This window comes from Felis catus, chromosome A2 (assembly GCF_018350175.1).
Source record: "Felis catus isolate Fca126 chromosome A2, F.catus_Fca126_mat1.0, whole genome shotgun sequence".
Lineage (NCBI taxonomy): Eukaryota > Metazoa > Chordata > Mammalia > Carnivora > Felidae > Felis > Felis catus.
This window is the reverse complement of record NC_058369.1, coordinates 164,541,804-164,685,982: the sequence shown is the minus strand read 5'-3', so window position 1 is coordinate 164,685,982 and position 144,179 is coordinate 164,541,804. Positions and strand designations below refer to the sequence as shown.

Genomic DNA, 144,179 nt, shown 5'->3' with positions numbered 1-144,179 from the left:
GCCGCCTGGGGTTCGGTCACGGGCACTGTAAAAGCCGGGAGCGGACGGAAGCCGGAGAGGAAGGATGGGTGCGCGACTGCTGGTCCAAGAGACCAGAATTCCAATACCAGAGACCGGGTGGCTGGGTGACGCCATTTTTACCGCTCCCACGCATGCGCATATGCACCTACCAGCGCCACAATACTCTACCGCAGTAGGCGAGCAGCGCCATCTAGTGGAAAACGGAGCCATTCCACTAAGCCCCGCCCAGCTTGGGCCAACCTCCCTCTTCATAACACAAGTCTCTGCGCTGGCTTAGATTACAAACTGTAAAGCTCTTCACCGTTTGACTTCTAGGGGAAAACGAGGTAATTTCTATCATATTTCAGATTGTTCGCTAATCCATCTATTCAATTTTCTTTTTTTTCTTTTCTTTTTTTCTCTTTTTCGTTTCTTTTTCTTGAATACAGAAAGAGAAAAAAATTGTTTTTATTTTCAATTTTTATTAAAAATATTTTTAATTTTTTTCTATTATATTTTTTACATTTGTGTCAACTTTTCAAATTCTATTTTACTTCCATTATTTCATTTTATTCTATTTCAGTGTATTCATTTTTTTCAAATTTTCAAATGATTTTTTTCCTTTCCCCTTTTTTCTCTAATCCATCAAGCCCCTTTCAACACCCAGACCAAAACACACCGAGATCTAGCATCATTTATTTTATTTTCTTGTGTATGTTTGTTTTTCATTTTTTAATTTTAATTTTTTTTACCTCATTAATTCCTTTTCTCCCTTCAAAATGATGAAACAAAGGAATTCACCCCAAAAGAAAGAGCAGGAAGAAACAACAGCCAGGGACTTAACTAACACAGATACAAACAAGATGTCTGAACCAGAATTTAGAATCACAATAATAAGAATACTAGCTGGAGCTGAAAATAGATTAGAATCCCTTCCTGTGGAGATAAAAGAAGTAAAAGCTAGTCAGGATGAAATTAAAAATGCTGTAACTGAGCTGCAATCTTCAATGGATGCCACAGTGGCAAGGATGGGTGAGGCACAGCGGAGAATCAGTGATATAGAGGACAAACCTATGGAGAATAATGAAGCAGAAAAAAAAGAGAGAGACCAAGGCAAAAGAGCACAATTTAGGAATTAGAGAAATCAGTGGCTCATTAAAAAGGGAAAAAAAAAATCAGAATCACAGGGGTCCCAGAACATAGAGAGAGAGAAAAAGGGGTAGAAGGGTTATGTGAGCAAATCATAGCAGAAAACTTTCCTAACCTGGGGAAAGACACCGACATCAAAATCCAGGAAGCACAGAGGACTCCCATTCAATTCAACAAAAACCAACCATCAACAAGACATACCATAGTCAAACTCACAAAATACCCAGGCAAGGAAAGAATTGTGAAAGCAGCAAGGGGAAAAAAGTCCTTAACCTACAAGGGAAGACAGATCAGGTTTGCAGCCGATCTATCCACAGAAACTTGGCAGGCCAGAAAGGAGTGGCAGGATATATTCAATGGGTGGAATCAGAAAAATATGCAGCCAAGAATTCTTTATCCAGCAAGGCTATCATTCGTAATAGAAGGAGAGGTTAAAAGTTTCCCAGACAAACAAAAATTAAAGGAGTTTGTGACCACCAAACCAGCCCTGCAAAAAATTTTAAGGGGGACTCTCTGAGGGGAGAAAAGATTAAATAAATAAATAATTAATTAATTAAATAAATAAATAAAACCAAAAGCAACAAAGACTACAAAGGAACAGAGAACACCACCAGAAGCTCCAACTCTAGAAGCAACATAATGGCAATAAATTCATATCTTTCAGTACTCTAAACATCAATGGACTAAATGCTCCAATCAAAAGACATAGGGTAACAGAATGGATACAAAAAACAAGATCCAACCATATGCTGTTTACAAGAGACCCACTTTAGACCTAAAGGCACCTTCAGATTGAAAGTAAGGGGATGGAGAACCATCTATCATGCTAACGGTCAACAAAAGCCTAAGTAGCCATACTTATATCAGACAATCTAGACTTTAAAATAAAGACTATATCAAGAGATGCAGAAGGGTATTATATCATAGGGGTCTATCCACCAAGAAGACCTAACAATTGTAAACATTTATGTGCCAAATGTGAGAGCACCCAAATATATAAATCAATTAATCACAAACATAAACTCATCGATAGTAGGAAACTTCAACATCCCACTCACAATAATGGACAGATCATCTAATCAAAAAATCAACAAGGAAACAATGGCTTTGAATGACACACTGGACCAGATGGACTTAACAGATATATTCAGAACATTTCATCCTAAAGCAGCAGAATATACATTCTTCTCCAGTGCACATGGAACGTTCTCCAGAATAGACCATATACTGGGACACAAATCAGCCCTAAGTACAAAAAAGTCGAGATCATACCATGCATATATTCAGACCACAACACTATGAAACTCGAAATCAACCACGAGAAAATATTTGGAAAGGTAACAAATACTTGGAGACTGAAGAACATCCTACTAAAGAATGAATGGGCTAACCAAGAAGTTAAAGAGGAAATTAAAAAGTATGTGAAAGCCAATGAAAATGATAACACCACAACCCAAAACCTCTGGGATGCAGCAAAGGTGGTCATAAGAGGAGAGTATATAGCAATCCAGGCCTTCCTAAAGAAGGAAGAAAGATCTCACATACACAACCTAACCTAACACCTTAAGGAGCTGGAAAAAGAACAGCAAATAAAACCCCAAAACAGCAGAAGACAGGAAATAATAAAGATTAGAGCAGAAATTAATGCTATCAAAACCAAAAAAACAAAAACAAAACAGAACAGTAGAACAGATCAATGAAACCAGAAGCTGGTTCTTTGAAAGAATTAACAAAATTGATAAACCACTAGCCAGTTTGATCAAGAAGAAAAAGGAAAGGACCCAAATAAATAAAATCAAGAATGAAAGAGGAGAGATCACAACCAACACAGCAGAAATTAAAACAATAACAAGAGACTATTATGAGCAATTATACACCAATAAAATGGGCAATCTGGAAGAAATGGACAAATTCCTAGAGACATATACACTACCAAAACTGAAACGGGAAGAAATAGAAAATTTGAACAGACCCATAACCACTAAAGAAATCGAATTAGTAATCAAAAATCTCCCCAAAAACAAGAGTCCAGGGCCAGATGGCTTTTAACACCTATTCTCTTGAAGCTGTTCCAAAAAACATAAATGAAAGGAAAACTTCCAAATTCTATGAAGCCAGCATTACCTTGATTCCAAAACCAGACAAAGACCCCACTAAAAAGGAGAACTACAGACCAATTTCCCTGATGAATATGGATGCAAAAGTCCTCAACAAGATATTAGCCAACCGGATCCAACAATACATTTAAAAAAATTCACCATGACCAAGTGGGATTTATACCTGGGATAAAGGGCTGGTTCAATATCTGCAAAACAATCAATGTGATTCATCACATCAATAAAAGAAAGGACAAGAACCATATCGTCTTCTCAATAGCTGCAGAGAAAGCATTTGACAAAATACAGCATCCTTTCTTGATAAAAACCCTCAAGAAAGTAGGGATAGAAGATCATACTTCAAGATCATAAAAGCCATATATGAAAGTCCCAACGCTAATATCATCCTCAATGGAGAAAAACTGAGAGCTTTCCCCCTAAGGTCAGGAACAAGACAGGGATGGCCACTCTCACCACTGTTATTCAACATAGTATTGGAAGTCTTAGCCTCAGCAATCAGACAACACAAAGAAATAAAAGGCATCCAAATCCGCTAGGAGGAGGTCAAACATTCATTCTTTGCAGATGACATGATACTTTATATGGAAAACCCAAAAGATTCCACCAAAAAAAACCTGCTAGAACTGATATATGAAGTCAGCAAAGTTGCAGGATATAAGATCAATGCACAGAAATCAGTTGCATTCCTATACACCAACAATGAAGCAACAGAAAGAGAAATCAAGGAATTGATCCCATGTACAATTGCACCAAAAACCATAAAATACCTAGGAATAAATCTAACCAAAGAGATGAAAAATCTACACACTGAAAACTATAGAAAGCTTATGAAAGAAACTGAAAAAGACACACAAAAAAATGGGAAAAGATTCTATGCTCCTGGATAGGAAGAACAAATATTGTTAAAATGTTAATATTACCCAAAGCAATCTACATATTCAGTGCAATCCCTATCAAAACAACACCAGCATTCTTCATAGAGCTAGAACAAACAATCCTAAAATTTCTATGGAACCAGAAAGGACCCCAAATAAAAAAAGCAATCTTGAAAAAGAAAACCAAAGCAGGAAGCATCACAATCCCGGACTTCAAGCTGTATTACAAAGCTGTAATCACCAATACAGTATGGTACTGGCACAAAAACAGACACTCAGCTCAATGGAACAGAACAGAGAACCCAGAAATGGACCCACAAACATATGGCCAACTCATCTTTGACAAAGCAGGAAAGAATATCCAGTGGAATAAAGACAGTCTCTTCAGCAAGTAGTGCTGGGAAAACTAGACAGTGACATGCAGAAGAATGAACCTGGACCACTTTCTTACACCACACACTAAAATAAACTCAAAATGGATGAAAGACCCAAATGTAAGACAGGAAGCCATCAGAATCCTCAAGGAGAAAGCAGGCAAAAACCTCTCTGATGTTGGCCACAGCAACTTCTTACTCAACACATCTCTGGAGGCAAGGGAAACTAAAGCAAAAATGAGCTATTGGGACCTCATCAAAATAAAAAGCTTCTGCACAGCGAAGGAAACAATCAGCAAAACTAAAAAGCAACCAACAGAATGGGAGAAGATATTTGCAAATGGCATATCAGATAAGGGGTTAGTATCCAAAATCTATAAAGAACTTACCAAACTCAACACCCAAAAACCAAATAATCCAATGAGGAAATGGGCGAAAGACATGAATAGACACTTCTCCAAGGAAGACATCCAGGCGGCCAACCGACACATGAAAAAATGCTCCACATCACTCACCATCATGGAAATACAAATTAAGACCACAATGAGATACCACCTCACACCTCAGAATGGCTAACATTAATAGCTCAGGAAACAACAGATGGCGGTGAGGATGCGGAGAGGGAGGATCTCTTTTGTGCTGCTGGTGGGAATGCAAACTGGTGCAGCCACTCTGGAAAACAGTATGGAGGCTCCTCAAAAAAGTAAAAATAGAACGACCCTACAACCCAGCAATTGCACTACTAGGCATTTATCCACAGGATACAGGTGTGATGTTTCGAAGGGACACAGGCACCCCCTTGTTTCTAGCAGCACTATCGACAAGAGCCAAAGTATGGAAAGAGCCCAAATGTCCATCGATGGATGAATGGATAAAGAAGATGTGAGATATATATACAATGGAGTATCACTCGGCAATCAAAAAGAATGAAATCTTGCCATTTGCAACCAGGTGGATGGAACTAGAGGGTATTATGCTAAATGAAATTAGAGAAAGACAAACATCATATGACTTCACTCATATAAGGACTTTTAAAACACAGGACATATGAACACAAGGAAAGAAAAGCAAAAATAATATAACAACAGGGAGGGAACAAAACATAAGAGACTTTTAATTTTTTTTTTCCAACGTTTATTTATTTTTGGGACAGAGAGAGACAGAGCATGAACAGGGGAGGGGCAGAGAGAGAGGGAGACACAGAATCGGAAGCAGGCTCCAGGCTCCGAGCCATCAGCCCAGAGCCCGACGCGGGGCTCGAACTCACGGACCGCGAGATCGTGACCTGGCTGAAGTCGGATGTTTAACCGACTGCGCCACCCAGGCGCCCCATAAGAGACTTTTAAATACGGAGAACAAACAGAGGGTTAGTGGAGGGGTTGTGGGAGGGGGGATGGGCTAAAGGGGTAAGGGGCATTAAGGAATCTCCTCCCCAAATCATTGTCGCACTATGTGCTAACTAACTTGGATGTAAATTTAAAAAATAAATAAAAATTTTAAAAAAAAAGTCAAAGTCTGATCTGGTCCAGAGAGCAGAGACAGCCCCGGGGGACTTACAAACCTGCCCGCAAGTACCGAGCGGAGTTGTGGGACACACCACGGGGGCTGGTGGCATTAAGGGAGAGAAGTCCCCTCAAAGGAGATGGGATCCCGGTTGTATCACAAAGGGGAGGCATTTGACTCGACAGAGGGGAAGACGTGGGACGCCCAGCTGGTGGATAGCTTGTCTCCCATGCCCCCCGTTCATGCACTGTGCTCACGATAATGGTCTTTCTTACAGAAGAATATGCTCGTGGCCTCCGCTGGCTACAGGGTAAAATCTCAACACCTCCACATGCCGGGCCCGGTCTCCTCACTCCCTCCCTCCCTCGTGCCGAGTCACTGCCAGTCTCTGGCTACAGGGCTCACTTCCCTTTGCACAATCTCTGTGACCTTGCCTGTTCATACGAGTCCGTCTGGGAAACTCCTACGTCCTTAAAAGTCCCTAAAGCTTCAAGTCTATGTGACCCCCTCCCAGTGATCCTTCCAAGGCCGAGGAGGTTCCTCCCTCCACCCTGCTCTCTGGAGTGCACACCTGTCTCTTTGTGACGTCATAAGCTGCCTTGTCAGGAGAGCTCCGGGGAAGCCGACTCAGATGGTGATTAGCACACAGGGGTTTCTGGGGGTGCACGGGTGGGGAAGGGCAGGGAGGGAGGGCAGGCATGGAGCCAAAGGAGACGTTGGGCTGGGGTGCAGTCTGAACAGAGGCCTCGGCTGACCCTGGGTGAGGGTCTGAGGCAGGGACAAGGCATTGGAGGAGGAGCAAGGGTGAGACAGGAGGTCCAGGAAGCAGGGGTGGCCTTTGGGGGGGGGGGGCTCTCTGCAGCACAGGCATCCCTGTGGGGGCTTCAGCCTAGGGTTGACTGTCACTGGGGGCGATGCAGGCGGCACAACCCTGGGGGCATGTCCCGACACTCACCCATCACTCGTCAAAATAGCAATAAAAAATGGCATCTAACAAACAAATTTTCATCGCCTTGAATGAAATAGCCTACTATTAAAGGATCTCCTCATCTCCCATTATCTTTAGGAAAACAGAACGTTCCTCTGCCACGCTGGGTGTCCCCCGGGGCTGGCGATGAGTTCTGCAGACCTCTAATCTCCAAACGCCGAGCTGCCCACAGGCCCCCCCCCCCCCCCCGCTTTGGAGCCTGCGGGCAGCGAACAGTCAAATCTATTCGGACCTCCAAGGGTAAGACTGCGCCACCCAGGGGCACAAATCAGGCATCACTGCATCTATTTCAAAAGCCACAGCTCCGAGCCTAAGATGCACGCATGACGTACGAGTCCCAAGAACACCTCCCAGCAAGTTTGCTGGGTTTCGTATTTCGAACCTGGTGCAGGTTGCATGTTCCTGCAAACAGCTGCAGTTCGAGCTGCTGGTCAATCTCAGCCTCGCGTGAAGGCAGAGCGACAGAGACGGGGTGGGACCCGGGAGCAATACCTCGTCGTGGGCACCCTGCAGAGCGTAAGCGTGCAGACACGGAGGCTGCAAAGCAATGAATGCCTCTGTGAGGTGAGGGGCTGGGCCCGGCAGCTGGGGGAGTCCCGCCGTCGTCAGCATTCGATGGTCTGTCTGCTGTTCCACCTGCCACGCTTGGCTTCCGGCACGCTGTGCCTGTCACGTGGCCCGGAGGCAGTCCCCTTGGAGTCCCCAGATGCTGGCTCTCCCACCTCTGTTCTTGTGTGACACAGAGGTGCGGCTATGCGCGGGGGAGCCCAGGGCTGTGGGGAGAAATCAGAAATGCGGCCGAGAGGGAGCGCGTCCGGGAAGAGCCACGGTTCGCCCCTCGCCAGGCCATCCTACACCGGTCGGACTCTTCCTCCGGGGTTTGGAAAAACCGAGCAGCCACAAGAGGCTCCCAGGTGTCCCATCTGCCGCCTTTCCTCCCGGGGGGAATCTCAGGAAGGTCTGGTGGCCGCAGCCGTGACCTCCATCACCACGCGCCCACGAGTGTGAACGGTCACAGCTGTGGCCCCCGCACACACCAGGCTTCACCGCAGCATCCCCTCCCCGTCCCCATCCCAACACTTACCAACAACCAGGAGGCGTTGGGGGAGTGTTTAAAAACCATGATCACCCGTTAAAGCCTGTAAGGCACAGAAGACCTTCACGCGACCCTTGTCATCACAAACCAACACGTTCTCAGGGTCCCGGGCGTCATCAGTGAATAAGATGCTGCTTAAGTGACATTTCTAGATGACCCGGTCAGGCCGGCCTGTTCATCGACCGACGCCTTATGGTAGCCACGTTAACCTCAAAAGCTTTCCCAAATTTACGCCGTGTCTTCACGCCTTCTTCGGCCGGGAGCCGCGAGCGCGCTCCTGCCCATCCCTGGGAACCATCCCTGTGCCTACGGACCGCGGTGCTGAGCTGGCTTCCTCCTCTGTATTGGCAAGGTCATGGCCACAGCTGGAAGGCAGCCCTCTCGTCCCTTCCGATGTGTGGCCTCCCGTGTGCTAAGAGGCCAGGGCCGGGCAGTTTGTGCCTGAGACACGCCGGCCCTCCTGGGTTCAGGGCCCACTTCCCAGGCGCGCGCCACACGGCTGGGGCTTCGGGTACGGGAGCAGCAGGGAGGAGCAGGGGCCGCGGACGCAGCCTCTGCACTTGCCTCTGGGTTCTTGTTTCCAAGGAGCTAGAGGGTCTTACAGGCACACGCGCTCTGAAGGCAGACAGTTTGCCCTGCCACCTAAATCCTGCTCGGTTCTTTACCGCCCCAAGCGGTGACGAGACTTGCAAGCACACGGAACTCCTGATTTCAACTCAGAACCGACCTCAACTGGGCGTGGGTGCCGCGCGGTCCGGCGGTAACTGCTCCGCACACGCAGCCAAGCAGGCGGGCGACGGTGCGGGGCGCCCTCTGGTGTCCTCCTCTGGGATAGCCGGCCCGCAAATCCCTTCAAGGGCCAGCCCCACCGTGAGCCCTGATGGGGCCAGGAACCGCGCACTGTGACAGGTGCGGCTCCCCTCCCTGGAATCTAAGGAGTCGGAGAACCAAGGGAGGAGGGAGAGCAAAGCGCTCATTCCCAGCATGGGCCCATCCCGGTCCTTTTGCGTCCCTGCATCCCTGCCACCTTTCCCCTCCCAGCATCCCGGAGAGCCCCATTTACATCCTCTGATTTGGAGACCAGGAAACTGAGGGTCAAAGAGGTGAAGAAATACACAGAGGCTCACACAATTAATAAATAGGACCCAGGATTAAAACCCTGGCCTCCAGATTCTCGGGCCAGGGCTTATAAACATCATTATGTACTAATGAGTGGAGGAGACAGGATGGAAGTCGTTAGGGGTTGACCCAAAAGTAAGATCCCAGTGGTTTGGAGACGCAGAATGTGCCGGAGCAGGCACTGGACCTCGCAGGGTGCTCACTAACCAAAGGAAAGGAACACACCACCTCATAAGCACTGCCAAAGTATTAGATGATGTCGTGCACGAGGAAGGCATTCCATACAGTGGAATTACTGGTCATATTTCTGTTTTCACTAGTGAAATAGATGGTTTTAAGATTGTTTTTAATATTTTATTTATTTTTGAGAGAGACGGAGACAGAGTGTGAGCAGGGGAGGGGCAGAGAGAGAGGGAGACACAGAATCCGAAGCAGCTCCAGGCTCCGAGCTGTCAGCACAGAGCCCGACGCGGGGCTCGAACCCTTGAACTGTGAGATCATAACCTGAGCCAAAGTCAGATACTCAGCCAACTGAGCCACCCGAGTGCCCCGTGATGGTTTTAATGTTAAATTATAAACCGAAGATTAATCTACCCAATCAACTGATAGTTCAGACAATTCCACAACCCCCCCCACACACACACACACACACACATACACCGCACACGTGTCTTCTAAGAAACGACCCCAAACCACTAGCGAGTATGGTTGCCAGAGTTAGCAAATAAAAATACAGGACATCCAGGCAAGTTTGAATTTCACATAAAAATGAATAATGTTTAGCATAAGTATGTCCCAGGTAATGTTTGCAATGTGTCATAAATACTGCACGGGACATACTTACGCTTAAAAATTATTTGCTATTTAACAGAAATTTCTGCTTAACTTGACATCCTGTATTTTATCTGGCAGCCCTATTTGAGAGCTGGCTGGGGCGGGGGATGTGAGGCAGAGAGATGGGTGGGGGTCCCAGAACGCAGGAGGTATGCAGAAAAAGAGGCAAGAGGAAACATCAACACACACATACCTCGGGGCCAGCCTGGTTCGTGAGTGAAACAGCTATACGGACAAATGAAGTTATGCCGGGGAAATTACTCCTATGGGCTCCCTTCTGAGCAATAGTCTTTCATATGTGACTACCATATTTTCAGTGGAGGTGGGAAGAAATGACTTTTCTATTCATAAATATTTTATACCTCTTTATATTCAAAATAAGGCATTCATTAAAGGCCCTGAATGGCATATCCTATTTTGCCCCATTTGGAATTGGTGGTGATGAAATTGTTATGGATCTACTTTTGCATCAATGGGGCTAAAAACGTACACCTCGTTCGTCATGTCGGACATGGAGAAAACTGGTACCGTGTTTCTGGGTTATTCAAATGTTGTCTAAATACGTATGACCGATCAGTGCCTCAGGCAGCTTCCTGGCAAACCCAGCCCTGAACCCAGATGTGAACGGCACCTCGTTCGGGCAGCATGGCTCCCATCTTTGCTGGGCAAGGTGTTGAAGAATATAAACATGGCACCCGGCTGGAGCTGGCTTTCCAGTTTCTCTGCCGCCGTGTCTCCACCCACTTTCCTCTCTGTCACCTTCCCTAATTTAAAAACAAGTGGGAGGGGCACCTGGGTGGCAGTCAGTTAAGCATCCAACTTCGCCTCAGGTCATGATCTCGCGGTCTGTGGGTTCGAGCCCCGCGTCGGGCTCTGTGCTAACAGCTTGGAGCCTGGAGCTGCTTTGGATTCTGTGTCCCCCTCTCTCTCTGCCCCCACCCCCACACTTGCTCGCTCGCTCTCTCTCTCTCTCTCAAAAATAAATAAATAAATATAAAATAAAATAAAATAAAATAATAGGTGGGAGTTCCCAACTTTCATGCAGGGAAGAATATGAGATCTCCCCCTCGCCACAAAATCATCAAAATCTCAACAAGATGCCAGGCCCCCCACCAGTATTGGAGAGGAGGGCTGGAATTATTTTATTTGAATAGTCGGGGGGGGAGGGGAACCAACAAAAACAAACAAAATGCTAATCCTCAGGGCTTTGGGGGGACAGAAAATAAAATCGACACTGTTGATGAAGTATCCGCCGGTCAGCAAGTACCATTCCGCGCCTCCGTTTCCAAGTGGAGAGCAGGGCAGGGCGATAGCGATCGACGGAGTTTGGGGGAATCGGAGGCACTGATTCACGGAAGCATTAGAACCTGGCCTGGCGTTGTCTGCACTTCAGCCGGCCAGCGTCATTACCGTCATGTCACGTGTGCTGGAGGACACCCCGGGCAAGATGCTTGCTCGAAGGCCCCCCTCTTCCAAGCTGGCTGGCCAAAGACCGAGCGGAGGTCAATTCAGGGAGAAAGGTCACGGCCGATGCGCGTCACGGGCCGCTGTGACAGAGATGTGGTTTGGCGGGCGCTGGCCCTTCCGAGGACTTCGAACACGAACACTGTACTAGTTTGCTAGGTCTGTCGACAAAGTACTCAGGCCGGCAGCTGAAGGAGGAAACGTCCCACGTCACGGATCCGGGTGTGGACGGGGCCGGCTCCCTCCGCGGGCGGCCAACCCGCAGCGCCCCTCGTCCCCAGGTGCGCGGAAGGGCCACCCGCCCTCGTCTTCGCGAGGCGCTCCCCTCCCCGCCGTGTGCGTGTCCTGAGCGGGCCCCCCCTGCTCATCGGGACACGGTCGCATCGGAGCGCGGCCCATCTCGCTCTGGGCCTGACTAAGCACATCTGCCAGTGACACGCGAACCCGATTTCCAAATAAAGTCACATTCCGAAGGACGGGTGTTCGGGCCCCCCTACACGTGAATTGGGGGGACACAATGTAGCCCCTAACGGATGCTTTTACAGGCCACCGCACCCCTCCTCCCAGACGCCCACCGCTCACACCCTTCGACCCCCCAGGCGCTGCCATTTGCAGCCCCACCACGCACGTGGGGTGGGGTGGGGTGGGGGTGCCTGTGGCCCTGCACACAGGGGCCTGCTGCGTTCACACCCTCCTCCCTCGCCCGCTTGATGATGCGCCAGTCAGCCCCTCGGTTCCCCCGTCTACACGAGAAGGAGAGCGAGAGCGCGAGGCCCTGGGTGGATCCGAGAACGAGGCGCTCACCCGCCCCCGGCCCGCGAATCGGCGGGCGCGGTGCCTGGTGCGCCTCACACCCGCTTGGCGCAGGCCTGTCCCCCACTTGTCAAGAGGACAAATGGACGTGTGTGGACCTGGTTCACTGCGAATGCTGGGTTAAGTGTCACCCACGACTATCGCTGCCGCTGTTGTTGGCTCTCACAAAGGAGAGTTCAACACCATTGCAAGTCTCGGCGTGTAATGCAGCAAGGAGGGGTGGGGGGGGGGGGCTGCAAGAAAGGTCAGGCAGGCGGAATCCTCAGACAGCAGAAGGCTGAGCTCAGAGAGGTGCCATAACCAGCCCTGGGCGTCCAGCAGCCCAGGCAGGATCACGCTGAAGACAAAGGCGTCTGAGGACGTCAGGATGCTAGAAGCCATGGTCAGTTGCCACTGTTTAAACGGCATGCCCGAGGGGCGCCTAGGTGGCTCAGTCGGTTAAGCGGCCGACTTCGGCTCAGGTCATGATCTCGCAGTTCATGGGTTCAAGCCCCGCATCAGGCTCTGTGCTGATGGCTCAGAGCCTGGAGCCTGTTTCAGATTCTGTGTCTCCCTCTCTCTGACCCTCCCCCGTTCATGCTCTGTCTCTCTCTGTCTCAAAAATAAATGAACGTAAAAAAAAATTTTTTTTAAATAAAATAAATAAACGGCATGCCTGAGCAAATTAAGATTAAGACGGACATCTTCAGGAGTCTGTGCTTTAGGTACAAAAGACCACAGATGCTGACAGCCCACAATCCAGAATGGTCCTGATCTGTGAGGGATGACGCATCCAAGACCACCTGCCCCTTTTTCCAGGGCCAGGAACTGCCCCGCGTCCAGGCTCCTGAGCCTTTACGGCCTGCACAAGCTGGCAGTGTCCCCGCTCACGTCTCCAGCGGTCGCCGGCCGCCGTCCAGGAGGCCAGCACGTCCACGCAGAGCCAGCTGGCCACCACGGCCCCCAGGTGCCCCGTCAGCGGCAGCCAGAGGGTGACACGGGTGAGGGCGGTGGGGGACGGGGATCCAGCCTGCTCACGGCCATTGTCTTTCTCCACACGCTCTCTAAGCTCTCTAGTCAAAGATGACCAGTTGGGCTCAAAGGGCGAGCCCACCAAGTCCCCTAGTGCCCGAGATGCGGGGACCCGAGCCTGCTGGTTTACGCTGGCCTCAGACGTCCCACGAATTCCCGCATCTGCCTGGGGCAACAAGCTATTCTCACAAGGGCTTCCTTACTTCCTCATCGTTGGGATTTATTTGCTTCATTTTTCTTGTTAGGAAACATTTAAAAAACTAATCTCCAATCTGGGGCTGCTGTTAAATTAAAAGCTCCTCCTCATTTATTAATGGCATCGTCCGTCACTTCGATCATATGCCACAACCACCATCGCCCCCACACGGCAGCACATGTGAGCACACGTCCTGGTGACTCCAAGTCCTTCCTTCGCTGTCTCCCCTTCCCGGTGAAACACTCGATTTTCCAGGGCACCTGGGTGGCTCAGTCAGTCGAGCATCTGATTCTTGATTGTGGTTCAGGTCATGATCCCAGGGTCATGGGATTGAGCCCCACATTGGGGAGAGATTCATATTCTCTCTCTCTCTCTCTCTCTCTCTCTCTCTCTCTCTCTCTCTCTCTCAAATAAAAAATTTACAAACTCGATTTTCGGGGCACCTGGGGAGCTCCAGAGGTTAAGTTTCTGACTTTGACTCAGGTGATGATCTCACGGTTCATGGGTTCGAGTCCCATGTTGGGCTCTGTGTTGACAGCTAAGAGCCTGGAGCCTGCTTGGGATTCTGTGTCTCTCTGTCTCTCTCTCTCTCTCTCTGCCCCTCCCCCTCCCAAAATAAATAAACATTAAAAAAATTTTTTTAATAAAATAAAAACTTGATTTTCCATCCGCCCGGCAAACCATTGTCTCCGTTATATCTGGGGGGCTTGAAGGGGCCGCTTGATAAATGCTAGCATTAAAAACTGGTGGAGTGGGCAGTGCTCTTACATGGTGACCCAGGCTGCCCGGGCTCCAAGCTCACGGGGGCCTGTGTGGCCCCCTCCCACTGGCCCATCGGCGATGCCATCCAGCCCCCATCAGCGCAGCTTACCAAATGCAGCGAGTGGTGGAGGCCACGGGCACCAGTGAAGCCATCCCCTCCTCGGCCCCTTCCTTGGCTCTGCCGGCAGTGAGCTCCCGGCCAGACGTGTGCCAAGAAATGCTTGGTACTTTGGCATCAGACACCCACAAATGTTAGCTGAAAAATTAATTAGATGGTACTTAATATGAGAACAATCAATGGTTTTATCAGCCAACAGCCACCAAGAGTATCCCCTAAAATTAGAACAGCAAACAGATTTTCTCTCTGGTGCCAGCCCCGAACAACTGTGTTCATGGACTCTTCCAGAAGATTCTGAGACTGCATTTAGGAATGGAGGAAAGACCACTGCAGCAGTTGCCCGGGACACCCGGGCTGGAGAGAGAGGGTGGGTAGTTCAGGCGTGTCCAGGAGAGAACAGACTGAACAGGACATACACACGTGTTGGGGGGGGGGGGGGGACAGGGGCCAGACTTATTTTAGGAACTGGCAGGTGTGGAGCCCGTGGGGCTGGCCGGCAGTCTCAAAACCCAGAGAAACTTGGTGCTGCAGTGTTGAATCTGAAATACATATGGCGGCAGGATGCAGGCTGGAAACGCGGGCAGGAGTTCTTAAGGCAGGATTTCTTCTTTAGGAACCTCTCAGTCTTTTCTTTTTTTTTTTTTTAATTTTTTTTTTCAACGTTTATTATTTATTTTTGGGACAGAGAGAGACAGAGCATGAACGGGCGAGGGGCAGAGAGAGAGGGAGACACAGAATCGGAAACAGGCTCCAGGCTCTGAGCCATCAGCCCAGAGCCTGATGCGGGGCTCGAACTCACGGACCGTGACATCGTGACCTGGCTGAAGTCGGAAGCTTAACCGACTGCGCCACCCAGGCGCCCCCCTCTCAGTCTTTTCTTAAAGCCACCGGCTGATCCGATGAGGCCCACCCTCATTATGGAGGGTAATCTCCTCCACTTAAATTGTACAGACCTATACATACAGAGAAAAACTGGTGGCTGCCAGACGGGAGATGTGGGGGGATGGGCAAGATGGGGGAGGGGACGGGGAGGCACGGGCTCCCAGCTGTGGAATGAATGGGTCACGGGCACAGCAGTCACAACACAGAGAATACAGTCGATGGCGTCGTATCGACCGTGTGGAATCACCGTGTCGTACGTCTGAGACGAACGTAACTGTGTGCCAGCTATAGTCACATTTAAACATTTTTTTAAATAAACAAATAAATGGAAAACCCAAAGTCACTGATGTTGTAAACGCTAATCGCATCTACCAAACAGCTTCCAGATAGCATCTAGACGCGTGCCTGGCCAACGGCTGGGCACCACAGCCCAGACGGGCCAATCCAACACCACCCGGACCTCCAATACCTCCGCGGAACCCTTGAAACAAGGCACGGAGGCCACGCACCGAACAGGTTCTCAACAGCACCACTTCCTAGCAGAACACGGGTTTTAAAGTTGATGCGCGGTCACAGAACGTAGAAGCCCCGAGGAACTTCCTAATTCCATCGTAAGTTTCCCTGAGGGCCCAGGAGGCGCCCGGCTCGCTCCCCTGCCTCCTGGAAGGTCCCGCTCACCATTTCTGAAGTCCTAGAATCTCCTCCCCGACGCCTGGGAAAGGGGAAGGGGGAGGGGGGGGCCTCGAGAAAAAGCGGAGTTAATATCCAATAGGCACTAATAGTTTAATAAGCTGAAATAAATTGATTCTCCATTATAAGCCAAGAGGCAACAGTCAGGCTAAATAGGCCTTCCCTTGCTTACGGCCGGCGCTCGCGGTAACATACAGATGCAGCAAGACTTAATTGCTTTCGTCGAGACTGCGCGGAAGAAAGAAATCACCCAACCCAACTGCTAACGCTAATGAGACTTTCGGAAAGCTCCATTGTGAAAACAGATTACCCTCTTCCCCGGTCACTTCCCAATCTTCTGGATCCAATTTATGCACCCAGGCTCCCCGCGGCCTCCCCGCGGCCTCCCCAGCACACCCCTCCGCCAGGGAAGTAACCACAGATTCTCGGCTCCGACTGACTGGCAGTGAGGACCCGGCCCGGGCGCAGCTCCGTTTGCGTGGCTCTGTGGCTCCAAGTGACAGAGGCTGCTTGAAGTCTCTCCCCCTTCTTCAGCCACGGAGCCCACGCAACCGCACGCCGTGGTGACCCCCGGGGCCCCCGGCCCGTGGCATCATTCGGCGCTTCCGGGTCTCCCGTCCTCACGGCCAACACACGCTCCAGGAGTGAGCCTCCCTTCCCTTACGCAGACGTCTGCCAAACGGAAGCACCACTGGGACGATGCGACTTTGCGGATGGCCGACAAAGGCCTCTCACACGTCATCCTGGCTGATTCTCCAACCTCCCTGCGAGGGAAGCTGCCAGAGTCTCGTGCCGTCGACCGGGGGACGGAGATCAGGCCATCAGTCACACAGATTGCGAACGCCCGCGTGGGGCTTCAACCTGCAGAATCCGAGCTCCGCTCTTGCACAGGAAGCCGCGGGAACGTGGTTCCCTTCCAGCTCCTGAGTGGGTGGGGAGGGGCGAGCACAAAACCCCCATGCGGCACAAGTGACCAGAAGCTGGCCAAGATGCGCCCCCGGCTTCCTCGGCCCCTCTCGCCACAGGCACCTCACTGTCCCCGTCCGCCTGGAGGGAGGGCGTTCGTCATTTGTCACCTGAGTCCATAACCTCAAGCTGACTGCTTCACCAAAACGTTTGCACTTTACGTCAGTTGTTTCTAATCGTAAAATCTAAAACTTTGGTCTATTAGACATTCATCCAGAATGTGGGTAGCGTGTACCCCTTAAGCTTACGCAGAGCGTTATGTCAATTATGCTCAGTAACCCCGGGGGAGAAACAACAAATAAGGAGTCGATTTGCGGGGTGCCAGTCTGTGGGGGTACGGAAGGGTGGGGCACCTCCCGGGCCCCTCCTGGACCCTCAGCCCCCACACCTGTCCCTCGCTCTTCCCCAGGCTGGAGGGCCCTGAAAGCGCCACCAGCGATCACGACCGCTCTGCTCCTCTTTGGCTGACACCCTCGGGTCAGGAGGAAGGAAGGACCCTGCCCTGTCCCTCACCGCGCTGCCCCGATGCAGCCTTCTTCCCGTCAGTCACCATGAGAACTTCTCAACCAGTGAACCAACAGCCTTTCCGGGTTTAACCAGGGACCGGACTTTGCTAGAATTATCACAGCATCTTAGATTCAGGCTCTCCCTTCCTGCCTCCTCCGCTCTACCCCTGCAGGCCTGTCTCCCACGCTTGACTGTGCGCACAAATCACGCGGGAGCCTGTTCAATGCAGGCTCAGACTCAGTGGGTCTGGGGCAGGACCTGCGACCCCGCATCTCCGGGACACGTCGACGCTCCGGGCCACGGAGCACCCTGCCAGTAGCAAGGACCCAGTCTTCTCTGGACAATCACGCTGAGGGCTGACTCTTTTCTTCCAGGCCTCACAACCTATCCCTTTCTTCTCCTTCCCATTTTTCAAGATCCCTGAGCTACTGGAACCAGCGGAGAATTTAAAAGCTCGGGGGCCTACGGGAATGATATTGACGTAGCTAGCGCAGCAACTGGGCCAGTCGGAACAGAAGCTGTCCACCAGCCACCGTGCGGACTAGCGAGGGCACTGAACCCCTGCCTCCAGCGTGGACTTGGCCGTTACTGGCTGAACTGTGTTCCCCAAGAAGCTGTGCTGGAAGCCTTACCTCCCAGAACCTAAGAACAGGACCTCATTTGGAAACGGGGTCTTTGCCGACGACGTTAAGATGTAAGTTAGGATGAGGTCACACTGCAGTGGGGTGAGCCCCTAACCCAATATGACAGGTGTCCTCACGAGAGGAGACACAGACAGGAGAACGTGCAGACACACAGAGGGAAAATGGCGGGACTGGAGGGACACAGCCGCACCCCAGGGCGCCCCAAGGAGCGCCAGCCCCCCCAGACGCTGGCACAGGGAGCGTGGCCCTGCAGACCCTTGATTTCAGACTTCCAGCCTCCACTCCTGCTGTTTAGACCCTCCCCGCCACGTCCCCTCCCCGACGTGCCAGGTTGTGCCAGCAGCCCGGGAAATGCTACAGGTGCATTATTTTGTTTGGTTTGCCTTAAACAGCAGTCAGAGGGAGAGGGGGGCTAAGGAAGGAGACTGAAACTATGAGGTTGAAATGAAGGATTCTTCCCCTTCTTTCTTTCTATGGCCTCGTGCCTACCCTCGGTGCGCCGAGGAAGACAGAATTGGCTGTGTTCTCAGGGAACGGAAAGCCAGCCGTGAGCACCATCTAAGTGTTCTATTTCCTTAAGGTCAAAGGAAAGCGCCATGGAAACGCATCCGTGCACCTCGAGGCTGCCTGGACCGACTCCTGGGTAATGGGCTCCAATGTCAGCACCTGTGAGACCGCAGGGCGGGCGGCCTGAAGTGCAAGGCCCAGGAAGGAGGCTCAGCCCACCCTTTTTAGAAGGAAACCTATAAACATTGATCCTTCAGCTGAGCTGTGGCCAGAGACCACTCATTACTGCCCGACGTCCACTCTCGTATTCCTTAATAATAAAACACGGGTTCTTAGCTGGGCCCAGGGCCACCGGGCTAAATGACTACATTTACCGCCATCCCACGTGACCAAGTTCCAGAAGGTGCTAGAGGGTGTGTCTGTGAGGTAACCTGAAAAGGGAGAAGCATGCTCTGTTTGCCACTTCCTTCGCCAGCTGGCCGGAATGCAGGTGTGACAGCTGGAGCTCCAGCCACTACTTTGGGCCATGAGAACGGGGGCCACAGTCTCGGGCTGGAAGACCAGAACTTTGGAGGAAACATGGGCCCCTGATGTCTTCACAGAAACTGTGAGCGCAGCCACGGACAGCCGCATGAAAAAAGAAAAAAGACCAAAACCCCTATGTATTAAAACTACTGTCGATGGTTTTCTGTCATGTGCAAAGAAGCTTCTTTTATTCACAAATAAAAACTCCACTCTTACATCAGCCCAATAAATACATGGAGGGGAAGAATTTAGGCCAATTAACTATCCTCTATCCATGGAAAGCTTCTTTGAAAATAATTAGCTTCATTAAAAGGGAATATTTTCCTACTTGCCTGACAGGAAACATTACTCACCCTCAACGAGACGGTACAGAGTTTCCATAACAAGAACTGTTTAAATTATTTCTTTTTTGTCTTTTTACTGCTCTGATGCTCGGATTCGACTTATGCTTCAATCTGACAGGGAACTTGGGACTCTGTCTTCCGCTGACCTAGGTAGTCTCCCCTCCAAACTCGTAGTCACTGGATAACATTTTGATGTCCAAAATTATTCGAAGAATTTGATCCTACAAAAAATACAGTTTAACTAACGTCGGAACTAGCGTTCATCCGTGTGTCGCTCCTGACGAAGGGGACAGGTGGGCCGGCTACTCCCTGTCTCTTGTCCTTCCAGTTCTCTCGTCCCTGCCTTTAGGCCCTGCCCTCATGTGCTCTTTCCTGGAGGAACTCGATTTGCTTTTCACTGCTTCAGAGTTCAGATGCACTCACACAGGAAAGTAAGCAACATGTCTGGAATTAGACCGGTGACAAATGAAGGTTAACAAAAAAATAGCAAGGGTCTGAGAAAGCCTGAAGCACAGTGGGCATTTCAGATGCCTTCTTCAAAGGGGGAAGTAGCAACCTACCCAGGAGATATCACCACGCAGGGACATCACCACCCAGGGGACACCACCCACCCAAGAGACACCACCCACCCAAGAGACACCACTCACCCAAGAGACACGACTTACCCAGGACACATCACCATGTGGGGGACATCACCACCCGGGGGAAATCACCACCCAGGAGACATCACCACCCAGGAGACACCACCCACCCGGAGACGCTACCTACCCAGAAGACATCACCACGTGGGGGACATCACCACCCAGGGGACATCACCACCCAGGGGACATCACCTACCCAGGAGACATCACCACCCAGGAGACACCACCCACCCGGAGACACTACCTACCCAGGAGACATCACCACGTGGGGGACATCACCACGTGGGGGACATCACCACCCAGGGGACATCACCTACCCAGGAGACATCACCACCCAGGAGACACCACCCACCCGGAGACACTACCTACCCAGGAGACATCACCACGTGGGGGACATCACCACCCAGGGGATATCACCTACCCAGGAGACATCACCACCCAGGAGACACCACCCACCCGGAGACGCTACCTACCCAGAAGACATCACCACGTGGGGGACATCACCACGTGGGGGACATCACCACCCAGGGGACATCACCTACCCAGGAGACATCACCACCCAGGAGACACCACCCACCCGGAGACACTACCTACCCAGGAGACATCACCACGTGGGGGACATCACCACCCAGGGGATATTACCTACCCAGGAGACATCACCACCCAGGAGACACCACCCACCCGGAGACACTACCTACCCAGGAGACATCACCACGCGGGGGACATCACCACCCAGGGGACATCACCCACCCAAGAGACACTACCTACCCAGGAGACATCACCACCCAGGAGATACCACCGACCCAAGAGACATCACCACCCAGGGGACATCACCACGCGGGGGACATCACCACCCAGGGGACATCACCACCCAGAAGACATCACCACCCAGGGGACATCACCTACCCAGGAGACATCACCACCCGGGAGACATCACCACCCAGGGGACATCACCACCCAGGGGACATCACCACCCAGGAGACATCACCTACCCAGGGGACATCACCACCCAGGGGACATCACCACCCAGGGGACATCACCGCCCAGGAGACACCACCCACCCAAGAGACACTACCCACCCAGGAGACACTACCACGTGGGAGACATCACCACTCAGGGGACATCACCACCCAGGGGATATCACCCACCCAGGAGACATCACCACCCAGGGGACATCACCACCCAGGAGACAACACCCACCCAGGAGACATCACCACCCAGGAGACACCACCCACCCAGAGACACTACCTACCCAGGAGACATCACCACCCAGGGGACATCACCACCCAGGAGACATCACCACCCAGGAGACACCACCCACCCGGAGACACTACCTACCCAGGAGACATCACCACGTGGGGGACATCACCACCCAGGGGACACCACCCACCCAAGAGACACCACCCACCCAAGAGACACGACCTACCCAGGAGACATCACCACCCAGGAGACATCACCCACCTGGAGACACTACCTACCCAGGAGACATCACCACATGGGGGACATCACCACCCAAGGGACATCACCCACCCAAGAGACACTACCTACCCAGGAGACACCACACCCGGAGACACTACCCACCCAGGAGACACCACCACGTGGGGGACATCACCACTCAGGGGACATCATCACCCAGGGGACATCACCACCCAGGGGACACCACCCACCCGGAGACACTACCTACCCAGAAGACATCACCACGTGGGGGACATCACCACCCAGGGGACATCACCTACCCAGGAGACATCACCACCCAGGAGACATCACCCACCCAAGAGACACCACCCACCCAAGAGACACTACCCACCCAGGAGACATCACCCACCCAGGAGACATCACCACACAAGGGACATCACCACCCAGGAGATACTACCTACCCAGGGGACACCACCTACCCAGGAGGGCAGGTAGAGGAAGCTTCTTCCTGACACACTTCATCACCCAGGCTGACACTGAAGTCTCAAGTCCAGGACACAACCAAATATTTTTGGCAACAATAGAGATACGTAGAGACGGAAAGTTTTATTCCCCAGAATGGCAGGGACCACTCCCCATAACTGAAAGATGGTGTGGGCACTGGGGCTGCACCTCCAGGAGGTAAGCAACAGCACGTAGGACCACTGTTGAACACATACATGTGGTAGTGGGTGGGGGGGGAGGCAGACTGGGGGGGCGTGTGACAGAGAGGAGAGACTTCAGAGGTGTGCTTGTGGAAATCACCTCAGGGAACACACTCGACTCCGTGCCAAGCACATCTCTGTGTGTGTCCCGCACAATCGGGACGGGAAAGCTAAAGCCCATTTCCCAGCTCGCCTTGCGGTGGGGACCAGGGTCCATCCGGGCAGGAGTCAGCGGTGGGCAAGGCTCACACCAGGAAATCTGGCCCCGGGCAGCTCTCGAATGGCAGCTGTGGGTTTTGGCCCGAGCGCCACGTGGGGGAGGGGGCCGGGGCGTTTCCAGCTGGATCCCTGACCCTGCTCCCGGCAAGCACGTCCCCGGCTGTCCTGGGATTGTGAAGCCACCTAACACTTGCTCCTTTAAAAAGCTGACTTGGAACCCCCGATACGCGGGAAAGCGGCGCTCGGAATGCTGGGTCTTGTATGCAAATCTCTGCCCAGCTCCTTCAGGAACTCCATGCTAAACCTTTCTGCAGTTGGATCTTACTTAAACCTGAAAGTATCGACAGCAGAAGAAAGCCTCGGGGCAGGTATTTCTTAAAATCCCCTTCCAGCCTCACTCTGTTGAACGGACTTTGTGTTTTCAGTGTATTCTATCTGTGGCCAACCAAAAGTTGGAAATGATCGGCTCTGGAGGACGACCTCAGCGTGTACCAATGCACTGTGGCACAACTCCAACATGAATTAATTAACAGAAGGCTCTCTGGGGATAAAAAGACAACCTTGTGGAAGTAAAAGGTCCGTAAATGTTGTCTGAATTGATCGATGTTTGCACAAACTCTTGCCTGAAATCTGTGGACACAGTTGTTGAAATCCTGTCCTTGCTTCGTTTTATGGAGACAAGTCTCCCCTTGTAAATGAGAGCCACGTTCCATGACCACGGGGTGCACCGCCAATGCCATTTTTATACACTCATTTTCACGGAGTTTTTCAAATTCTGCACTTTCTGACTCGTCTGATACAACTGCAGGTTTCCGCCGGGTAACCGACTTGTACTTGACCAAAAGGAAAATGAACTTGAGTGAAGAACCGGTTGGGTCCATCCATCGCCGGGAGTGGCTCCATGCCCGATGCGGCCTCTGCCCCTCAGTTCGACGCCATCGACTGGTCCATAAGCTGCATGGTCTGCCCTCCCCTTTAATCTCCACCCTGGCTGAGAATGATTCTAGCGGACTCTTAACCACAGAAAACACAGTGATGGTTACCAGAGGGGGGAGGTGGGGAGGGGGGGTAGAAACAGGAGGCGGGGATTGGGTGATGCGCACAGGGTGCTATAGAGAGGTGTTGAATCACCCTAATATACACCCAGAACTAATATTACACTGTATGTTAACTAACTGGAATTTAGATAAAAACTTGAAAAAAAAGATGATGATTCCAGAGAACAGGGACTACGTACCATCCACCTCTCCAGAGGCCACGGGAATTTGCCCATCATGAACAAACACTAAATATGTTGTCCTAAATGAATGATTCCAGAGTCACCCGCAGGCGGTGATAATTTGCATTTGACAAAAAAGAAAGCCGTGACATGCCTCCTGGCCCCCTGCATCAAAAGCAAATCCTGACAGGGGCGCCTGGGTGGCTCAGTCGGTTAAGCATCTGACTTCGGCTCAGGTCATGATCTCGTGGTGTGCGAGTTTGAGCCCCGCATCAGGCTCTGTGCTGACGGCTCAGAGCCTGGAGCCTGTTTCAGATTCTGTGTCTCCCTCTCTCTCTGACCCTCCCCTGCTCATGCTGTCTCTCCCTGTCTCAAAAATAAAATAAACATTAAAAAAAAAATTTAAAAAAAAAAAAAAAAAAAGCAAATCCTGAGAGAAGTGAAGTCATTGCTGAGGGCTGACATCGCCCCTGATGTGTGCGTACCAAGGTCTAAGTCCAGCTAGGGGCAAAAGGAAACCCAGGATGTGTGTGGGAAGTGAAGAGACAACTGTTTACCAGTTATATTTGCACGTAGGGGCCGCTCACAGACGCAGTGGCTTTATTTAGCTTAAAAATCAGGGGCGCCTGGAGCCTGTTTCCGATTCTGTGTCTCCCTCTCTCAGCCCCTCCCCCACTCACACCCTGTCTCTCTCTCAAAAAGTAAACATTTTTTAAATGTCTTAAAAACTTTTTAACATAAATATAAAAAGTAAATAAAAATCATGGGACACCTGGGTGGCTCAGTCGGTTAAGCGTCCGACTTCGGCTCAGGTCATGATCTCGCGGTTCGTGAGTTCGAGCCCCACATCGGGCTCTGTGCTGGCAGCTCAGAGCCTGGAACCTGCTTCCGATTCTGTGTCTCCCTCAGTGTCTGTGCCTCCCCCTCTCGCACTCTGTCTCTCTCTCAAAAATAAATAAAACATTAAAAAAAAAAAAAAAAGAATATTCCCCAAAGCACAGAACTTATAGAACACTGGGCGTTCTCACTTGAAAACAAAGGATGAATTGACATAGCATCACATCATTTTTATTTTTATCCTACTCATCAAAAGGGGTTGTTTTCACTAAAAACTAGAAATTAGACATCACAGCGATGACCACACCATCAACTGCCACGCGGATAACACTGTAGGAATCACCGGGCCCCCCCTAAATCCCTTCCCCTTGGGGCATTTTGTTTGTATTTGAAATTCCAGTAAATGAAAATTGTGCCCTTAAGGAACAAATGTCTGCCTAAATGCGGTCTGAGGAGAGTAACAGACTGAACATCTGCGTTACCTCGGATGAGTATGAGCCTAAGAAATGAGCGACCACAAAAAGAAACACGAGACAGCCATCTGTCCGTCTTTCTGCAAAGCACCAAAATAGCCGCTGGAACTTAATGTCCCTCACTTACCACCAGTGACCACCAGAAGCACCATTAGGAGTTCTCTTCAGCTCACGATACAAGTAATATTCCGAAGAAAAAAGTTTTCAATTTTTTTAACTTTATTTATTTATTTTGAGAGTGAGACAGAGCGGGGGAGGGGAAGAGAGAGACTTTTTTTTTTTTTTTTCCCTAAACAAAGTCCTTTTTAGAAACCTCATCTTCTCTCTCACAGAACAGTCTACCAGGAGCGGAAACACAGGCGTCCCTCCACCGACACCCCCCCGTGAAGGCAGCTCTTCCGGGGGGACCCCAAGTTCCCCGGTGGTCTAGTGGTTAGGATTTGGTGCTCCCTCTTTCCCGGGGGGATCCCACATAGACGGGTGTCCCCAGCTCTGGCCTCCGGAGCCTGGGGCCGAGAGCCATCACCCCTGTAGGCTTCCCAAAGTGATTAAGAGCTCTCGGCCCTTGAGTAAAGAGACACCCTGCACTTTCGCACGAGCTTCCCGAACATGTCTGGCCCTGGAACTTGCTCCTTCCTCTGCTGCACCGAACACGCTCAGAAGCAACCGTTTCCTAGCATGCCATGCACGGTTCACTGCGAGCAGGACTGCGTAAGTCGCTGGTCTCCTCCAGGGGTCGCGGGTGGGATTCCCGTGTAGCCCAGCACGCCTGCCACTGTCCCACGCACAGACAGGCAGCGCAGGTCCTCAAGGGGACGAGGTCACCGGCGTCCCACAAACCATCTCTGGCACCGGGGTGCGAACACCAAGCCCCTTTCCTGCTCTGTTCAAACCGGCCATGAGCATTCACTTCTGGGCAGGAACTGAATAGACAGAATTCCAGGATTCACAGCTGGAGGCTTTCCAGAACCATCTATGGTGAACAGAGGAGTTTAAGATTTCAAGAGAAAACTATACGCTTAAAAACGGATAGCCTTTTGTGTGAATGTATCAGTGACTTTCTTTTTTTTTTTTTTTTTTTAAGGAAAAGCAAAAAACAAAAACCCTGAAAAACTGTTGTGGGTTGTGGTTATTAAGCCCTATCAATATTGTTACCCCACGTCATGAAGCGAATTTCCTAAGGTGTCACCGCAAGATCAGGCACCCACGCTTAACCGCGTTGTGAATGTAACTTTTCAGGATGCTGGCACCCAAATTCATTACACAGGTCACCACGCGGGGTTGGGTGACCACGCTATGTTCCAGGGCACGCTCCCACCTGGAAACAAGGCTGTCCGTTGAGTCTGCACGCAAGAGCTTGTCGGCCCTTTTAGAAGTTAATGATCTGGGGGCGCCTGGGTGGCTCGGTCGGTTAGGCGTCCAACTTTAGCTCAGGTCTTGATCTCCCGGTTTGTGAGTTCGAGCCCCGCGTCGGGCCCTGTGCTGACGGCTCAGAGCCTGGAGCCTGTTTCAGATTCTGTGTCTCCCTCTCTCTGACCCTCCCCCGTTCATGCTCTGTCTCTCTCTGTCTCAAAAATAAATAAACAAAAAATAAATAAATAAAAAATAAAGAATCTTAAAAAAAGACTTAATTAAAAAAAGTTACTCAACAGTCAACCAGGACCACGAGCCGCGTATTTCTAGAAGGTTTATAATGCTGTTAATCTTTGCCATTAGGGGACATTTAAGTTGTACGTCCTACTGCAATAACATTCTTAAACTCTAATTCTGAGAGCTGTAATTATATCACGCAATGATGTTTCGATTACCTATAAAGTTTAATTTACTGCGGACATAAGACCTAATGAATACATGTGAAAACCTACTAATTTCGTTCAAGAAAATGGCTACATAATCAGAAATGCAAGCACATAGACTAGCCCAGCTGAGATGGGAAACATCAGTGGAAAATATCACTTAGTCGTTTGTACTTTTACAGCTCACTACTTATTTCCCTACATGGCTTATTTCTAATTATTATGAGGAGTACTGTACACCATGCTGTTATCCTAAATTCTTTGACAGTTCTCAAGTATCACTGGTAACGGGCAAATCACAGTCGCTCTTTTTCTGCAAAAGAAATAAAGCACCGTGCTAAGAATGCAAAAGACCGACTATTTCTAAATACAGCGAGAGAAATTATCTTTCAGTTTTTACGCTGAAAACTGCATCCTAAATTTCAAAAAGTCTATTCCCTACCTTCATCCAGAGATCAGTTTCCCATTGTTCTGATTTCTGATTCCCCTCTGACACACCTCATCGACTTTGCCCGCCGTTTTACAGAGTAAGACATCAGACTCTGACCTCCATGCATACGTTAGCCAGCTCCAGACCAGCGTTCACGTCCAGCCGACTTCACCTCTCCTGTTCCAGGTTCGCTCAGTGACTCCAGAAAAGCTACAGCTCTGGGCACAACCTCCCAGGCGTGTCTGTGCGAATCTCATCATCCCTCTTCACTTGCTTAAGGGCTTTATTCTTAAGAGAAAGACCTGTGCTCGCTTCGGCAGCACATATACTGAAATATGTTAAGAGAAAGACCAAAACTCTCACCCCAGCCCCATCCTGGACACCCTTACGTCCCTCCTGCCTTCCACACCAGGCGTTAGTGCTGCACTGAAAACTGCCCTTGTGACTTGTTCCCGGACCCCTTCACACCGTGGCTCACAGGCCCTTAGACAATGTGCAGTCACAAAATGGGGACCTTAGCGGAGCACCCGGAACCCAGCAACCATCAACAGATGATGGCTTTTCCTGGTTTAAAAACACCTTGAGGGGGTGTCTAGGTGGCTCAGTCGGTTAAGTGTCCGACTTCAGCTCTGGTCATGGTCTCGTGGTTCATGAGTTCAAGCCCCTTGTCAGACTCCTCACTTACAGTGCAGAGCCTGCTTGGGATTCTCTCTCTCCCTGTCTGCCCCTCCCCTGCTTGCTCTCTCTCTCTTTTGAAATAAATATATAAACTTAAAAAACATAAAAACTTGAGGCACAAAGGATGGGCCGCACAAACAGAGGGTGCTGCGGTTTCTATAGCCGGCAGCCTGAAGGGTCCCCCTGGAGTTGTGAGAGAGCAGCCCCACACTCTCGTGTCACTTCCTTCACACGACAGTGTCCCCCACGGCCGTCTCTCACTTCTCCTCTTTCCAGCAAGCATCTCTTCTGGGATGTTCCGCACCGCAGGGCGCCCCAACGGGCTCCTGGCCGCGTTGCCATTGGCTCACAGCTCATGGAGGCAGAGAGGGAGGTGAGCACGTCCCAAGTGGCCCAGCCGCCAGCCAGGCGCCGTGCCAGGGCGTGAACTGGGGATCTCAGACGACCTGCTCTCCGCCTTATTCTCAGCCCCGCCGCACTACGATGAGCAAATGACACAAAGGGCACCTCGCCGAAACACCCCATCATCTGGTGTCACTGCCGAGCGCACACCAGAAGCGCAAAGAAAGATCACTCAAGGCCAAAGGGTATCTGGTGGGAAACTACTCAACACATCTGCAGTAAGTGTTAACGTGGCCAAGAGGGAATTAAATGGAGCTCTGATCAACTGTGACAGCTGATCTGACCCCTTAATACTGAAAGTACAGCCAGGACATGTCATTTCTATTTTGACACCATAAACCCCTTAGGTTTTTAATTATTAATTTTTTCATAATTTAAAGTTATATTCATTTTTACCAATTAAAAAGTTCTGAAGTTTTCAGTAGGAAATACCATTAAACTAATATATATTTGTGCATACACACGTAATTAGAAATCATCCATGGCACCCCCCGCCAAGCTAAAAAAAGGGTAAAAGTCAACCAGGGAATAAATAGCCGCTTACTTTTGAGACGTAACACAGGGCAGAAGGAACTAACATCTTAACATTAGAAAAATCTTCCATGATACCAATATCAAGCTATAGTTTCTTTTCTCCTTTTTAAAAAGATTTATTTCCATCTGACCGTGTGAAACTGATGTAATCGCCAATTAGAGCCCCACACAATTATTTTGCCAATCAATTTACATTTCTCCTTAACAAGCCTGACAGCTACTTTTAAACGAAACGTTATGAAATATTCTCCAATTAAGTAAAGAATTATTTAACAGATAAATATTCTTAATGGGGCTCTCTCGTGGTTGTAAATGAGCTGTGCACCTGATTAAACCTCACAAGCTTGTCTGCACTAGTGTAATTTTTACAAATGAGATAGAATGGAGGGATCGTAAAGAATGAATTAATCACGAAACGATCAGGAGTTCGGTCACACCAGAGCTCGTTATTCACATTGGTTAAGTTGGAGAAGGAACTATTACTACCGTACAATATAAGGAGGTCTTCAAGATCTGTGCGGGGCAATTTCCTCCACTGGACCCTTGTCGATTCCAGTGCAGGCGGTAACCACCGTTCAGGGAAGCCCACCTTCCGAGACATGTGACAACATGACATACCCACCTTCCGGCACACGGCACATCTACCAGAGTCTCCGTCCGGAACGAGATTTTCTATCGTTACGAGTCCTAAGGTCAAGGGGGTCCTGGATGGCTCAGTAGGTCAAGCGTCCGACTCCTGGTTTTGACTCAGGTCATGATTTCACGGTTCATGACTTCCGGCCCCGTGTCGGGCTCTGTACGGACAGTGCAGAGCCTGCTTGGGATTCTCTCTCTCCCTCTCTCTCTCTCTCTCTCTCTGCCCTTCCCCTGCTGTCTCTCCCAAAATAAATGAATTAAATGAAATCAAAGGGGAAAAAAAAAGAAGTCTTAAGGTAATGATAGTGAATGTCCCAGACGCTCAAAAACCAGCTTTCATATAAGATCACCCAAACACAGAACACTTGTCAGTGCAGAGCACGCACAGCCTGGAAAAACCAGGGAGGGAGTCTCCGTGTGAACGGGAATTTATCTGAAAAGGTACTGGGCACATACCGTGTGCCAGGCGTTGGAAGGTCCCCGGGGGTACAAAGATCAGTCCCCTATTTTCAAGGACCTCAGTCCAGGGAGGGCCACAGGGCATCACTGGAGCATGGAGAGGCTGGCCCGACGGGGGAAGAGGCTTCGTCCAGAGGGGATGCCGGAGCCCTCCGAAGGAAGGGAGCCCTTCTGGGGGTCGCTCACTCCAGGGCGCCCACACCTGCCGCCGCGACCACCCAGTGACAGCCGGTCTCGGTGCATTCACCTGAGGCGTGCCTGTGGAACAAGCATAACCCAAACCAAAGATGTCCTCGCGCTGGTTATGAAAGAGCGGCTCAGAGCACAGAGCTGGGCAGGGGGACAGCAGCAGTGCAGGCAGCGGTGGCTTTTGTATGGAGGTTAAAGTGATTCGATTGTATCAGCAGTGCGATGCTAAGAAGAGGCCAGGTGACGTTTAGATCCTACAACTCTACACGGAGATCTTTTCTTAAAAGTATCTTCTTGGGGCGCCTGGGTGGCTCAGTCGGTTAAGCGTCCGACTTCGGCTCAGGTCATGATCTCATGGTCCGTGGGTTCAAGCCCCACATCGGGCTCTGTGCTGACAGCTCAGAGCCTGGAGCCTGTTTCAGATTCTGTGTCTCCCTCTCTCTGTGACCCTCCCCCGTTCATGCTCTGTCTCTCTCTGTCTCAAAAATAAATAAACGTTAAAAAAAAAAAATATCTTCTTACTGAAAGTTCTGGCCATTGAATGCATGAACCGAAAATTCCCTTCCCCCACCAAAACTATTTTGTAATGCAATTGTGACGAGTAGGGCTCTCAGGACACAATAACTGCTTTAAATTTTTTTAATGTTTTTTTAAAATTTATGATTGAGAGACAGAGCATGAGCATGGAAGGGGCAGACAGAGGGGGAGACACAGAATCCGAAGCAGGCTCCAAGCTCTGACCTGTCAGCACAGAGCCCAACGTGGGGCCCGAGCTCACAAACTGCAAGATCATGACCTGAGCTGAATTCGGACGCTTAACCGACGGAGCCACCCAGGCGCCCCTACGATAATTGCTTTATGAACAGAATAACAATGGCTAAAACTTATTGAACACTTACTGTGGGCCCATTATGGCTCTAAGTGCTCAAACTCTTTTACTTGCCTTGTGAAATACAACAAAGTCCACGCACATGATGAAACAGTATTAGCGGGGCGCCTGGGTGGCTCCGTCGATTGGGCGTCCGACTTCAGCTCAGGTCATGATCTCGCGGTCCGTGAGTTTGAGCCCCACGTCGGGCTCTGTGCTCACAGCTCGGAGCCTGGAGCCTGCTTCGGATTCTGTGTGTGTCTCTCTCTCTGCCCCTCCCCCATCCGTGCTCTGTCTCTGTCTCAAAAATAAATAAACATTAAAAAAAAAAAAAGAAACATGAGCAAAACGTTACGAACAAAAATGAAAATAATGCAACATCAAAACATGTATAAATCCTGTGTCAGCAGCTTCCTAGAACACATTCCATACCAAGGGATGTGGATGACAGGGGGAATGTTTTCTAGCTCCTGCGGCTGTTTCCAAACTCTTTTTATTCCAGCATCTCATGAAATCACTGCCCAGGCTCACGCCATCGGGTTGGACCCCCGCTCCCCCGGCTGGTCGCAGTTCTCCCCCTCCTTTTACAAGAATCAGGAAAGCACACTTTACATCAGTAACGCCTTCTCTGCTTCCTACCTGCTGGTAAGCACGCACTGAATCCTTTCCAGCCACGGTTTCCTATCTGGAAAATGGGGATAACAGTGATGCCAATTTCCAAGAGCTGTTGTTAAGATTAAGGAAGGTCACGCACGGTCCCCGCTTAGCAAAGTTCCACGTGGAAGGAGGACACGTGGCGCTCCTGCTGCCACGTGTCGGACGCATGGGCGTGCGTGAAGGCAGACAGAGCGGCCCGGGACTCAGTGCAATAGAGTGGCTGGAGAAACCACAAGAAACCAGAACAGACCAGTGGTCCTGAGAAGCAGCAGGCCCCAGAGGGAAAGCAGAGAAGCTGTTTGTTTGGACAAAGTAAGAACTGAGTGGTCTGAAAGTCCCCAGTGAGGAGACGAGGGTCTGGGGTCGCTGACAATTAATCAGGAACCAGGCAGGGACGGTCTACGGCCATACCACCCTGAACGCGCCCGATCTCGTCCGATCTCGGAAGCTAAGCAGGGTCGGGCCTGGTTAGTACTTGGATGGGAGGAACCAGGCAGGGACGGCCTCGGGCAGAGGAAACTCAGATTTCACCACGCTGGGAACTTACTGCTGTTCTCAACCTCGTTTCTAAACTTAAATAATAAAACTAAATGTTTCTTTATGAAGGCTAAGTTTCAGAGAATAAAACCTACTTCGTGACTTAGAAGAAGTACCGTAAGGGTGTCACACGGAACATATTACATGAAGAACGGGACAACGCTAAATCTCTTACTTTTGCCAAGTACCTTTTAAGCCAGCAACCTACTCAGCAAACGTCAGAGCAACCACTCAAAGCTCAGCGGTGAGTCCTGGGTTCCAAGGAAGGGATGCTGGAAATCCGCAGAAGCACCCTCCCCGCCCCGCATCCAGAGGCCCTCACGTGAGCATCCGGAGCGCCGCTGGTGACCGAGTGGCCACTGATGGCAGACGGTCCCCGTCATTTTGGGAAACGTCCTTCCGCGGACTTGGTACCGATCACCAAATCCTCCGGTGACGGGAGACAAACCGCAACACCCTTTGGGACAAGCATGAGCCCAAAGGGGAAACGGAAAGACCAGCACAGCACGACAGGAAATCTGTATAAAGAGTCTAACCGCTTTTATTACAACGGTGCACGGTAGCATTTCATCCAACACTCCAACGGCAAACCAGCGTCTTCTATAAAACAGTTCCAGAAAGGTCAAACAGGAAAATGAAGAGATACATTATCTGCAATGATTCTCGTACAACAGCGTTTAGTATGGAAACTTCATGTGACGCCAATAAAGCGTGATCGTTTTCTAGCAAACATGTGGCAAAAAAAGTTTGCTGCTTTGTTTTGTTTGCCTACAGACACATCAGAACATGCCTCACAAGTAGAAACATTTTTACAGCAACTCCAAGACACCAAAATCTATTCGTGCTTAGGCTCGGCCAGTTGTACCAAATACCAGGAAATACAAAATAATAGGAAATATAAACATCAATTTGTATTTCAAGTTTATAATGTTTTATTTACAAAAATGGGCCGGGAGGAAAAGGGGGTGCAGCCCCATATTCTTTCCCGCGGGGACCAGTTTGCGCCATCTTCTGGGGGGATTTCCTCACCATTTTTAAAGTCGCAGGTGAATTCCTTCAGAATTCCCCGCGGACTAGAAGCTCGGAGGCGGGGAGGCGGGGAGGCGGGGGGGGGGCGAGGGGAGGGAGGGCGGCCGTCGGATGGCGGGCACACGGGGGGCGTGCACGGAACCGCCTCATGCATTCGGCGACGCAAGCACGCTTCTCGACATCGACACCGGACGCCACTATGTACAGGAGCTGCGGTCTCAGCCCGGCGCCGCGTGACCGGGAGACGCCGTCGACGCGAACACTAGGACATGACTCCGAAGACAGGGTTGTGGCGGCAGATGCTGGGGCCATACTCCTCGTAGTCCTTCTTGGTGTGGCACACCTGAAAGAACTCGGGCTAGGGGAGGCAGCGGTTAGGAGCGTACAGACACCTTCCAGAAAGGAACAGGACTAGTAAACCGTCACGCAAAGGAGACCCCGGTGGTGAGGTTCTCGCCCTCTGAGGCCCGACTACGGACGGAGGTCACTTCGGTTCTTGAACGTGTTCGCCCTCCGCTCGAACCAACCGCGGGCCACCCTACGCTGGCGACTCACTAGCTCGTCACAGAGTGAGGAGGAGAGTAAAAACTACTTGGGGCAGTCATGGGAATCGAGGTTATTTTGGGATCCCGCTTACCCACACTGTCTGCAAGCCCTAATTAGGAAGGATTAGCCGTGCGATGGACGTTACCATTAAGACGGTTCTTACACGTCACAGAATTAAAAGTGCAACTGTTGAGAGCCACGCACTATTTAACCTTCACAGGGCAACGTGCATCCCAACTCGACAGAGGACGCAGAAATGAAAACAGACAACAATCTAGAAAAGGACTTACAGTTGAGGCCAGCATCGAGCCTCCAAACCACACCGCATAGCGCTGCATATGATGCGTTATCACCTGAACCTCCACGGGCTTAGGCTGCGAAAGAGAGTAAGGGACGTTGAGTCGCCAGGGCGGTCGACTGGTCACCCAGCAACCGCTCAGCAGGCAAGAGGAAAGCTCCGCCCTGAGTGCTGACCGTCGAGGGGCCTCCTCCCAGCTGACAGCTCGAGGCCCATCCCCGATGTTCTAGTGCCTCGGTGGTGGCATCGGCCACGCACAGCCTCTGACAGGAAGGGTCTCGGCCAAACGCACCCAGCCCCCAGCCCCCAGCCCCCAGCGGAGATGGTGCAGGGAACAAAGCGCCCACATCAAGGAAGGGTTATCTTTCACGAAACTAAAGGCGTTTGAAACAGTAAGAAATCCAAGCAACTAACCCAGTTGATTTTTTTTTTACTAAACAAATTAGATGTTTCAGCGTCACAGAACTAATGTCACGCGTCCCGGAAACACCGTGAGAGATCTGCCACCAGTCACTCCACCAAGCCAGAGGGTGTGCATTTGGTCCCGTCTACACCGAGGCCCAGCCCTGCCCGGAAGCCCAGGGAAACTCAGCAGCTCCTCGACGATTACCTTCGGGTAACACACCGAGACTCCCCGCGCTAAGGGTGCTTACTTTAGTTTCGTGAGAACACCTCCAAAAAAACATAAAAGACCCTCGCTGTCAACTGGTCCCAACCCCGTAGATCCTGGTCATCACAGAGAAAGCGCCGGCAGGGGTGGGTCACGAAGTGGTTGGTGCCACCCCAGTAGGGACACCAGCCTTAACGACACTCTTGGGATGAGTTCGGCAGCAGCGACACTCGAGCGTGATCTCACGGTGCGGCTGGGGAAGGGACTTGAACCCTGGTGCGGGCTCCCCAGCCGGCCGGCCGGCTCCTCGGGCTCTGTGGGAGGGGGCACAGCCAGGCGCGCTCGGGGCCCGGAGACGCCTCCTACCTTGATCCGGCCACCGCTGAGCTCTTCGCTGAGTCTCAGCCTGGCATCGACCACTCGTTTTAAATCTCTCTGCAGTCGACGTCCGAAGTCCCTGAACATTGTGGAGCCTCCTGAGAGAACGACGTTCTAGAGGACACAAAGCACAGGGTTTCCTTTGATGAAATCACCGACCCACACTGTTCTGTAACCCGCCTCGCCGCTTCTGTAACACCCTTCGACCTATCTAAGAAGGTAAGAACCGAAGCAAAGCCCGTGCTACCCCACGGCGTACATTCATGGCGTTTGGCTCCCGTGTCATAAACTCCTTCTCTCCGCACTTTTCCTTAATCATCACCAAGCAAAGCCGTAAAGCAATTCTGCTCCACAAGCTCCCTCGACAACGAGAGAGCTTCACAAGGACCAAGAGGCTCAAACAATCTATAAACCCCCACACTGACTTGCTAGAATAATCTAAAGCCAAATTAACACTGGATCTTTAGCTATCTTGCCGTAATAATTACTGGGGTGGGGGAGTCTTTCGATTAATACCTGAAGCTTCCTGGAAGGGTGAGGTTGGGGACAAAGAGTTCCCTAGGGGATCATGCGGAGAAATGACACTCTGCTGCCCACTCTCCCCATCACTCTCAGATGCCCCTAAGTGGCCAGGCAGAAGCCTGTGTGGGAGGGGGAGGGAGGGGGAGGGAGAGGGAGGGAGGGGGAGGGAGGGGAGCTGTATTAAATCTCTTATCGGATGTTGATGAAAGACAAATACTGTGTTCTTTCGGGACACAGGATAGTATTTACGACAATAAAGCAAGAATCAGGATATCCTGACAACTTTTTTACAGAAAGTATCACTTGAGAAAACTGTGTACAAGAAAATAAAGTAATCCTTCCCAGAGCCAGAAGCCCCGCTTCAAGACCATCTGGCAACACTAAACATTAGACCTAACCCTGCTGTCCCCGAACGCCCTGAGTAACTGCAGGAACCCCCCACCCCCACCCAAGTCCTGTCTGAACAGAAATCCCTCACCACGCAGAACAGAACGGGGAAGCAGACCTTCCTGTCGCCGGTGACCCGGGTTACAGGTCAGCTGACATGACGGTAGAACATGCCCTTCCTGACACCTGCCGTCCTCGTGCTGAACAGAGAGACCGCCCCTTCTCGCCAACGCCCACAACAGCCACCAGCACCCGCTTAGCCTCAGGGAGAGACACATAGGTGAGCTCAGAGACTGGAGGAGAAGGAGCAGGTGCACGAGAGGCCACCAGTGATCCTGTCCCCTTCCTGGGGATGTACGCCATCTCCACCCGAGCGTCCGCAGAGGTAAATGCCACCTTCGCGACCTGTCCGCGGACTGCCCACCACCCCAATGCGGCCTGGGGTCGCCGGGCTGGACAGACTGCCAGAGGGGGGTCTCTGAGCAAGCCATGGCCGGTGGGCGGGGGGGGCCGGGGGAAGCGTCAGTAAGCAGCCAGCAGTTGAGCTAACGTTTCCATCACGGTCAGAAGTCTCCGTCGGTTGCGCGGCCGACTTGGGCTCAGGTCACGATCTCACAGTCCGTGAGTTCGAGCTCCGCATCGGGCTCTGTGCTGACAGCTCAGAGCCTGGAGCCTGTTTCAGATTCTGTGTCTCCCTCTCTCTGACCCTCCCCCATTCATGCTCTGTCTCTCTGTGTCTCAAAAATAAATAAACGTTAAAAAAAAATTTTTTTTTTAATTTAAAAAAAAAAAAAAAAAAAAAAAGAAGTCTCCATCCGGCCCACTGACGCCGGCCGATCGGGGCTGGCGAGGCCGGGAACCGGGGCTGACTCTGGGCTGAGACGCCCATGGCCTTCCTGGGGGGAGAAGCGCCGTGCAGCCCAGAGCCCTGAGCAACCGCGGGGCTGCCCCCCGCCCTGCGGCGGCCCCTTTCTGCTGGAAGGAAAGCAACGCTGCGCACCGCAGACCCCAGGGGGACCCCCCTCGGCCAGAATCTGCAAATACACACCAGACACAAGGAACCGGAAGGCCTTCTGCCGCCAGAAGCACCCCTCACTGCCGGTCCTCACCTGTGCGCTTCAGTGTTCCCTGAGCACTGTGGCACGGTCCCCAGGGTGCCCAGATCGCGGCCTCTTCCGCCTTTACGGACGCCCCCGCGAGAACCTTTTCGGGGCGCCCCTGCCCACACACAGAGAACCTTCTGGGGGCGCCCCTGCCCACACGGTGAACCTTCTGGGGGCACCCCTCACCACACACAGAACCTTCTAGGGGCGCCCCTGCCCACACACAGAGAACCTTCTGGGGGCGCCCCTGCCCACACGGTGAACCTTCTGGGGGCACCCCTCACCACACACAGAACCTTCTAGGGGCGCCCCTGCCCACACACAGAGAACCTTCTCGGGATGCCCCTGCCCACACGGTGAACCTTCTGGGGGCACCCCTCACCACACAGTGAACCTTCTAGGGGCCCCCCGCCCACACACAGAGAACCTTCTCGGGGCGCCCCTGCCCACACACAGAACCTTCTCGGGGCGCCCCTGCCCACACACAGAACCTTCTCGGGGCGCCCCTGCCCACACACAGAACCTTCTCGGGGCACCCCTGTCCACGTGGTGAACCTTCTAGGGGCCTCCCTGCCCACACACAGAGAACCTTCTAGGGGCGCCCCTGCCCACACACGAAGAACCTTCTCGGGGTGCCCCTGCCCACACAGTGAACCTTCTGGGGGCGCCCCTGCCCACATGGTGAACCTTCTAGGGGGCCCCCTGCCCACACACAGAGAACCTTCTAGGGGCACCCCTGCCCACACACAGAGAACCTTCTCGGGGTGCCCCTCACCACACACAGAACCTTCTCGGGGCGCCCCTGCCCACACACAGAACCTCTCGGGGCACCCCTGCCCACACAGTGAACCTTACAGGAGCCCCCCTGCCCATACACAGAGAACCTTCTAGGGGCGCCCCTGCCCACACACAGAGAACCTTCTAGGGGCGCCCCTGCCCACACGGTGAACCTTCTAGGGGCCCCCCTGCCCACACACAGAGAACCTTCTGGGGGCACCCCTGCCCTCATGGTGAACATTCTCGGGGTGCCCCTGCCCACACACAGAGAACCTTCTCGGGGCGCCCCTGACCACACACAGAGAACCTTCTTGGGGCGCCCCTGCCCACACACAGAACCTTCTCAGGGCACCCATGCCCACGTGGTGAACCTTCTAGGGGCCCCCCTGCCCACAGACAACCTTCTAGGGGCGCCCCTGCCCACAGAGAACCTTCTCGGGGTGCCCCTGTCTACACGGTGAACCTTCTGGGGGCGCCCCTGCCCACACAGTGAACCTTCTGGGGGCGCCCCTGCCCACACAGTGAACCTTCTGGGGGACCCCCTGCCCACACACAGAGAACCTTCTAGGGGCACCCCTGCCCACACACAGAGAATCTTCTACGGACACCCCTGCCCACACACAGAGACTGTGGGGCAAGCTGCAAACCTAGATCTTTCAAGCAACATCTTGTCCCAGAACCAGCGTCATGAACAATCACTGTTATGCTCCATCACCTTCGGGAGAAATCTCCCAGAAACAACAAGAGAGAGTCTGGTTCCTGTCAGAGGCACAGAGGAGGGGCATCCCCCACAGCTGCAGCTTCGGAAACACAGAGCTCGGGGTCACCCTGGGTCTGACGCTCATGCACGACAACACCCAAGGGTGAGACCTGCAGGAACCAGTCCTGGACAGACCACAGGGAAATCCTAAATGAAGTACAACGAGGGGTTCTGACTCCATGTCCCTTCAGAGAGGTGTCATCACCTGGTGACACACACAAACTGCACATCCGTTTGCTGTTAAAGATCACAGCACAGGAAGCCTGGGCGGCTCAGTCAGGTAAGCGCTGACTTTAGCTCAGGTCACGATCTCGCAGGTGGCGAGTTCGAGCCCCGCGTCGGGCTCTGTGCTGACAGCTCAGAGCCTGGAGCCTGCTTCGGATTCTGTGTCTCCCTCTCTCTGCCCCTCCCCTGCTCACACTCTGTCTCTCTCAAAAATAAACATTTAGAAAAAAAATCACAACTCAATGGGGCCCCTGGGTGGCTCAGTCTTGGTTAAGCGGCTGACTCCTGATTTTGGCTCAGGTCATGATCTCATGGTTCTTGAGTTCGAGCCCCACATCAGGGTCTGTGTTGACAGTGTGAGGCCTGCTTGGGGATTCTCTCTCCCCTCTTCCCCTGCTCATGCTGTCTCTGAATGAATGAATGAATGAATGATGACTCAAAAGTATTCTTGAGATTTTGGTCATCGTATTCTAGAACAAGCCTCAAATGGCAACTGATCCCACTTTCTAAATGCTGGTCAGAAAGGATACAAAAATGCTGACTCAAAGAGGCACATGCACCCCAATGTTTACAGCAGCGCTATTGACAACAGCCAAAGTATGGAGAGAGCCCAACTGTCCGTCAACAAACGAATGCATAAAGAAGATGTGAATGGAGTATTACTCGGCAATCAAAAAGAATGAAACCTTGCCACTTGCAACAATGTGGATGGAATTGGAGGGTATTATGCTAAGCGAAGTAAGTCGGTCAGAGAAAGACAGATATCATATGTGGAACTTGAGAAAGCCAACAGATGAACATAGGGCAAGGGAAGGAAAAATAAGATACAGAGAGAGAGGCAGACCGTAAGAGACTCTCCAATACAGAGAACAAACTGAGGGTTGCTGGGGGTAGGGGGCTGGGAGGTGGGGAAGATGGGTGTCAGGCATGAGGAAGGACACTTGTTGGCATGAGCCCTGGGTGTTATATGGAAGCGATGAATCCCTGGGATCTACTCCTGAAGCCAAGACCACACTGTATGTAAACTAATTTGAGTTTAAATTAAAAAAATAAATATAAATGCGGGTCAGACCAACCGACTATTTCCTGGAAAGAACTCAGCTTATACTGAGGAAGAATTAAGCAGGAGCTGGGGGAGGGACAAGGACCACGCCCGTGTGAAATCTGACATTTTGAAGTGTGCTTTTAACGAGGTGCTTTGTTTTTTGCTATTGTTTTTCACTTACTTTTATTTCTTAAATCCCACCACACACAACTCTTTTAAAACCCTTCCAGGCTAAGACTACCACACAGCCTTGCTCCACGGCCGTGTCATGGCGTGCCCTGAGGGCTCCCGAGGAAGCCCGGGTCTGTCCATGGCTCCCCTCGGCCCACCTCAGTGTGGCCAACATGTTACAATGGCCAGCTCCTTGAAAGTCCCAAGAAGCCCCTGTGAGCCTATTCTCCCCTTAAATGGCTGTCAAAAGATATGAACTGCTTTTAATTGAACACCCAACACGACCAACCAAGAATCTTCCGCTGCCGAATCTCAAAACTGGGTGCTTGTTATTTTGAAAGATAACCTAACGGGTATATAGTGTATATTCATGCTTCTGAGTGATCTAAATTTTATTACGTCACAACAGATGGTCGGAAGGCTACCCGTGTGCTCGGTGTTCTCTTGGGATCCACCCAAGGGACTGTGCATCTTCGGCACAGGCCGCTCTCGTAGAGACGGCTGGAGAACGTACTCTCGGCGAAGGTCTGAAGCGGCAGCTTCTCTTAGGTCTCTGTGTCAGGAAAGGCTGCACCTCTCAGGAAAACTCACTGGTTGTGATCAGCACGTCTCAGAGGCCCTGTGACTTCCACGACAGATTGAAGCCTCCCTCGTTCCTCTGGCTAATGGGCCTTTCGTGAATGGCGGGCTCTGCTCTGTCCTCGTCCTGCCCTGCCATGTTAGTCTGCTACCCTGTTTTCCCTGCCCAGACGCCTTTTACATTAGACGTATTTTCCCAACCGCCTCAAACTCCGCACGCTAAGGGTGGGCAGGTAGAGGGCGGAAGTTTCTAGGAGCCGACAAACAGGAAAGCTGAACACGTAAGAACCAGCTTCAGACAAAATAGCTCAATGAGACTGGAGCTTAAGAAAGAATGCTTCGTCTTACTTTGGACTTCCTTCCTTCCTTCACTCCTTCCTTCGTCGCACAGCAGACCTCGACAGCCTGAAGTCCTCGACAGCCTGAAGTCTGCTGTAACCAACAGTCAACTTCCTATTCCCTTTCGTGCACTTGTTGTGACAGGCGCTAATGCAAAGACCTTGCGGAGCACCAAAGAGCAGAAATCGTAACCTGGGTGCTGGAAGTTCATTCACAGGCTTTGAAGAAGATGTCTGAATCCCAAGAATCCAGAGATTCTCAAAGGGGCCTGTGATCTCAAAAAAAGTTAGAAAATGTAAAAAAGTGAAACTTTAAAATGCAACTTTCTGTCATTATTGTGGAGACTGACATTTTAAGAAGTTAATGTTTTGAACCTTCCAAAAGCATTTTAAAGTTGTTAATTTCATATTTTTCTCTAACAGGAGCTGTTTGTTTCTTCCATTAAAAAACAAAACAAAACATTCTGTGACTGAAACTTTGTGATCATTGAGAAATGCCCAGGAAGGTCACTGCATGGGGAAGCTGAAGGTGCACTGAAGTGGCAGTGATTTGGCTCTGGAAGCAGGGTCCCTGGACCACTGGTGGACCCCCCACCTCCAAGGTGCCCATCACCACCATTAATGAGAGCTACGTAACAGGCCCCTGAAAAAGAGTTGAGTCCTTTCAGGAGGAAGCGTCCATATCAGGAGAATCTATGAGGCAAGGTCACAACCCAATGACAGGTAAAAGACAAGACAACCCTCTTTTCCATTGCTTTGCTTATTATCTGGAATTAGGATGTCCTCATTGGGAAATAAACATGAGCTCAAAATCACGGTTTGGAGCTCCATCCACATAGTCATTATGTTCTGTCTAGATCAACCACAGTTAATATGGTCAAGAACAGTGAACTTTAAAACTATGCTACAGAGGGAATCCTGAAGAAAATATCGCACGAATAATGGCAAGATTTAAGATAGTTCTATCTATCAAGAACATTCTGGAGAAGTCAGAAAATTCATATTTTCAAATGCATAAGCTCAAAAGTAATCAGCAAATGACAGCAATGTGCAACCAGAAAGATAATAAAAAAGCAGAACTGAAAAGACTAAATTAGGGGTGGTCTGGATCCAGGTTATAATGAGATTTACTGAAGTAGAATATACTATGTGTAAATGTGTATTTAACTTCACTGTAGGACTAGAAATGAAGAAAAGCAAGTCCCTGAACTAAGTCAATTAAGACACTAAAAGTGACAAGTGGTGAGATAAACCACCAATGGGTCCCCCCTGTGGACAAGATGGCTCTCACTGACCATGGCAAGTGGACGACATGGCTCTCACTGACAACAGTAAATGGACACGATATGGCTCTCGTTGACCATGGTAAGTGGACAAGATGGCTTTCGTTGACCATGGCAAATGGATAGATGGCTCTCACTGACTGCAATTAAGTGGACAAGATGGTTCTCGTTGACCATGGCAAATGGATAGATGGCTCTCACTGACCCCAGTTAAGTGGACAAGATGGTTCTCGTTGACCATGGCAAATGGACAGATGGCTCTCACTGACCGCAGTTAAGTGGACAAGATGGCTCTCGTTGACCATGGCAAATGGATAGATGGCTCTCACTGACCCCAGTTAAGTGGACAAGATGGTTCTCGTTGACCATGGCAAATGGACAGATGGCTCTCACTGACCGCAGTTAAGTGGACAAGATGGCTCTCGTTGACCATGGCAAATGGATAGATGGCTCTCACTGACCCCAGTTAAGTGGACAAGATGGTTCTCGTTGACCATGGCAAATGGATAGATGGCTCTCATTGACCATGGTAAGTGGACAAGATGGCTCTCGTTGACCATGGCAAATGGATAGATGGCTCTCACTGACTGCAATTAAGTGGACAAGATGGTTCTCGTTGACCATGGCAAATGGATAGATGGCTCTCACTGACCACAGTTAAGTGGACAAGATGGTTCTCGTTGACCATGGCAAATGGATAGATGGCTCTCAATGACCGCAGTTAAGTGGACAAGATGGCTCTCGTTGACCATGGCAAATGGATAGATGGTTCTCATTGACCAAGCCAAGTGGGCAAGATGGTTCTCATTGATGATGGTAAGTGGACAAGATGGTTCGTACTGACCATCACTGAGTGGACAAGATAGCTCTCACTGTCCATTGCAAGTGGACAAAATGGGTCTCAAAGACCACAGTCAATGGACAGGATGGCTCTCATTGATAAGGTGAACTAAGCATCACTTTGTGAGAATGTACTGGCTATACTGGTTTCGCCCTGAATCCTTTCCCATTTCTTCCCTAGAACAGATCATCTCTATCCTGCAGATTATAAGGCTTCTTCTGTTGATTTTGTTGTGGCAGAAAAGAGATTAAATACAAAACAGTACTTGGTAAAACCAATTTGGATTGACATTAAATCCCTGGAGTGATGCCTGAACTTAACAGTGATTCCGTCTTCCTGACTAAGACATACAAAGGGATCTGGTGCACAGGGCTCTGTAATAATGTTAAAACATGTCAATCAAACTAGGTACTTAAAGGTATTGTAAGGAAATAGAAACTATCATCAGAAAATTTCAAATAGGCCAGTTTACACAACAGAACTCGAAGCTGGATTTCAGAAACAGAATTTGTAACATAAGCCATCATCATAAAATACATAAAAAATTTATGGGACGCCTGGGTGGCTCAGTCAGTTAAGCGGCCGACTTCGGCTCAGGTCATGATCTCATGGTCCGTGAGTTTGGGTCCCATGTCCCCCTCTGTGTGGACAGCTCAGAGCCTGGAGCCTGTTTCAGACTCTGTGTCTCCCTCTCTCTGCCCCTTTCCCACTCACACTGTCTTTCTCTCAAAAATAAATCAATATTAAAAAAAAATTTTTAAATACATAAAATATTTGGTAGATTACATCTAGAATGACCATTTATTTTTCAAATACATTTCTATTTACATTTCAACCAAGATAAGCACAGTAAACTAGCTTTTTTAAAAAAAATTTTAAAAATCAGTTAATGGCTATTTGAATACATTTAATCCTACTTTTTTAGAAAAGGCAAATATTAATTCAACAAGTTGACGTAATGGATTTTTTATTTGAAAAGAAAAACTTATTTGAAAATAAGTAATTTCAAGGTGGCAAAAGTGGTACACCTTCATTCAGATTTACCTAACACTTGACCACATCTGCTCTATCATTTGCACTCAAAAACTCTCTCTCTACACACACACACACGCTTTTTTAATCATTTGAGAGTAAATTACATATACCATGGTCCTTTACTCCTAAATACTTAGGAATGTGTCTATTAAAAACCGGAATATTCTCTTACGTTACCACAGTACTACTGTCAACTTCATAAACTTACATGAATGCAAAACTTCTATCTAATCTATTATTCCTATTCCAATTTTGTCACTTGACCTATTAATAGTCTTTATAGCATTTCTATCCCTCCAGTCCCAGACCTGGTCTAGGGTTACTGCGATTATCTGTCATATCTCTGTAATGGATTTTTTAATTAAAAAATAATTCACCAGAGTTTGAACATGAATGTTCATTATGATACTTTAGAAGCACTGCAAGGTCTTGAGTTGCCTTCAGAGAAATAACACGTAAGATCCATTTTTCATTCACACAATAATAAAAACGGCACTGAATATATGCGGTCAAATGATTTTAGACCAAGTTGCCAAGGACTTTAATAGGGAGAGAATGGTCTTTTTCAAGCAAGAAATGATGTTAGAAAAATTGACGCCCATAGGAGGACGTGAGCACTTGCTCATTACTGAACTTCACGTGCACAGAACTCACAATGGATCAGACTTAAACGTAAGAGCTAGAACTATGTAGAACCTCCAGAAGAATTCTGGCTTTTTCAATCTTCATGGCTTTGAGGTAGGCAAAAATTTCTTTCATAGCACATAAAAAAAGCATGATAAAAATGGGCTGGACTTCATAAAATGAGAAACTTTTGTTCTTCAGGGATACCACTAAGAGAGGCACGTGGCCGCCTCAGTCGGCGGAGCGTGCAACTCCTGATCTTGGGGTCATGAGTTTGAGCCCCACACAGGGGTACAGATTACTTAAAAAAAATAAATTAAATTAAATTAAATTAATAAATACAACTAAGAAAATAAAAAGACAAGCCACAGAGTAGGAAAAAATATTTGCAATACATATATCTGACAAAGGACTTGTATCCAGCATATAAAAAGAACTCTTACAACTCAATAAGATAAACCAATAAAAAAAAAGTCAAAAAATTCACACATTTCACAAAAGAAGATCTACAAACGACCAATAAGTCCATGAAAAGATAATCAACAGCACTTGTACTAGAATCATACGAAATCATACGTTACACACCAAGTTCAGATTAAGATATGAACGAATGAAACTTCTACATTGTCAGTGGAAGCGTAAACGACGGCACAACCACTTTGGGGACCATCCGGTAGTCTTTATAAAGTTAAACACAGTGCCTGGGTGGCTCAGTTGCTAAGCATCTGACTTCGGCTCAGGTCATGATCTCACAGTTCATGAGTTCGAGTCCCATAGCAGGTGGGCTCGAGTCCGGCTGCGGGTGAGCACGAGCCCAGATGAGCCCCACTTCTCTCTCTCTCTCTCCCTCTCTCTCTCTCTCTGCCCCTCGCTCACTTGCCCCCCTCTCAATAAATAAAAAAGTTAAACATACATTTATCATATGATAAAGCAATCACATTCCTGGGTAATTACCCAAGGGAAAGAAAACATATATCCACACAGACTTGTACCCAAATGTGCAGAAGGTTTTGTGGCAGCCAGAAACTAGAAACAACCCAAATTATATCTGGGGGGGGGGGGGGGGAGGCACATTGTAGTGTATCATACAGCAGGTGCTAATTGGGACAAAAGTTATGAACTACATTAACCTGCAACTTAAAAGCACGAACCGAGTAAAAGGAGCCAGAAACAGAGGACATGCTGGTAGGATTGCACTCACACTCGTCCCTGGGAAGTCCAATCGGATCTGCAGTGACAGGAAGGTCCGTGCTCTCCAGCAGCTGGGGAGGGACAGGGACGGCCGGGGAGAGGACAGGGGACCTTGTACAGGTGACCGTCATGTTCTGTATTTTAACTGTGGTGTTGATTATACGGGTAGGTAAACCTGTCTAATCTCTTCAAACCATACTTAAAATGGGTTTATTTTACTGTAAGTAAATTAGATCTCCAAGTTGAATTTTTTTTTTTTTAATTTTTTTTTTCAACGTTTATTTATTTTTGGGACAGAGAGAGACAGTGCATGAACGGGGTAGGGGCAGAGAGAGAGGGAGACACAGAATAGGAAACAGGCTACAGGCTCTGAGCCATCAGCCCAGAGCCCGACGCGGGGCTCGAACTCCCGGACCGCGAGATCGTGACCTGGCTGAAGTCGGACGCTCAACCGACTGCGCCACCCAGGCGCCCCTCCAAGTTGAATTTTTAAAAACAGGGCAACAGCACGTGATAGAGGAAGGCCACGGTGAACTGAGGACCCGCTGAACGGGCAGCCCCCTTGATGCACGGAGCAAGGAAGCCAGAGGGGGGCGATCCCACTCAGGAGGCCGGGTGTCTCTAACCCCTCACTGCCCTAATGTACTCCGCCCACATGAGGAAGGAGGCGTAGAGCCAAATTCAAGTTTATTAAACATGTAACTCCCAGGCGCTGCTGTGGACGGCAGAAACACGGGCTCTGTGGCCCAGGCCCCGAGCAAGCTCCAGGCCTCACCCCGGTTCCACACCGTGCTCGGAATCGAGAAATTCTAATGTGACCCAGTAATCTCAAGAGACTTACAGAGGACCAACCCTGGATCTCAACCCACTCACCTACAAGTAACTGCCCATCCTGTCCTTCTGCCTCTGAACACACACCTGTCGTCCTCAACCCCCACCTGGATGCCCCCCACTAGCAAGCACCTTCCTTCACGGAGACACACGACAAAGGGGCCAGGCCGCAGGGGGAAGTGTGCAGTGCCCCGGCCAGGGCACGGGTCTCTCTCTCGTGTTCGGCTCCTGCCTAGGCTTCTGAGCACCGAGCTACCAGGGGCACGTCCACACGTATGCTCCACGCACGCGTGGATCGGTGGGTCCCGGAGCCCGGCAACGACTTGGGGTCGGTAACACTGCACACCCCTAACCAGAAGCTGCAGGCCCAAATTGGAGCCTTTACTCTGCCTGGCGACACTTCTAGGCTGCTGTTCTCGACTCTCTCATTCTAGCAGGCTGCACTTCTGCCTATGATACGGATTTCCCTGGGACATGAACTCTACCTCCAGGCTAGAGAGGCGTCGTGTGGACACGGGAAGGTGCCGCGTGGACACGGGAAGGCCCCAAGTGGACACGGGAAGGCCCCAAATGGACATAGGAAGGCTGCCGAGTGGTCATGGGAAGGCCCCCACGTGGACATGGGAAGGCTGCCATGTAGACATGGGAAGGCTGCTGTGTAGACATGGGAAGGCTGCCGTGTAGACATGCGAAGGCCCCGTGTGGACCTGGGAAGGCTGCCGTGTAGACATGGGAAGGCTGCTGAGAACAGAGCTGCCCGGCAGGGGCGTCCCACTGATGCAGGCTCCGCCGCCCCTAGATGGCCGCAGCCTAACACCCAACCACAGCCCCCCCATGCCGACCCCGCTGTGACGCCTTCCCCGGCCACACTGCCTGCTGCCGGGTGGGACGGAGGGCACAGCTTTCAAAGGAAGACACACCAGCCGTTTACACTAGACAACGCAGAAAGCCGGGCTCTGCATGGCCCCCCCGCCCCACAGGAACAGGAGGCAAGAGCACGAAAACAGCATCCTAAAGGGAAACACACACTCGTGTGAGCACCCCTGCTTCTGGAGCAGGCAGTCCAGGCCCTTCCCGGTCTGAGCGCTGGCCCTTGCCCCCTCCGCTGGAGCCAGAGCGACAGCCCCAGCGGGGCTCACACTCTTCTCTGCTGGTTTTGAGACCAACAGGCAAATCATCTTCCCCTGAGGTCTGTACGGAAATCGAGGAAGGTAACACACGGGCAGCACGTGGCCTGGGGCCGGACCCAGGCACGGGCGCTCTCTCACGGAGGCCTCACGACGCCGGTGGGACCGTCCCCCCCCCCCCGACACACACACACACACACACACACTGGGGACTGAGCAGGGCAGGCCCACCCACACTCTTCGCCGCGTCACTGGCACGGCGCACGGCCAGCGGCGGCTCCCCGGCGAACATCTGGGGCCGTGGGGGCAACAGTGAAGGATGTCGCTTTCCTCGGCTCTGGAACAAAGAGGGAAAGGGGAGGAAAAGACTCCAGCAAGTAACTCAGGAGCCACAAACAGGAGTGACCACTTCCACGGAGTTCCTGCACGGCGGTCCTCTCACGTCCCCCCAGCGCACAGGTTCTCGACCAGGGACGATGCGCACGCAGGGGGCACCCGGGACTGTCCGGAGACGTCTGCCAGGGTCAGGAACGGGAGGGTGGGACGCCCCCGGCACCCAGCGGTAGACTCCCACGGTCCCCGCAGGACGGGATTCTCTGGCCCAGCATCCCCGGCACCGAGACTAACAGCCCCGCTCCCGTGTTAAGAAACCCAGAGAGACGTGTGCCCCTCTCGACCCCCAAAACAGCAGCCGCTGCAACAAGAAAGCAGAGAAAACTGGGAAAGACCCCTGGGAACTTTAACTTGAAGACGAGAAGAGGCCATCAGCGGGAGCCCACCAGGGCACGAGGCGCTGTCCACGGGGCACGACGCGCAACGGCACCTAGAACACTGCCGGCAGTCACGGGAGGGGCGTCCGCCGAGTTGCAGACCCCGCACCTGGCCCGCAGCAGCGTCACTCGGGGACGCTACCGCCCCGCTGGCCCAGCCCGGGAGGACCCTGAGGCCCCGAGAGGACCCTGAGGCCCCGAGAGGTGGAGCAGCCCCCGCAGGGAGGCCTTGGACCCAGGGAGCGCTTGGGCCATCCCTCCCTCCCGGGCCCCACGGGACGGTGCCCAGTGCCCCACGCCCCCCACTGGGCCCGCTCCAGCCCTGGCACCCATCTGCACAAAAGCGCGAACAGAGCTCCCTACTGGGTCTTCTTTCTCAGGTCACACGGCGCCACTGCCCCAGCCTTCCTGCACACGGGGCTCCCCAGGACCCGGCGACCCTGCTCCGGAGAGGCCGCAAGATTTGATATCAAGCCTCTAACAACGTGCCCACCACACACAGCAGAGGCACCCCATCGACGCAGGGTAAAGAAACTCTGAAGGGGAAATGGAGTCCTGCCCGGGGCGTGGCGGGAGGGGCGGGAGGGGCGGGAGGGGCAGGCAACCAAGGTCAACCAACAGCATCTCCTAACAGCAGAGAACAACGGTGGCAGGAAAAGCACCACACCCACAGCAGCAGGAACTAGAGGAAAGCTCTGGCACTTTTCCGGCCCCTCGGGAGTTGGCAGATTCTTACAATCACCAACCAGGTTGCACGTTACAAAGAGGAAATCAAAAATTCAGTATTTCCCTAACTAACCCAGGAAAACCTTTCTCAACATTCAACTACAAAAATACACCCTTCCCGTCACCCCAGGCACAATTCGAATGGAAAAAGCTCTTTTATAAAGAGACCAGAAGGCCCACCCGCCGCACCAGCAGCCCCTGGGCCGTCCGCACTGTCCACAGGCGGGGCCTGTGTCGCCCCGAAGATGCCAGAGATGAACCACACGAGGAGCCACAAGGTGCCACCGCAAGGCTGGTCCTCGGCCCCTCGGCAAGGCTCCCCCCACCCCCACCCCGCCACACCATTCCTCCGCGGGACCGCATCCTTCTTACCGACATATCACCCACTCTGCTCTGAGAAACGGCTCCCGACACGTGTCAGGCAGGACTCCTGACGACAGGCCAGACGCGAGATGCTGGCCGGGGGAGGCGGGGAGCCGCCGGCCGGCCGGGTGCAAACAGGACCCGTCTCCTAACTGGCGTTACGAGAGAGGTACAGTGTTACCCAGACTTACTATTTTCAACCCAAGTGAGTGCCCAGAGAGCCATCCTGACATTTATGTCTCGCTCACAGGCATCATCTGTTTGGTTTAGTGCTTCTTTCGCTTTCAGAGCGAGAGAAAAACAGAGACAGAAAAAGAGAAATCGGTGAAATGACCGATAAATACATTCTCTCCATCTCATTTCAGAGTGAAGCAACAGCACCCATTACAATGAATCTGTGCCTCAGAAACACCAACATTTACCTCAAGGATCAGAAACCAATTCCCACTTGGAAGAGTGAGTAAACGTTGTTCTAAGGGCACCAAAAATAATAAAACTTTAATATTCTAAAGTCAAACCCCTTACAGAAAAGAAACAGACCCATGGAACAAATTATCGTAACACACGAGCAGGGACAGAAGGCTCACAGCCGAGCACCAAACACAGAGAAAGCATCTTAATGTGCCCTAATTATCTAATATCGTATTCGAAGTTACAAAAGAAACAGTGTAGACCACTACTCTCACTGTAAAACAGTCAACAGGACCTCTTAAAATACAATTTTGAATTTGTATAAGCGGTTTTTTAATGTTTATTTTTGAGGAGACAGAGACAGAGTGCAAGCAGGGGAGGGGCAGAGCGAGAGGGAGACACAGAATCCCAAGCAGGCTCCAGGCTCCGAGCTGCCAGCACAGAGCCCGACGCGGGGCTCGAACCCATGAACCGTGAGATCATGATCTGAGCCGAAGCCGGACGCTCAACTGACTGAGCCACAAATACGATTTTGAACTTAATGTTTCCTTTAACAGTTAAATATTTACTGAGCCTACTTCTCTGAGTACTTTTTTCACTACGACTCTAGATTTGGTCTTAATTGAGCCTAAACTCCTTAGGAGTGCACACCAAACCCCTGTGATCTCACCCCAGTGTCTGCCCTGCCTCCTCGTGGTCACGCCCGCACAGCCTCCGCAGCTCTGTGATCTTCCCTGCCTCCACACAGTGGGACCTGTGCCAGAACCCCAACGCACCTCCCTCCGGGTCCGGCAGCACCCCCTTCCCTGCCTCGGAGCTCCCCAAGCTCGACGTACTCTTGTGCGTTCGCCCGGCAACATTTACTGAGAGCCCGCCGCGGTCAGTGCTGAACCTGGCAGGTCAAAACGGAGAAGACACCGGCTATACACACGGAGGAAAGTAACAGGCGCGGCAGAGGGAGGTGGTGCACAGGACACACAAGGCAAGGGAGGGTGAAATGGGGTTTAAGGGACAGGGCGGAGACGTGAATTTTAGCAGGCCGGTCAGGAAGTCTCGTTAGAAGAGAACATTTAAGAGAGGACTTGAAGGCACCAAAGAAGTGAGTCAAGTAGATACCTGGAAGAATTTCCCAGGCAGAAGGGGCAGCAGGTACAAAGGCCCTGTGGTAGAAGTGTGCTTGGCGTGTTTGTGAAACAGCAAGGAAGGAAAGGAGGAGTCCAGAGTGAGGCAAGGCAGACAGGAGGAGCGTGATGTGAGCTCCTAAATTAACGGGCCAGGTCACCTGGAGCCGTGCAGCCCTTCCAGGGCCAGCAGCTTGGACCCCGAGTGAGCTGGGAAGGCTCTGGAGGGTTTTTCTCGCAGGGCCTGATCTGAGATGTCAACAGTATCACTCTGGCCACTGCGTTGACACTGAAGTCAGAAGGGACACCAGTTAAGGATACTATTCTAGTTGCACTGGCGAGAAACGACGGTGGCTTGACCTGGGGCAGCAGCGGACGCGGCAGTGAGAGATGCCTCCACGTACCTTTTGAGAACAAAACCAGCGGAGCCTGATGACGGGGTGAATGTGCAGCTGAGAGAAAAAAGGAACCAAGAAGCCGATTTCCAGAGTTTCTGGCCTAAAAACTAACTGAAAGGCTGGAGCTGCCGCTAACTATGGTGACAGGTCTGCGGGGCCAGATGGGGCGCTCTGCTCAGGGCACCCGGAGTCCGAGGGTCTGCCAGACGCCCGCGGACATGGGAGAGGACCTGGTCTGGGCTGCAGGCACCGAGTGTGGAGTCATCGGAGAATAAGCAGTGACGAAGGCAGCCGACAGACACAGAAGGGGAGGGTCCAGGACCCCCTCCCATCCTACCCCGCACAGGAAGCAGTGGGTGGTGAGGCAGAAGGGGGAGGGCCACAGAAGGGGAGGGTCCAGGACCCCAGCCCCCCACCCCCTACACAGGGTCAGCACGGGGAAAGCCACGAGGGTGAAGTTCTGTCTGGAGGTACCAAAGTGAGAAGGTGAGGACAAGGGCACAGAAAAGCTGCACAGGACTTCTGTCAAGGAGAGCGGAGAAAGGAAAGGTGGGCGGACAGAAGCGGGGTGCAGAGGGCCTCTTAAGACAGTTTTGAGAAGTAACGGCCTGTTCTAGGCTATTACTGGATGCCATAGCGAGGGGGGACCGCAAGAGTGACGTTCAGGCGGAGGCGTCCTCAGGTGTCCAGGGAGGGCGGCTGCAGGTAAGAGTGGGAGGGGCTGCTAGGGCAGGAGGTCTGGACCTCGGTGAGCCACGCACCCCTCCCCACAATAATGTTGTTGTGTCGTTTGTTCTTTAGAGGGAGAGAGAGTAAGAGAGAGCGTGAGCAGGGGAGAGGGGCAAAGGGAGAATCCCCAGCAGGTTCCACACTCAGCTCGGGGTCCAACCCAGGGTTTGATCCCACGACCCTGGGATCACGACCTGAGCCGAAACCAGAGTCGTACGCTCAACCGACTGAGCCACCCAGGCGCCCCCACGATAATATTCTTAAAGGCATAAAATGTGCAGGATTACAAAGGAAACCAATTGGGCTGAAACACAATTATCAAAACTCAAAACTATCAAGAGAACTCCGCAACGTGTGGCAGGAACTCCCGTCTCCCGCTGCGCAACCAGAGCCGCAGGTCTTTGGAAGGTGCGCGTGAAACAGCAGGTCACGGAACCGGCCACCACCACTGGAACGTGGCAGGAAGCCCTCCTGGATCTGACTGGCGGTGACGCCACGGGCGCTCCGCCTAGTTCACGACAGCGTCTCCTTCTGGTTGCTGAGTCGCGCCTTCACTGCTCTTCCTCTCGCACTGCACTGCTACTTCCCAAAACCCCGATGGCTCCACCCCCGAAGTATGGCCGAAACCCGACCGCTCCCCACGACCCCCATGACTGTGTCCTGCTGGGTGCCGAGGGAACCTCCCAGCCGGTTCCTGACTTCAGTCCTGACCCCTGTCCCCCGCTTCCAACATGGCAGTCATGACCATCAAGTTACAACACGTCTTGGCGTGTCACTGCCATGCCCAAACCCCTCCGATGGCTTCTCAGCTCTCTCAGGGCCTAAGACAAAGCCCCCCCTACACTTCGCAAGACCCAGGCTGCTACGCAGGTTGTGCGCTGCATAATTCCAGGGCGGCCACTGACTGAGACCGGGGGTTGGCAACTCCTTCCGGGGGCCAAGACTGGGCCACCGACTCTTCTGGTACAACCTATGAGCGGAGAATCGCCTTCACATCCCTAAAAGGTTGGGGGGAAGAAAACAAAAGAGCAATACTTCACAACACATGGAAATCGCAAGTCAGGGCCCCACGGCACCCACCCCCTAGTGGACACTAAATCCTCATTCCCCAACTATTGCCAGGCCTTCCTCCTTAGCACGTATGCATTTTACCCGTTTGTTTATTTTTGTCGAATGCCCCACAAGAGTGTAACCAGCAGGATGGCAGGGAATTTCTTCCTGTTTCGGTCACAGCTGACCCCACAGCGCCCGGAACAATGACCGGCACACAGCAGCTGCCGGTAAGTACTGCTCAACGAATGGGTCCTGGGTCGGAGCCCCCACCGTCAGCTCCACTCTGGGGACACCTTCCCAACCAGGGCCTCCTGCAGGCCCACGCAGGATTTCAACTGGAAATCCAGGAGCGATCCCAGACCCGGTGACCCAGACGGGCACTGCCGCCAGGCAGCACAAACCCTCCCGTCAGAACCGGCCTGCTCAGAAAGGTTCACCGGCGACCCACCACCCGGAATGTCAGACTACGTCCTGGGAAAAAAGATCTTGACCTAAGCCACAAAAGTATCAAAAGCTTAATGCAAGAAATGAGTCGGATACTGACAAAAACAAAGGATGGAGCATTAGGTCACATTAAAAATAATGTTTTGGGGAGCGCCGGGGTGGCTCCGTCATGGAGTGTCAGACTCTTGCTTTCAGCTCAGGTCATGATCTCACGGTTGTGGGATCGAGCCCCGTGTCTGGGCTTGGGATTCTCTCTCTCCTTCTCTCTCTGCCCCTCCCTCACTCACGCGTGCTCTCTAAAAAAAATAAATAATAATAATAATAATGTTTTTAAAGAATGTTAACTTAAGAAAATGTTCACAATATAATGCACAGGATACAAAATATAAAGGCAGCATGATATATGTACCTATTCACATTTCAAAGACATAGAAAGGAAAGGTAGTCAAAGCAATAAGCAATGATTACAGAGAACTGACTCGTTTTATTTTCTTAATATAATTTATTGTCAAATTGGTTTCCATACAACACCCATTGCTCATCCCAACAGGTGCCCTCCTCAATGCCCATCACCCATTTTCCCCTCTCCCTCACCCCCCATCAACCCTCAGTTTGTTCTCTGTATTTAAGAGCCTCTTATGGTTTGCCTCCCTCCCTCTCTGTTTGTAACTTTTTTGCCCTTTCCCTCTCCCATGGTCTTCGGTTAAGTTTCTCAAGATCCACGTATGAGTGAAAACATATGACATCTGTCTTTCTCTGACTTATTTCACTTAGCATTAATACCCTCCAGTTCCACCCACGTTGCTACAAATGGCCAGATTTCATTCTTTCTCCTTGCCAAGTAGTATTCCATTATATATATATAAACCACACGTTCTTTATCCATTCCTCAGCTGATGGACATTTACACTCTTTCCATAATTGGGCTACCGTTGAAAGTGCTGCTATAAACATTGGGGTACAAGTGCCCCTATGCATCAGCACTCCTGTATCCCTTGGGTAAATTCCTAGCAGTGCTATTGCTGGGTCATAGGGTAGATCTATTTTTAATTTCTTGAGGAACCTCCACACTGTTTTCCACGGCAGCTGCACTGGTTTGCATTCCCACCAACAGTGCAAGAGGGTTCCCGTTCCTCCACATCCTCGCCAGCATCTCTAGTCTTCCAATTTGTTCATTTTAGCCACTCTGACCGGCGTGAGGTGGTATCTCAGTGTGGTTTTGATTTGCATTTCCCTGATGAGGAGTGACGTTGAGCATCTTTTCATGTACCTGTTGGTCATCTAGATGTCTTCTCTGGAAGAGTGTCTAATCATGTCTTCTGCCCAATTCTTTCTGGATTATTTGTTTTTCGGTTGTGGAGTTTGGTGAGTTCTTTATAGACTTTGGATACTAGTCCTTTATCCGTTATGTCATTTGCAAATATCGTTTCCCATTCTGTCAGTTGCCTTTTAGTTTTGCTAATTGTTTCCTTTGTGGTGCAGAAGCTTTTTATCTTCATGAGGTCCCAATAGTTCATTTTTGCTTTTAATTCCCTTGCCTTTGGAGATGTGTGGAGTAAGAAATTGCTGCAGCCGAGGTCAGAGAGGTTTTTTCCTGCTTTCTCCTCTAGGGTTTTAATGGTTTCCTGTCTCACATTCAGGTCCTTTATCCATTTTGAGTTTATTTTTGTGTATAATGTAAGAAAGTGGTCCAGTTTCATTCTTCTGCAGGTTGCTGTCCAGTTCTCCCAGCACCATGTGTTAAAGAGGCTGTCTTTTTTCCATTGGATCCTCTTTCCTGCTTTGTCAAAGATAAGATGGCTGTACATTTGTGGGTCCAATTCTGGAGTCTCTGTTCCATTGGTCTATGTGTCTGTTTTCGTGCCAATACCATACTGTCTTGATGATTACAGCTTTGTAGTAGAGGCTGAAGTCTGGGATTGTGATGCCTCCTGCTTTGGTTTTCTTCTTCAAAATTACTTTGGCTATTCGGGGCCTTTTGTGGTTCCATACAAATTTTAGGATTGCTTGTTCTAGCTTCGAGAAGAATGCTGGTGCAATTTTGATTGGGATTGCATTGAATGTGTAGATAGCTTTGGGTAGTATTGACATTTTAACAATATTTATTCTTCCAATCCATGAGCACGGAATGTTTTTCCATTTCTTTGTATCTTCTTCAATTTCCTTCATAAGGTTTCTATAGTTTTCAGCACACAGATCTTTTACACCTTTGGTTAGGTTTACTCCTAGGTATTTTACGGTTCTTGGTACTACTGTAAATGAGATCAGTTTCTTTATTTCTCTTTCTGTTGCTTCATTATTGGTATATAAAAATGCGACCGATTTCTGTACATTGATTGTGTACCCTGCAACTTTGCTGAATTCACGTATCAGTTCTAGAAGACTTTTGGTGGAGTCTGTTGGGTTTTCCATGCAGAGTATAATGTCATCTGCGAAAAGTGGAAGTTTGACTTCTTTGCCAATTTTGATGCCTTTTCTTTCATTTTATCGTGTGATTGCTGATGCTAGGATTTCCAAAACTATGGTAAACAACAGTGGTGACAGTGGGCATCCCTATTGTGTTGACTTGTTTTCCTTATTGAAGATTTTGGTATTTTTCAAACTTTCTAAATGCATGTTAAGTTGGAAATCATAATCTCTGCTCATCTACAGAGTGTAAATTTTCTAGACTGAAGTTGTATGCACGACGCAGGCCCGACTTGCTAAATGGCCACGAATCCTAGCTGCACAGCACGCCTCTCACTCAACGTGACCACACGATCCATTTATTCAGCTCACTGTGTTGCCTGGGTTTTTCAGGAGCCCTCAGCAATCATAATAATGCCTTACCTTGCCGCACAAATGTTTGTTTCATGATGTCAAATAGAAGTCTCGATTACACAATACCTCTAAAAACAGAAAGGCCCTGTCTTTATGCTAGGAAAGGCCACTGCAGCACGTGCCATTGTAACACTGCACGTAACCGGTTAGCCACTTGAAGCCTCAGTCAGAAAAATGGAAATGCGGTATGTATTACCAGTAAGTTCCATTAATTAATACCTAATATGGCATTAACAATGACAAAGTTATGGGGCTCCTGGGAGGCTCAGTCGGTTGAGCATCCGACTCTGGCTCAGGTCATGATCTCGTGGTTCAGGGTTTGAGCCCCACGTTGGGCTTTGTGCTGACAGCTCAGAGCCTGGAGCCTGCTTCACAGTCTCTGTCTCCCTCTCTCCCTCTGCCCCTCCCCTCTCACACTCTGTGTCTGTCAAAAATGAATGTTTAAAAAAATAATAAAATTGGGGCGCCTGGGTGGCTCAGTCAGTTGAACGTCCGACTTTGGCTCAGGTCATGATCTCGCAGTCCGTGAGTTCGAGCCCCGCGTCGGGCTCTGGGCTGATGGCTCAGAGCCTGGAGCCTGCTTCCGATTTTGTGTCTCCCTCTCTCTCTGCCCCTCCCCCGTTCATGCTCTGTCTCTCTCTGTCTCAAAAATAAATAAACGTTAAAAAAAAATTTTTTTTTAAATAAAAAATAAAAAATAAAAAAATAAACTAAGATAAAATAAAATAAAATAAAAAATAAAGCATGACAAAAACTCCCATTTCTGTCATGCTAGCAGATTCCGTGCTAGAGACTCTAATCTCATCTTAACTCAGTTTGACAGACATACACTGCCACCTACCCACCATCCTGTGTAAGTTTAACCCACGTTCCTGGTTCATTGGGTTTGCTGCAGCACAAAGTAAAATGCTCCCAGGGGAGTCTCCGCCGGCCACTCACTGCAGGTAAGAAAACTCCATCAGAAGCTCCTGGGAACGACCCACACACTGTACTCTTGAAAGGCTGGCCCTCTTTAGGGATGAGAGCTTCTGGACTCAGATGGAACCCAGAGACTGCAATCCCAGGAAAGTCTGAACAAGCCTGTTTGTGAAATATGGAAATAAGGGCTGCAGGATGCCCCCCAGTGTCCCCGAGAAAATCCAAGTGCCTCTCCGGGGTTGGCTCTAAACAGCTGCCTGATCTGGGGGACGAAACAACTAATGACAAATGTCCCACAAGAGTGCACATCCTCTCTCCCCCTTGTGAGCCCTCTATTCCCTGCAGGTGCTGTCATCTGGCCTCTGCCCAGCTCCTCCCGGCCTCTTCTCTGAGAGCCCAACAGCCACCTCTCCACCTTCATCGGCATCACCTGACCAGGCTGATAACAGCTGTCTTCCCTTGCCTTCCACAGTTTTCTTTTTTGAGAGAGAGAGAGAGAAAACACACATGTGCACGCACAGAGAGAGAGAGACAGAGAGACAGAGAAAGAGAGAGGGAATCCCCAGCAGGCTCCACACTGGCAGCACACAGCCCGACACGGGGCTGGATCCCACCAACCGTGAGATCATGACCTGAGCCGCTCAGGCACCCCCAGAGTTTTCGTTCTTCTTTCTTCAGCTACTCCCTCTACGCTTCTGTGATGGTTAATTTTATGAGTCGGCCCGGCCTGGCTACAGCACTGGCGACTTCATCAGCACTAGCCCAAGTGCCGCTGTGAAGGTATCTCGTCGATGCGGTTAACGTAACGAGCACCCTCGGTGACGTGCATGGGCCTCACTCGCACGGATGAAGACCCGCCTTAAGAGCAAACACTGAGGTTGCTGGAGTGGACGGAAGCCTGTCACTAAGGCTACAGCATCAACTCTTGCCTGGGTTTCCAGCCTGCTGCCCTGCCCTGTGGATTCCGGACCTGCCAGTCTGAAAGCGGGACGGTTCTTCACAATAAATCTTATAGAGAACTAAAGCAAGATTAGATAGATGATTAGGTAGATATAGACATACAGGGATAGAGATATAGATACATAGACACAGAGATATAGACATACGGAAATATAGATATATAGAGATATATAAATACAGACATATACATATATAGATGATTAGAAATCTAGAGGTAGAGATATTGAGATATATAGATTACAGATACAGAAATATATAGAGATATAGATGTATAGTTATAGATATATAAGCATACATATATAGCTATAGATACACAGATATATATAGATATACAAAAATAGATACGTAGATATAAATACAGATAATATAAACACGTCTAGATACACAGACAGGTATAGACACAGATATAGAGATATATACAGACACAGACATACAGATAGAGACGGAGGGGGGATATCCTATTGACTGTCCCTCAGGAGACCCTGACTGATGGCCTCACTGGCCCCCCTCCTCTGCCCGCCCCTTACAATCTGACCTTCCTGTCTCATCACCAGCACTCTCTCCCTTGGTGACACTGATGATCCTCCGGTCTTCTTGATCCTCCACAGCCCATGATCCAAGTCCACATCACTGGAAGCTGGAACTCGTCCTGTGACCCCTCAGTGGGCTCCCCTTCTCCTGCATTTGCTACCCTGGTAATGACATCCCCGTCGTCCCAGATGTGCAAGAAACCGGCCTCATCGGAACATCATCAGACACCGCGGAGCCTGTCTCCTCTCTCTCCACCCACCCGCCCGCCCTCTGCCCTGTCTGCCACCGCTTGCTTCCCCAGCCTGGGTGCTGTCCCACCCGGCCCGCGGCCTTTCTGGCCCCATCACTTCTTCAGCACTTCTAAAACCTGAACTGGATTGTGTCTCCCCCCCTCGTAAAACCGTCAATGCCCTTAGGGTAAGCTGACTCCACACGAGGCCCCTCCCTCCAGACCCACCACACCACCCTCCAAACCCGCTCAGTACCAGCCGCCCGCAGCGTCCGCTCCTGTGGGCCCCGCGCGCGCAGCCCCACCCTCCAGTGTCAGGTCGAGATGCGGGAAGCCCTCCGGACACACAAATGCCCTGCTGTCCTTCTCCCCTGGCCCCGCGAACAGGCTACGTCCACCAGCCGAACACCCTTCCCGCCTGCTGACCAGGACGCCATACCAGCCTTCGGAACACAGAGGGAGTCCCAGCAGCCAGCAGCTACGCGTGGCCGTTTGTGCTTAAATTTTAAGTGAACAAATTCTAGATGCTGTTCCTCGGTCGCACCAGTCACGTTCCAAGGGCTCAGCAGCCACTACAGCCAGTGGCAGCTGCGCTAAAGGGCACAGATACAGAACGTGTCCACCACGGCAGAAAAGTGTGCCGAGAACACGGGCTCAGACGCTGCCCACCAGGAGCCTCCCTCGCACCCCGTCGGAGGGAGCGCCCCTTGTGCCCTCACAGCCCACCGCACCCCGCGATGGCGGTCTGCCCATCTGTGTCGCCAGTGGCCTGGCCTTGTGCGGGTGCTGGGTGAACACGCACTCAGCGCTGTCTGGGGGACACCGTCACCCATTTCTCCCCCACTCCGGTCGCAGTGAGCTACTCTAAGTCCAGGGGTGGGCGTCGCTGTCTCTCCCGGGTGACACCACAACCGTGCACTTCCGGAGACGTCCGCAGGAGACACCGCTGAGGGTTATGGGGGATACAGGCACAGAGTCAGGGCTGAACCAGCAGAGCTCTGGAAACTTCTCTGCCCACCGCCCTGCCCCAAACACAGCAGCTGCCTTTTCTCTGTTCACGTGTCAGACTTGAATCAGGACTTCATCTGAATAAGAGGCCTATTTTGAAAAGGGCTGGGAAAAAAAACAGTATCCTAAAATATGTATTTTTCTCTCTCTCAAATACTAAAGATATTTGAACTGATTCAACATTAAGAACGAATATAATAAGTATAATTCATTTACTCTGCAACGTGCCTCCTGATTTAAAAGGCCGTACCATAATTAAAATACGTATACCCAATTCCAACAGTTTGTTACAGAAAAATCATTCCTTGAACCGTTTCAAGATGTATTCGCACCTGCCTGACAAACGTAATAAGACTTCTTAACAGCTCCCAACCCACCGCTAAGGCATGTTTAACAAGATCTTGTCACTAGCCCTGCCTGCCCTCCCTCCTAGATTTGTTTCTGACTGCCTTCAATACCACCTGAGAATCCACCCAAAACAGATTTCTTTTTTTAAGTTTATTTATTTGGGGGGGGGGGGGAAGAGAGAGAGTGCGTGAGCGTACGCACCCATGAGTGAGGGAGGGACAGAGAGAGGGAGAGAGAGAGAGAGAGAGAATCCCAGGCCAACTCCACGCTATCAGCACAAAGCCCAATACAGGGCTCGAACTCAAACCCCGTGAGATTATGACCTGAGCCGAAGTCAGACGCTTAACCGACTGAGCCACCCAGGTGCCCCGCAAAACGGATTTCCGAAATACGTGCCCTGCTCTCCCACCGCTACCTGTGAAGTGCCCTCCCCCGCCGGCCTCCCCGCTCATCTCCACAGGCCGAACCTCAGACTCTGCTCAACCGCCACCTCTGAAGGCTTTCATGATCCCCTCTCATTAAATGCAATCTGCCCCTTCCCTCAATTACCAGAATTTGCATGACTCACTTGAATGACATTTAGCTTGCAGGGGTTCCATTCGAATTGTCTCGGTATTATTTGTGGCTTTTGGAAGCTCTTGAAGACAAGAACCACCTCTCATACACACCCACATCCTCTAACTGAATGACAATGGAGTCCTGCAGTTAGCAGGTACCCAGATACCAGATACACAGAATTCAGACGTAGAAGACACTTAATTGCACTACAAAGCAACTCAAAGTGGCTTTGCCCTCAAGTAAAGCATAAAAGTCACAAAACACTGACTAATCCAGAAGAGAACGAGTTGCTAACAGTGGTTCTCATTTCGCTGAGCCTTAGAATCATCTGGGAAGCTTTTACAATCCAGATGCCCAGGCCAATTATATCGGAATCTCCGGACAGAGACCCAGGCATGTGTATGCTGTAACGCTCTGGAGGTGTTGGCGTGGTGGCCAGGGATGAAAACTTGTTTCCAGAAGCACCTGCTCCCTGTCATAACTTGGTCTTTGGGGGAAACCACGGGACTACCAAGACTGGACCCTCACACGAGCACCCCTCCAGCCTCCCGCCTCCATAATGTAGCAGCTGAACTAAAAAGGGAGGCACGTAAATACCTACCCTTCTACTCTACAGGCCAGAATGAAATAAAAACTTAGATTACGACTACTTTTGTCTAAAAAATTGTTTTGCCTTTTTAAAGATTCTAAATTGTCAAAGCCACCTATCATTCTCATTCTCCCACCATCTCTGCTTTCTTGTCTACTAGCCCGAGCAAGGTGCTAGCTCAATGGCCAGCACGGTCTCAGGTGCTTCCAACAGAGCCCAAAGTAAGCCTCTTCCTGCTCTCCTCCTCCCCAGAAACCACCGGCAGTGACCGAGGCTGGGCCTGGTAAACATCAGTCCCGGCCTGGCCGGTCTAGACGGCCCCGCGAGGAGCGAGCTGGGTGAGGGGAAGACGGCCTCCCCTGAAGCCGAGGGCAGACCCTCAGGGCACCCAGAGTCCTGCTGGGTGTCTAGGGTCCCACAGCCGCCCGTGTGAGGCTGTGGGGTCTGCAGGGACGGCGCACGGCGGCCACGGCTCAGGAGCCCAGCGCCCACACCCCGGAGGGGCAGCGCACCCACGCGGCTAATCCTCCAGGGCTCGGCACACGCACCACCTCCTTCCCAGTCCTGAGTTCCACGGTCCGGACTGTGTCTCCTACTTGGGTCCGGGTCTCTCCGTCCTGCTGGAGCCGGGGCAGGTGCAGGGGCCGCCGGAGCCGGCCAGGCGGGGAGGCAGAGGAGCAACAGAGGAGGGAAGCGCACGCGGCCCCAGACACTGACCCGGCAGCTCCCTGGAGCGAGGCCACCGCGTGCTCCCCTCAAGTTTTCGCAGCGTATCTTCCAACTGAGAGACTTCAGGCAACTTTCGTAAACCTACAAGCCCACACGTGTGCGCGCTTCCCCAACACAGACGCCGGCTGGAGGCTCTCTCCGTGACAAGGCCACGGCCACCCTGACGAGGAGGAGGGGCAGTGGAGGGGGACCAAAAGAACAGGGTGAATCTGAACCACAAAGCCCCAGGAGAGCCCTTCACGGCCCCACAAGGGGTGACAGCGGGGAAAGCTCAGCAAGCACCGGCCGAGCAGCCCGGAAGTGAAAAGGGCCTGACGGTCAGCTTCCCGAGGGCAGCAGCGGCCGCCGGTAAGCAAACACGCAGGCCGGAGGGCCCATCGGGACGCTGTCGGGGCCGGGCTCCTGGCTCTCTGGTGCCTGCAACGGACCCAGCTCCCAGGACACAGCACCTCCAGTCGCTCGCGTCGCCTACGGCTGCTGGGGCAGGACCGAGGAAACGCAACACAGACCGAATAGCCTGAAAAGCCACAAGCATTCACCGTCTGGCCCTTTGCAGAAAAGTCCCCATGAGGGAGAAGCGCTACGACAGCCAGTGCCTGGCAGGTACCCCCAGGCCTCTACACGGAGCTTCAATGCCCATCGAGCCCCGTGTTCTAGAAACAAGTTCCTTTCACGGTGGCCATGGCAGAGGCACTGGTGCCCACAGACCCTCCATCGCCCCGCCCACCCCCAGCGCCTGGCGGTACAGCTGGCCGCGTCACAGTGCTGCCCGTGGCCTGCCACCCCCCACCGGACGTGTCCCCTGAGCAGACATAGGTATCAGGGTTAAGTTTTCCGGTAACATATTCTAGTCCACCCTGATATCTTACAAAGGGACAAGGGGGTGCGGTCCCATCTGTGTCCCTCTTTTCCCTGCAGGGCACGGAGCCTCCCCCTCTCAACCCTACCCGAATCCTAAGCCAACTGTGAGGCCGCGATGACACTGCAGAGGCCAAGGAAAAACTCGTGTGGCTGATAGAACGCAAGACGCACTCGGCACAAATGCAACAACCACGGCCAACTAAACCCTTCCCAAGACCACAGGGGAGAAACGACAAGCCCAAAGGTGACGTGGTCAGGGACGCAATTTCTCTTTGGAGGATCATCCTGCGTCACGTGATGAAACACGCATGAGTTTTCCAAGATGTGGGACACGGCCTGCACTCCAAACCCAACTGCACCACTCAGCAGCTCGGTGACCTCACGTGCCCCCAACTGCTCTCAGAGCTCAGTCTTCTGATCTGTAAAGGGGGATATCATCGTCCTCCAGGGATGTGTGTGAGGAGGGAAAGACCAACAGCCTGCGCGTGACGGGCCCCACCGGACACAGCAGGGCTGCCTGGAGCCAGCAGCCGCCTCGGGTCCGTCTGCGGAATGGGGAGAGAAACCGCAGGCGCCCCAGGCCATGGCTGTGAGGAACATGCTTAACCCAGTTCTCAACGCGTATCAGCGCTCAACAAAGGAGCTGTGGCTACTTATGAAATGATCATTTAAAGTCTGCAAATAACACGATTTCTTCGAGAGAAACCTGTTTGGAGATGGAGACGTCCCAGGCTGTTTCTGAACAAGGTAAGGGGCACCTGGAGAACAAATAAACCAAAAAAAGGAAATCTGAGATTTCCTATCGTTTAAAAAATTACATTGAGAAGCTCAATCACTTTCTTGAACTTCCTGAGTACAGTGCTGACAAAAATCTGAGATTTTAAAACTATGTTGGGAGGGGAGCCCGGGTGGCTCTGTCCGTTAAGCGTCCGACTTCAGCTCAGGTCCTGACCTCACAGTTTGTGGGTTTGAGCCCCGTGTTGGGCTCTGTACTGACAGCTCAGAGCCTGGAGCCTGTTTCGGATTCTGTGTCTCCCTCTCTCTCTGCCCCTAACCCACTCGCATTCTATCCCTGTCTCTCTCAAAAATAAACATTAATAAAAAAATTTATTTTAAAACAAATGTTGGAAAACGCAAGTAACTGGGCTAACGCCCTGCGTTTGTCCCGCTGCCGGTCCTGACCCTCCACGGGCCGCACTGCACCCTCCACATCCCATCACCGGCCCGCCCCTCGACACCGGGCTCTGTGCTCACCTCCTCCAGCCTGCGGCCCAGCGAGTGGGGGTGTGCACGGCCACCAGCACCAAGGGAAGTTCTCCCCATGGCCCTCACCCACCAGGATGACCCTGAAGCGATGAAACTAGCCAGTACCTCCTCTCACTCTGTGTTCCCAGGCCCGACCGGCCCGCAGCTACTGGTGACAGCAGAAGGACACTCAATTTAGGAGACAAAACGTAAGCAGGGACTTGCATGTGTAGCTACTGTGATGGCTACAGGAAAGTCACCTGGAAGCGTCCAGAAAGCATCAGAAGTGGAGGCTAGATCCCCCTAGTGGTGAGGAGGCAAAGTGCCGGGAGCTGAGCCACCTCTGCAGACTCTCTCGTTCCCAGCCCCCAAAACCTGTTTTCCCTCCTCCACTTTGGAAGTGATATCCTCTCCCACTTCTAATCCTCCTTCGCTCCGATGACTCTGTTATTAGCCACTTAAAACTTCCACGCCTGGAAGTGGCATCCCAGTGCAATTACTGGTCAGAAGGGAAGGACCAGGCATCCTACAAGGGAAGAGACAAGAGGCCAACCCCTTCAGGTGACCCCGGGCAGGTTAGCGTGGTAAAAGGAAAGACCGTCTCATCTTTTCTGTCACCCCTGCCCAACCTCGCCAGTTCAAGTCACAGAGGTTAAGGAACCTGTCCTGGGACAAGACACACAAAGCAAGACCAAAGAAAGCCTGAGACCGATTTGCTCCAGTTCGCCCAGGTACCTCCTTCTCCCATGTCTGGGGCTCAGTCCACACACTCTCCAAAGGCCATTTCTTCTTCGAGAATCCTCTCAATCCACCGAATGTGAACTAAACTGTGCAGAGAAAAATCTCGCCCCATATCACGAGCGATCTGTAACTGCCGCACGAATTGCATTCCCGTTACGGTGCAATGAAGACTAAACAGTGGACACCTGCTCCTCACTTTCACGGACGAGAAGACACAGCTAGTGTGGGGGGAGAGTAACAAGTGGGCAGAACGCCGCGTGCTATTTCAACAATAAAAAGATGAAGCCTCAATACTGCCATCTGTCTTGTTTCCCTTTTCTTGCACACTTTACTGGAGGAGAGAGATGTAAAGAATATGCAACAAATAAAAATAGAATTATAACTTGTTTTTACCCATAAAAGTTGTCTATATAGTGAATTTTTCCAAATAATAAAGATAACATCTGTTGGGCCACCTTCGTGGCTCAGTCGATTATGCGTCCAACTTTGGCTCAGGTCCTGATCTCACGGTTCATGCATTTGAGCCCCGCGTCGGGCTCCGTGCTGATAGCACAGAGCCTGCTTGGGATTCTCTCTCTCTGCCCCTCCTCCACTGTGTGCTCTCTCAAAATAAATAAACTTAAAAAAATTTGTTAACCATAAAATTTCGAATAATTTTAAACACAAAAAGTAGAAAGTAAAATCCATTCCTCACCCCCAATATTGTGTAATCATTCAAATCCTTTTCTCATATGTAACTAAGAACTCCATTTTTACATAAAATGACATAATACTATATGTAAATTTTATAACTTGCTTTCTCACTAAACAATACACACTGTTGACATCTTTTCATTTGAACTGACATTGATTTCCCTCTCTCTCTTCCAAGACTGCAGATGAAACAAAATTTAGCAATGAGCCCCCTCAACTGAGCCTGATTCCCTCCTCTCTCGCATGCAGTACTGAGCCTGATTCCTTCCTCTCTTGCGTGCAGTACTGAGCCTGATTCCCTCCTCTCTCACGTGCAGTGCTGAGCCTGATTCCCTCCTCTCTCGCGTGAAGTACTGGAGTCTGAGGAGGGCGGGATAAAGTGTGAGGCAGACAGCCGATGGGGTGACACACTCAGGCAGACGCTGACACTGAAGGCCACCCGACCACCACCTTATGCTCCCAGCACATGGCTGTCAGCCATATTTCTTTATCCTGTAATCACACGGGCTAGCTTTTTCTCATTTCAAGTTTCAAAACTCCTTATAAAACAGAACTTTGGAGAAAATATTACATGAGCATTTTCTCTTTGTTTCATCTCAGGCTCTACCTTCTCCCGACAACACCTCATTTGACACCGAACTAAATATGCATGAAACAAGACAAGTGGAATTCACGAAAAGCATGAGGGGAAGTATCGCTTTTATCTTCCCATCAGTACATGTGGTTAAGACTGTCCAACTTAACACAGCTTGCCAGATAAGAAGATACTAGAATATTCACATTAAATATTTCTGGTTAATGAGACTATTTCCAGACATTTAGGTCATCCCCACTCCTCTAAGAAAAATATTTTACTGCCACAGTGGCCTTGAACAAAGCCTATCGAACAAGAGTGAAATGGGGATGTGTGCTGAAACGAGGTCAAAGCACCTTACCCAAGCGGCTTATACCTTGTACAGCGGGCGGCGCACGTCGATGGGGCAGTTCTGTATTACTTCATCAACGACATCCGAGATGGACTCCATAAAGTCTGGGTTGGCAAACTAAATTTCATACAAATGTAAAAGAAACATTATACATTTCTGTCAACAGGACAAAAGAAAAACTCTTCTCAAAAAGTAACTTTAACAAATACAGAATTCACCATTCCTTTAAAAACTTCACTTTGGAATGTTCAATGTGTCAAATGAATCCCATGTGACTGTGTGTAGTGATGATGACATATGTCCCCTTAAGAGATGGGGCGCCTGGGTGGCTCAGTCGGTTGAGCGTCCGACTTCAGCTCGGGTCACGAGCTCACGGTCTGTGAGCTCGAGACCCACGTCGGGGTCTGTGCCGACAGCTCGGAGCCTGGAGCCTGTTTCGGATTCTCTGTGTCTCCCTCTCTCTCTGACCCTCCCCCGTACATGGTCTGTCTCTCTCTGTCTCAAAAATAAATAAACGTTAAAAAAAAAAAAAAAAGAGATGAGACACATGGGTTTAGTGAGGGAAAGTGATCAGGCTGACAAAGAGACCAGCTATGCATTAGGAGCACAAGCGTGATTGTGTGGGATATGGAACAAGGGACATGGTGAGTACATAGTAACACTTACGAATATTCATGGTATGAAAAAATCAGCCAAAATATAACAAAAAAAAAACAGAGCACAGTCAATGAAAGATCACTGCAGCGGGCTAGAAGATGGGGGGAGGGGTACACCTGTGATGACGGTGGCTTTAAAATGACACAATCAACACGGTAACAAGCAAGCTGAGTGAACAGCCTTAGATTTAATTCTACAACTTACATAAGGTGAAGTATAAATAACTCGGTTACATTGCATTTTAAGCATGTTTTAGGATCAAGGAAAGCCCGAATGTACAACAGTCTCAGGGACCCAGGTGCTCAGCGGCTCACCCGACACTGTCACCTTTATGGCTGTTGTAAGTTGGTGTCGTCAAAGGCAGGAGGGAATGAGCACGATGTGACTAGATTGTAGGAACTCGTATGTGTGTGACATCCCCCTACACAACAGTCATATACACAACTAAAAACAGGCAGCAGTTTGTAACCTAGGGAACATAAGCTGAATTAGGCAGGAAAACAGACCAAAATACGAGTAAAATGCCTTTCATTTAAACCTTAAAATGCTGCCTCATAATCACTGCTCCCACAAAACTAATAATTCTCTGTGACTAACAGTTAAACTGATGACGTGTGTAATTCTCAAGCACTACCTAACGGCGGACAAGGCCAGCCCTCGGGCAGAAGCTTAACCCGCCCTGCAGGATGGACTGTCCTGGGCTAAAACCTGGGATTAGGAAGGATGGTCACGAAAGAGGGAAAGGCCACGTGTCACCCCACTTTTTAAAAGAGGCAACTTTCACTTGGTCCCTGAGAGAAACTAGTTTCCGCAGCAGCGTGAGCTCGCTTTGAATTCCATCACCTTCTCTGCTCTCCCCAACCACCTGCAGGCCAATCGGTCACCGGCTTTTCGACCACGAGGTCTGTGCGGAGGCAGAGGGCAGCAGCCACGCAGACGGGGCGGCCTCCACGCACACGACGTGTCAGTCCTGCCACGCACACCTCACTTGTGCACTCTCCGGGAGCAAACCTCTTACCTCTGGGTGAAAGAAAATTTCAGGCCCCAGGAATCTTTCGTAGCCAACGTCTATAATGAACTTCTTCTGGTTGATCGCATTAATGCCCGTGTACTGCTTGATCCACTTCCGGGGATCCACGTCATACTTGGCAAATTCCTTGACTATGTCCGGGCAAATGTAACAGTATTTCTCCTGGAGACACGAGCACAAAGACGTCACGAGGCATTAACCGCGCAGTCTCATCCCTCCAGCAAACGCCCAGTGAGCCCAAGCAGTGAACACAGCAGGACGCCAGTGTGGACGTGCCATCGGGCCTCACACTCGGTCACCTTTCACCGCAGACACGACTACGCTCTTATGTCGGACGTGTAAATCCGCTCTCTTTGCAACTCAGCTATGAACCAGTCTCACTCCAACAGATTTTGTTGCCGTTCTGTCTGGAACCACGCACGTCTACACGTGTCTACTATGCGTCCTGTCTCCCGTCTCCTCCTCCCTTACACCTCTGAGGCCCCCACATGGCTCTGGCCCGGGCGCTCCTGCCATCGGCCTCTGGACCAGCAGGCCCACGCTGAGTGCAGGAGACTGATCCTGACACCTGCCACGATCGACCCGTTGGTCGTTGACCTGCCGTGCAGTCAGACATGGCCCAGTCACGGGCCCCGGGACGAGTATTTCCCGCGTGCCGAGGCGTACAGGATGTGCAAGGGATCCCTGGCCGCCAGAGCACACGCGCTGGCTGAGCGCCGCACAGTTCGCCACGACCACAACAAAGAGGTCAATGACACAGTATGTTGTGTGGTGGCAGGTGCCGCCGAAAAAAGGCAGACGCGGATAGGGGGACGGGGGTCCTATGCGCCGCCGCAAGAGAGAACCGCGAGCGGCCTTCACCCGGCATCGGCAGCCAACCGGAGATGCGCACAGCAGTCGTCCCCTCGGCATCTGATAAGGCCTGACGGGGAACCGCCGGGTCGACCATCGGTCCTCAGAGCTAACCTCAGCACACCAGCAGGTGGCACTTGGGCTTTCTGTGGGCAAGAGCCAAGTGGGCGCTGCGTCAGGCACGCAGCTGGCGCTCACCACAGATTCCGGAAGGACCTGTGCAGGTGTTTCCATGACATTAAGATCAAAGTTTCTCAGAATCCCCGAAACGTATTCTAATGCCATCCTTGATATATACCCTAGCAGAATTTTAAGACGGACGGCAAGATCTGCGACACATCCCTGTTCCCTGATGACGGAGGGAGGGGGCGTCAGGCAACACGACTTTCAATCCACCGGGCTGCGGACAGAGACACCGAGCTGTCCTCAGAGCCTGGTCCGTTTCTCGCGGCATCTGCCCTGGCTTAACCGATGGCGTGAAACGCCTCATAAAGCTGGGCGGAGTGCAGAGTCTTCGCCTTAAATTCTGGACCCAGGCTGCAAGGACGACGTGTGCCACGATCTACGCAGCCTCAGGCCTGCTCGTGGCCACGGGAGACGGCCGCAGTAGCACCACGACACTGGGGCGCCTCTCAACCAGGATCTTTCCAGGATCTCTTCCTCTACAGAAGCAGAGAGGAGGCAACAGGCAGCAGGTAACCCACACGCAGGGCCAGCACGGCTCATCTGGAGGGTCAGGGAGGAGTCTCCTACTCCGGCCCTCGCAGCTGAGCAGGACGTCATCATAACCTGAATGGCCCGCTCCGATCTCAGGGTCTGGACCCCGCAGAGCCTGTGAGTAAAGCAAACACCACCACAAGGACCGGGAAGGCACCAGTCACCACACTCAATAATCTTTACGAGAAATGGAACACTCACACTCCCCAGAGGGACCCCTAAGTGTCAGGGACAGGAAGTCCGATTCTGATTCACATTAGCAACAGACTTGGGATGGCGAGGAAGCATGAATCAAATATCCAAATTTCCTTCATGGAAGACAGGCAGGGAAAGAGGGAAAGCCTTGGAAAATACTTTAGCCTAAAAAAGAGTCTTGTGAGACTTCTGTCAATTCTGCCCCCAGGTCTGCCCAGAGCTGTCCTGTTCTGGCACCAAGAGCACCGAATCCCGGACGCTCCAGGCCCAGGGGCACCGGGCAGCTGGCCATCCCACCGGCAGGAGCCCGACCTCTACAAGCACACCCTGTCCCAGAAATACCCCTGGTCCCGTCCGGAGAGACGTGCCAATCTGCAGTCATGTCTGACGTTTCCTCCACCAGCCTGTTACCTGCTATTAGATGGGAGGGTGGGGTTTAGGCTCGTTCCCCTCAAACGCCTCTGTGGCTCAGAAAGTGTGTGTCCCGTGAGGAAGGAGATGCTCAAGGTCACACATCCCACCTCATAACCTCGCTCCCTCTCCAAAAACAAACCCTTCCCTCTTAATCCATGTGATAACTATCCTTGCATCACTGAAATCTCTTGCATTTGACTCAAACAATAATTTGTCCTGATTCTGAAACGTAGTAAGGGGGAAGTTCCTTCTAAAAGGATCTTCGTTTAGAAGGAACACAGACAAACCGAAGGGTTGGGCCCAGCGGACACCTTAAGTGAGGACCGATGAGCCATGTTTCTTCCAATCTTTAAAACCCCCTGTAACTTCTCCAGCGTGGCAACTAGAGGCCAGAAAATACAGATGGGTTTTAACGATTCTGGACCCTAGAAAGGCCTCAGTCTCCACGGTTATTCTCAGGGCAAGGAACCTCGCACGGCAGTACCCGGCAGGAGTCCGAGCCCTGGCTGGCTTCGCAGACTTCCTAACACCGCTGTGGCTGCTGTTTGCTGCTCATTCCAGACGTGAAGCACATGCAGTTAATTGAGGGTTCCATCTAATTAGGCTCCAATTAAATGATGCTGTACTACGTGCGCCTGTGCTCAATACCCGTTATCAAGCTGTTCTCATTTACAGCTGGAGCTTCCACAGCATTTATGCTCAGAGGAAAAGGCTAAGCTTTGAGGCTTTCTGCCCTGCAACTCAAGTGGTAAACAGAACGAGAGACCCACGTCCTCGGGGAGAGGAAGGAAAGCGGGAGCAGGGGGATGGTAGCAAGGGGAAGGGTCGAAACACCATTTCTCCCCCTCCCATTCCCCCCCACCCCCTCCGCCCAAACCAGCCCATTTCCCATCTGTTTTTACCTTGATGGCTTTTGCGGTCTCCAATGACTGCTCGGGAGGGATTCCCACCTCCCTCTCCCTTAGCAGCTGCTGAATGAAATAGGTAATATCTCTACCTGCAATCGGGATGTGTTTGATGCAGCTTCCAATTACATAACCTTCTGCCTAAGGAAGAAAAGAGGCAGAAGGACCAGAATGAGTAACTCCAGTAGGGCAGAGCTCCCCGGACCCCATGTCCCACCCCTTCGCGGCACACCAAGCGTTTACTGAGTCCCCACTGTGCACAAAGCCCAAGACTGGAGGTCTTTTACAGTGACTGCATGCACAGTTCCATGAATATAACCTGAGACTCTGTGTAAGCAAGCAAAATGATGACTGTGTCAGGAATGTGAAAGGAAAAGCCGGTTCATTTCCAGTAAGTCATGCTGTCAGAAGAGGGAACTGTTTTGTGTTCGTCTAACAAAAAGGAAAAAGTTTTACCTACAAACTATTAAACCAACTATAAACCTACTTATATTTAAGAGTCAACAATTTGGTTAAATACAGGGGACTCAGACAACCTGCATTCGAATCCTGGTTCCACATTTGTCAGCTGGGTGACCAGGGACCAGTCTGCCACCACGTTTCAGCCCCACAGTATGGGGTGAACAAGACCCCACGGGGGTTTACAATAGAGACTTGAGGAAGGCAAGCACACAGCACTGTTTCTGGCATGTACTCAGGACTCAGTAAACAACCCCATTTATTGCACGAAGAGCTACACTCGCTGGGAGTAATTCTGGCGAGTTACCCCCCAGCCTGTGCATTTGGAGGCCAGTGCTGGTCAGGACAGGGACCCCTCTCACTCAGCTGCTTTCCCAGCAGGTGAAGCCTGCCCACCCGTGCCCAGAGAGCAACTGTGGCCGTGCCCAGAGCTCACACGCCCACAGCGTGCAGCGTGGCCCAGGTCCCTGCGTGGACACACGCGCCCCGCTCACTCTCTGGGGGCTGGCGGCCAGAGGGGATGGCTTCCCGCCATGGTCCCTACAGGAAAAGAGGAGCGTCTGCGCCACATGCCCGTGTGAGATGGGGCGGAGGGGACAGTCCACCTCGTCTACAGTTGATCGGGGCTAGTGGTTACCAGCACTGCACAGTCAGCACTAAGCTGTAAGGGCACGTGACTGAGTTCCTCGCGTGGTTTTTCTCGTGTACCTGAACTCTAGAAGAAAGAAAAGATTTGGCCCCTCCACAGAGTCCAAGCTATTTATAAAATATCTTAGTATGGAAATAAAAGTCATGTATAAATTAAAGATCAGTCTAAACTCATAAGAATACTAGCTGACACAAACCACTCATAATTATCATATTGCATGCCTCACTCGTAACATTTTCTACCAGAAAGTCAACCAGTGTTAAATAAGTATCAGCTCCATCGTAGCATTAAAGACTTTAAAAAATAAAAAATAAAAAATAAAAAAAAAACCTAGACGTCCAACAACAGGAAAGTCAATGAATGAATTATCCCAAACCCACGTGATGGGCTACTAGGCAATTATTAAATATTTCTTCACAGAATATTTAAACACAAGAAAAAATACTAGGCAGAGATCAACATGTAAAACGTAAGTTTAGAATCCTATGATACAGTTAGAATACAGAACCAGACACAGAATATTCCAGTTTTGCTTAAAACATACATATGTGTGCACCTAAGCAAAAGAACGTGGAAAGCTCTCCAGACAAAAAGCATAATGCAGTTCTCTGGGCATGTTTCTGGGTCATGTTATTTTCTTCTCCACATTTCTGTTAGTTTAGTACAACTCGTACAACAAATGGAATTTTTATAATCAGAAAAAAAAAGGATAAAAAGAGATAAAAACTTCTACGACCACTTTCTCTGTGGGCCTGCACTCGGCATGAAATGTTTCCTCCTCTTCTCCTCACCTGAGACACGCGCCAGGCCAGGCCACAAGGTCCTCTGCCGTCTCTCCCCGGGGCTCAGTCTGTACTCAAGGTCAAGGGCATAACCTCAGGGAGAAGCCGGCGCTGGAACCTGCCAGTCAGCGTCACACACCAGGCCTCCTCGGGGACCCACAAGAGGAGTGAGTGTGCGGAGACCGGCCCAAGGGTGCAACCCGCAACAGACCTGCAGGGACCAGCTGCCCCGGCCCCAGCCCCCCTACCCCGACCCGGCAGGGACCCGAGGAGACAGCACGGGGCAGATCTGGCTTTGCTTCTTCCTGACTGCAGGTGTCTCCTGAAGCCTGAACTAGGAATCACTTCTCTAACGTTTTGAAAATTAAAACCAACAAGTGACATCACAGAGCATTCTGCAAGTCAGAATGTGCCTTCTCTGCTGCTCACTCCTGAATACATTTGAAGACAGGAAGTCATTCCTCTAAAGCATGAGCCGCTCAGAGGAATACAACCCTGTCACGGAACGGCGATAACCCCTCCGGTGGCCAGGCACCACGCCTACAGTCTGGAATCCAAGATGACGTCTGTCCCAGCAGCCCTGCACGTGGGCCAGGAAAACCTCCCTGGTGATGCAAACGCCTGGAGGAGCAAGCGGAGGCCACGGGACCAGACCATGGCTGTCGTCCCCACTGCAGGACCTTGCCACTCACAAGTGCTCACAAGGACCAGCTCACAAGTGCTGACGCCACGGCCCAGGGGCGCTGTCCTTTCTCATCTACCGGGTGTAAAAGCTCTTGCTACCTTTCCTAAGCACAGCCGTGACTTTTGAAGTGGTGTTTTAATTACAGAAAGCGTGTCTTCTTTCATTTCTTCCCTTATCTCGAAATCAGGTGAGGCCTACAGAGAGTGAAGCACTGAACATCCTGCTTACCACTGGGATGGCGTGAGTGACCCCGTCCCCGCTGTCGATGACGATCCCCGTTAGCGTGCGTTCGCCAACTTGCCGAGACGTCCAAGATGCAGCCAAGGCCAGCACCGCCTGGATAAGAGACGCGGAATCGTCAGCACACAGGAACGTTTCTCAAGTCGCTTGCCGTCAGGCCTATCAATACGCTCTTTCTTACTTAGTCCACGTAACTCTCCACCTCCCCTGTCCGCCACCCTCCCCGAACATTCAAATTCCAAATTGAACTTAAGGATTGAGTATGAGGTATTGAACACGCTTAAACTGAATGAGCCAAGTTTCCAATAAAATAAATCAAATCTGTACAAAGGAAAGCCCATGAGAAAGGAACTTTATAAAGGAGTAAGAAGATTTTAATCTCTAAGCCACTAGTTCCCAATGGGCTGCAGTAAGGGATCCCTTGTGGAGTTTATAAAAATTTTTTTAACGTTTATTTATTTTTGACAGAGAGAGAGAGAGAGAGAGAGAGAGAGAGACAGCGCGCGCATGAGCAGGGGAGGGGCAGAGAGGGAGACACAGAATCCAAAGCAGGCTCCAGGCTCTGAGCCGTCAGCACAGAGCCCGACGCAGGGCTCGAACTCACAAACTGTGAGATCATGACCTGAGCCGAAGTCGGATGCTCAACCGACTGAGCCACCCAGGCGCCCCACTTGTGGAGTTTATAAAAGAAGAAAACACCGGTTACCAAGCCTCACACCCGGGAACTCTCATCTGGCAGGACCAGGGCAGTGGCTCTCAACCAGGGGCAATGTCGCCCCCAGAGAATCTCTGGCAACGTTGAGAACCACTTGGGATTGTCACTCAGGGAAGGAGAGACAGGTGGTGGTTCTGCTTCTAGTGGGTAGAGGCCACAAAGGCTGACAAACATCCTGCAACACACAGGGCGGCCCCCACCACAGAGAACGGCCCATTCCAAAGCTCCGGGGCTGAAAACCTTGGTCTGAGATGAAGCCTGAGAATCTTATATAAAATGCCCTCCAGGCAGCCTTGATGCACTTGGCTGTGGTTCAGGGTTTTCTAAAAAGTCTCCCTAATCCACGCAACGTAAATAACCTATGAGAAGAGCAGATTTCTGGTTGAATAGATGTGTAAGTGTTGGGATGAACAGACCTCTTCAATGCAGGCATTCTCAGGGCCTTTACTCTGCTACCCACTGTAAGTCACCACATGCAGGCTACAGCACATAGGATCTCCCAAATTATTCTCCTATGCAACTCCTCTTCCTTTTCCTTAAAAATAAGGGACCAGGTATCATGCAGAAAACATCTTGGGAAACACCTATCTCAATATTCCCCCAAATTTCAGCCAAGTTCTTTATACAGGATCACAGACAAACAACGACCAAAACCAACAAAACTCCCCACACCGTGAACAAGAAGTTTCAAGAGAAGTTCTGGAAGTTTGTGGAAACACAGGAGCCCAGATCCATAGGGGCGACCCTTTAAAGGTGTTTGTTTTCTTTTTTAACAGACTCCATAGTATCTTTCCTCTACTATGATCAAAAGGGAGAAAGGCCAAAAAGAGAACCATATCTATATCTCAATCTTGTCACCCAAAGAAAACACGTTAGATTGTAAGGCGTGTAAAAAGAGCCAGATACGTTCTAGATCAACAGTGTACATATAAAAACATAAATCATGGAACACGTTCTTTACAGTGTCTGAATGGGGTGGGGGAGTTGTGTTCAGGGAGTGGGAAAATGAGAACACACAGCACACTCCTACAGCAGAGAGCCTTTGGATTCACCATTTCCTCCACGGTTACGCAGCTAAGGTCTGTTGGGAATTGTAAAAATAACTTTGCCCTTACCTGAACTGCAATGTAGAGTCCTGGCACGTTAAATGATTCAAACATAATTTCTGCAAGATATTCTCTATTTTCTGGTGTATTCAGTGGAGGCTCTGTCTGTAGGAAAACATTTGCTATATTTAGTGATCACCCAAATTTCCTGTAATTACATCAGAACCATAAAAAAATTAACCTAAAAGCATGTTAATTAGGATGCTGTATAACTCCCTAATTTTACAGATAGAGTACATTTACAGCGATTAATTAAAGAAATCTGGCTGTGAGTCGTAAAAGCTTTAAGATGGCAAAGACTTGGGGAGCCTAGGTGGCTCAGTTGGTTGAATATCCGACTTTGGCTCAGGTCATGATCTCACAGTCCGTGAGTTCGAGCCCCGCGTCGGGCTCTGTGCTCACAGCTCGGAGCCTAGAGCCTGCTTGGGATTCTGTGTCTCCCCCTCTCTCTGCCCCTCCCCCGCTCATGCTCTGTCTCTCTCTGTCTCAAAAATAAATAAAAACATTTAAAAATTAAAAAAAAAAAGATGGCAAAGACTTCTCAAAACATTTCTGTTCTTATTACCACCACCCCCAAAACAGGAACAAGTTACAGCAAATAAGATTCTTTCTTCAATAACGTAACACCTGAAACTGAACGGGTCTGCCACAAGTTAGTTGCCAAGGGCAGTAAAAACTCAAGCGAAGACTCTGAAAGAGGACAGCAGCGACTTTGGACCCCAGGCGAAGTACAGAGCTCTCCCCAGGAGAACAGAAGCAGGGAGCCCTTGTTTGGAACAAGAGTATCGGTCTGAGCAGATGAGCCGAGGAGCCGCCCAAGCCCCACCTGCCGCCAGAGCACAGGACACAAGGTCAGAAGCAGCATCTCTGCCGTCGGCCGCGAGGGAGAAAAATCCAGGGGAGAAGAAGCGGCTTCCCCCAGACACTGCCCTGCCCCCACCCCCAGCCCCAGCCCACGCTCACACAGGTCCAGGAAGAACACCCTCCATTCAAAAGACGAGGGAAAAGTGCACAGAAACCAGCCAGAGACCATATAAAAATACTAAGAGAAGAACAAGAGGAGAGGGGAGAGAGAACAGGAAAACACATGCCCAGAAAAATAGAAAAATAAACGCAGATACAAATCAAGACCAAAATCATCTCAAAAACCTCAAATGTCTATTTTAAAATCATCACCATTATCAAATTGGAAGATTAGAGAAAGATAAAAAGAATAAATAAACCTGCTCTTGGTCATTCAGCAATATGTTGTGAACATTTTTCCATGCCAATAAATATGGTCATACATCACATATTTAAAGCTGCAAAAAGAAAAAAAAAAAGAATAAATAAAAATTCTCTGGGCCTTTCGGCAAAAAAAGAGCCCACAATACCCTTTGTTATAGACTGAACTGTGTCCCCAAAATTCGTATGTTGAAGCCCAACCCCCAAAGTCACCGCCTTTGGAGATGGGGCCTCCGGGAGGTAATTCAGGTCCAGTAGCATAGGACTGGGCCCTAATTCAACAGCACTAATGTCTCTCTGTAAGAAAAGGAACCGACACCTGAGAGCTCTCCCTGTCTCTCCACATGTGACCACAGAGGAAAGGCCATGCGAGGACACGGTGAGAAGGGGCCACCTACAAGCCAGGAAGAGGGCCCTCACCAGAAACAAGCCTTACCCCCCACCGGGATCTTGGACCTCAAGCCTCCAGAACTGTGAGAACACAGAGGCCCGTGGTTGAAGACGCCCAGCCTGTGGTCTTTTGTTACAGCACTTGGTGCAGACCTCGCTACCTTTCCAGCAGGAAAAGTTCAGCCAGCCCCAGCCATCAACATAGCTCCATTTAACACTGGGACACGCGGAGACACCTGGGCCTTACAGTCTTCCAGGCAGGAAAGTGTGGCCCAAGAATTCTACATCTGGTCACACTGCCAGTCGAGCATGTTGCGAAAACAAAATTTCTTTAACATACAAGAACGCAGAGAAGCCCTTTGTGGATGAACTCTATTAGAAGATAACGTTCAGCCAAAGCCTTACAGTGAGCACTTAATCCTTTCACGAGGCAGCACCGAAGATTGCTCTTTTCTGGGATTTACAGAACAGAATGTAAATGTCATAAATTAAAACAGCAGAAATAACATCAAGCTGAAAGGTATAAAGGAAAAGGAGAGAATACAAAGACAATGATATCCTCTTACCATGGACTCAAATACATTGCTTTAAACTGATCAGGCATTAGAGGCATTAGTACATACAACGTTATGAATGCTGACATCAGAACAAGTTCAGTAACAATCAATCAAAAGCAGAAGGCAGAAGAAAGGAAAAGGAAATAAGAAAATGTGGAAATGTACCAACTTGCTCACTAATCACAGTAGGAAATAGTCAATCACCTCCAAACAAACAGAGTAAATATATGCAATTAGTTGTATTAAATTACGTTTTAAGAAATACCAAATTAGAAAGAATACACACTCACTACAAAGCAAAGAGAAAACTAAGCCTGAGATTAAAAAAATTAACACATAAATAAAACACATTAAAACCAGAAAGCATAACATAGTGCAAAATAGCTCATCGAAGAGCAAACGTGCCTGTCCCGTAGCAACATACTAGACAAGCATAGTCCAAAGGAGAGTTCTGAAGTCCCAGCGGTTGGGTTAAATCCCAGCCTTTGACTCTACTGTGGATGGAAAGTGATTTTCTCTCTCTGGTAAATGAGCACTGACCTCACAGAGGTGGAAAGATGGATGGAGTGGAAGTGCTTACAGTAGCAGCACCTGGCACGCGGAATGTGCTTGATGAGAGTGAATTATTACAAATAAAATCTTCAGCAAACACAAGTGAGAAACTCACTTACTTAAAAAAAAAAAAATGTCTCTCAGCGAAAACCATGAAACAAAATAAAATTACACTGTGGAGAGACAAGAGACCCATCTAGAGCAAGATGCTCCAGACAGGTCAAATGTCAGCACTGTCTGTATCAGAAGAGGAGAAACCACCTAAATGCCATCGTGAAGGACACGATTAAGTGAACGACGCCATGTCCATAAAGGAGAGCACCTGCCCCAGTGACAAAGAATGAGATCCACATGTGCTGCCATGAAACCATCACGACAAACTGTTACATGAAAAGGGAAAGGGGTCTCCAGAACCTCTACGTTCTGTTTTTTGTTCAATATTTACTTTTGAGAGACAGAGAAAGACAGAGTGCAAGCAGGGGAGGGGCAGAGAGAAAAGTAGACACAGAATCCAAAGCAGGCTCCAAGCTCCGAGCCATCAGCACAGAGCCCGATGCAGCGCTCGAACTCACGAACCGTGAAATCATGACCTGAGCTGAAGTCAGATGCTTAACCGAATGAGCCACCCAGATGCCCCCACCATCTACGTTCTTAAATATTCCTCTGTGTCAGTAACTTCTAATGAAAACTTTTTAGCAGACGAAGAATTGTTCCAGGGGCAATGACCAGAGCTCTGACAACAATGTGAACACAGTTAACCCTGCTGAACTATGTGTTTAAAATAACAATTAAGAGGGTAAATTTCATATTACATTTTGATCACAACATTTTTATTTTCTTTAATATAATAAAAAGAAAACAAGGTGGGTATTTTGATGCCACTTACACAAAAGTTTATGTATGATCCACATGTCTGCACACAATTACCTCTGGAAAGATACACCATTAACTGGTTAAGAACTGATAAAGGTGGTTTCCTCTCCCTCCCCCTTAGAAGGTTTGGGAACCGGAACAGAGGTGAGAAGGAAACACACTTAGCCCTGGAAGCCCTTCCGCACCTTCTGAATCCTGTGCTGTCTGCGTATATTACCTCGTCAAACACACAAACAATCTAGCTATCAACCAGTTGCAAGCTTTGGTTTAAACTCTTGTGCAGCAACTGATGCAAAGCTCAAACACAGGGCCACGAGAAAGTTTTAATCACCGCAATCAGAATCAATATATTCCCTGGATGGGAGAGACAGAGAGCAGTCTTAAAACACAGGAGAAAAATAATGAAGTCATACACAAAAGCAGATCATAAATAAGGGATCTAAAAGTCACTCAACAACATATTACATATTTTAAAGTCCCTACCTCAAAGGGTTGAAGTTAAATTTGCTAATACCTTCAAAGCGCCCAGCCTATAGTTAATGCTATAAATGTGGCTGACTACCGTTAAAGACTTCTTTTGGTTAAAGCACACAAACAAGGCCTGCAGATTCCAACAGGATTGGCCACAATCTCTCTCTCTCTCAGAGAACCTATCAATCCGATCAACCTGAAAAATGGGCCTAATAACCACCCACCTCAAGGTTGTTGGCGGAATTAAAGAAATATAGGTAAACACTCGGGGGGGGGGGGGGGGAGCCTGGGCACAGAGCGAGTTATTATCAATACACGCACTGCAAAGCAGCAGAAATCACATACGTTAACTAAAGGGAGCTATAGTTCTCTCTCACCTTGAATGGGAACCCACATACTTGAATAATAACTTAAATTTATACAAATAAATAATAATAAAGTATTTACGCCGCATAGAAGTGGGTCAGCATCAAGAGAGAAAGGTGTAGAGGGTCTGGAAAGTACGAGCATAGTCGGGCAGTGTTTGGTCCGGAGCAAACACCAAGCCTATAGGAAGACATCACCAACAGGAATTACGGTAACCCTGGGGCGCCTGGGTGGCTCAGTCGGTGAAGTGTCCAACTTCGGCTCAGGTCACGATCTCGTGGTTCTCTTGAGTTCAAGCCCTCCGTCGGGCTCACTGCTGTCGGCACAGAGCCCACTTCAGATCTTCTGTCCCCCTCTCTCATCTGCCCCTTCCCAGCTTGTGCTCTCTCTCTCTCTCAAAAATAAATAAATCTTACAGAAAACAAAATTACAGTAACCCTGGCTCCCTGGACTTTTCTGGAGTTTGAGTTCAGTGTCAAATATGTTCCAAATAAACCCCAAATGGATGAAGATTAAGTATAAACATCAAATGGAAAGAGAGTCACTACATAAAAATTTCGAGCTATAGATGTTCAAAAAACATAGGCAAAAAAAAAAAAACAACAGAAAAAAAAACATGTGCTGCCAACAAAAGTCTCCTCCCAATTACGTGAAAGAGATCACTATATAGACAGAATGCAGTACGTGTATAAAACACGGTCTCCTCAGCCCCAAGAAGGAAGGACGCTCTGACAGCTGCCACACCATGCTGAGTGAAGGAAGCCGGTCACAAAAGGACAAATACTGGGTGATTCCATGTGTACGAGGTCCCAGGAAGGGTCAGATTCACACACACAGAAAGTGGCAGAGGGGGGTGCCAGGGGAGGGGCTGGGGGTTAAGCGTTTAACAGGGACAGAGCTTCAGTTCTGGAGACGATGGGGTTCGCGGCTGCACAACAAGGTGAATGTACTTACTGTTAATGCCACCAAACTGTACATTCAAAAATGGTTACAATGATAAATTCTATCAGAAAAAAAATCTAATTCAGAAAAAAGTTCATAGAAATCCCAGCAATAGGGGGACAAAACAGAGGAGACTCATAAATATGGAGAACAAACAGAGGGTTACTGGAGGGGGTGTGGGAGGGGAGATGGGCTAAATGGGGGAGGGGCATTAAGGAATCTACTCCTGAAATCATTGTTGCACTACATGCTAACTAATTTGGATGTAAATTTTAAAAACTTAAAAATAAAAAAAACCACAAGATTCTTCAGTGGCTTCTCAAGACCACCTGATAAGTTCAATAAAGGAGTCTATTTGGACAAAAAAGAAAAAGAAGGAAGGAAGGAAGGAAGGAAGGAAGGAAGGAAGGAAGGAAGGAAGGAAGGAAGGAATCCCAGCAAAAATACAAGCAATAAAACACTGATATCCACAAGAGCACGGGACATGAACAGGAAATTCACAACAGGAAAGAAAACTAAGACAAGCGTGAAAAAATGTTTAAGGTCAAAGTTGTCAAGAAACGCAAATAAAACAAGGTGATTTTTTATTCCATCAACCAATCAAAAAGGGCCTCAACGAACGCTGACGGGAGTCCACACGGTGGCCTCTGTACAGCTGCGGACAGAACACGAACAAGGGGTTAAAGGTTCAGAAGGCGAGTCATACTTCTGCACCCCAAAATCAAACGCTGCTAGTTCTTTTTATAGGGTTTACTTATTTTGAGGGGGGAGACGCAGAGAGAGAGGGAGAGAGAATCCAAAGCAGGGTCCACGCTGCCAGCGCAGTCGGACGCAGGGCTTGAACTCATGAACTGTGAGATCACGACCTGAGCCAAAGTCAAGAGTGGGACACTCAACCGACTGAGCCACCCAGGCGCCCCTGGTAGTTCTTTTTATAGAAAAAAATGCTCTAAATAGAGGGCGAAACCGTATGAGCAAAGACTGTATTGTTTCTTATTAAAATCAAGAAACTGGAAACACAGTCAACGTCTAAAAAGAGCCGAACTGCTAAGCAGACAGGAAGTACCCACTGGATAGAGGACCACACGGCCACCGAAACAAGTGATGGCAGCTGTGCGAGAAAATGAGGTGGGGGGGGCCGGGGGGGGGGGCACGCAACAGTGAGTGCAAACCATCTAGAAACAGGAATGGAAAGATCAGATGAAACTATGCCCAACGTGAATAATTAAGTTGCTACGACCGGACTGTGGAGAGTCCCAGAGATGTTCTCCCAATGTTCTGCCATACTTGCAGTTCTGGAATGGAAAAACATCGCCACCAGAGGCCTGAAGCCCGGGTCACGGCCTGTAGGGGAAGCGCCACAGGAACTGCTATCACAGCCTCCTGACTTAACGCATCCGCAGACACACAGCACAGGAGGGGGAACAGCACACCGTGACAGGGCTCTGCCCTGCCTGCTGGCTCCCCGGAGGATGACACGCTCCACACAGGCAGGACCCGGCCACGGTTCTGAAATCGGCTCAGTTCTTGTTCTGCCACTGTCCTCATGCCTGCGGTCACGTCATACCCAGCATCCATTCTGCCTTCTGCCATGCTGACAGAGCACTGATCAGTCACAGGAGGTGGCAACAGGCCAGAGGAAAAGCATTTCCCGGACTTCACCTTGTGGACAGGGCTCACCAAGTGGGTACATTCCGGCCAATCAGAAGCAAAAGCTGGTGAGCATGGCTTCTAGAAAAGCTCTGTACAAGGTTAGGACTTAAGTAGTAGTCTCCCTCTTGCCCTTATCCCCTCCTCTCCTGGAACACAGACATGATGACTGGAGCGGCAGTAGCCAACTTGTGATCCTGAGGTATCCTTAGAATGGAAGTCATATGCTAAACACAGTGGAGCCCAGAGGTCCCTAATGACACTAGAGAACCACCACACCAGCATTGCCCCCCCCCCCACTACTTCTATTAAAGAAAGATAAAACCCCTAATTTGTTTAAATGACTGTTTTTTACACTTTTATTATTCACTGCCAAACAATTCACCATCTGTGAAGAATTTACACTAAAATCTATGTATTTCCATTTAAGGGAACGTTTATGGTATAATTGGGCTCTCCTGGCTCTTGAATCTGGTTCAGCATTAAGGGCAATATCCTCAAGGATTCGGAGAAACGTAACATAAATCCGTCCTCCTCCGTCCTTCATTTCTTCTGTGCTTCCCAGCCATAGTTGTTCCTTTGGGAGAGCAATTTATCTTTTTTTCCAACAAGGAACACTTCACGAGTCTGCGTGTCACCCTCACGCAGGGGCCGCGCTGATCTTCTCCGTATCGTTCCGATGTTAGTGTGTGCGCGACGAACACAGATCAACTGAAATAAAACCTTCCCGAACCAGTACGTATGACAATATCTAAAATGGCAGTATTGAGTTTTTCTTACTTTTTTTAAATACTGAAGCATATGATTGAAACAGCACATAAATGCAAGCAACGTAAACATGCTTATTCATAACAATGGTAAAATATCATCTGCTATGGATTCAGAGATGAATAATTAATCAGTACCACAAAAATCAATCCCTATTTCTGGAAAAAGACAGCAAAATGAACACACGTACCTACATCGCTCCACTCCCACATGCCTCTGTACCTGCAGTAGAGAAACCTCAAAAACACAAATCCTCAAGGCAGGGAGAGCGGGACAGCAGATGACAAGATACCGGAAGCTGGAAAGCGCACGGCCAGTGGTAACTATAGCTCGGCGAACCCAAGGAAGCCAACCTGTGCACTGGCCGCCAGCCACCGTACTGGGCAGAGCGGGTCCGAGTCATTCTCAAGAACAGGAAGGAAACCACGGCAGCGAGACAGGACATACTGCGTGTGACGACTAATTCTCAGGGATGCCCAGAGAGCTGGCTGAGCATTATTTCTGGGCGTGTCGCGAGGCTGTCTCTGCAGGAGATTAGCATCCGGTAGACCGAGTAAAGAGATCTGCCCTCACCGACGTGCACGTGCGTGGGAAAGGCGGAGGACGGGCGGCATATCCTCCTCTCTTCCCTGCCCCGCCCCACTCGAGCCGGGGTGTCCGTCATCCCTGCTCCTGGACGCCGCAGCTCTCCGCTCTCAGGCCTTTGTGAGCAGCACGTGCTGCTTGCTTGTTCTGGCTTGATTCGTGTTCAAAATGTGTGCACATCTCTCCTGAAGTTATAACTCCACTTCCACTCAAGGGCACTGCAACCCTCTAAAACACATGACTCTATTTTGAACCCCGGGCAACTCGGTACTGAACAGAGGACAATTCTCATTTACTGTCTCCTCGGTCCACATGACCAATACGACTTGAGTCTCTGAAACTTCTTGAAAAACAGGAGCTGTCACGGGCTCATTCTCACCCTGTATGTTCAGATGTCTGCTCGCAGCAGAAGGAAAGAACAACTCTGTGAGCTACCAAGGGACCTATAATTTAGACCTCTGAGACTCGCTAACACCAAGACGCTCTCATGTGATGTAGCAGTTGAGCAAATGTCTTCAATTAACTTCTATGACTTGGCCGTAAATCTCTACACTTGCTTTCCTCCGCTTTAACTAGTCCATTAACTGATGATTAAGGGTATAAACCTGAAGGAAACTTACCATTCTCATCACTTTCTCAGTCACCGCCTGCAATGAAGTAGCTTACAGAATTCAAAGCACAATGTACATAATATAGTATTTTCCACAATGTACATAATATAATATTTTCCTATCTTTAATAAACTTGATTTTCTTTAACATTCATTATAGATACTCGTTTTTGGCAAATGGACTTCAGCTTTTCCATGGTCAAAGCAAACACCTCCGATTCCTTCCTGGCAAGTGGCTTTACCTCACTAGCCTCTAAACATGCCAAAAAAAATGATTTTAGGGAAAACTTCCTGCAGGCTGCGTCCTGGTGGTAGCGTTTGCGCCACAGGCCTGCTCTGTGTGGAGTGAAAGGGAGGAATCCTGGCGCAGAGAGCTGAGGCAGACAGAAGGAAGCAGCTGGGCACGGCGCCTGGTCCTACAACCCCATCCAACAGGTAGTTATGTGATGTGCTAGAGAAGGAAACACGCCAAATGTGACAGGTGGGAGCCTGTGATTTGTTTTGGCTATAAAGACAAAGCCACTCAGACACACTGTCAGTTTCCTGGCTTCATTTATTTTACATAAACCACTGTAGGTACACAGGAGAGAAAATACACAGTGGCCTGTAAAACACATTACCCACACTTGGCAATTCCCGGTTGCAAAGATACAGCCAGAAAAACGATCAGAGCACTTTCAAGGACTTGCCTTAATAGATATCAAATATACAGATTCCACAAGCTACCACAATAGCCTTGCAGTTAACATATTTTAAGTCAGATAATTCTAAAGCACACTCCATATTTAACATTAGAAAGAATTATATAATTGGATCTGGGACCATTTGACAATATCCTTGCATGGAGAAAATCCAAAGCTAAATTATGTACGTTTTAATATGCAGCTTATGTTACATGCAATTGCTCTCTATAAAGCAAGCGTTTTGAACATGTAATTAATTTTAACTTAAAAAGAACATTTCATGGAAGGAAATACATAATGTTGAGTAGACCTAGAAAAGATTCCATAACCAAGAGACATTTCTCCTCATTTCTCTGTAATGTTTTATTCTACTTGAACAAGATCAATTAAGTACCATAATCAGGACCCATAACTAAGCTCAGTCTTATTTTATAGTAAGACTTAAAGCCTGGCAAAATAGTAGCTTCACCGGTTTCCTCTGCTACAAAGCAAAAATCCTAGCCCTCCAGCTCCATCAGGAGGGCATCGCTACCCACACACGGTCCCCCCGCCCCAATCTTCCTCGCTGACGGAGTCTGTTTAGGTACTCACCCTCCTGGGGCCAGGCCATCAGACACCGTCCCCTCCCCAGCCCCCAGGAAGAAATCGGATTAGTCTAAACCCATCAATGTAATTTCATTCCCCCTGCTAGTGACCAGGCCAGGCAGAGACAGATGGGACACACAGGCTGGGAACATTCCCGGGAAAGGGACTCTCCATTCTTACAAAGCGTTTCTACCTCTAAGAGCGTCTAAAGCATGAGGTGGTGCCATCCTGGGGCCTGTGGGGAACCAAGGCCGCTCTAGTGCCCTCGAGTGGTGAGCCCTGCAACCGCCCAGCTCTGGCCTTGCTGTTCTGACGGCTGATGATCCCCTGTTGACTTCAGACATTTTTTTTTTTTTTTTTTTTTTAGAGCATGAACGGGGGAGGGGCAGAGAGAGGGAAACAGAATCAGAAACAGGCTCCCGAGCCATCAGCCCAGAGCCCGACGCGGGGCTCGAACTCACGGACCGCGAGATCGTGACCTGGCTGAAGTCAGACGCTTAACCGACTGCGCCACCCAGGCGCCCCGACTTCAGACATTTTTGATGAGCCTTCTGTTACGTGCCAAAAAAGCACCGGATTCATACAAATGGCTTTAGCAGGAATTTAAAACTCTCCAGGGAAGAATATCTTGAGTTTACAATCTAAGTAATCTGGGGGCACCTGGGTGGCTCAGTTGGTCGAGCGTCCGACTTCGGCTCAGGTCATGATCTCACGGTTCGTGGGTTCGAGACCCGCGTCGGGCTCTGTGCTGACAGCTGGGAGCCTGGAGCCTGCTTCGCATTCTGTGTCTCCCTCTCTCTCTGCCCCTCTCCCACTCACACTCTGTCTCTCTTTCTCTCAAAAGTAAACAAACATTTAGAAAAAAAATTTTTTTAATCTAAGTAATCTGGAAAAAGAAAAATCTAAGTAATTCGGGATTTTGAGGATATATTCCTCTCAGGTCTAGTTACTCACCATTAAAAAGTAATGATCCTCAGGTTCAGCTCGAAGGTATTTAAAAATCACTTGTTCCATGAACCTTTCCATTAGATCCCAGTCTTCAATTATTCCATGTCTTATTGGCCACTACAGCAAGAGAAACCAAAATACGTCAGACTTCAGGTCACAACAGTAAGAATAAGAGTCCAACAACGCCAGCCCAGGACGGACTGGGTTAGAGGGGAGGGCTGCCAGCACAGGGACGGACCTCACTCACCAAAGCAAACAGGCACATGGGCAGAGAGATTAAGCCATGCTCCTGTTTCCACTCTGCAGCCCTTACTCCCAGGTACAAGGAAGTGCGTTAACAATGCGTGACAGATGGGGCACCTGAGGGGGCTCAGTCGGTTGAGAGCCCGACTTCGGCTCAGGTCATGATCCCACGGTTCGTGGGTTCAAGCCCCACATTGGGCTCTGTGCTGACAGCTCAGAGCCTGGAGCCTGCTTCGGATTCTGTGTCTCCCTCGCTCTCTGCCCCTCCCCCACTTGTGCTCTGTCTCTCTCTCTCTCTCTCTCTCTCTCTCTCTCTCTCTCTCTCTCTCTCTAAAAAATAAATAAAATGTAAACAAAAATTTTAAATACCCCCTTCAAAAACAACAAAACTGGGGCACCTGGGTGTCTCAGTCAGTTAAGTGTCTGACTCTTGGTTTCTGATCAGGTCACGATCTCACATTTTGTGAGTTCAAGCCCCACACCAGGCTCCGTCAGCACAGAGCCTGCTTGGAATTCTCTCTCTCCCTCACTCTCTGTCCCTCCCCCACACTTGCGCGCGTGCATGTGCACACACATGAGTACTCTCTCAAAAATAAACTTTAAAACAAATTTTTTTTAAATAAAGTTAAGAAAGAAACTTTTTAAACATAAAAATAAAAATACATCCCCTAACTCCTAAGTACAGTTTCTAGACCATCTGCCATTCTGCACTATCCCTTCTACTGTTCTGTTCTCGGCTCCACACTAAAGCAGCAAATCCCTAAGGGGAGCTCACCTTTGTGGCATACGTGGGCTTATCTATGGCCTCGTCCCCTATGAAAAAGTCCAGGTCATCGACTCCTCTCAACACCCTCCTCTGGGCTTGGTCAACTACCTTTGCCGACTCCCTGATGGCAATACCTTAAAAAAAAAAAAAAAAAAGCACAAAGATTTCCATCACTATTCACATTTATTTGAATGATCAAGAAAGGATCATATAATCCCCATGTATGTACATTTCAATGTTAGGGTTTTATATGGGGTGGGGTGTTCATAGAAAAGACACTATCAACGAGTACGTAAAATACAGAAACAGCTTTTATGTTGCAGTATTATTTTCAGAATAGTACAAAGGAACTTAGCTGATCTGCTTTTAATGCTGACAGAAGCTATATCACTGTATTTCTCAATTTCATCTGGAAAAATCCCACAAGACAATAAATGAAACGCCCTTGGGGTATGTATCAATAGGTTCCAAATTTTAAAATACAATATAGGAGACAAATTAAAAATATAATACAAAAAAGAAGAGTAAACTGAAAAATAACACCTATACACTCTCCAGTCCTTTTTTAAATAAAACTCTGCATCAAATAGATTTAAAATATATTCTTTTAATCTTGTTATAGGAAACAAACTGACTTCACTCAAAGAAACAACTAGGAGGCTGATGGCTAATACCCATCACAAAAAAGAAAAGTACAATAATCAAACAACTGTATTATGTAAAAATGCCAATGGCTTTCTGATACATCATTTTAATAAGGGGTTAACCGTGACGTTTGAGAATATACTTAGTAAAAATCACATAAAACTTCACTACAGAATTTAATATTTAGTGAAATGTGGAAGCTTCGCAAAGATAAAATTTTCCATTTACACTCCTAACCCTTGGTCATACTCCGAGCTCCCATAAACTCACCTTCATCAAATTTATCCCAAAACAAATTAGCAGACACATGAACGTATTTTTTAGAGCAGATCATCTGAAACCCCCAAATCATTACGAATGAAGGGTCGCAACAGTCACACGAGTGAATGTGAACCCTGTTTGTGAGAAAGGTGTCTTGCAGCGACAGGGGCAAGAGGTAAAAAGGAGGAGTCCGGAGTAGAAGTCACTCTGTCCACCTCTTCTCACTCCATCCAGCTCACTGCCACACTTAGACTCAAAGCCTTCCAGTTACAAAAGGTGGCACAAACCTAGGGGACGGGATTTCTGCAGGACTCAAGGAGCAGGTATGGCGTGGAAATGCTGGAGACAAAGCCCAGCAAGCAGTCAGAGGTGGTGAGCATGTCCAGAGCCCTGAAGCTGGTCACAGGGCAGAAAAGTCTGCTGGGCCCTAAACAACTGAAGCAATCTACAGAAACAAAACCACCTCTGAAAATGAGCAGGCCACTCAATGGCACACTGACAAGCATCACACAGGATCATCTGACGCACACGTCATGCACGCAGAGGGCCCCTGGCAACACGGCTCGCAGCAGACCGCAAGGTCCTCGCACAGGGTGCCAGTGTGAGTGACAGATTCTATCCTCTGGGCAAGATCAAACTTAATTATGCATGAATTTATAATTAAACTGCCAAGTCAAAATAAAAGATTGTGAAGACATAGGGCAAAAAAATTCTGCAATTCATTCCATCATTCAACTGTGCCAAGAATTTGGGGGCAACATATTAACCAGAAGAAAAATCATCACCCTGGGGTGCCTGGGTGGCTTGGTCAGTTAAGCATCCAACTTTGGCTCAGGTCATGATTTCATGGTTTGTGTGCTCGAGTCCCTGCATCAGGCTCTGCACTGTTAGTACAGAGCCTGTGTGAAATCTCTGTCTCTGTCTCGCTGCTCCCCCCCCCCCCCCACTCACTTGCATGCATGCACTCTCTCAAAACAAATAAACTTAATTCAAAAAAAAAAAAGAAAGAAAGAAAAGAAAAATCACCACCTTGAAGAAAAAATACTAAACTTAGTGAGGTGACACTACCACACTCAGAAATACAAATGAAAACCAAGTTAATCCTATCCCTCCCAAAAAGGTAATCAAAGAACTCTGGCCCCAAATCATGGTAGATGTATGTTTTAGTGGCCATGAGAAATAAGAAAAACACAAAACAAAACAAAACAAAAAACAAAACAAAAACGAAGTATACTTCTTTTAACTATTACTACCTATTAGACATGAAGCAACTGAATCCACGAAACAGAGTAAAGGCACATAGAGCTTATCTTCAAACTCTTTTGCGTAAGCCTACGAGAAGCAAGATGTGGTCCACACGGTCCTTATGAAGATGATGGAGAAATGCGCCTAAGAGAGCAGCTATCAAAGACCATCTATGAGCTTTCACAGACTCCAGGACTCCTCACAGAGAAAGGGTCCGTGCCACCCCAGCAGCGATCTCCAACCCACCGCCACATACAGTAACAGGTGTCAACACAGGTGACACTGAGATGGGAAGGACAATGCATAGAACAGATAATGGAGTCAGCGGCGAAACATTCCAACTGGTTACATACACACAGGTGGCATCTCCACGCGATGGAGTATCAGGAGGCCACGAAAAAGAAGCCAGCAGGTGTTCATATACCAATCTAGAAGGATGACTAAGGTGTAGCGCCTTGACAAAAACACAAGGTGCGGAGCAGTGCCACCACTGTGTGAAAACAGATGCCTGTGTGTATCTGCTGGGATTTACAGAGCATCTCAGGAAGGAAACACAAGGAACCAGGGAGAGGGGAAGTGGGTGGGAAAGAGTTAATTTTCACTGCGTCCTATTATACCATTTAACTTCTATGGCAGACGAATATATTTTCTACTCAGAGTTAATTAAATTTGGGCTTCCGCTTCTGCAAGGACAGAGTTAACCTAGTTTTCCTGCTGCTCTAAGTACAGCCAGAACCCGGAGACTTTCTAGAAGAAAGAAACACAGAGGCCAGAAGGTAAAGAGCGGACAGACTGGCTGGGGACCACAGGACTCCGGGAACAACACAGCCGTGAGTCTCCTGGGTCTTCTTTTTGTCTCCTGTGGCCCATACTGGCTACCCTAGAAACACCGATGAGCTCAAAACAAAAAGGGTGTACCCCCAAAAGCCTGCTGCCTGCAACCAAAGAAGATAAAGGGGGCAGTCTAAACAATACCTGCTTAACTCCAGTCAAACACCTCAGGAAAACCACCCCTCCTCCTCAGTGCGAAAGCTGAACGGCCACCCCACCCGGCGGGATCAATCTGTCCCCTCTGCTCTCACACTGGGCTTTCGTCACAGGAGGCCGAGTGGCAAGTCAGGACTGCCACCACCACCAGCAGTAACAAGGCACCCCTGTCCCTCCCGGCCAGAAGGCTACTTGCTTAGGCCTAATGCGGAGGCTGAACTCCCACCCACAATGAGCAGTAACATGGAGCCTTCCCCCACCCAGTGTCAACAAAGGCCAAGAGGAGACCTTGAACTTCAACCCCAAACTGGCATTAACAAGGGGCATCCCCCTTTCCTTACTGGAGCTGTATCAGAAATAACCTGCTGAAACATCAGATTTAAACAAGATCCAGAATCTCAGACTATCTAAAATGTCCAGGTTTAGGGGCGCCTGGGTGACTCAGTTGGTTAAGCTTCCGACTTCAGCTCAGGTCATGATCTCACGGTTCATATGGTTCATGAGTTTGAGCCCCACGTCGGGCTCTGTGCTGACAGCTCAAAGCATGGAGACTGCTTCGGATTCTGTGTCTCCTTCTAACCTCTCTGCCCCTCCCCCCACCAAAAAAATAAACATTTAAAAAAAAATTTTTTAAATGTCCAGGTTTCAATAAAAACAATCCCTCACCACAGCAAGAACCAGAAATTCTCAACCAAAATGAGAAAAGATAATCAACAGATGCCCACCCCAAGACGACACAGATAACAGAATTATTAAGCAAGATTTTAGGAGCAATCATACGACGCGTCAATCTACAAACACACTTGAAACAATGGAAAATACAAGAAAGTCTCAGCAAAGAAGCACAAAGTGAAAACAAGGATAGAAGACAGAGACAAAACTGCATGGAAATTTTGGAACTAAAAATATACAATACCTGAAATAAAAATCTCGGTGGATTAGTTCAACAGCAGGAAAGGACAGAGAAAAGAATCACTGATCTTGAAGATATAACAATAGAAGTTACCCAGCCTGAACAACAAAGAAAACAGATTGAAAAGCAAATGGACTGGGCCTCAGGGACATGTAGGATATATAATAAAAGCGCTAACATTCATGCATTCCAAGTCCCAGAAGGAGAGGAAAAAGGAAAAAGTATTCAAAGAAATAATGGCTAAAAATCTGCCAAATTTGACTAAAAAAGAAATAAGCCTACAGATTCAACACTGAACAAACCCCAAACAGGATAAACCCAAAGAAATCCATGCCAAGATACATTACAGCCAAACTTCTAAAAACTGAAGACCAAAGAAAAAATTCTAAAAGCCTCCAACAAATTTCTCATCAGAAATCAGGGCACCCAGAAAGAAATGGTACATTTTTCAAGTGTTGAGAACTGTCCACTCGGAATTCTAAATTCAGCCCAAATATCCCCCAAAATGCAGAGCAAATCAAGACATTCGTAAACAAAAGCTAACAGAATTTGTCATCAGCATACCAACTCTTAAAAAATGGCTCGGAAAGTTTTCTAAATGGAGAGGAAATTATAAAAGTAGGAATCTTGGGAGGCGCCTGGGTGGCTCAGCCAGTTAAGCCTCTGACCGGCTCAGGTCACGATCTTGCCGCTCCCAAGTTCGAGTCCCACGTCGGGCTCTGTGCTGACAGCTCAGAGCCTGGAGCCTGTTTCAGATTCTGTCTCCCTCTCTCTCTCTCTTGCCTCTCCCCCACCTGTGCTCTGTCTCTCCCTCTCTCAAAAATAAATAAACATTAAAAAAAAAACTAAAGACAAAAAAGAAGACGGAATCTTGGAACATCAGGAGGGAAGAAACACAGCAAGAGCAAAAATAAGCATAATTACTTTCCTTCTCCTCTTGAGTTTTCTAAATTATGTTTGGCAGTTATAGCAAAAATTGTAACACTGATGTCCTTCTCAATGTACGTAGAAGAAATATTCAAGACAATTATATCAGAAATGTGGAGCCTTTCACTCAGACTGGTAAGGTGTTAACACGGGAGAAACGTGTTGTACAGGAAATGTAATAGACCAACCACTGAGATGCTACATAAAGAGATGCACTTGGGGCACCTGGATGGCTCAGTCGGTTGAGTGTCTGACTTCGGCTCAGGTCATGATCTCACAGTCCGTGAGTTCAAGCCCTGCGTCAGGCCCTGTGCTGACAGCTTGGAGCCTGGAGCCTGCTTCAGATACTGTGTGTCCCTCTCTCTCTGCCCCTCCCCTGCTTGTGCTCTGTCTCTCTTGCTCACAAAAATGAATAAATGTTAAAAAATAAAAAGAGATGCATTCAAAAACACAATACATAAAATAACATTCTAAAAAAATGCTCAAATAATCCCCAGGAACTCAGGTAAAACAAAACAAAGGAATAAAAAAAAAGAACAAGCAGAAAAAGCACTAATCAATAATTACAATAAATTACAATAAATCAAGCGTCTGACTTCGGCTCAGGTCATGATCTCACGGCTTGTGAGTTTGAGCCCCGCATCGGGCTCTGTGCTGACAGATCAGAGCTTACAGTCTGCTTCAGATTCTGTGTCTCCCTCTCTCTCTGCCCTTCCCCTGCTTGCTGTCTCTCTCCCTCTCAAAAGTGAATAAAAACGTTAAAAAAGAAAACGAAAAAGAATCCTTATATTCTTCAAATATAAGGATATATGTAGGTTGAAAGTAAAAAGATGGAAAAAGATATCCACACAAATGTTAATCAAAGAAAGCATGATTGGCTATATTGCCATCAGAAAAAGTAAATTTTATAACAAAGAAAGAAAAAATTGAAAAGAACATTAAAAAAGATAAAGGGTCAGTCCATCAAGAAGACACTGCAATCCTAAATGTGCACGTAACAAAGAATGGAAGTGCAAAGTACTGGAGACAAAAACTGATGAGAAAAACAGACGAACCCACAATTAGAGCTGCAGACCTCAATGCCTCTCTCAACAACTGATAGGACAAAAGAGCTCAACAATACCATCAACCTACGGGAGCCAACCAACATACACAGAATACTCTACCCAAAGAGAACAGAGTATATATTGTTTACAAGTGCCCGTGGAACCAAAATAAACCTTATACGGGGCCATAAAAGAAACCTTAATAATTTTATAATCACTGTAAAACCATACAGTCAGTTGGTTGTACGGGTTGGCTCAGTCAGTGGCTCAGTCGGTTAAGTGTCCGACTCTTCATTTCTGCTCAGGTCATGATTACACAGTCATTGAGATCAAGTCCCACATCAGGGTCCACACTGAGCACGGAGCCTGCTTGGGATTCTATCTCTCTCTGTCTCTCTCTCTCTCTCTCTCTCTCTCTGCCGCTCACCCACTTGTACACACATACCCTCTCACTTTCTCAAAATAAACTGTAAAAAATAAATAATTTTATAAGAGTTAAAGTCATACAGAGTATGCTTTTTGACTACAATAGAATAAACCCAAAAATCAATGACAGAAAGGTTACCAGGAAAATCCCACAAACACCTGGAAGTTAAACAGTGCAGTTCTAAATGGGTCAAAGAGGAAATCTCAGGGAAGTTTTTAAAATACATGAATGGAATGGAAACAAAAACACAAAATATCAAAATGTGTTGGACACTGCAAAAGCAGTGATAACTGGGAAAATTTTAACACTAAAAGTTTACATTAGAAAACAGAAAAACTCTCTGGGATGCCTTGGGTGGCTCAGTTGGTTCAGCCTCCCTCTCTCTCTGCCCCTCCCCCATTCACACTCCATGTCTGTCTGTCTGTTTCTCCCAAAAATAAACATTAGAAAAAAATTTTTAATTAAAAAAAAGAGAGAGTCTCAAATCAATAATCTATGTTCCCACCTTAAGAACCTAGAAAAAGAAGAGCAAAACAAAACCCAAAGCAAGAAAGAAGGATGAGAGCAGAAATCAATGAAATTTAAAACAGAAAAACAGACAAAACCAATGAATCTAAAAGCTGGTGTATCAAAAGTTAAACCTTTTGCTCTGCAGAAGACCCTATGAAGAAGATGGAAAGAGAAGCTCACAATGGGAGAAATTGTTTGCAAACCATATATTTGACAAAGGACCCGTTATCTAGTATATATAAAGAACTCTCAAAACCTCACAGTAAAAATGTAACAATTAGAAAATGAGCAAAATACATAAAGAGACATTTAATAGAAGAGGATTCTCAGATGGAAAATAAGCACATGAAAAGATGTTCAACACCACTGGCCATTACAGAAATGAAGATTCAGACCATGATGAGATACAACTACACATTATGAGAAGAGCTAAAATAAAAAAACTGTGACAACACCAAATGCTGGCAAGGATGCAGTGACACCGGCTCTCTCATACACAGCTGGTAGAAATGTAAAATGGTACAGCCACTATGGGAAATACTTTGGCAATTTCTTCATAATACTAAACATAAACTTGCCATACAATGCAGCAACTGCACTACACAGTATTTATCTAGAGAAATGAAAAATTATGTCCGCACAAAAACCTGTACACAATTTTCATAGCAGCTCTATTTATAATAGCTACAAAGCGGAAATAATCAAGAAGTCCTTCAGTACATGAATGTTTAAACAAACTGGTACATGCATACATTGAAATACGACTCAAATAAAAAAAGAAACTATCTGTCAATACGTACAACAACTCAGATGGATCTGAAGGGCATTATGCCAAGTGAAAAAGCCAATCACAAAGGACATAGCCTGGATGCTTCCAGTTATAAAACATTCTCAAAAAAAAAAACTCACAAAATTATGGAGATAGAAACAGATTAGTAGTTGCCAAAGGTTAGGAATGGTGGGGAGGAGAGTCAAGTGTAGTTATAAAGAAACAGCTCAGGAGAGACTGTTGTGGTGATATGATGGTTCTACATCTTGACTGTAGTGGTAATCACAGGAATCTACACATGGGATAAAAGGACATGGAACTACACACACACACACACAGACACACACAGACACACACAGACACACACACACACACACACACTCTGCACCAATTTCCATTTCCTGGCTTTAATGCTATAGTATAACCATGTAAGATGTAGCCCTGGATGAAACAGGGAGAAGGGTACACAGGTCTCTCCAAGCTATCTCTTACACTGCCTATGAATCTACAATTATCTCAAAATAACATATTTGAAGACAAATATAGTTTGTAAATTATTTAAACAAATTAAAAAATAAAACCCCTCAGTTAGCTTAATGACGAACCAAAACTCATAAGATTAAACTTAATAAAGAAAAATGTAAAAGTTCTGCAGATTAAAAAAACTGTAGGAGTATAGAATGTGGGTAACCAGAAGAAACAGATTATTTTCCAAATGTTAAAAGGTCATCTGAGGGTAATCTTGGGAAGATTATCAGAAAGGTGCTCAAAACTTACATATAAATTCTAGATCTTAGGAACATTTACTACAGTAATTGCCACACAACAGTAATTTCTTAATTAATACATCCAGTATATTTCCCAAAAGAATGTCATATATTTGATGAAACCTTCAAGAAATAATAATTCCTATCTTACTTACTGTTCTAAAGAACAGAAAAGCAAGCTGAAAAACTCACCTCCAAAAGCCAGTCTAATTTTGATATTCAAACCAGACAAAAACGTACAAGAAAGGTAAATTATAGAGTAATCGCACTTTTAAACACTGATGCAAAAACCCAAATAAATATTTGCAAATACAATTCAACGTGTAGTTGGTATTTCATAACCAAGTAGGGATTATCTCAAGAATGAAATAAATGACTGTTTAATACTTGAAAATATATTAATGTAACTCATCGTATTATAGGACCTTAACTGTCCAAAACCATATGATCAGCTCTCAGTAAACTAGAAATAGAAAGGGCACTGTATTAACCTGAAAAAAGCATTTCCACAAAAACCAAGAGCAATGACTAGTGGCACACTAAAATCACTGTCTTTAAAATCAGACTAACAAAAGCACCCACTACCTCCAGCTCTAGTCACTCCAGCAGGAGAAGTTCTAGCCGGTACAAAAGACCAAAAAAATATATATAAAATATTGAGATTGAAAGGGACAACCATTACTTGCAGTTAATAGTCTGAATAGAAAACTTACAAGAATCTGCAAGCTAATAGAACAAATAAGAGAAGCAAGTAAGGTTACTGGATTAAAAAACAAAAAACTCGATAGCATTTCTATACGCTAGCAATTACTAGTTAGAAAATGTAATTTCAGAAAATTCACAACAGCAACAACACATAAGGGTACTTACAGTTAAATCTAGTAAAAGGTGTATGACCTTTATGAAGTCTATTACAAAAACATTACTGAAAAACACAACAGCCATTAATAAAGATCATATATACCATATTCATGGATAGAAAAACTCAATTCATAAAGATGTCAAATTCTTCCCCAATTAATCTATAAACTGAATGTGTCTCTAATCAAAACCCCATTACAATTTTTCATAGACCTTAATTAATTTTAAAATCTGTAGTAAAGGGGCACCTGGGTGGCTCCGTCAGTTAAGCGTCCTACTCTTGATTTCAGCTCAGGTCACGATCTCTCTCTCTCTCTCTCTCAAAATAAATAAATAAACATTTTTTAATAAAATAAAATAAAATCTGTAATAAAAAGTAAGGCCTAAGAATAGCTGAGGTTATTCTGAGAAAAAAGGGAAGAGGAACCACACCTACCAGATATCAAGACACTGGCTGAAGTAATAACATTTCAGACAGCATGAATTTGGAGTGAAGATAAACAAACGCATAAATGAAACCAAATAAAAACACCAGAAATATTCCCAAGCATATATGGTACCTCAATATGATTTAAAAGGCATAACAAATTGGAAAGTACTCTTCAATAAATGGTGCTGGGACAAGTGTCCTTCCATTCAGAAAATAAGTAAAATAACTATCTCACACCATATTCAAAATTAAACTCAAAATTGTCGCAGAAGAAAATGCAGAAAGTCCTTATGACTTTGGAGTAGAAATGCATTTTTCAAGATAGAAACAAATTATAAATGGAAAATGCGTACTGAATATTTTAACTGTATCAAAATTTTACGTGTCTAGATTTAAAAAATCATTTAAAAAGATGCCATAAAATAGAAGACAATATTTGCAACATATTAATATTGAGAGTATACAAAGACAACTCCATAAAACTCCGTAAAAAAGATAAAAAAAATATGCAATAGAAAAAATGGGCAAAGATACGAACAGGCAATGAAAGGTGCCCAACCTTACTAGTCATCAGAGAAATGCAAATTTATAAAATGATGCATCGTTTCACATTCGTCAGACTGGCGAAAATTTAAGTCTACCAACATCAACTTTTGTCAAGGCTGTGTGGAAACAAAAACCCTTTACCAGCACCTACGGGAGCTTAACTCAGCACAAGCACTCAGAAGAGCAGCCTGACAACAGCTGAGAAGCTGAAGAGGTGCACACCTGCACGATGAAACAACCCCATTTCTCCTCATTTTCTCTTGGGAAACTAGCGCGTGTGCGTAAGGAGAGGTTTACTGCACCATTTTGTGTAACAGAGAAAACTGGAAAATGCCCAAATGAAAAAAAAAATTGAGATTCACATGCTAGAACTCTGATCAAGAACTGTATGTATCAACATTGCTAAATCTTAAAAACCTATTTCCGGGGGGGGGGGGAGGGGGGCGGGTTCTTTATAAAAGGACAATGCTGAAAGTGATTTACAGTATCTTGTCATTTAGAAAGGTCTAAACCGGCAGAACAAGGCCACATACAGTTAAGGAACCCTGTTCCCATAAGGTCAGGAGAGAACACACTGGCCACAGGAAGTTCCCGGCAGAGGAGGGAGAGCAAGAGAGGGGAATGGGCTGGAGGAAAAGGGAGAGGACCTTGCCCACTCTGATGCATGGGTTTACAGATTTACAGGATGACATCATGTCAGCGTTTGTTCATTCTGAGTGGTGGGTGGGTACACAGGTCTGTGCTACATTATCTTCTGCAACCGTTTTTAGCTGAAATAAAAATTTTTTAAAAACTCTATGCAATAGGGGCGCCTGGGTGGCTCAGTCAGTTACGCGTCCATCCGACTCCTGATTTCGGCTCAGGTCAGGTCATGATGTCACAGTTTGCAAGATGGAGCCCTGCATCAGGCTCAGTGCTGACAGTGAGGAGCCCGCTGGGGGTTCTCTTTCTCTCTCTTTCTCTCTCTCTCTCTCTCTCTCTGCCCCTCCCCAGCTCACTCTGTCTCCCTCTCTCTCAAAAATAAATAAACCTCCAAAAACTTATTTGTAACTATTCCATTAAAAGAAAACCCAAAAACACGTCTGGGCTCAGTCCCCACCTCCCGTGGAGACGCTCCTCCGAGCATGAAGCCTTTCACCTGATGCCAACGGGACCTTCACACCGAACTCCTCCGACGCCGAAGGTCTGACACGTCCTAACTTTCTCCCGACCCCTCCCCGCACCTCCCTCGTGCGCCTTCCACGGACACCATCACCACACACGTCCTCACCCCTCTGCCGGAAACTTTTCAATGACTCTCAATATACTCCGACAACTTAAAGACCAAAAAAAGGCCGGGAAACCCTCCACTCGAACAATCCTGAACACGCCGCCCAGAAGCGCACGCCGGACACGGGCAGAGCCGCCCGGGAAGAGCCGGGAAGAGCCGGACGGGGCGCGCGGCACCTCGCCCGTCCGCTGGCTCAGGCCTGAGGGAGCCCTTCGGGGAACAACGTGGAAATTCCCGGGTGCGAGATTAAGGTAAAATCCCTCGAGAGAACAGAGTCTGTCGCCATCTGGCCCTCCCCCACGTTCCCGGCCACGTTCCCGGCCACTGGCTGCCGAGGGCCGTGACCTCACGCGCCTCGCCCACCCAGCGGGCCCCGCCCGTGTCCGCCAGCGTCCGCCAGCGTCGCGACGACGAGCTGACGCACATCCGCACGAGCCCCACCTCTTCTCTGCGGGTGCCACTTCGGCGCGTGCGTCTCGAACTTCACCTTGTGGACGGAGCCTCTAGAGCCGGAAAAATGATTCAGCTCCCGGAACGAAGACGAGCAGGAAAGCCGACAGCCCCGGGCGACCGAGGCCCTCCACCCAACCCAGCAGCCTCACCGGGCCCCCAAATCTTGTCACCCCGCCTCCCGGGGCTTCTCCATCCCTTGCGACGGACTCAGCCGACGATATAGCTGTGGCTTTCCTCCCGCTTCTGCGACTTTCTATGCTCTTTCTAGCCTCTGCTACTGTGAAGGTTCTGAAAGCACCAATCTGAGAGCCGCCTTGCTGTCTGGCGGCGAATGAAATCCCGCTAATAACTGACTTCAGTTCTCCTCCCTGTTGATGATGACGGGTTGAACGGGCCAGCCGGCCGAACGCTGCTGGCAGTTTGAAACGGCAACGCATTAAAGCGGGAGGTGCAAGGTCAGCCTTTCAGAGCCGTGGCACTTAGCAAGGTTAAAATCCAATCTGCTTTGAAAAGTCAGGACGTCCGATTTATCAATCCGACATGGAACGATCAAGTTCCGGGGCATTCGCAATAATAAAATTCTCAAAGGACTGACCTAGCCTACAAAGCGCCAGACGTGATGGACCTGATTACGTCTCCTAAAAATTCGTATGTTGAAGCCCTTGCCCCCTGTGTGACTGCGTTCGGACGTGGGGACCGTAAGGAGGTAATAAAAGTTAAATGAGGTCGTAAGGGGGGACTGAATCGAAGAGAACTGTTGTCCTCATAAGAAGAGGAAGAGACCACAGAGATCTCTCTTTCGGTTGTGTGCAGAGAAAAGGCCATGTGGGGACACAGTGAGGAGGTGCTGTCTGAAAACCAGGGAAGGAGGCCTCACTGTGAACCAGTCCTGATGGCCCCTTGATCTGGGACTTCGAGCCTCCATTCTGGGATCAAATACATTTCTATTATTTAAGACATCACTCTGTGGTATTTTATAACGGCAGCCCCCAGCAAACTAATACACCAAATTATGAATCCTAAATAAAGAACACAGCAGACAAATTGTGCCTGTTATTAAGGACACCCACCATGGTACCAAGGTGTTCAGACCTAGAAATCAGATTCATGATCAATTATACAGCAAGCAAGGAAGGAAGGAGAATGAGACAAATAACATGTGCTCGAGGAATCTGGGGTACACTTCCTAATGAGGTGAGTACCCATATACACCAAAAAGGCCTGCGCCTTCCCTGGAATAAACGCTAAGCCTCCTCTCCCCAGCTCTCCTAAGCTGTCCATGTTCCATAATGTTCCATACTGCTGACAAGGGCCTACCCTCACTGGGTCCCTGGCCCCGCACCACCTTACAACTTCTAAGATCACAATTCATCGCACAAGATCTACACTTAGGAGGCAGTGTTTCCCTTCCCCCTGGACTGATACAAGTTAGTCTGGTAAACGGTCTCCAAATAATAACCCGGAATTTAGACAATTTCAGAGAAAAATTCTACCCTAAAAACAACTGACCTGACCTTGGAGGCTCCTGTGGGAAACAAAGAGTGGGTAGGACGTACTCTTGCCAAGATGTGAGAACATTTCTTCTTTTACGTCCATCACTCTCTACTGACCAAAATTTAAACAAAAGCAGACACTCTGAACACAATAAAACAGTCATCAGGCTTCTCGTGTTTTGGGGGTTTTTTTTAAAGGGCATTCAATAGAGTGAACAGTGCAGCACAATGGATGCTCAGTCCACGGAGTCGCTAAGTTAATAAAACTGTACTTACTTAAAATTACAAATGAACCTTAAAGGACCAGATTTCTCCAAGGCAGCTCAGACATTTATGACTGAAGGAAAAGCCCCAGCCAACCACCCAGGCTGAAACTCCAACGATGGTTACAAGGGGCTTTCTCAGAAGAGGACCAAAGGGCCAGAAAGTTGGGGGGTTTTAGGCCACAGCTACGGTCTATAGCAATATTCAGGACTAGGTGTCAAAATCAATAACCCTCCCCAGTAACCAGGACAATCTTCTAAAAGCAGATGGCAAGTCAATGAATATGCTTTGGAAAACAGAATCACAATGCCGAGAACCCCGGTCCTTCACACACGTTGAGGGTGGGGCTGTACTTACATGAAGGAATAATGAACTGTGGCTCAGTGTTGCCTGCGTAGCCAAGCTTGGTATACCTAAAAGCACAAAGTCATCAACACAGGTTTAGATAATAATACTGTCCTCTGGATCCCATTAGTGTCTTTTATCATAAGCTCTCCAAGTCCTACAACATCAAGCCTCAAAATATTCACTTGGAAAAAAAAAAAAAAAAGCTTATGATGACTGAGAATCAAACACTAATTTCAGATAAGCGAGCTGTTATTAAAACATAAAATGTGAAGCTTCTTTCTACTGGCAAAAAATTTTGCACACATGCATTAACACATAAATTACATTTGTGTGTCCCTCACGGCTTTAAACGTGCTTTTACACTCTTTTCCTTTTCACAAAAGTCCTGCAAAGGGAGTAGCCCTTGTCCCTATTTTGCAGATGAGAAAACTGAGGCATTGGGATGTTCGTTCGGCTGCCCCGAGCCAAGCAGCTGGTGAACAGAGAAAGAACCCGAATCTGAATGAGCAGGCTAAACTCCAGAGCTGGCTCTCAGAGAAGCACACTTACTTCTCAAACTTCATGAACTTTTGAAAGGGGGGGGGGGGCGCTTAAAAAATGATTATATAATTTTCTTAAAATGTCATGGCATATGTCTAGAAACAGCCACTGCCACCTCCTGAGAATATCTGACAGGAGCATCTCTTTTTCATCTCATTTCAGAACGAGCCCATTTTCTGTCAAGATACTCTGTGTGATGGGTTCCAAAAGTCTTAACTAAAACAAATGCCAAAATACTACTATCTGTTCCAAAAGCATTTGCTAATCCCTTAAATAAAAAAAAAATTTTTTTTTTAAAAAGTGGCAGGGGGGGACCACCACGGAGAACCATCTGCTGGAAATAAAAAACTGAAAATCGAAAAGACTCATGAGCCCTTCCTTCCTTATTAGCCGACTGTAATGAACAGTAAAGTCTGGACAACTGAGCCATCATCCTGCAGTAACGCTCATAACGAAGAAAAACACTTCCCAGCAGTGTTGAAAGTCACTTTGTTAATGCATTCCATTTTTATAAATTATTTCAAGATGCTTGATACTAACATTTTTTGATGTGGTACTACATTCCAAATTCTAATAAATTAATTTTATGATTTGTAAATGTATTTTTACCATATGCTAATTTCACTATTTTTGAACACACAGTGAATGAATAAGGCGTGGGGAGCCCAAAACGGCAAGTTCGCTCCATTTAAATCACGCCTTACTGCTCAGTCTCCAAGTTCTTGGTGCCACAGGAACTTGGGTGAGGCTGGGCTCTGAAAACCATCAGGCCATGCCAGAAGTTTCTGGGAGCCATCTGTGGGCTCTCCAGGTTCCACAAATTACCAGATGCACAAACCAAGTGGACCCCACTGTAGGGCTCACCAGACCCAGAGCAAGGTTTCAAAGCTGACCCAGACCTGGGGACTTTCCAGAAGGAAAGCAACATATACTGAACTTCAAAAATTCCCAATTCGACCATCATTCTGGAAGTATATTCCAGACAATAAATACAAATGAACTGAATTGCTGACCCAAGGCTAAAGAAACCTAACAAGCAGGTCAGAAATCACTAAAATCCTCAAATTTAAGACTGTGGGTTTTTTTAAAGGCCACATCACTCACCCATCCCCCCAAAATTATGCAGCTTGCACTCAGATTATCTGCCTGCCCGCATGGTGAGATTATAGCTTGTATGATGACAGAGCGCAGTTCTTTTTCTTGACTGTACCTCCACCCCCAGCACAGTGCCTGGCATGTGGCAGGCACCCCATAAATATCTGCTGAATGAGTTCTTACCCTTGTAAGGAAAGGGATTTACTGCCAAACTGCGGGGGAAAGGGGCAGTGTTAGAAACGGGGGTGCTGAAGGTCAGAAACACAATGTGATGGGCCACATAAAGACCAGGGCCATCGTCTAAGCACAATCTGTCATCTACACGTGAGAAAACACTTGTTTGTGTGATGAAGTTAAGACAAACAAACAACAAACACAGTGAAATGTTAACCTTTATTAAAACGAGGTGAAAGTATCATTTCTACCTGTTCCATTATATTTTGTATTTCTGAAAGTCAACAGAGTGCATTGTATTGGTCAAGACCATGCACTCTGGCACCAGACTGCCTGGATTCAAGTCCCAGCTCTGTTATTTGCCAAATGTGTGACTTTGGGCACGTTGCTCTACCTATCTGTATCTCAGTTTCTCCATCTGTAAAATGGGCATAATAATACAACCTGTTTCCTAGGCTTAGTGAGTTTTATATATAAATAAGGAAGCAGAGAAAGCCCTAGAACAGTGCTACCTACATAAGTTAATAGTTTTGAGGGGGGTGGGGGAGTGCCTGCATGGTACGAACAGCTTGGATCCTGGAGCCTGCTTCAGATTGTGTCTCCCTCTCTCTCTGCCCCTCCCCTGCTCACTCAGCTTCTCTCTCTCTCGCTCTCTCTCAAAAACAAGTAAACATTAAAAAATAATAGTAAGTTTTTTGACTGTTATTTTTCTGTGTGTTTGAAATATTTCCTAACTTAAAAGTTTTGAAAAGTTCAGAAAACGCACACAGCATGTTCTGTGGCCTCGTTCAGTCTCTCTGCCGTACGTGATTCTACAGCACAGACACCCCACTTTGCGTTGCGGTGGAAATAAAATGCACAAATGGTAAACCCAGCAGATAGAAGACATCCTTCCACAATTGTGTCTTGTACCCTGAAATCGTGAGCCATGGCCCCGAGAAGCAAAAGGTCAGGCTGCAGAGATGGGCTGGTGCACGTTTAGGCCAAAATTCAACTGAATACTGATGATGCCACCAGCACGTGCCCCTCGACAGCAGCTGTGGGCATGCGGAGACCCTGAGGCCACCGTGGTCTCTCAGACAGCACGGCCCTCAAGGGAGGCCTCTGTCATGGAGTCACGCAGGTAACGCAGCATCGGTAACAGTAAGCGAACGACGATTTTCATGACTGAGGCAAACTAACATTAAGATATACTAATATTCAGGGGCGCCTGGGTGGCTCAGTTGGTTGAGCGTCCGACTTCAGCTCAGATCATGATCTCACGGTTCGTGGGTTTGAGGCCTGCATCGAGCTCTGTGCTGACAGCTCAGAGCCTGGAGCCTGCTTTCAATTCTGTGTCTCCCTCTCTCTCTGCCCCTCCCCACTCATCTCTCTCTCTCTCTCTCAAATAAACATCAAAAAAAAATTTTTAAGACACATTAACATTCTTATGTATAAATAAATTACTATGAGATCCTCCCTTACCCTCCTACCAAAACTGAAACCATTAAAAACAAAGGCAAAAGTACAAACCATTCAGATCACTTATGGTAACTTAATGCCTTTAGTTTTTCTGTGCTACCCCTTATACAGCATCAAACACACTTGAGGTTTAGTTTCTTTGAATAACCACAATGTAACCAATGTCTAACAAGATTTTTTTCAAGAAACATTCAAATTTCAAATGTTAATAAAATTTTCATCAAGCCAGGCTCATACCAAACTTCAGTGAGAACCTATTATCTAGAACCCAGTACATGTAAGCTAGCAAGTGCTCATTCTAAAACTCCCTCCTAGGGGCGCCTGGGTGGCGCAGTCGGTTAAGCATCCGACTTCAGCCAGGTCACGATCTCGCGGTCCGTGAGTTCGAGCCCCGCGTCAGGCTCTGGGTGGATGGCTCAGAGCCTGGAGCCTGTTTCCGATTCTGTGTCTCCCTCTCTCTCTGCCCCTCCCCCGTTCATGCTCTGTCTCTCTGTCCCAAAAATAAATAAACATTGAAAAAAAAAATTAAAAAAAAAAAAACAAAAAACTCCCTCCTAGGACAATCCAGTGATGGACTGGTATGCCCCATTAGAGATGATGTTAGAACAGCTCAACTATGTAAACAGCAGGACCAAAAAAAAAAAAAAAAAAAAAAAAAAGATCAGCAAGTAAAACACAACTCTTAAATACGGACCACGTCCCAGACACCATTTATGAAAACAAAGCAGCATTACTTTATTCCCATCAGTTTACTAGCCAGAAACCATGCATGTAGCAGCCATACTCTAAGGATAATGAAGAGGGAGGCAGAAAGCATGAGCCCACCCTCAAAGACCTCCTCAAAATGTTTACCTTTTAGAAACAGGATTTCAAATTGAGTTTTTTGTGGCACCATGGCCTACTTTCTCTGGCAGGCCAGTTTAACATCATCTGGGTAGGCTTCCAAAAAAACGTAAGAAACCCGCTGAACAGATCGCGGAGAAATTTCTAAAATACAAATTCCCAGTGCCTGTCCCAGAACCATTAATGGGAATCTGCAGAGAAGGAGCCTGGACACCTATATTTTGAACATTCCTTGTCCCAACCCCATGGTTCGGATGGTCAACATGCTTAGAAATCACTAGATAATACAAATCACAAAGAACTAAAGAAAAGGAATGACACTGGGAAGAAGACAAAATTTTACTTGTAAACGGTAATTGCAGACCTGGAATATATAAAGAAATTAAGTAGAAAATTAAAGGAAATAGGAAATTCGGTAGGATGGCCAGGTATTAAATAAACACAAAAATCAACAACTTTCCTACCTAACAAGAACAAGTGAGAATCTATGCTGTATGAAGAGATCCTAGTTGCAATGGCAACAATTTACCTTTACTATTACTAAAGGCAATAATATTACCTTTAGGACTAAACTATACAGATAAATGGATAGAGATACAGAGATAGGTAAATGTGTGTGAAGAACTCTCAATATACAAGCAGGCAAATAAATTGAGAAAAGTCTTACTCTTACATGGGAAGAGTAATATTCTTTTAAGAAACATCAAATATCACTGGGGAGCCTGGGTGATTCAGTCGGTTAAGCGTCCGACTTCAGCTCAGGTCATGATCTCACAGTCCGTGAGTTCGAGCCCTGCGTCAGGCTCTGTGCTGACAGCTGAGAGCCTGGAGCCTGCTTCAGATTCTGTCCGTCTGTCTGTCTGTCTGTCTGTCTCTCTCTCTCTCTCTCTCTCAAAAATAAATAAACATTAAAAAGAAAACAAAGAAAGAAAGAAACATCAAATATTAAATCCAGCTACAAACTGATTGCAAGACCATTCAAAATCTGGGCCAATACTGAAGACAGTGGTAGTAACTTATACACGGGTGACAGTAAAAGGTTGAAGAGTCATTATACACACGTTTCACATTATCTACCAGAACTCTAAATGCATATACCCTACTGTCCAAATGGCACATTTCTGGGAATTTACCCCAATGAAGCACTTTTAGATGTATGCAAAAAAAGACAGGAACAAAAAAATATTCACTACAGCATTATAATAGCAAAACAACAAAACACTGGAAACACTCAAATGCCATCAATTTGATGTATGAAGTAAATTATAATAATTCCATAAAATGCTATACAGCCATCAAAAATGAAGATTTATGTTACTGCCATACACAGATAGGCAATGCGGTTTGAAAGAAGCTGCAAAACAGTATATGTTTGTGATGTAAGGGAGTTTAATTGGACTCACAATGCTGGGCTCAAAACACAGCACTATGTTACTTCAGGCAAGTAAGTTAACCCCTCCATACTTTAATTTCTTCATCCGTAAGAGGCAAATGATAATAATCCCCCCCAATGTTAAATATTACCATTTCCAGAAAATATTTCCTAATTCAAAACGTAAAAGGATCCCATTATTTGGTAACTTTGTTACCATTAAATGTTATTTGAGGCACAGTAGCCCTCTATGTTTTTCCACATATGACCCTTCAATAATTTTCTGCTACAGCTTTACTACCTGATCAATTTGTGCGAGCCCTTACATATTGAGGATATGAATGCTTGCTCATATACGTCACCAATTTTTCCCAGTTATACATTTCCTGGAATATAACTGTTGACAGTTTAGATGATCAAATCTACCATTTATCTTCCTGAACAACTTCCTGTGTAGTTTCTACTTTGAAAAGTCCCTCACTTTACTAAAATTTCATATGACTCCTCTTCCAGTGCTATGTATGTCTTTTCATCCAAATGGAGAGAGCTATGTCAATCAACTTGTCCCAAATATGTGTACATAAGGAATCAAGACCAACAACTTTTACATTAAAAGCCCTTGGTTTTCTGTTTGAACACGATCTTCCGAAAGGACGGCCAGCATAGCTGAGGTAGGCATTGCTTCCAAAAACGCATAAACTGGGCCACGTTCTCAAACTCAGTGCCACATCCATGCATCCCCTGACCAGAGACCCTTTCTCGCATGGAAACAGAACGAAAATACCAATACCACTCTGCCTCTTGAACAAATATGTTCTCTTAGCTCAAACTTCCAAACACCAAATCTCACTCCCAGGCCGACACTGTCTACCCCACCCCTGCCTTCTACCACCTCCCATTCTTACGTATCCTTCCACAGTCTCTTTCTGTCAATACAAAATATCCTCATTTGCCCCAAACATTTTAAACAGCTCTTGGGCAGAGCCTCTTTCACTCTTCCGTTAAGCGCCACTATTTTTCCACGGCAGTAACACAGACTTTTCAATTCTGCAGTCAAGAGAATTAATCTGTCAACTCAACATATTTATATATAGTTAAAATTCCTCCTACAACCATGTGTCTAGAGCAGAAGGTGACAATTTAAGCTCAATTAATCTATGTTTAAAAGTGGAAATGTCACATCCTAGAACAGTGTTTTTCAAACCGTATCCTATAGGGAGGTTCTTTTGATTAAGACCCCTTATGAGGTCCAGTCTCAAACCCCAAACTTCAGCCAAAATAGCTCCCCTCCTTCGTAAGGTCTTCAGTTTAAAAAAAAAGGGGGGGGGGACCACAACTGCCTTAGACTATGGTTCTCAGGACACTAAAATTATCCTCATGTCTTAATTATAGTTTCTAAGTAATACACACCCTCTCGATACTGTAAATTGGCACATGATCAAGGTCTAAGGTCTTCAAACACTCCTTGGGCTACTGAATAGAAAAGGGGAGTCTCTGTTTATAGGACAAAGAGTTCAATAGACAAGTTCAAATGTATTAATTATTTCATCTAAATCCAATATCCTTCTTTTGTCTGTTGACCTGTGAACTTGACCACATACACTTGTCCACTTGTCCTTCTATCGGCGGCATTTTTTGCCCTAGTTTGGGGAGACAGAACATCATGAGGTATGGTCTCTCTGTGGATTTTGATCTCTCCAAAGGGAACTTTAACTTCCAGATTAAAATGGTGGACTAAACGTATGATTTCATTATTTCACTTGGTCCCAAAGCCCCACGAAACTCAAAGCAAAATGACTTTTTAAAGGCATGTCGATCCCCAATGACGGGAAGAAAAGAAGGGGACACAACAGCGAGGGTCCGGCTCCGGAGAGCTGAGGACCAGCCCAGCACGCACGCGCGCGTCCTGAAAGGCTCCAGACCTGGATGCCGCACGGGCTCTGGGGAACTGAGACCCGAGGGCCCAAACCAGGGGGTCCGAGCGAGACTCCCCTCCGTCCGCAGCCGGGCCACGGCTCCCCCGTGACCCCAGCGCGCTCTGCACGTGGACTCTCTGGAGACTGTAAGGCAAAGGGCCTCCGCTGGCAGTCACTCGGCATGGGGGACACCAGCACCAATCAGAAAACAAAGGGTCGCCTGACCACGTACAGGGCAAAAGCTGAGGGCTCAGACACCCTGTCCCACCACTGCTTTCTCCCCGCTCCGCTCTCAGAAGCCCAGCACCCAGGCCCGGCCTCCACGCGGAGGACCCGAAGTGTAGCCTCTGGGGAAACTGACCAGTCCAAAAGGAAGAATCTGAAGACTCAGACGCCAGAACATTCCCCAACAAACAACCTGCCTACATCACTCCTGGTGACGTTCAAAATCAATACGCAAATCTACACATTCAGAAAGTCCAACGAGCTTTTCCATTTTCTGACTTTTCATCGTAAGCAGGCAGCCAGAAATTACCAACATCTGAGGAAACCCTTTCTACCGCAGAAAAAGATGAAAACTCAGAAGAAACAAGACAGGGGCACCTGGGTGGCTCGGTCGGTTGAGCATCCGACTTGAGCTCAGGTCATGATCTCACAGTTCGTGACTTGGAGCCCCACATCGGACTCGCTGTCGTCAGCCTGTCAGTGCAGATCCCACTTTGGATCCTCTGTCCCCCTCTCTCTCTGCCCCTCCCCTGCTTATGCTCTCTCTCAAAAAATAAATAAAACATTAAAAAATGTTTTAAAAAGGAGAAAAAACAAAACCTATATAGGGACATACAGCACCAACACCACCATAAAAACACCATCATCAATACCCTACAAGAAGATACTACATTCAAAAAATAAAACGAGATACTATTAGTAAAAGAACATTTAGAGAACAAAAAGAATTCTTGGAAATTTAAATAAGAGCAAAAATGGAAAAAACTGAAGAGAAGGACTAGAAAATAAGGCAAGGCATATCCTAGAAGGAAAAGAGACAGAATGATGGAGAACAAGAGAGAAAGAGTAAGAAAATCAGAGAAACAGCCTAAGAATTCAACACGTGAACAGGTGTTCCAGAAAGAGCATGCACATGAGCACGTGCACTCACACACACACACACACACACACACACACACACAGCAAAGGAAGAAACATTTTTAAAGTTCTACCCAGAATTCAAAGATGCCAGTCTTCAGACTGCAGGAGCTCACACAAAGCCCAGCACAACAGAGGAAAACACACTCACTTCAAGGCACGTTGTTGTGAAACTTCAGAAACCAGAGACAAAAAGGAAACCCTAAAAGCTTCCAGGAAGCGGAGTAGGGGAATCAAAGTCATTTACGAAGCCTTCAGACTTCTTAGCAGCAAAGCAGAAGCAAGAACACAAAGAATCAGTGTCTGAAAAACTGAGGGAAAATTACTTCCCCATCACTGAATACTACACCCAACGATCAACCAGGTGAAGGGTTAGAACGAAGACGTTTCGGACAAGCAGGAAAGGTAAACATCTCCCTCCCGCACACCCTTTCTCAGAAAGCTACTGGAGGACGCCCTCTGCCAACACAAAGGAGAAAACCAAAAAAGACGACGACATGGAACAGAGAACACACGGGAGAGAGGTTCGTGCACCCCCAGAATGATGGCAGGAGACGCCAGGATGACAAAGGTGCACCCACTGGAGAGGAGGGACAGGACGAGGGACACGGGCATGTCAAAAGCACTCACTGTGAATCCCTGCACCCACAGGTGCCTCCCAGCCTCACAAAGCTGGCTATTGGACGGCCACCAGCAGAGAGGAAAGCAAGCAGCCAGAAGGCAGGATTCAGGAAACGGACTCAATCCAGGAGAAAGGCAAAGGAAATGCCTAGAAGGTTATAAGCAAAGTCCTGGGCTGTGTGGCGGGCAGGCCTGGGAAGCAACCACCCCAGAGAGAAGCGCCAAAGTCTGCAGAAGGAACATCTCCAAAAACAAACTGACTGGTGGGATCTATAACGTCATTAGCCTTGTGGAAAACCGTAGTGAGAAGCTGGCTACTCGAAAATATGGAAAGTCATTAGCAGTGGATACAAAGAAACCCAAATAAAGGCGGCAATCATGAGCTTCCATAAAAACCAAATTTAAGAGAAAAAATAATCATGGCACACTTTTACTCAATGAGCAAGTACATCTGCACACGCATGGTAACACAAACACGCGTCACAAACTAGCTGGAAAATGTAATAACCCCTTTTGGGAGAAGAGGGAAGGAGAAACAGAGGGCAAAGGCAAAATGAGAGAAGTTAACCCTTTTCTTGTTTTCAGTTTATTTATTTGTTTTGAGAGAGACAGAGAGAGCACAAGTGGGGGAGAGGCAGAGAGAGACAGAGAGAGAGAGAATCCCCAGCAGGCTCCGCACTGTCAGCGTGTAGCCCGACGCAGGGCTCGAACTCACGAACCATGAGATCGTAACCTGAGCCGAAATCAAGAGTCTGTCCTTTAACCGACTGAGCCCCCCAGGTGCCCCAGGATGAGAGAATTAAAGAGATAATGTGAAAATTTGATAATCAAAAGACAGACTGATGTGCATAGTATTTAGAAACACTGAAATCCATAAATGCTGAAAGATACAGAATGAAGAGCTGAAAGCAGCTGTTTCTGAAGAAAGAGAAAAGCAGGCAGGACAGCACCCATGTGTCTTCACATAAGCCCCTGAGCTCTATCTGACCTTTAACCAGTATGCATATTACTCTGATAAAACGAAAATTTTTTACATAAGCCCCAAAATAAATGATTAAATGAACCGCTTGCTTCCTTTAAAGCTTAAATAACACTCCTGCTGTTAGTCTGGCATGTTTTTGACCATGCTTTTTACTCTCTGACAAAGTAGAACTGGGACTCCCAGGGGACTGCAAAGCCCCCTAAAAACAGGACACCCTCACAGCACTACAGTCACAGCTCGGGGAGACACAAACTGCTGGCACAGAGGTACCCGATGGGGCAGCACCCCCTTCCAGAAGGCCAGGGAAATAAGGGCGCAAGACGTAACACACCATTCTCGGGCCGACACAGAGTAAGCGGGGGAGACCCGAAGGCCCGGGGCACATCATGTAAGCGGCTCACACAGGCAGGTACGCTTCCAACTCTGGACACACTAGCTGAAAACACATCTGCACGTCTGTGCAGAACATTCACAAAACTGACCGGGTCTTAGACCCCATGAAGTCCAAAGAACAGAAATAAAGCACACAGCACTCTCTGTGGACATACTGCAACAACACCAGAAATTAAAAGCAAAATAAAAAACCAAACAGGTCTTTATACCTGAAAATTTTAAAACATGCTAGTAGAGAAATATTGAGTTATGGGGGAAGCTCAAAACAAAAACACAGAAATTTCTTGAAAATTATAATGCAGAAAACAAATCCAAGTCTGAGGGATACATACAGCCTAAAATATATCAGTCAAAATTTTGTGGTAATAAATGCCTTTTCAAGTAAAGGAAAAAATAAAAATAAGTTTAACAACCAGCTCAAAAATAAAAAGATAAAGGAAAGCAAAAAAAAAAAAGGAAAGACAAAAGCAGAATAAATGAGTCAAAATACACAAACTAACAACTAAGAAGTAAACCCCAAAGCTCATTGTCTGAAAAAAGATCCACACGACAAGTCACTAGGTAAGCCAAGAAAAAAAGGATGAAAACAAAACACATAAATTTGAGTGACAAAAGGAAAAATAACCATAAAAGCAGAGGACACTTTTTAAATCATGAGGCTACTATATACATACATTTGAAAAATCTGGATGAAAAGAATTGTTTTTAGACAAACACAACACAGCAAAACTGATTCCACTAGATGGGAAGTCCCACAGGCTTCTAATAGGGTGAGCAACAAAACTCTCCCCACAAGAAAGCACTAGGCTCAGACAGTTTCACGGGGGAATTCTACCAAAACCTTAAAACTCAGGTAATCCCAATACCATCCCAGACCGTCCCAGAGCACAGAAGGAGAAGGAAAACCTCTTAATTTGTTTTATGAAGACAGCGTAATGCTGACTCCAAAATCTGACAATGATTGCACCAAAAACACTAAGCCATTAATCAGTCACACTTCCATTGAAGCAAAAAATCTAAATAAAATGTTAACAATCTACCTACACATCAAAAAATAATGCATCATGATCAAATGGGGGTTATCCCAGAATGCAAAAGGGGTTCAATATTAGGCAATCTGTTAATATAACCCATCACACTAACTGGCTAAGGAAGAAAACTACCTGTTCCATTCACGATAAAGATACCTGACAACATCCAACACCCATTCCTGTTGTAAACATTCCAAAAAACAGAAACTGATTAATAACATGATATGTGTATGCATATGTGTACATACGTGTATTTGTATACATGTGCGTGCATGTGCGTACATGCGTATATCTGTATACTTGTGGGTGCATGCGCGTACACGCGGGTCTCTGCATGCTTTGCGTGCATGCGCGTACACACGGGTCTCTGCGTGCTTGTGCGTGCATGCACATACACGTGTGTCTCCGTATGCATGTGCATGGATGTGCGTACACGTGTGTCTATACTTATGTGTGCATGCACACGCGTGTATCTGTATCATGCGCATACATGCGTGTTTGTGTGCTTGTGTGTGCATGCGCATGCATGCGTGTGTTCATATATTGTGTGCATGTACACGCATGTATTTGTATGCTTGTGCGTGTGTGTGCGTACATACATATATTTGTATACTTGCATATGCATGTGTGTATGTAGGCACATACACACACACACAAAGTAGCCCAAAAGCCAGCATATTATTTTAGAAACACCAGAAGCTGCCCCACTAAAGAACAAAAGAATAATGCCCACTAACTCCATTCCTATTTAACATTTTAGAGGCAATGGTCATCGAAGTGTCAAAAAAAAACAGAGTCCTTACCAATAGAAAGAAAAGGGAAAAACACTCTATTTGCCAAAGATTTTGTATCTGGAAAACCCTCAAGATCAAGGAAAAAACTCATACAAACACAACAGTATCTTTTAAAGTAACAAGTTACAAAATTAACACACACAGAAAACTAACACCCTTAATGTGTTCAAGAAAAACAGAAAACATAATGAAAAAGAAAACACATTGGGGTGCCTGGGTGGCTCAGTTGGTTAAGTGTCAGACTTTTGAACTCAGCTCAGATCTTGATCTCAAGGTTGTGAGTTCAAGTCCTGCGAGAGGAAGGAAGGAAGGAAGGCAGGCCACCATTTACGACAGCAAAACAGAAATTCCATACCTATGTGTAAACTTAACAAGAAATCTACCTAAGGGAAACACTATTCCTAAAAGACACAAACAGACTTGAACTAATGGAAAGCTAAGCCATGTTCTTCCATAGGAGGAGTCACCATCCTAAAGATGTTGGCCCTCATTGGGAATGCAAGCTGGTGTAGCCACTCCGGAAAACGGTATGGAGGTTCCTCAAAAAACTAAAAATAGAACTATCCTAGGACCCAGCAACTGCACTACTAGGCATTTATCCACGGGATACAGGTGTGCTGTTTCAAAGGGACACATGCACCCCCATGTTTCTAGCAGCACTATCCACAATAGCCAAAGTATGGAAAGAAGCCAAATGTCCATCGATGGATGAATGGATAAGGAAGATGTGGTGTATATACATATACAATGGAGTATCACTCGGCAATCAGAAAGAATGAAATCTTGCCATTTGCAACTACATGGATGGAACTGGAGGGTCTTATGCTAAGTGAAATTAGTCAGTGAAAGACAAATATCATATGACTTCACTCATATGAGAACTTTAAGAGACAAAACAGATGAACATAAGGGAAGGGAAACAAAAATAATATAAAAAACAGGGAGGGGGACAAAACAAGAGACTTTTAAATACGGAGAACAAACAGGGTTAGTAGAGGGGTTGTTGGAGGGGGGATGGGCTAAACGGGTGAGGGGCACTAAGGAATCTACTCCTGAAATCATTGTTGCACTATGTGCTAAGTAATTTGGGTGTAAATTTTTAAAAATAAAAAACTAAGTTAAAAAAAAACATTGGTCCTCATTAAATTAAGTTATAAATTTAATAGAATCCAAATAAAAATGCCAGGAGGCATTCTCCCCCTCACCCCCCGCCCAACTAGAGAAGCTGATTATAAGCTCATTTGGAGGAACAACAAGCAAAAATCTATCAGAAAGCCCTAAAAAAAGAATGGGATGTGTAGGAGAGGCTGGCCTCCCCAGGTATTAAATCATCCTAAAGCCTCAGTAATTAAAACCCCGTGGCGGTGGTGTATGAATAGACCAATTAATGCAACTCAAAACAAAATCTAGAACTAAAAACAACTGCACAAATTTAGTACATGATAAAGACAGCATCTCTAAGCACAGGGGTTTTTTCATAAATGATGTTGAGATAAATGACATAGCCAAAAGGAAAAAAAGACAGGAATCGTTCCAACTGGGTCCTTTCCTCATACTACATATCCCAGGATACATTCCAAATAGATTAAGGATTTAAATGGGGGCTGGGGGGAGAAGAGAGGAATGAAACCATTAGAAAACAAAACACCAAATAACCTGGGAACAGGGGGAAAAAAACTTTGACTCAAACTCTATAAACAATAAGGAAAAGATAAATGTGATTGCTTAAAAAAAATCTTTGCAGAGCAAAAGACAAATGATACATAGGGAAGAAAATGCCTTTGCAACTGACACCATGAAGAGCTAACACCCTCACGTGCAGAAAAGAGTCAACAGGCTCAAGATGGCTCTCTTGAGACAAGTCCTGCTTGCCAGCCGGGCCTCTGACTGGCATCTGGGAACTCGGGTTTCAGGAGGGTTCCCCCCATTCCCTAAACGGTATTCACTGTGCCTAAGTCGTGCAAACAGTAGTTGATGCTGAACATCTGCTTCCCTTAGGGGGTTCTGGAACTTCGGCATGTGCTAGGCAGGGGTGAAATGGTCAGGCCCAGTAACACCGGGCACCGTCTTTAATGAGCTTCCTCGGTGTGCTGTCAGACTGGGTGCTGACTAAGCACGTCCGTGTCACTCCACTGACGACTCTGGAAACTTGCTCCTGGTTTCCTCCCGCCTCTTCCCTTGGCTGTTTTTGCTTTGTACTTTTTCACTACAGTCCTGTAATTGCTCCTAGAAAATCACTGAAGCCAGGAGCAGTCTGTGTGACGTCCAACACATCCTAACACACGAAGAGCTTCCCAAATCAAAGAAGCACGAGACCAAAAACACACAGAAAAATGGGCTAGAGAAATGATGAGACAGAAATGTAACGCCTCTTAACCACATGAAGAGATACTCATCTTCCCACATGAGAAGAAACTCAAAACTCTAATGTCACTGGGGTGCCTAGGTGACTCAGTCAGTTAGGATTCTGACACTTGATCTCAGCTCAGTTCATGATCTCACGGTTTGTGAGCTGGAGCCCCGCATCGGGCTCTGCACTGACAGCATGGAGCCTGCTTGGGATTCTCTCTCTCCCTCTCTCTGCCCCTCCCCTCGCTCACTCTCTCTCTCTCAAAATAAATAAATAAGCTTAAAAAAACCTGTAATATCACTTCTTATCTTCTAGACTGATAAAAATCAAAATCTTTGACAATGTACTCTGTTGGTGAGTCTATAAGAAGACACAAGCCCTTTCACACATTGCTGGTAAGGATACATACTGCTGAGCGGGATTTCGCACTGATGGGCAAACCTGCATATGCAGTTACCCTCTGACCCAGAAATCCCACTTCTAGAAATCTATCCCAGGGAAACCCAGGAAAACACACAAAAAGATGTATGCATGCACAAGGCTATCGCTGAAGTCTTCAGATAACAGCAACATGCTCTAAAAAAGACGGGGACAGGTCTAAAGAACACCAGAAACAGTTTGCATGGGCCTTCATTGGCCAAATCTGGAACAATTTAAGCATCAAAACAAATAATGGCAATAACAGATAAAAACCTTTTGATTATAACAGATTACTACCTTTTGAATAAAACAACAGCCCCTACATACTGAATCTGATAAACAGATGACAATGATGGAAAAGTGTGCTCTTAGACGAAAACATTAATAAAAGTAGAAATGATGCCAGAGTTTAAACTTAAATCACAATTTGGCAACCCCACTGCAATCATCAATTAAGGCAAAAATCACCAGTAGACATTAAAACTAATGGGTGAAAGTTTAAGGAAAGAACAGGTATTTATTTGCGTAATCTCAAATCTCTCTCTATAAATGATATTAATTACAAAGGGGAAAACTGCAGCGGAGAAATCTAGCAGACATCACTCTATCCAAATAACCCAAGAGAGCTTCATCCAAGAGGAGACAGATCACTCACTATTTTAAGCCTTCTGACTAGAGGCAGAGGTTCTGAGGCTCTAACGTACAGCGTGGTGACTACAGTCGATAATACTGTACCATGTACTTGCAAGTTGCTAAGAGAAGAGACCTTAAATGTTCTCACCACAAAGAAGAAATGGCAACTATGTGATGTGAGGGAGGTGTTGGCTGAAGCTACGGTGGTAATCATTTTGCAACAGATAAAATGAATCGAAATGTTGCACAACTTGAACTTCTACAAGGGTCTCTGTCAACTATATCTCAATCCCGCTGGGGGTGGGGAGATTCTGGTAGGATGCACTTGGATAGAATGGCGCCTCGTGTGGTATTCCTGACCAAAATGCACGTGTGTCCTGAATCTATCCTGCGGAAACACCAGACAAGCCTACACCGAGGGACCATATACGCAGCAACTGGATCCCAAAAATGTCAATGTCCTGAAAAACAGAAAACGGCTCCAGCAGGACTTGTCCGGTTGGACGAGATCTGAAAGGCTGGCGACAAAACACAAGGTGCGGAGCTGGACAAGGGACGGAAGAAGAGGCCACAAGTCATCATGGGACAGGCCCTGGGGATCCAGGCTGTGTGGACAACACCACTGCATGCATCTTAGACTCTTTCACATTAGTCATTGGTCTGTGATTACAGAAGAGACAGTCCCTGTATGCATTGAAGTATTGTGGTATAAAAGGGCACAAGATCTGCAACTTACTCTCAAATGGTTCAGAAAAATACTATGTACAGTTAATACCCAGAATGATGGAAGTGATGTTAACAGCTGTTGAAGCGAGGTGAAGGATACATAGTAGTTTGGTACTCTTCTTGTAGCTTTCCAATATTTCTGAATTTTTTTTTTCCAAATAAGTTTAGAAATGCAAGAAAGGGACACCTGGCTGGCTCAGTCAGTGGAGTGTGCAACTCTTGATCTCAGGGTTGTGGTTTCAAGCGCCCCATGCTGGGTGTAGAGATTACTTAAGGTCTTTTTTTTAATGCAAAAAAAGCTAAGAGAAGCAAGACTGGAATTTGTGGAATATTCTCTTAAAACTCTGTAACCCACTAGTCTCTTTAAATAAACAAAGCTTTGGGGCGCCTGGGTGGCGCAGTCGGTTGAGCGTCCGACTTCAGCCAGGTCATGATCTCACGGTCTGGGAGTTCGAGCCCCGCGTCGGGCTCTGGGCTGATGGCTCAGAGCCTAGAGCCTGTTTCTGATTCTGTGTCTCCCTCTCTCTCTGCCCCTCCCCTGTTCATGCTCTGTCTCTCTCTGTCCCAAAAATAAATAAACGTTGAAAAAAAATTTTTTTTTAATAAACAAAGCTTTATCTTCGGATCAAACGGGTACCTTGGTCCATATTCTCCTGGCCCCCAGCACACGTGTGCTCACTAAGGTGATCTCAGGGACTATTAGAGGAGGATGTGCGGTTACAGAGATGAAAGTTATTTGCTATGAAAGGAAAAAAATATGTACATATACACTATTCGGTACACTGCTAAATCACTACTGTTCACTATGTACAGTTCAACGTGAATTTTTCTTTTAGAATTTAATACTAGATAAAAAGCTTTTTCAGGGGCACCTGGGTGACTCAGTAGGTTGAGTGTTGGACTTCGGCTCTGGTTATGATCTCGCGGTTTGGGAGTTCGAGCCCCATGTCTGTCCCTGTGCTTATAGCTTGGAGACTGGAGCCTGCTTCGGACTCTGTGTTTCTTTCTCCCTCTGCCCCTCCCCCGCTGGTGGGCACTCTCCCCGCTCTAAGTATAAACATTAAAAAAAAACATTTTTTTAAAGAAAAAAGGCTTTTTCACCTGAGAAGCAGGTATGCCTCTACCTTCCTAATGACAACAATTACATAATTGACAATGACTCTCTCATAACTGTCAGGCAAGGAGACTAAGGCCAAATGTGAGGCCCAACTACAACAGCCGCTTGTCTACAGCGTAGGAGGACTCCCCTTGGTCCTCGTTCATTTTAGGTGCATTTTTATTTAATCCCATTTTGAGGCTAAAGTCAATCCAAAAATAGTTTTCACTCTCTGGGAAATACAAGAACTACTGATACACTTAAGTGAACTTAAGCCTTCGCAGGCTGCTCCTTCTGACCACATATTGGGCCCTGGGAATTCCTGATAAATCAGTCACTCCCATAACAGAATATGTCCGTGCGGAACCCACTGGGAAGATTCCCTGCCACTGTCTACAACAGACTGCCAAAGCCCACGACACACAAAAATAAAATAAAAAAAAAAAAATGCAAGGAAGTGGGGTCACAAAACAGTGACATAACTGAAGTTTTATCTCCAAGCAAGCTAAGTTACATTTATCACTTACCTCCAAAGGTCAAAACTGAGCACCATGTTGTAGGCATTTATAGCAAGAACGATGAGTAAGGTTCCCGTCTCACTAACATAAAAGGTATGACGAACTCCGTGGGCATTATCTTAGCGCCAGCTACCAAGAACTGCTTTAGATTTCACTAGGTTTACAAGACCAAAAATACAAAAGCAAGGGTTTCACATGCACGTGTGGGAATGAAAAATACATCTCCCTGTGGCCTTCGCTCTTTGACACGACCACAGCTCGGCTGGGCATGGGATGCAGACAGATGTGGCAGGGGGAAGGAATGCGTCAGACGCCAACAATTAAGGGGCAGGTGTTCACACCAATTTTGATTTTGGCTTCTGTTTGGGGTAGCAAAACAACTTCTAAAATAAAAGGCCACATGACTTCTGATACAAATGCTTATTTCAAAAGGAATTAGCACAAGCCAAGAGGCACTTTTTCCCAGCCTGTAACCAATGCTAGTGGCTTCAGCAGAAAAAGGAAAGCACGATCAGTAGGAGATGGACTGTAACAAATTAAAGACACCCCCACAAGGTTGTCAAGGAAACCAAACCAAGTGCAGTTTCCTACAGAAAAGAATCAAGGTTAAGGTGAACGTGCCACCAGAAGATTTTATGGCAAAAATCCTTAAAATCCCGTGTCGACAAATCTTTACGAGACTCAATTTTAGTTCCAGGCTATTTTACCAAGTACATCCTCTGTAACGCAAGCAGGCATGCTTGAATTTCCAAAGCACCAGCTGGATGGATTCACCTTCCTAACTAAACTCAGCGAAGCTTGGGACACTGAAAGTACGGGAAATTTCCTAAGGTCTCTCTCGCACGTCGCTAACAACATCAGAAGAAACTATCTCAACCGAAAAGTAAAGAAGGAAAAAAAAAGAAAGAAGAAAAAAAAAAACTAGACCACAAAAAAAAAGGCTTTCCCCAATTTAGACATTGTTTTCCAAAATGGAGGCTTTTTAATATCTTTTTTTTTTTTTTTAAGCGAAAAGGCAAGTGAACCGGCCAAGCGAAGCAAGAGCTGAGGCTGAGTGAACCGTTCGACACCAGGAGGGTGCAAAGCGGGCTGCACAAAAGGTGTCAAGTTGGTAGAGCGACGTAAAAACCTCCGCGAGTAAGTGCTAAAGGATTATTAACAAGAAGGGACATGCACTTGGGGGGGCACAGGACCAGGGCCGGTCTCGGGCAGGGGCACGGGCCGGCGGGTGGAGGGGGCAGGTAACGTCAGGAGGGGCCGCAGCGGCCCGGCGCCCGGGAGGAGTGGGAGGCGAGGCGGGCGGCGCCCGGCAAGGTGAGCAGGTGACCGGCGCGCGGCCTCCGCCGGCCGGGAGGAGGGGGCGGGGCGCACAGGTGGGCGGCCGGGAGCCGGGCCCGGGCCCCGCGGCGGGGCGCTGCGCGGCCGCCAGGTGAGACAGGGCGGGCCGCGGAGCAGGTGCTCGGCGCCGGGGCGGGGGCGGGCCGCGCGGGAGCGGGGCGGGCGCCGGCGGCTCTTACCCGGTGCCGCAGTCCACCACGCAGGGAGGCAGGGAGCCCGCCATGCTCGGCACGCGTGCCGCTCGGCCCACGCGGGCGGCCCGGGAGGCGCCGCCGCCGTCCGCTCGCCGCGCCGCCCGCTCCCGGGAGCCTCCGCAGCGCCGCCGCCGCCGCCGCCGCCGCCTCCGGGGGGCCCGGATGCTCGGCGGCCGCCCACGTGACGCTGCCCGGCCGGCCAATCAGGCCGCGGGCACGCCCCGCCCCGCCCCGCCGCCCGCCCGCCATCTTTAGTGCTGGCGGCGAGGCCTGCTCGCGCGGACGTCAGATGCCGCTGCTGGAGAGATTGGGAGTTATTTTTATCTGACTTACGGTGAGCATGACCTCGTTGCCGGGGCCTGTCTCCTTCTCATCCCGTAAATCTCGGCTGGAATGTCACCTTCTCAGGAAGTTGTCCCTAATCATCCTAACTAGGTCTCCTCCCTGCGCCTTACTCTATCTCAACAGCCTACTGCTCTCATTGACAAAGCTTGGAGCAAATTTTTAACGTTAATTTATTTTAAGTTCCCCCCAGCCCCACCCCATTGGACTGTAGGGTCCACCAGGATAGGGCTCCTGTCTGTCTTACCATTGATGACCTGGTGCTTAGCACCGTATTTGTGTGTACATGGGAAGCACCCAACTCTTTGTTGAGTGGGTGTATAACCTTCACCACAAAGACAAAACAATCAGTGACCTTAGATGGAGTTAACGCTACAGCAAGATCCTCATGGGAAAATGTTTTTAAGCATCAAACATGAGATGACCCCCAAAGTTCTTACTAAAACTAGGGACGGGGGGGGGGGGTGCCTGGCTGGCTCAGCGGGTAGAGCATGTAGAGATTACATACATACATACATACATACATACATAAAACAAACAAACATTTTTTTAAAAGTGGGGGGGGACCAAAGCAGGCAAGCACCTACCTACTGTGTTATGAAGGTGCTGAAAGTCCCATTTGCTTCGGGCTCCTGCCCTATCATAAATTTGTGACATTAATTTTTAGGAGCTTTCTGGAGACATAGTTGCATACAGTTTAGTTTTAAAGCAATGTGCTTTTTTCCCTAGAAGAAGTAATAGATTAGTTGGTCATTCTGGGTAACCCATGATCATCCCCTACCCCCACCCTACCCTCACCCCCACCAAGGGAGCTAGAGAGAGAAATAGAAGATGAGAGGGAAATGAAAGGTCAGGAGAATGGAAGAAGCCCAGTATAGGATCCCAAAGCCAGGGACAAAGACTGACTTGCCCACTTTGCATTTTGCCAAGGGCCGGCCCAGCTCCCACTTTTTCAAGGCCCTCGTCAGAATGTTGTAGGTAAACTACAGATTGCAATTTGTCACTGCCATGTCTCTTATTTTCATTCACTTAGTATATATTTACCAAGTGCCTACTGTGAGGTTTTATGTCACATATGGCCCAGTTTGCTTCACCAGAGAAGACGCCTTAATGGAATTGGGACTAGCTAATGATAAAGCATGTGCCTTTGTGGGGGTGTCCCCTCTGCATAAGACTAGTTGGGAATGGTGGCCATGATCAGCAGCTGGTAGGAAATAAAAGATTTCCTGACCTCGATATTCCCTCTTGATACCCCTTGGTGTATCGGCTAAGATGTTTTCATATGCAGATAACAGAAAACTTAAGGTGGCACAAAGAATGAGCAAATTTTATTTCTTATGATAAGAAATCCAGAAACTCCAGGGGCGCCTGTATGGCTCAGTCGGTTAAGCGTCTGACTTCGGCTCAGGTCATGATCTCACACTCCGTGAGTTCAAGCCCCACGTCGGGCTCTGTGCTGACAGATCAGAGCCTGGAGCCTGCTTCGGATTCTGTGTCTCCCTCTCTCTGACCCTCCCTCATTCATGCTCTGTCTTTCTCTGTCTCAAAAATAAACACTAAAAAATATTTTTAAAAATTACAAAAAGAAAAGAAATCCAGAAACTCCAGGATAATTCGACCACTCAATGACATATCAGAGGCCTGTACATCCCATTCTACCAGGCTCTGCACACTGGGCTTTGTCTTCAGACTTACCACCTTACCGTTACAAGATGGATGGGGTGCCTGGGTGGCTCAGTCGGTTGGGCGACCGACTTCGGCTCAGGTCATGATCTGGCGGTCTGTGAGTTCGAGCCCCGTGTCGGGCTCTGTGCTGACAGCTCAGAGCCTGGAGCCTGTTTTGGATTCTGTGTCTCCCTCTCTCTCTGACCTTCCCCCATTCACGCTCTGTCTCTCTCTGTCTCTAAAATGAATAAACGTTTAAAAAAAAAATTAAAAAAAAAAACAACAAGATGGCTACAGCCACTCCACATAACGGTAATGGACAGGGACAGGGGGAAATGTCCCCATCTTCATTCCTTTCTAAGAGCGAGAGGAAGGAAGCACTTTCCCAGAAGTCCCTAGCAGCTTCCCCTCATGTTTCATTAACCAGACTCAATTTGTTTCCTAGGGCTACCGTAACAAAGCCCGCAAACTGGGGTGCTCAAAGCAACGAACGTTTATTATCTCACAGTTCTGGAGAAAAGAGGGCCAAAATCAGGTGTTGGCAACACTGTGTCCTCTCTGAAGACTCCAGAGGACAATCTGTTCCGTGCATCTCTCTCAGCTTCTGGTGTTGCCAGAAATTCTTGGCATTCCTCAGCTTATGGATGCATCACTCCAATCTCTGCCTCTGTCTACTGTCACACGGTGTTCTCCCCATGCACATCTACATCACCACACAGCATTCCCCTCTTCCTATAAGGACACCAGTCATATTGGATTAAGGCCCACTCTAATGATCTCAACTTGATGACAGCTGCCAAGGCCCTCTTTCCAAATAAGATCATATTCACAGGTCCCAGGGGTCAGGACTTCAACATGTCCTTTTAGGAAACACAATTCAACTCATGACACCAGCCCGCACTGAAAGCAGTCATTGGCAAGGGGAACTGATGCACTCTGATTGGCCTCCACGGTTAAAGATGAACCCCTTGAGCTGGAAAGGGACCCTGTGTCCTCTGAAGCATGTGGCTGCCAATTCCTGGCTGAAGTTGGGTTTGAGCAACAAGAAGGGGAAAGGCAACCAATAGTGGCTGCCCTGCTCATAATTTTTCTCATTAAACCAGATTTGCTCCCTCATTCTATGCCTTTCCACTCCTCGTCCTCTGCTTGGAACTGGCGCTGAAGCAAGTTATTTTTGTCGACCCGGCTGGAGCGACACCCCCTCTGTGAAGCCCTCCTTCCACTCCATCATTCTCTCCTCCATGCTCCCTCCCACCTTTGGACTTATTTGATGGCACGGTAATGGTGATGCTTCCCTCAGGCCCGTATGCCAGGAGTTCCCTGACAGTAGAATTATGTCTTCTTTATATTTCCATCTCCAGCTCATCGGACCCTACCTGGCATCTTGTAGCCACTTTCAACAAATGAGCGTTGAATAGATAGAAGTCATCAGAAAATGCTTAAAGCTCTCAGGTGCACATAACATTGGTTTGTGTTTACTTTTTTGTTGTCGTCAGAAGCAAATGAAAGCCAACAATGAGGCATAGTGTCTGTGTCCGCGCGGTCTCCATTTTTTCCATATATCACAACATGTCCCATGTTATTCTTCTCAGACCGTAAACCATACATCAGAGACTGACGGCATCGCTTTTGACAGTGTTAGGACAAAACGCCCACGGAGAAATAAATTTCATGTTCTGTGAGAAGCTCTTCAGGTACAATCTCTATTGATCATACTGCCAAAGAGGCTTGTTTCCTCCGATATGCTTCTATTTGTAGTTGGCTTTCCTAAGCAGGAAGAGATATCTCTTTTTTGCGCTTCTCCCCAGAAATGGGGAAGGCAGAACACTTCCTGTATAGAGTTCAGCATTTCTTCCATGGCCCACGATGTGACTGTTCACGGCTGCTATCCTGAGTCCTGAATAACTCAAGACCACCTTCAAAAGAACTTTTAACAAACATCTTTTGAGGCTGGGAATGTTGCATATTTATGCATATGGAGACAACTTTAAAACAAAGTAATCAGGGCCTAGAGGGTGTCGATCTAATGCAATTTAGTCAGTGAGCACCCAGACAATGGGATCTTAATTTCCTGTGTTGAACTAGTTATGCTGGGCCAAGAAGGAAAAAGAACACAAAAAAAGGGCTGTCTTCAAAAACGCCCATCCAGCCGCGCTGTGAATCTTAAATGTAGAGCTGTAGGCAGGAGCGATCTGTGTGTTCTCCGTTGCCATGAGATCGCAAATAGAGAAGAGTACCAAAAAATTAGTGCCCACTCCTTTGAAATTAGCTGGCATTCTCCCTCAAGAGGAAGGGCCTGTCACCACACTCAATGGACTTCCCGGAGGTCTTGGCAACAGCCGGAGAAAATGGTCCAAACCAGAGCTGATCGGCCAGAGCGTGTTGAGCATGTCAGAGAGTCGGTAACAGACCCCAAACCACAGGCCCGGTAAGGAAATCACCGAGAACGTGAACATGTTCGGATCAACTCTGCTGTGCTTCTGCGTCTGCCCAGGCACCCGCTCAGCCCGGAAACCGTCCTCGGCCGCTCTCCCGTGCTCCTCCTTTTCCAGGGCCTGCTCGTTCAGTCCGCTCCTCAGCCTGCGTCTGTAGCCCGGCTTTTGATCCCACTGTCCCTCTTGCTGAACTACCCGGTGCCTTCACACTGGCCAGCCTGTCTCCGTGCTTTGCCTGTCCAAGACCTCTTTGGGCCAAGCGGCACCGCTGTGAGAGGCGTCGTGGCAAAACACAGAGGGTTTGTACGTCACGCCAGCTTCCTTCCCCACAGCCTTCAACAAATCCCTAGGAATGACGATGGAATTTGATCCAAACCCTGACTGTGGCATTCAGGGTCCTCCACAAGCTACCCCTGAATTACCTTTCTAATCTCATCTCACATTACGCCCTTCACACATCAGGGCACACCGACCACATGCCAGACGCTCTGCATTGTCAGGTCAGCCTAGAACATTCTTCTTCACCTACCCCCATCCTCTTTCTCCTTCAAGATTCCATTCCACTCATCCTTCGAGTGGAATTCAAAAGCACTTCCTTTATTTGTTGGACAAAATAGGGCGAATGCTCCTTTATGTCTCTAATCAGATCAATCACTAGTTGTTTTTTTTTAATGTTTATTTATTTTTTTAAATGTTTATTTATTTTTGAGAGAGAGAGACAGACAGAGCATGAGTGGGGGAGGGGCAGAGAGAGGGAGACACAGAATCGGAAACAGGCTCCAGGCTCTGAGCCATCAACACAGAGCCTGATGCGGGTCTCAAACCCACAAACCGTGAGATCGTGACCTGAGCCAAAGTGGGAGGCTCAACCGACTGAGCCACCCAAGTGCCCCTATTTATTTATTTTTGAGAGAGAGGAGGGTGAGGGGCAGAGTGAGACAGAGAGAGAGAATCCCAAGCAGGCTCCATGCTGTCAGCTCAGAGCCTGATGCAGGGCTGGATTTCACAAACAGTGAGATCCTGACCTGAGCAGAAATCGAGTCTGATGCTTAACTGACTGAGCCCCCCGGGCACCCCTGAGATCAATCACTAGTTCTGGGTCTACCAGTCAGAATCCAGAGTTAAATCTACAGGTGCGCATATTAATTAGGTTCCCCGTTCTACCGAAAAGCACTATAACTTTATTCGTAACGCTGTCCTAGCCAACTCTTACAGAGAACTGAACTACAAGAATATCTTAGTTTATAAAGCATATTCAGTACATCATCACATTTACTTTCCATAACATCCCACAAGGCAGATATTATAAATACCTCCTTTAATCAAATAAGAAAACTGGGGCTCATACTTTTCAAATTAGGATATATTAAAAATTCAGCTCTGTTTGGGTACCTTCTTTAGGCCCTCTTAATAAAACAGGGAAATTCTGGGGCGCCTGGGTGGCGCAGTCGGTTAAGCGTCCGACTTCAGCCAGGTCACGATCTCGCGGTCCGGGAGTTCGAGCCCCGCGTCAGGCTCTGGGCTGATGGCTCAGAGCCTGGAGCCTGTTTCCGATTCTGTGTCTCCCTCTCTCTCTACCTCTCCCCCGTTCATGCTCTGTCTCTCTCTGTCCCAAAAATAAATAAACGTTGAAAAAAAATTTAAAAAAAAAAAGAAAACAGGGAAATGCTAACGTGTCACAACACCAGTATGTGGGAAGCACGGAGATCATGTGTGTCCCAGTCGGAGCCAGGAGGGATCCCGACAGCCTGCCCTTCAGACCGACCCGGTCCCACACTTTGAAAATGGTGAGCTCTTCACCCGGAATGTTTTCTATTTCCAGCAACAAATGCCCACGAACTTCCATTAGGCAATCACTATATGTCCTAGGGACTGAGTAGCATCCAATAAAACTCTAATTCTTTTACCGAAAGGAAGGAAACTGCTGAGTGGCAGACTTGGATGCCAAGCACTCTGGACAGAGTGTACCGCCAGCAGCGAGGTGCAGACGTCTCTTGCCATTGTGCAATCTCACAAGCAACAGGTTTCGGCGGAGTTGGCTTCCCAGGGGCCTCCCCTCTCCTTACTGATGCTCGCTCTAGAACGTTTTTTAGAAGCAACACGACGGGAACTCTTATGGAACTAGAATGAGCGAAGCAAGACTGTGCCGCTTCAAAACATCCTCCCCGGGTGTTGACCCGGTCCCTCTGGGCCCGAGAAGGGGTGCGGGCAAAATGAGAGTTCATAGCGAATGATGTGGAGAAACCGAACGGTGGTGGGTGGAAAGGCACGGAGTGAGAAGCCAGGCCAGCTGAGTTTGAGTCTTTTCTTTTCTCTTTTATTTTAGAGAGAGAGGCTGAGAGAGACACAGAGAGGGCAGGGGAGGGGCAGAGGAGAGAGAGAGAGAGAGAGAGAGAAAGAATCTTAAGCAGGCTCCTCGCTGAGCACGGAGCCCGACCTGGGGATCCAGCCCACGAGCCTGGGATCACGACCTGAGCAGAAAGCAAGAGGCAGACGCTCGACTGACTGAGCCACCCAGGTGCCCCAGAGTTTGAGACTTTTCATCCAGCCAGAACTCTGCTTACAACCATGTGTATCTGAACCATGTCGTCACTTACTTTTTCTTGTGCTTACCTTACTTACCAAGGTGCAAGATGAATTCTAAGCAAGAGCGGTTTGCAAAAAAAAACAAAAACAAAAACAAAAACAAAAAACCCGGAGTCACCGGGTTCCTGATAAATATAGCCGATAACAAATAGCTTATCAGCCAAGGTGAAAATCACGCTGTGCTCTTAATCCAGACATTTTCAGTTGTATCAGTTTATACCAATAAAAAAAAAATGTATAAAATTAATTTGACTTTATTAGAGTATGGAAGGAGCCCAAATTTTGAAGTCTTTCCGAATGTGTTCAAATGCCATTTCAGAAACTTAAATATGTTTCTACATATTTATGAGCTTTAGTTTCCTTATCCGTGAGGAAGGGTTTTTCTGAGCTGTACAGTCAGTTTATAAAAATGCCAGGCACTGTAACATGGAAAGCGTTCAATGTCCTCGCTGCCCTGGTTCCCGGCACCTGCTTCTCCTTCTGGTTGGTAATTCTCATATACTCAGATCTGTGTGGCCACAATCACGCAGCTCTAATCTGGCTATTTGGATGATAACTAAGGGAAAAAAAGGGTTGAAATAGACTGATCCTCACTATTAAGATTTCAGACATTTTTCCATCCGTGGAGGTGACCTGTGTGGAATCATCCCTGCTCTCTCACCAGCTGTGGCCCCAGGGACACTTGATTCTCATGATGATAAAGCTTTTCTAATTCAGAGCTAAATAGTCTAGACTGGTAAAAGGTATCGGCTTTAAAGCCAAATGGCCTGAGTATGAATTTCGGCACTGACTTTACGAGTTTGTGACCTTAGGCGACTTATTGAACCTCCCTATTCCTCAATCTCCATCTCAGTAAAATTAAGGAAATAATATGACCTGCTTCATGAGGGCTGGTGCGAAGAATGAAGAGATGATTTATGTAGAAACCCTTCCAATGGTGCCTGATACCTAGGAAGTATTAAGTAAATGATAGTTACTATCATTATAATTTTTTAATTATTATTGCTGTATGGGAATCAAGATATTCCGGGCGGGCCTCAGTAGGACTTAGTTTTTAACCCATCCAGCTAGAGGAAAACTACCACTGGGAAATTTTCTGGTCGTTCTAAGCTGAATACCTCATCTCTGCCTTAAAGAACAAAGTAAGCTCTATTTAAAAGTACTTAGTACTTCGGTGTCTGGGTGGCTCAGTCGGTTCAGCGTCCAACTTCAGTTCGGATCATGATCTCACGGTTCGTGGGTTCGAGCCCCGTGTCTAGCCCCACATCGGGCTCTGCACTGACAGCTCAGAGCCTGGAGCCTGCTTTGGATTCTGTGTCTCCTCTCTCTGTTCCTCCCTGGCTTGTGGTCTGTGTGTCTGTCTGTCTCCCTCTCTCTCAAAAATAAATAAATAAACTTTAAAATCATGTAAACACTAAATCATTCAGCAGTCTTCCAAGCACACATGGAAGATGGGACTGGGGGTGGGGGGGAAGTGCCTTGCATGACCCCACCCTGCAGACTGACCCAAAACCCCTTCTACTGACTCACTTTCTCAGTCTGATGGCCCAAAACTCCAATTCAGCTCACACAGACCCATTCCTCCTACCATTGCCCATGTCTTTCAAAACCCTTGCAAAAAATACCCATCTAGCTCTTGAGTTTTGTCTTTTCTCCACATAACAAATAATCAAATGGCAACAAGTACATACCCATCAATAATGACTTTGAATGTGCACAGACCGAACATTCCAATACAAAGACATAGGATAGCGCGCCTGGGTGGCGCAGTCGGTTAAGCGTCCGACTTCAGCCAGGTCACGATCTCGCGGTCCGTGAGTTCGAGCCCCGCGTCGGGCTCTGGGCTGATGGCTCAGAGCCTGGAGCCTGTTTCCGATTCTGTGTCTCCCTCTCTCTCTGCCCCTCCCCCGTTCATGCTCTGTCTCTCTCTGTCCCAAAAATAAATAAACGTTGAAAAAAAAATTAAAAAAAAAAACAAACAAAGACATAGGGTGACTAGAAGAGATTAAAAAAAATAATAATAAGACCCATCTATATGCTGCATACAAGAGACTCATTTTAGACCTAAAGACACCTGCAGATTGGAAGTGAGGAGATGGAAAAACGCTTCTCAGGAACGTGGGTGTCACAAGAAAGTCGGGGCAGCAATACTTAATTGGACAAAATGGACTACTTTATTAGTAGGCTCTGCACCCAACGTGGGGCTTGAACTCAAGACCCCCATGATCTAGAGTAGAGTCCCATGCACTTCTGACTGAGCCAGCCAGGCACCCCAGACGAAAGAGACTTGAAGACAGAGACTGCAACAAGAGCTTTGTCTTTTCTGTTCCCGTGGCGCCTAGAAGGAAATGGTTGGTGACAGCAGCAGTGTGTTCCCAAGGCTCCCCTTGTGGGGCAAAGAGGAGGTTGCCAATGTTTCCTCCACCCCACAGTTCATTTGCAAACACGAATATTTATGCCACCATGATACAGGTTTCTCTAGCACTCAGCAGTTAGCATAAGTGAACTTTCACACTTTGAAAATGGCAGGATATTTCATTTCACAAGAGGTCCTGGTGCCCGCAAACCTGCCTGGAGCCGGTCACCTGTGATTTAGTAACCGTGACCCCGTTGCCGACGCCCGGACGTCTCACACTCGCACGTACAGCTGCATTCGGAACTCGGCTGGCTCACAGAATCGTGGCCAGTGGGATTCTTGCTGGCCGGTTCTGGAAAACGGCGTCTTCATTCAAGCATCAGAACTTTCTCTCCTTTCTCCACACCAACCCCCCCCCCCCACAACAGGCTTCTTCCTCCCAACCCCTCTCCTGACCCAGCTTTGGTGCGCAGAAATCAGAAGATGGTGTTCTCCCCCGTAGAGAATGATAAGACCCTGCAAGGATGACAGAAGTCCCTTTGAGATGTGATTCTGCAGCTCGAATCAAGGGATCAGGAGACTTCCAACGTTTTGTTTTTTGTTTTTTTTTTCAACGTTTATTTTTGGGACAGAGAGAGACAGAGCATGAACGGGCGAGGGGCAGACAGAGAGGGAGACACAGAATCCGAAACAGGCTCCAGGCTCTGAGCCATCAGCCCAGAGCCCGACGCGGGGCTCGAACTCACGGACCGCGAGATCGCGACCTGGCTGAAGTCGGACGCTTAACCGACTGCGCCACCCAGGCGCCTCAGGAGACTTCCTATAGGGAAACAAACAACGGGCCTTTTGTGGGTGACTAGTGTGAACGTAAGCCTCAGTTTCTCTCTCAGCCTCAGTTTCTCTCTCGTCTTCTCCCCCTCCTTTTGTTACAGCCTCCCTCTGCCTTCCCCACTTGTTCTGCCCCTGGGTCACTGGGCAGGAACCTAGTGCACGGCAGGGCTGGCTTTGCTGGCTGCCCAAGACGGCCCCGTGCCTGGTTTAATGCCCCGCTACTGCAGCCACCCTGCAATTCTTTTTTTTTTTTTTAGTGTGTATTTATTTTTGAGAGAGAAAGACAGAGAGTGGGCAGGGGAGGGGCAGAGAGAGAGAGGGAGACACAGAATCCGAAGCGGGCTCCAGGCTCCGAGCTGTCGGCACAGAGCCCGACGCGGGGCTCGAACCCATGGACCTGAGATCATGACCTGAGCCCAAATCGGACGCTTAACTGACTGCGCCACCCAGGCGCCCCCATCCTGAAATTCTTCATCATCTTTTTAACAAGGGGCCTGGCACTTCCATGCTGCACCGGGTGCTGCCAGTTACATAGCTGGTCCTTACACCTGGTCTAGGGAGGTGACCTTCCAGGATGGTCATCCTGATTTACACCCCTAGTCGGCATGGGAGAAGTAGGAGATCAGGCTCCTGGACGCAGGGGTCCTACCCTGCCCATCCCCAAATCAATCCCCAGCACCCAGCAGGGGCCTGGCACGCTGTGGAGGGAAGGGGAGGGGAGGGGAGAGGAGGACAGGGAGAGGGGAAGGGAGTGGGGGGAGGAAAGGGAGAGGGGAGGGGAGGAGAGGGAAAGGAGGGGGGAGGGGGGAGGGGGAGGGGAGGGGGGACAGGGAGAGGGGAAGAGAGGGACAGCAGAGGGGAGGGGAGGGGAGAGAAGAAAAGGGCTATAGGATTCACTCAAGCACCATTTCCACTGAACCCTCCCTAAATGAAAAGAATTACTTACGCTTCCCGCTTCCCGAGCCGCTCTGTTGAGCGAGGGGAGAAGGAGGAGCACCACCTACCCCTGAGAGCGCGCACTCAGCTTCCAGTCACCCCCTCAGCCGTGCGAGGTGAATCCTCCCTTAACAAGTCCACGTAAGTGGCGGGTATTTGGCCACGGAGTGGATTTTTGTAGCAAATGGTATGAAGGCCGCGGCACACGTCGGGGACGGGCCCCCTGCAGGCCCGCCGTGGTCCGCACAGGCCACACGCACCTGCTCGATGGAAAGCGCCCTCTCCGGCCACACAGAGCCCCCTGAGCTTCGCTCCGAGTGTCCCTCCCCAGCTCCCGCCTTCCAGACTCACTTGCGGAGGCTTCCCCACCCCTCCCTGCCCCTCCTCGGGCCCTGCCCTGACGTCACTGGCCTCTCGGCGCTCCGGGCCCCCGGGGCTCCCCCTGCCGTTGGTCGAGCGGCGGCTGCTTTCCCGGCCCGCGGCCTCCGGGAGGACTGGCATTCCGCCCCTCAGCTCTGCGGCCCCTGTGCTGACCCTTCTGTCTCCTCTGCCGCAGCCAGAGTGCTAACGCGGCCTGGCCCCGGGGCTAACTTGTCACCGTTCCCTTCAGGTGTAGCCCGGAGCCCCCAGCTGCTGTCGGTTAGCTTGAGACGGCTGTCACATGAACCTGTTATCCACCCTGACTATTGAGTAGGAATTAGAATGAGGTGCATCACTTTCTCCTCATTTTTGTATTGATTTATTTTGAGAGAGAGAGAGAGAGAACAAGCAGGGGAGGGGCAGAGAGAAGGAGAGACAAAATCCCAAGCAGGCTCCACGCCATCAGCACAGAGCCCGACTCAGGGCTCAGATTCACAAGCCGTGAGATCATGACTTGGGCTGAAACCAAGAGTCACTAAGAGCCACCCAGGCGCCCCAGACTCCCTTTGGAGAGCAAGTGGAGGCAGCACAGCGGTGGGGGGACAAGGCTGGGCCCCACGCTGGGAGCTTGGGGCAGGCGAGGAGTTGCCCACGAGGCAGCACAAAGGGCCATGTGTCTAGAAGGGAGGATTGTACACTGAGGGACGTGAGAGCCGTGAACGTCAACCTTTGCCCGGTTGGAGGCGGAGGAGAGGATGAAAACGTTCCTCAGTCCTCTTAGGTTAGCGGCGGCACGGGCACATTAAACCGGCCAAAGACAGGTGGACAGGAGAGAGCCTCATATTCACACAGGGGGGCCTCATGGAAAAGAGGGAAGAAACCCTAAAAAGCAGTTAGGCCCGGGAGTTTGTATATCATTTCAACAGAGGGCAAGAGACGGTAGAAACGTGACAAGACAACGAAAAGAAGTTTGCACTTCTGTGGGCAGTAACTGATGGGAAGGTAAATAAATGGGGGAAATTAATGGAAAAGCAGGCTTATTCGGTAAGGTTTGTTTATGCAGACTCATCTTGGCGCTGACTTTTGTTTTTTAATGTTTGTTTATTTTTTGAGAGAGAGACAGAGACAGAGTGCAAATTGGGGGCGGGGGGGAAGGGCAGAGAGAGAGGGAGACACAGAATCCGAAGCAAGCTCCGGGCTCCAAGCTGTCAGCCCAGAGCCCGACGCGGGGCTCGAACTCACGAACCGAGAGATCATGACCTGAGCCGAAGTCACATGCTGAACCGACTGAGCCACCGGCCCCTTCGGCGCTAACTTTCCGTCTCTCAGGATAGTTTTTCCCTTCCTCCAGGCTCAGGAGAGGGCGCGGGGCAAGGGAGGGGATGCACCTGCATGAAAGGGAAGTTATGCCCTGCTTTGAAGCAGAAAGAGAGGGGGCAGAGAGTTCCTCCCGCATCTGCCGTGTCGCCATTGGCTTCGGCTCAAAATAATCCCATGCCAGAGGGGCGTCTCCTGGGGTGGTAGATTCCGGTCCAACGTCAGAGATATGAACGAAGATTCCCCCAACACACAGCCGCCCTCCGCCAAAATAAAAGATTTTCAACACATTTTATAAACTTTTATCAAGTCCCTTTGAGATGCTGGCAGCCAGCTGAGGGGTTGGGGTCCAAGAATGAACACCAGCAAGTGTGTGGGGAGAAGGAGGTGTGCCCACGTCAGTGCGTGAACAGGCTGGACAGAGTGGGGGCATTTTAGGGAGCGCCAAGGAGAGAACAATTAACTCCGAGTAGGAGAGCTTGGACGAGTTCCACCGAGGGAGAAACATTCAAAAATAAAATAATGAGGGGTGCCGGGCGGCTCAGTCGGTTAAGCGACCGACTCTTGATTTCAGCTCGGGTCGTGATCTCGTGGTTGTGGGATCAAGCCCCACGTTGGGCTCTGTGCTGACAGCATGGAGCCTGCTTGAGAGTCTCTCTCTCCCTCTCTCTCTCTGTCCCTCCCCTGTGCTCTCTCTCACTCTCTCAAAATAAATAAACATTAAAAAAAAAAGATGCGGGGCACCTCGCCTGGGTGGCTCAAACAATCGAGCATCAGACTCTTGATTTTGGCTCAGGTCATGATCTCAGCCCTGCCCGTCTCCCCCCGCCAGGCACCTGCCCGGCTTTTTAGCCGCCAGATCTCTGGCATGGATCCCAGTTCCAGTTATTCGGTCCCACTTTCCCCGTAAATTTATCTGTACTTGTCAGATTAGGTGTCCTGATTTTTGGCCTGAACAGTACGAGAACCCTAGTCATCAGTTATCCTAACCCGCACGTCCTGTCACTGGCTGGAATACATTCCGCGGGGACCACATGTCATGGGCGATCCCTGGCGTAGCCACTGAACAAACACACACTCCCCCTCAAAAGGGCCCGATTTTTCCCAGGTCCCTCCACCTTGCAACCATCTGGAAACCTCCCCGGGCTCTCCAAGAACTGCTTTAGGGATTCGGAGAAGGGAGGAGGTGATGGAGAGGGCGAGGCCGGCCCCCCCGGAGAGAACCCCCAGTGAAACTTCTGGGTACAGCTGGTCTGCTTCCAAATACCTCCAGCAAAGGGGTTGTGTCAGAAAACAGAGGCGTGGACAGCTAACCCCGTCTGAGGAGCGCCAGGCTCTCAAAACCGTGTTGTAGAAAGGGCACCATCAATATCCCGGGGCTGCAGATACTGGGCTCGCTCTCTATGTCACCGCCTGAAATTCTAGATTCCATTTCTTTAAAAACGTAAACAACTTTGGGAAGGTTAAGGGACTGGGGCATTCACATATCATCATAAATTAGTGGTCGCTTTCCCGAGCCAGCTGCCGAGGAAATGGGATATTTGATGCAGGGCGCAGAGGGCAAAGGTGGCCGGGAGAAGAGGGCTGTTTATTTTTTTAAGGTTTGGACAACTGCCAGAGACACTGAATATTTAATTAGTGCTGGGAAGAGAATAACTAAAGCAAGAGGCTGGCCGTACGACAGGGGCTGAAGGCAGTTTGCGGGCTCTTGGGCTCAGCACCCTAAGGAGAACATCCCTGAGGTGCAATAGAGGGGGCCCTGCCCCCCGCTACATTTCAGAGCCCCCCTCTCCTCCCCTCCCCCCCTTCTGGGATGCAAATCCGGGCCCACGCGCCCGTCAGTGACACCAGGTGGTATTTATGGGTAATCAATGAGAATGTCGAGTATTCTTTGTTTTTAATGTTTATTTTATTTATTTTGGGGGGGGAGGACGAGTGGGGGAGGGACAGAGAGAGGAGAGTCACCACGGAGCCCAATGTGGGGTTCCATCTCACAAGCCGAACCTCCACCTGAGGTTCGGTCATGACCATGACCTGAGAGGCAATCAAGGATCGGATGCTTAACCGACTGAGCCACCCAAGCGCTCCGAATGTCTAATATTATTTACGTGGGCAAATATGTTCTTAGTTCAAACAACAGAATGTAAAATGAACTTTCTTTAATACTTTTTAAATTTTTTTTTAAAATTTTTTAGTGTTTAGTTTTGAAAGAGAGAGACAGAGCAGAGTGGGGGAGGGGCAGAGAGAGAGGGAGACACAGAATCCGGAGCAGGCTCTGGACTCCGAGCTGTCAGCACAGAGCCCGACGCGGGGCTCGAACTCACAGACCGCGAGATCACGGCCTGAGCCAAAGTTGGACGCTCAACAGACCGAGCCACCCAGGTGCCCCTGGCTTTTTGGTTTTTTTGTTGCTTGTTTGTTTGTTTTTGAGTGAGAGAGAGAGTACAAGCAGGGGAGGGGCGGAGAGAGAGGAGAGAGAGAATCCCAAGCAGGCTCCAGGGTGTCAGCTCAGAGCCTGACATGGGGCTTGAACTCACAAACTGTGAGATCATGACCCAAACAGAAACCAAGAGTTGGAGGCTGAACCGACTGAGCCGCCCCTGAATGTAAAGTGAATCTTTGGAACGCCATCCATGTGTAAGTCGGGAGATGTCTAGCAATAAAAACGGCTAAGTTTTTAAACACTTACTAATCACTGTGCTAAAAGCCCTACATGGGTAGTTCCATTTCATCACCACCACAGCTCTGTGAGATTGGCACATTTCTGCTATGCTCATTTTATAGACACGGAGGCGGGGATAGAAAGCAAGTGGGGGATCCCGGACTCAAGTGCAGTGGTCAGACTCCAAACAGCACGTTCCTCGCATGCGCCCCTTGTGTTCAGTTACGGTCACGTGTTTCATTCCAGGAAGGGGAAAAGATTGTCAACCCGCAAGGCAACTCTGGACGCTGTCTTCACAGGAGGTGGTGTGAGAAGTGAGTGGGATAGGGGCCTTGAACCAAACGGACGCGGGTTCAAGTTCTGACTCTGTCACTGATCGGCCAAGTTACCCTGGACAAGTTTCTCGTGGTCTCTGAAATTGAATACACTCGCCTGTAAAACAGGGGGACGATGCCAACCGTATAAACAAGATAGGAAGGTAAGGAGGACATTAGAGCATCTGGCTCTGCAGAGTGTGAGCTCTGAGTTGAGGACCAAAGATTCCACCAAAACCCCAGTCAGAAAACGCCTTCTCTTTCTTCCCTCGATTCTCGGGAACCTTGTCGTGTGATGTTACGTAGGATTTCCCCACCAGCAGTGTGCAGGCTGACACAATTCACCCAGCCGACAGCAACAGCCACGGTCACGGTAATGCAGTTGCATTTACAGCCTTCGCTGGGATTATCCACAGCTGACCAAGGGCAAACACAGCCCCAGTTCTCCAGCTCAACTGGTGGGTCGCCGGGATCAATGGCTAGGTAAAAAAAAAAACCAAAAAACCAAAAAACCAAAAAAACAAAAAAAAAAAAACCAGCCTCTCCTTTTATTTGGTTTTGCTATTTTGTCCAAGGAATGGAAGGTACTGGGCTACAGAGGCAAAAATACACAAGCCTAAAAACCATTCCAGAAAACTGGTGTTACGTCTTGAGAAGAATACAGGTTTCGCAGTCACCCACACTAGTGATATGAAGCTGGGTTTCTTTTTGGGTTTTTTTTTTAACATTTATTTATTTTTGAGACAGAGACAGAGCATGGGGCGGGGGGAGGATCAGAGAGAGAGGGAGACACAGAATCTGAAACAGGCTCCAGGCTCTGAGCCATCAGCCCAGAGCCCGACTCGGGGCTCGAACTCCCGGACCGCGAGATGGTGACCTGGCTGAAGTCGGACGCTTAACCGACTGTGCCACCCAGGCGCCCCTAACATTTATTTATTTTTGAGACAGAGACAGAGCATGGGGGGGGGGAGGATCAGAGAGAGAGGGAGACACAGAATCTGAAACAGGCTCGAGGCTTTGAGCTGTCAGCCCAGAGCCCGACTCGGGGCTCAAACTCACAGACTGCGAGATCATGGCCTGAGCCGAAGTCGGACGCTCAACCGACTGAGCCATCCAGGCGCCCCCGAAGCTGGGTTTCCAGATCAGGCTACCCCCGCAAGCTCTGTTTTGCCTCTCTGGGTGCACCTGGGAGGGTTGCACGCATGCATGAAAGGTTGGGAAGGACCTTTCCCGGAAGTGGGATCCGTGGAGGGTGTGAGGGTACCAAGGGTGCCGGTGACACTCATGTTTCCGCTTCATGAAGTCTGTCTTGTTTGACTCTAGAACCCTCTGAGGGTGGCATTGTCGTCATTTTATACACGATGGACCCAAGTGCCAGAGAGGTTACGATATCGCCCCAGAGCACGAGGCTCGCTAAGCAACAGAACAGGAATTTGACAAGGTCCCTCCTATTCCACGCTTCTGAACACTAACGCATGGGGCAAATGTAAGTTGTTTAAACTGTCAGGAAGGAATACCTCGAGGAATATCTTTGCTCTTTTTTTTTTTTTCTGCCTCCCAGCCTGGTATTTTGGCATCAGTAACCAAATGTTGAATCCACCTGTAGGGACTCGGGGTCAGATATCATCATTGCAAGGCAAGATGAGTAAGAACCAGGGACACCAGCGAAGGGGACAGAGCTGGGGCACAGTCTCCAAAGGTTTGACTGCATACTGCTATTAAAAATTTTTGAGGGGCGCCTGAGTGGCTCAGTCGGTTAAGCGTCCGACTTCGGCTCAGGTCATGATCTCACGGTCTGTGAGTTCGAGCCCCGTGTGGGGCTCTGTGCTGACAGCTCAGAGCCTGGAGCCTGTTTTGGATTCTGTGTCTCCCTCTTTCTCTGACCCTCCCCTGTTTATGTTCTGTCTCTCTCTGTCTCAAAAATAAATAAACAAAAAAAATTAACAAAAATAATTTTTGAACTTACACTATATATTTTGTGTGTGTTTATGCCCTACATGTGCACCTACATAGGCTACTGTGTTACTATTATTGTAAAACATATACAAAAAACAAAAATGTATAGGTGTCTGGGTGGCTCAGTCGATTGAGCGCCTGACTCTTGATTGTGGCTCAGGTCATGATCCCAGGGTCATAGGATTGAGCCCCACGTCAGGCTCTGTGCTGACGGCTCGGAGCCCAGAGCCTGCTTCGGATTCTGTGTCTCCCTCTCTCTCTGCCCCTCCCCCACTCTCTCTCGCTCTCTCTCAAAAATAAATAAACATTAAAACAAATTTTAATGTAAAAGAATGAGATAATATTTTTAAATACTTCTCATTTAATTTCATGTATTAATGGAACAAAAAGCATTTTACTTTGTCATCGATTATGCTTCACTGTGTGATTTCACTTCACAAGATCTTTATTTAACACCACGACAATTATTCGAAGTCTGGTGTCAAATTCGGTTTCCTTCTGTGCTTGTTTTCATTACTGAAACTTGCCTGCGTTGCTGAAAAAGATATTTCACAAAAACGGAGAAGTGAATGGCTTGTCTTTGACCTCTAAGATTCTTTGAAGTACTCTGCAATGAAATAACCACGGGACCTAGGTGCGGTACAAAATACTTTCAGGATCTTTCCCCACGGCATTTCAAAACTTTTGTGAGGATCACACAATTTAAGATAGCGCAATCCATCGGGCTGCCCGGGTGGCTCAGTCGGTTGAGCGGCTGACTTCGGCTCAGGTCACGATCTCACGGCTTGTGAGTTCGAGCCCCGCGTCGGGCTCTGGGCTGACAGCTCAGAGCCTGGAGCCTGTCGGATTCTGTGTCTCCCTCTCTCTGCCCCTCCCCTGTTCACGCTCTGTCTCTGTCTCTCTCAAAAATAAACATTAAAAAAATTTTTTTAATAAAAAAATAAAAGATAGTACAATCCATAAACCCCGTGCACGTAAACAGCAGGCTTCACCACAACGTGCTAAAAACCAGGAAGCAAGATGGGGCCCCCGTCAGCCCCTGGGAGGGGCTTCTTCACTTCCCTCTGGGACCCGCGACCAGCTAAGACTCAGACCTGTGTCCACCAAGCTATTAGAAATTAGCAAAACTGTGTTTTGTGTCTGCTTATGTAAACTAGGTACAACTAGGTTCCCTGCAACCTCATGATTGACTTACATATACCCCGGTTGGACACCAGCGCTCCAGGCAAAGGAAGGCCTCAAGAGCTCAACAGGTTGCCAAGGCTTCGTGCACCAAGCCTCAGGCCTGTCACCCAATATGGTAGCCGTAAGGGTCACTCCGAGAAGTTGCCTGGCAGGCTGACAAACCTAGAGCAGGAAAGGCAGCACGCCAGGTGCCAGGAGTGAGGGCAACTGAAGAAATTCTTCCCTCAACCACCAGAGAGGAATGGAACCCTAATCGTTTTTTAGGGTTTTTTTTTTTTTTTCTCATTAACTCAGGGATTAGGCGGAACCAAACTTAATGCCTACAGATATTCAATTCTGCAGTTGGACAGAGCTGTTTATAAGCAGGGACTTACAATACTCAGTCACTGAGAAAATCATTTTGAACGTCCTTTATCAGATTCAAAATATGGGACCTTAAGCAAAGCACGTAGCCTCCCCTGGTCTTAGCTTCCTTGTTTGTAAAGTAAAAGGGTCAGAGGGGGCGCCTGGGTGGCTCAGTTGGTTAAGTATCCGACCTCAGCTCAGGTCATGATCTCCCAGTCTGTGGGTTCGAGCCCCACCCCCGTCGGGCTCTGTGCTGACAGCTCAGAGCCTGGAGCCTGCTTTGGATTCTGTCTCCTTCTCTGTTTGCCCCTCCCCTGCTCGTGCTCTGTCTCTCTGTCTCTCAAAAATAAATAAATGTTAAATATATATATGGGGTTGGAAGATGTGATCCTTCTCAAATCCCTTTAATTCTACAAAATAAAAAGATAGCCCATGCTAAGTACCTCTGGAAATTTAGTTCCACTCATAAATGTTATCTGTGCCTTTGTAACCCTTTGTTCAAAACAAAGCAAAGAGGAAAATCGAATTCTTTTCTATAATCCTTTGTCCACACCCTGTAGTTCTAGGTGCGTTCTGAATTCAGAACTGTTTGCACTTTAGAAAGGAAATGATGTACAGATAGACCATGACGTAAGAGCACTCGGGCCTGAAGCAGGACCCTGTCATCAATCACACTAACGTTTCTTTTTTTTTTTTTTTAACGTTTATTTATTTTTGAGACAGAGAGAGACAGAGCATGAACGGGGGAGGGTCAGAGAGAGAGGGAGACACAGAATCCGAAACAGGCTCCAGGCTCTGAGCTGTCAGCACAGAGCCTGATGCGGGGCTCGAACTCACGGACCGCGAGATCATGACCTGAGCCGAAGTTGGACGCTTAACCGACTGAGCCACCCAGGCGCCCCCACACTAACGTTTCTGCAGTGAAATAGAGGAGTTTCCACACTAACTAGGATGCAGACTAAAAGTAGTCTCACATCAGTTCTGGTCAAATTTTACAGCCAAAAACTTTCCCACATATTTAACAAAAAAACACCTGTTTTCAGACCCACTGTGGCCTTCAGATTTGCTGCAGTGGATTGCAGACCCAAGGCATGTCCCGACTCATGCTAACTCCTAGGTAAACCTTTTTCATGGTGTAAATCAGCCTAATAGTTAATAACTTCCAAATACTTCACAACCTGCCACTACTTGTATTATTCAGAGTTTAAAGGCAAAACTTCACCGTAATGAAATGTCTCCTACCTGTTCCAAGTCCTTCTAGCAATCACCATCGTAGTAGAAAATTACAACTGGTATGAGGAACTAGGTCCTTTACAAAACCAACATTTGAAAATGTTGTCTAATCCCCATACAGTTAATACACCGTGTTATATTAGTTTCAGGTGTATGACAGAGCGATTCAACAATTCTCTGCATTACTCAGTGCTCATCATGATATATGTAGTCTTAATTCCCATTATCTATTTCACCCTTTGCCCTACCCCCCTCCCCTCTGGTTACCTTCGATTTGTTCTCCATAGTTAAGAGTCTGTCGGGGGCATGCCTGGGTGGCTCAGTTGGCTGAGCGTCCAAGTTCGGCTCAGGTCATGATCTCATGGTCTGTGAGTTCGAGCCCCATGCCGGGCTCTGTGCTGACAGCTCTGTTGGGACACCTGGTTGGCTCAGTCTTCAGAGCATATGACTCCTGATCTCAGAGTCATAAGCTCAAGCCCCGCATTGGGAGTAGAGATGAGTTTCAAAAAGAGTCCTTTTTTTTGGTTTGTCTTTTTTTCCTTTGTTCATTTGTTGTGCTTCTTAAATTCCACCTATGAGTGAAATCATGTGGTATTTTCTTTTCTCTGACTGACTTATTTCACTCAGCATAATACTCTCTAGCTCCATCCATGTTGTTGCAAATGGCAAGATTTCATTCTTTTTTTTTTATGGCTGAATAACATTCCATTGTATACACATACACCGCATGTCCTTTATCCATTCATCTATCGATGGACACTTGGGCTGCTTCCATAATTTGGCTATTGTAAATAACGCTGTGATAAACATAAAAAGATGCGTGTATCTTTTTGAATTCGTGTTTTCATATTGTTTGGGTAAATGCCCAGTCCAGGAATTACTGGTGATTTTTGAAGGAACCTCCATACTGTCCTCCACGGTGGCTGCACTGATTTTTATTCCCACCAACAGTGCACAAGGGTTCCTTCTCCTCCACACCCTCGCCCACATTTGTCGTTCCGCAACATTTGAGATTTTTGCAAGTGGCTTTAGGAACACTTTCAGAACTGAAATTAAATGGACTGGACTGTAATCTGTGGTTGTACTCTCTCTCCTCCTTTTTTTCTCTTTTTAATGTTTATTCTATTTATTTTTGAGAGAGCAGGGGGAGGGGCGGAGAGAGAGGGGGACAGTGGCTCCGAAATG

General features: G+C 48.3%; 1 protein-coding gene, 4 long non-coding RNA genes and 1 other non-coding gene across 11 annotated transcripts in view; 1 reads left to right on the top strand and 5 right to left on the bottom strand.

Moving 5' to 3' along the window:
- The window catches only part of LOC123384170, a 3,072-nt gene extending 2,635 nt beyond the window's left edge, over positions 1 to 437 (bottom strand). Inside the window, exon 1 of the long non-coding RNA XR_006594906.1 lies at positions 1 to 437. This exon is cut by the window's left edge and continues 472 nt beyond it. This is a non-coding gene — a long non-coding RNA (uncharacterized LOC123384170).
- Positions 438 to 6,686: 6,249 nt separating this feature from the next.
- On the top strand, positions 6,687 to 8,086 carry LOC123384097. The gene is made up of 2 exons (XR_006594709.1): positions 6,687 to 6,822; positions 7,085 to 8,086. It is a non-coding gene; the product is annotated as an uncharacterized LOC123384097 (long non-coding RNA).
- Positions 7,248 to 9,580, bottom strand: LOC109497704. Its single transcript, XR_002154097.3, has 2 exons — positions 8,091 to 9,580; positions 7,248 to 7,779 (listed from the first exon to the last, which is right to left on the bottom strand). It is a non-coding gene; the product is annotated as an uncharacterized LOC109497704 (long non-coding RNA).
- Positions 9,581 to 11,144: 1,564 nt separating this feature from the next.
- Positions 11,145 to 15,065, bottom strand: LOC109497702. Its single transcript, XR_002154094.3, has 2 exons — positions 14,411 to 15,065; positions 11,145 to 11,707 (listed from the first exon to the last, which is right to left on the bottom strand). It is a non-coding gene; the product is annotated as an uncharacterized LOC109497702 (long non-coding RNA).
- Positions 15,066 to 32,696: 17,631 nt separating this feature from the next.
- ACTR3B (actin related protein 3B) lies at positions 32,697 to 122,601 on the bottom strand. Of its 6 annotated transcripts, none has more exons than XM_023250777.2 (12): positions 122,457 to 122,601; positions 102,841 to 102,896; positions 88,679 to 88,803; positions 87,667 to 87,777; positions 76,466 to 76,561; positions 74,624 to 74,731; positions 71,818 to 71,961; positions 68,726 to 68,899; positions 67,075 to 67,167; positions 35,029 to 35,154; positions 34,045 to 34,128; positions 32,697 to 33,566 (listed from the first exon to the last, which is right to left on the bottom strand). In XM_023250777.2, the coding sequence occupies exons 1-12, from the start codon at positions 122,498 to 122,500 to the stop codon at positions 33,471 to 33,473; spliced, it is 1,257 nt and encodes a 418-aa protein (XP_023106545.1). In that variant the 5' UTR covers positions 122,501 to 122,601; the 3' UTR covers positions 32,697 to 33,470. The 6 variants fall into 6 exon arrangements, with proteins under 6 accessions (XP_023106545.1, XP_023106546.1, XP_023106552.1 ...); XM_023250778.2 differs by lacking the exon at positions 122,457 to 122,601 and adding an exon at positions 120,949 to 121,043; XM_023250784.2 differs by lacking the exon at positions 102,841 to 102,896.
- Positions 84,085 to 84,187, bottom strand: LOC111559608. The gene has a single exon (XR_002740737.1). It is a non-coding gene; the product is annotated as a U6 spliceosomal RNA (small nuclear RNA).
- Positions 122,602 to 144,179: the final 21,578 nt, after the last annotated feature.

Excerpts from the sequence above, each read along its gene's own strand:
- ACTR3B (XM_023250777.2), bottom strand. The coding sequence starts at position 122,500 with ATGGCGGGCTCCCTGCCTCCCTGCGTGGTGGACTGCGGCACCGG. Across the intron at positions 87,778-88,678 it reads AGCCCACGTATGCCACAAAG|TGGCCAATAAGACATGGAAT; the intron begins GTGAGCTCCCCT and ends CTCTTGCTGTAG. Across the intron at positions 76,562-87,666 it reads AGGATCATTACTTTTTAATG|ACAGAGCCTCCACTGAATAC; the intron begins GTGAGTAACTAG and ends GTTTTCCTACAG.